Source organism: Ursus americanus, chromosome 1 (assembly GCF_024610735.1).
Source record: "Ursus americanus isolate L20-20 chromosome 1, mUrsAme1.1.p, whole genome shotgun sequence".
NCBI classification, from domain to species: Eukaryota; Metazoa; Chordata; class Mammalia; order Carnivora; family Ursidae; genus Ursus; species Ursus americanus.
This window is the reverse complement of record NC_142127.1, coordinates 78,842,312-78,982,634: the sequence shown is the minus strand read 5'-3', so window position 1 is coordinate 78,982,634 and position 140,323 is coordinate 78,842,312. Positions and strand designations below refer to the sequence as shown.

Below are 140,323 nucleotides of genomic sequence, written 5' to 3'. Positions count from 1 at the left end.
TGACTGAGCCAGCCAGGTGCCCCACCATCAAAATTTTAAATGCTCATTTTTAGACCAAACAATTCCACTTACAGGAATTTATCCTAAAGATTACCAGCACGGATTTGCAAAGACATGAGTAGGATGTACATTCACATTGGTCGTCAGAGAAAACAAAAAATTTAAACATCTTTCAGGGGAGGACATAAAATATTTTTGGTATAAAATACACAAATATTTAAAAGCATGAACTAGATCTCCACTTGCTGTTACGGAAAGAGCTCCAAGATACATTGAGAACATTGGTTTTTTTTAAAGATTTTGTGTATTTATTAGAGAGTGAGAGAGCACAAGTAGGGGAAGCAGCAGGCAGGAGAGGAAGAGGAAGAACCAGGCTTCCCGATAAGCAGGGAGCCCGACTCCAGGCTCGATCCTAGGACTCTGGGATCATGACCTGAGCCTAAGGCAGATGCCAACCAACTGAGGTACCCAGGTGCCCCCATTAAGAACATTAAGATGCAATAATATGTATCCGTATGTATGTATGTGTTTACCCATGTGTTACCTCTGGGTAGTTCAGCTAAAGCGAGGATAAAGAAAAGGATTTTACACCTCTATCATTTGAACATTTGAGTTTTTACAGCAAGAATATTTTGCTTTTATAATTTTTAAACACATTGCTTAAATGAAGAATATGTAGCAAACCAAAATATATAAGTTGATGAAAACTAAAAATAGCAAGATACAAAATTGTGTGCATGTGACACGTGGTAGGCAGCTTCTAAGATGGCCCGCATGATCCTTGCCTGCTGGGATTCACGCCCCTATGTAATCCTCTCTCCTTGAGTATGGGCTGGACTTACGGATTCACTTGTAATCACTAGGGATGTCCCTGCTTGGTTTTTAAGACTGGCTTCCATCTTGGGCCCCGCTCTGATTCTCTCCCTCTCAGATCACCACCTGCCATGTTGTGAGGACACATCAGCCTCTGAAAAGGACCATGTGGTACGGAAGAAGACTAGTTTTCCAGAACCACGTGAGTGAGCTGAATCCTTTGGCCCTAGACTGAGTTGAGATGACTCATACCCATATACTTCTAGATTCCCGACACAGAAACTGAGATACTAAATGTTTGTTGTTTTTAGCCACTAAGTTTTGGGTTATTTTGTTATGTAATAATAGCTAACTAATATGCCGTACTTATAACCTAGCAGAAGCATATGGCGTGATGACCCACATACAATGACTAATCCATGTGGGAGTATAAAGGCCTGACCTTCTAGACCCACTGGCGGACAACTCTGAAGGGCTGTCTTAGCTCCTAAGCTCTCTGTGGGGTTGGCTGAGATTGTCATTGGGCCTGCAATTGCAGCTTCGCTTTGCCTCTGCCCATTCTTGCTTTCTTTCCCTCCCTTACAGTGTTGACCTCCAGGGAACTCATTAATAAATGTTCTGTACACTAAACTCTTCTCAGAGTCCACTACCTGGGGAATCCAATCCGTAATAGCCATCCGGAATATCTATGTATCCTGGAGAGCTGCTCCAAATATCACTGTCTCAGCCAGCAAGACGTGCGTGAGAGAGAGGAAGCGGAGGACAAGCTCTAAACGTTTTATTGACGTGACTTGGCAATTGCATCATTTCCACTCAAATATCATAGGTAAGACTTACAGCCACATTCATCTATAAGAGAGGAGGCTGGGAAATGTAACTTCTAGTCATATAGCCATCTACCCAACTAAAACAGAGATTCTAAGACAAGTGTTCTAGTTATTTTTTTGTTGTGTAACAAACTACCCCAAAACTCAATGGTGTAAAACAACCACCATGCTATTATGCTCATGAGATGATTCCATGAGTGCAAAATGCAGAAGGGGCACAGCAGAGACGGGAGTGACTCATCTCTGTTCTGTAGGCTGGAACGTCAGCTGCATGGCTGGAATACTAGAAGTTGACTCCGACAGCTGGGCCTGGAGCAGCTGTAGTGGAAAGACCCAGTTCCCAGAAAGCATCTTCACTCACATGATTGGCTCTTGGGCTGGAATGGTAGAAGGACAGGCTCAGAGGGGACCGTCTTCCAGAGCATCTACTTGTGGTCTATTCCGCATAAGAGTCTCAGGATAATTGTACTTGTAGAGTGTTCAGGGCTCCAAGAGCAAGACCATGGAGGAAGGTTTTTATGACTTAACCTTGGAAGTTATAGAGCATCCCTTCCACTGTCCTTTATTGGTCAAGCCAATCTGGTCAGAGCCTACCCAGATTCAAGGGGAGGAAACCTCCATCCTATGGGAGGAACGTCAAAGAATTAAAGCCACCACAAGGGTAGATAGTGGGGGACGATTAGCTCCTGCCATAGGCCCTGTATCTGGACCACAGCAGTGAAGAAGGAGACACAGAGAGAAAAAAGAGAGACCGTTAACAACTATAAAATGAAGTTTCTTTTTTATTGATTTATTTTTAAAATTATTATATATAAATATATTGCTATTATTATTACTGTTTTTTTAGAGAGGGGGAGAAAGAGCAAGAATGAGAAAGCACAGGGTGGGGAGAGAGGGGGAGAGAGAATATATATATATATATATATATATATATATATTTTGTTTGTTTGTTTGTTTTTAAGAGAGAGAGAGGGGCAGAGGGAGAGGGAGAGAAAAAATCCCAAGCAGGCTCCATGCCCAGCGTGGAGCCCAACTTGGGGCTCAATCTCACAACCCTGAGATCATGACCTGAGCTGAAATCAAGAGTTGGATGCTTAACTGATTGAGCCACCCAGGTGCCCAGATGAAGTTTCTGTAATATACCAACTAATCTGTAACTATTTTCTAATTACCACATATACAGCCCCACTGCTTTTGTATCCAGTATAGAGTTGCTAAGTCCCTTATCATATATAGGATAGGGTTGAGGCTCTTCCTTTGGACTCAAATTCTTTAAGTTTTTAAATATAATTTAAGAACTTTGGCATATGGAACTGCAGTGCTCTTTGTGGGATTAAGGCCATTTACAGGAGGAATGAGTCTTTGTTAGGTTGCTTCCAGATTGTCCAGCCTGGGTTGCTATAGATTGGGTAACTACTAGGTCCAAAGTAGAGTTCTTCAAGTAACATATTTAGTATCATACTTTGAGTACCATAGTGGGACCCAAACTAATTCTCCAGGGTCTTCCATTCCATTTCCACTTTATAGGATTTACTACATTTTTCAGCAGGATAAGTTACCTCCCTGCCAAACAATGTACTGTGCATTATTAATATAATTTTTTTTCTAAATGAAAAAAAGAAAGGTTTTTGGAGCTCCTGGGTGGCTCAGTTAAGCGTCTGCCTTCGGCTCAGGTCATGATCTCAGGGTCCTGGGATCGAGTCCCGCATCAGGCTCCCTGCTCAGCAGGGAGTCTGCTTCTCCCTCTCCCTCTGCCTGCCATGCCCCCTGCTTGTGCTGTCTCTCTCTCTCTGTGTCAAGTAAATAAATAAAAATCTTAAGAAAAAAAAAAAGACTAGAAGCAACCTGGTGTTTTTCTGAGGTGCAACATTACATGGATTAAGTTAAGTAATAGGATAACATATGCCTTCCTGTAGCTCCCCAAACCCCAAACTGCAATTCCCATAAAGCGTGAAGTGGAAATGTATTGTTTGCTCAGTGGCAGGAACTAAACAGCCACACCCCATCATGGGATGGGGCTTGTTTTGTACCTGCAAACTCAGAGGGAATGAGGAGGGAAGGGTAGGGTATCCCTAGGCAGCAGTATTCCCTTGGGAAATTGGGATTATTCCTCAGTAACTCCTGTGTATGTCCTCACTCTGTGACCTATGCCCTCTCCTTGTTTATCTGCTTTACTAGCCGATGTGTGTGTTGTCTCTCTCAACCTTTAGTTCCATAGGAGATGAGATGTGTTCCTTACTCCTTTCACTCTCTCTCTAGTGTTCTACCTGGTATTTCCCTCTCACATCATTCCCACTCATACGTGAGGTACATTTTCTACCAGTTCTAATTTATCATTGTCCTCCCATGGACTCTGCACCTCTTCCTCACCATGACTCAGTCTACAAACTGTGTTGCCCTTTGGTAAAACGAGGACAATTGTCATCCAGAACCAGAATATAAGGACAAATATCTTGTAAAGGGAATGGTTTTAGGAACATGTGGGGCCCTGTATGAATCAATTGATGGCCAGAAAAGAGATACCTAATCATTTTTAATAATATATTTGAGTCTTGAGAATCCATATCTTATTCCACTGTAAACATTTTGATTGGAATTGGTTCTTCCATTCATGTTTTAGGGTTTAATTCATTAAGTCCCTGTACAAGAAAAGCAATTTTAAGAAGGAAAATGAAAAACACCCTAAGAGGGTAGGAAACCTTTCTGCTAGGTGACCCACCAAAGAGATTATTAGGAGCTTGTATGCTTTTAACAGCTACCTGCTAATATCCTTAATAGCTTTATGATTAAGGCTACTAGGCAAGAGCTGTGCCTATTCAATTTTAATCCCGGGGCAATACCCAACATGCTCTCTCTATATATATATTTTAAGATTTTATTTATTTGAGAGAGAGAGCACAAGCAGGGGGAGCTGCAGAGGCAGAGGGAGAAGCAGGCTGCCCACCGAGCAGGGACCCGATGTGGGGCTCCATCCCAGGACCCTGGGATCATGACCCGAGTTGAAGGCAGACACTTAACTGACTGAGCCACCCAGGCGCCCCATGCTTTATATTTTGAACACGCTGATGTTAACTCAAGTTACGCCTGATCCTCAAGGTTGAGTAGAACAAGTCAACTGCTCATCCTTGGGAATAACAGGTAATTTTTCCTGGGCACCAAGATACTATGATTAGGGCACTGGGCAAGGTTTTCCTAAATTCCTTTCCTTTCCCCATGTGAGTACCTCTCTCCCAGAGAGCTGCATTGACTCACCCTCATGGTTACACACAGTAAACAGTTGAGAAATTAATTGTCTCTGCTAAGAGTTTCTGATGCAGGAAAGCCCATTGATGCGGTTAGTGACCAAAAAGATACCAGATCTCAATTTCCCGTAGGTCGCCTAGTTCTTTCCCTGAACACACGCAGAGAGCTAATACATGAGAAATGTTGGCTACCCTTTTTCCCCTCACACCCTTTCACCTTCCTTCCCCAAACTCCCAAATGCTTTTTCTACCAGAGTTCAAAGAATTTGCTCTTTGTTCTTCAACATATATACACCAAGTTTAGCCAAGTTAAGTTTAGTCAAATTTTCTCTTGGGCATTGGAGGGAGGGGGATGAACCGAGTCGGCAGAGATGCTTTCTGGTTAAGTACAGTCCATCGAGTGCTCTGTTTAAAATAGTTGCCTCGTGTTCCACTGTGCCCCTCTACCAAAATTTATCCCAATTCCCTATCAATAATGGTCACTAAAATGTACTGGGCATATACTATGGATTAGGCACGGTGCTAAATATCACAGCCCAATGACATAAATTCTGTGATTAGCTCTACTTTACAAATGGGTAAAACAAAAGCACAGTGGGGTAATTTGTTCATGATCACACGGCTAGTAAATTGTGGGGATGGGATTTGAATCCAGGCAATTTTTTTTTTGTTGTTGTTAAACATTTTATTTATTTGAGAGAGAGAGAGAGAGCATGAGCGGGGACAGGGGCAGAGGCAGAGGGAGAAGCAGACTCCATGCAGAGCAGGGAGCTCGCTGTGGGACTCGATCCCAGGATCCTGGTATCACGACCTGAGGCGATGGCTGACGCTTCCCCGATCGAGCCACCCGGGCACTCCGAATCCAGGCAATTCTTAACCACAATGCTATACTGCTTCCCTATTGGTGGGATATTTAGGCCTTTCTCTAGATTCCTCCAGATTTTTTTTTTATTACAGATAATACAGTAATGAATACCCTTGTACATAAATATTTGCATACTTTTCTAAGTATATCACGAAGGACAAATTCCTTGATATGACATTATGGGGTCAAAGAGCAGCACACTTTTATTCAAACAGAAAAAGTTTCTTCTCCAAATTTATCATTTGTTTTGGGGAGGCAGCATTTTATCAGAGGCAACAAGCCATCCTCTCACTATATTTAGAATTTTAGTAGCGAAGGTACTAGAAAGTTGTTTTAGTCCTTTACCTGAGGGAGTAATTAACTCAGTGGTCCTTTCCTCACATCCTTTCTGATATTTGATTAAGAGTGCAGACAGGTAAACTGCAAGGCAAAGAGCCCTAGACTAGGGCCTGGATCATGGTAGTTCAGTGACTGAATTAAATGACTAGGTCTTTGGTTTTTTGTTTGTTTTTTTTTAATTTGTAAAATGAGGATATTCAGTACTACCTACTTTTCTCCCACCTATAGGTTTAGAGACACAACTATGAATGTATACGTTGTTCATATGTATCATTAAGTGCACTTGTAATAGAGGGATACCCATTTAGGAACCAGGGAAAGAACTATGGGGCCCGATAGGGAATTGAGATCTGGTATCTTTTTGGTCACTAAATACATACACGTGCATCAGAAACTCCGGTTGAGACAATAATTTCTCAACCACTTATTGTGTGTGACAATCTGTATAAGTCTTAGTATACTTTCAGCAGGTAGCCTCAATATAAATATTTTATGAATAAATTAATGGACAAAATTTTCAAGGCTGCTCATCAGTTTCCCAAAGCTAAGACTAATGTCCTCTCTCAAAAAAAAAGATAATTTTTAGCACTTTGTTCTTCCCCTAAATAATGAATATCTATGTCTTCTTTAGAACTATGTTCATAACATGGCTTAAGGTCTTAAAATTTGATCCTGGGTAAACTAATAAGCAAATCACCCAGAGCAGAGTCTGAAGTAATCTAGTTTGTCAAATGCTGAGTAACTGCCTCTCTATTAACTTGGAAAATACAGAAATGTAGAAAAATAATCCATTTATTGATTAGTAACTCTTATGCTGTATAATTTATTGGTCCTTTCAGATACTATCTTCCATTTCTTTAAAGTTATTGATAGACACTGCTATCTGTGAATCACTTCCAAGTGATTAGCAATTTAGTAGAAATTAGTCATCCTACTAAATTAGTCATTTAGTAGAAATGTAGTCATATATGCTTACAAAAACTTTCAAATTATATTTTAGATTGTGTATTTTATTGGACTATATAAGTCATATTTCATAAATTTCATCTTCTATTTTATTCCAAAACTTTCAATTATCTTGAATAATGTCCCTTCTTGTTGAGTATACCCATATTTCAAAGACTTGCACAAATGTGGATATAAATTGAATCCATTTTCCCCCTTTCTAACATATATATGTGTGTTAGAATATATATATATTACATATATATATGTATATATATATGTTTGAAAAAAAGTATTTTTTTAAGAAATCTCTATGTCCAAATGGGGCTTGAAATCATGACCGTAAAATCAAGAGTCACATGCTCTACTGACTGAGCCAGTCAGGTGCCTCTAGATTTATATGTTTTTTAAACTTGGTTGGGAAATATCTACAAACTTCAACATGAAAATATTTTAGTCTTGGGTGTCCCGGAATAGAAAAACTACACGTTTCTATGAATGACACATGTATGTACTCAAATGTAGAAATAAAGTAAACATGAAAAACATTCCTTCTGATTAGGTGTAAATAGAATATATTTTTAAGAATCTATCACTAGACAGCCAAAATTTATTTACTGAAGAGTTTCCTTTCAGGGTTTTTCCAACAACTGGAAAAATCATGCTGTTCTAGTCCATTTGGGTTGCTGTAACAAAATACTACAGACTGGGTAGCTTGTAAACGAATTCATTTTTGACGGTTCCAGAGCCTGGAAATGCACCATCAGGGTGCCAGCATGGTCAGGTTCTGGCGAAGGCCCTTCCCAGGTTGCACGCGGCCATCTCTTGCTGTGCCTCACAAGAGAGAAGGGAGTAGGGAGCTCCTGCGGTCTCTTTCCTAAAAGCACTTATCCCACTCATGAAGCCCCATCCTCATGCCTGAAGCACCTCACGGAGGTCCTACCTCCTAAAATCATCACACTGAGCAAGAGGATGTCAACATATGAATTTTGAAAGGACACAAACATTCAAATCATAACAAATACCTAAATCGACAGTAGTCCTCCTCAGTTATGGGAAAGTAATCGCCAGTGGCAAAACAGATACTGGTGTATAGTTCTACTTTACTCTGAGTAACTGTGCTGGGAGCTATATTCTGAGTCATGCTATCAAAGAGAATGAACTCAACGATGAACTTAAGTCGGCTAAGTCCCAGGTTCTAGTTAATATATGTGCACCCAACAGGGCTTTGATTTACGAAGTCTTTCCTGCATTGAGCCTGTTCCTAAAATTTCTGTTCACTGTATGTATCACAATCCATTGAGATTATAATTTTTTAAAAAAGATTTTATTCATTTATTTATTTGAGAGAGAGAGACAGCCAGCGAGAGAGGGAACACAGGCAGGGGGAGTGGGAGAGGAAGAAGCAGGCTCCCAGCGGAGGAGCCTGATGTGGGGCTCGATCCCAGGACTCCGGGATCACGCCCTGAGCTGAAGGCAGACGCCCAACGACTGAGCCACCCAGGCGCCCCTGAGATTATAATTTTTTAACTATATTCCAAATTTGGGAAAAATGATCAAGTTATGAGAAGGATTTGGGGCAATCATTATATCCAACACTATTTACTGAGTGGCAACACATGGGATAATGTTCACACTGATTCGTGTGTTAAGGGAGAAAGTTCTGGAATCGATTCCCCAGATTTAAATCCTGGCTCTCCTACTTACCGGCTATGTCCTCTCTATTACTATTCCCAGTTGAAATGGGGATAATGATAATAACACCTGCCTCATAGAGTTAACTAAATGATATGTGTAAAGCACTAAGCATGAATAAGTGCTTAGTAAGTGTTAGTTGTTCTTTCCTCCTTTAAAAAGAGAGATTGGAAATGTATACCCACAGGTGCCTGGCTGGCTCAGGTGGTAGAGCATCCAACTCTTGATCTTGGAGTTGTGAGTTCAAGCCCCACATTGGGTGTGGAGAGTCCTTAAAAATAAAATGTGTACCTAGAAACCTGTGATTTTGTATGCAACCAATCTATAGTTTAGTACTAGAATAAAAAGCATTATGGCTTCTTCCACATAATACTTTACATCAAAAATTTTATTTCTAGTCAGTTCAAAGTAATAAGAATGGGAAAAACTTGGCTTTAGAACTAAGCTTCCAGACAGAAAATAAGTATATAAGTATTAGATACTTGAATTACTCCCTGAGGTTCAGCTGCTAAAAGCAATATCCAAAAAAAGCAATATCCCCTAGTTTGAATCCTGATTTATTTCATGCCCAGTACTAGTCACTGCCAGTACCGATTACAGTATCTTGCACAGTCAGGTATTCAAACATTTGCTCAATAAATAAATGAATAAAAAGTAAATTCACAGATAGAGCTGGGAGTATGAAGAGAACATTTAATTTTTTTCATTTAGCTCCAGCAATGTAATTCCCAACCAGCGAAGTGCATACAGTTTATATAAACCAAGCTCTTTGGTTCGCAGAGTAATGCATCATGGGAAATTATAATCACTGCTTTTACAACTGGGTATGATCCTGTAAAATTCTGTGCTCTTGGTGACAAAGGAAGGAGGAGGACAGACAGATGGATCAGCAGGACAGATGGATCAGCAGGAGTTCTTCACTCCTGCTGGAGGACAAATCAAAACCAATGTCCTACCAATGGAAGATTACTGACATTTACTTTCATGAAGGATTTAGACAAATTTGCACACATACTGCAATTTTTAAAAAGGTGACTTACTGAGCTATGAGGAAAAAGTAAAAAGGGATCTGTTATTAAAAAGATATTTCCCTTGGGGCTCTTGGGTGGCTCAGTTGGTTAATCCTCTGACTCTTGATTTCAGCTTCGGTCATGGTCTTGGGGTTGTGAGATCGAGCCCTGTGCTGGGTGTCTGGGTGTTGGGGTGTCAGGCTCCATCCTGAGCATGAAGCTTGCTTGAGATTCTCTCTTTTCCTCTATCTCTCCCTAAAAAAAAAACAATAATAATTTCCCTTTTTGCCTGATTAATGTGGACTGGTTGTCCCACTAGTCCATATATATTAGTCTAAATATATTCATGTAGTAGACTGAATAGCCCCCAAATATGTCTGTGTCTTAATTCCCTGAACACGTGAATATGTTACCTTACATGGCAAACAGATTTATGATTAAGTTAAGGATTTTGAGCTGGGGAGATTATTCTGGATTATCTTGGTGGGGACAATGTAATGAGAAGGATCCTAATAAGAGCAAGGCAGGAGGACAAGAGTCAGAGGAGATTAGAAGACACTGTGCTGTGGGATGTGGGAGGGGATCATGAGTCAAGGTATATAGGTAGTAGCTTCTAGAAGCTGGAAAAGGCAAGGGAACAGCTTATCCCCTGGAACCTCCAGAGGAATGCAACCCTGCTGATAGCTTAATTTCAGCCCAGTAAAATCCATTTTGGACTTTTGACCTGCAGAACTGTAAAATAATAAGCTGTGTTAAGTCACTAAATTTGTGGCACTTTGTTAGGACAGCAAGTTTCCATTGACACATTCATTAATCTGCAACTAACTTATGGAGACAGTAATTTGAAGTCAATACAAAAGGAACTTTATTTCTAATTCTCTTGGATTACAACAGGAGTTACCCTTGGAAAAGTGATTTATTCTAGGTTAGGGGTAGGAAAAAAGATAAGATGAATCCAGCGCATCTGTTGGTATCAGAAAGTGAAGAAGTGCTCAAAAAGGATTGGGGGTATGTCAAAAGGGTACATGGACACTAACCTCAAAAGGCTACCAATGGCTAATGCTGGAACAAATTGACCAAAAATCATGATGGATTATAACTCCCCAAATAAAATATGTATTCTCATGAGTCCATAATGAAATAAATAAATACATCAATACATATATGTATGTATGCACGGAGGAGAATGGGCAATTCCATTGAAGAATGTTAAAATTAATATGGGAAAGGGGCGCATGGGTGGCTCAGTCAGTAAAGCGTCTGCCTTTAGCTCAGGTCATGACCTCGGGGTCCTGGGATGGAGCCCCAGTCCGCCTCCCTCCTCAGTGTGGCGTCTGCTGGTCCTTCTCCCTGTGCCCTTCCCCACCACTCATGCTCGCTCTCTCTTTCTCAAATAAATAAAATCGTTTAAAAAATTAATATGGGAAAGTTTGAGGAGAAGCAGACTATTTGCACAGCTCAAAGTATGTCTCCCAAGATACTTTGTAATTACAAGTGGAAATACAGTAACTCTGCAGCCGAGAAACCCAGAAGACACCGGCTTAACAAGTAATCAAGATTAATAATCACTAGGGTAGCAAGCAGATTCTAAGATGACTGCTCACTCCCTCTGTCCTCCGTACCTTGTTCTTTCTTTCTTTCTTTCTTTCTTTCTTTCTTTCTTTCTTTCTTTCTTTCTTTCTTTCTTTTTCTTTCTTTCTTTCTTTCTTTCTTTCTTTCTTTCTTTCTTTTTCTCTTTCTTTCTTTCTCTTTCTTTCTCTTTCTTTCTTTCTTTCTTTCTTTCTTTCTTTCCTTCTTTCCTTCTTTCCTTAAATATTTATTTATTTGATAGAGAGGGAGGGAGAGCACAAGCAGGGGGAGCGGCAGGCAGAGGGAGAAGCAGGCTCCCCGCTGAGCAAGGAGCCCAGTTGTGGATGCGGGTCCCCTAAGGGCCTTTTCCACCCGGGCCTAGAAGTCAGAGGGGCTCGAGGGGTGAGAGGGACTGTCTGGGAGGTTTTCCTGCTGCCCTTGTAGAAGGAGGTGCCATCAATTCGAACCGGAGAGGGGCCTCCAGGAAAGGAGAGGGATTCCTGGCTGCCAGATAGCCAGAAAACAGTTCGGTCCTGTAACCAAGAACTGAATTCCGCCAACAGCCTGAGTGAGCTGGCAAGAGGACGACAAGTTCCAAATGCGAACGCAGCCCGGCCAACACCTTGATTTCACCCTTGTGAGACCCTGAGCGGGGTCCAGCCCACTTTGCGTGGACTGCTCACCTCTAGAAACCGAGAGATAATAAACGGGTGGTGTTACGGCGCTGGGTCTGCGGCGAGTCACTCCAGCGGCGGAAGAAAACTGCACAGCCTGCCCCCCACAGGACGCTCTGAAAAGCACACGCTGCGTCTGAGATTTTCTTGCCAGAACTACATTACCTCATCTAATCAGGAGAAAACACAAGAGAAACCCAAATTGGGAGACATTCTACAAAATGACTGACCAGGACTCTTCAAAGAGGCTGAGGTCATGAGAGAGAAGGAAAGACTGAGTGTCTGGAGTGGAAAAAGGAGACTAATGGTAAGCTGACGAGATGTGAAAAAAGTCTGTAGTTTAGTCAACAGCAACAAAAAATACAACAAAACACCTGGAGCTATTTCCCTCTAGAATTGGGCTAGTCTGTGTAACTGTAAGTAATTCACTTGTCTAGAACTTGGTGTTTCTAATTGTTAGGTAACATGAAAAGCACATTCTATTTTCTTTTAAGATAGCTTAATTTTGGAAAATTGGTGTGTTTTGGAAGACTTAGTATGCTTCAGTATTGTAATGATTTTGATGCAATGTTACAGAGTAAGGAAAGCAAATACTATATATATATATATATATATATATATATATATATATATATATATATTTTTTTTTTTTTTTTTTTTTTTGAGAGAGAGAGGGTGCACGCACAGGAGTTGGGGGGGAGGGGCAGGGGAAGAGGGAGAGAGAATCTTAAGCAGGCTCCATGCCCAGCACAGAGCCCGATATGGGGCTCCACCTCACCACCCTGAGATCATGACCTGAGCCGAAATCAAGAGTTGGACGCTTAACCAACTGAACCACTCAGGCGCCCCTAAACCAAATACTATTAATGGATACAATCCAAAAATGAAAATCTGGACAATTTAGTACATTGTGGAGGCTTTTTGTGGTTGCTGCTTTGCTGTTTGCCTTTTCTTTTACTTCAAATTAAGGAGTTGGCATAAACAACAAATACACAAAATCCCCTTTTGTAAGTTGAAAAGAATGAACATTTCAGAAATTTTCTGAACTCAAGTCAGGATACAGAGAGGGAAGCAAAGAAGAATTCAGTAACACACCATTTAAACAGCTTGATTCAGGAAAGACAGAAACCCTCTTCCAATAGAAGAAAAAAAAAAACGGACAAATGGCCTGCAGGGAGTATTCACATGAGCTTTCTAAGAACGGTATCATGAGTCTCTCTTTCCCTAAAATTTTTTGTTAGCTTTATTTCAGAAAGATGGACATATACTGTAGGGATTGAATGATAATTTATCCCACATCAGTGATTACTGTACAACGTACTCTGACTTTCCTGCTCATACATTTTCAGTAACATAATTCTTCCCTCCTTCCTCCACAGACAGAAACACAATGCTTACCATTTCTAGCTCAAGCCTGGCTTAACGGCCTCCTCTGAGGTTAATGTTAACATCGTTCTGGACAGAGTAACAGGAAGCATCTGGGTATCTTACCACAAACTGAGATGATCCATTCTTTCGCCATTTGAAGTATAAATTCTGTTGGTATTAAATTACTTAATTGCTTCTGTTTTATACTTTAATACATTAAAACATTCAGATAGAACATCATAAAACCTCTGGGAAAATGAAAATGATTTATGACTGTGTAAATATTTATTTTGTTCTTCCCAGTTGGTCAATATTTATTCTTTTCCCCCATTTATTTTTAAAGTTTTTATTTTAATTCCAGTTAGTTAACATACAGTATTATATTAGTTCCACGTGTACAATGTAGTGATTCAACACTTCCATACATCAACCAGTGCTCATCACAAGTGCCCTCCTTAATCCCCATCACCTATTTCACCCATTCCCCTCACCCCTCTCCCCTCCCCATGATAGCTATTCTTGCAAATCTTTTGTTTTTATGTTCTAGAACCATCTATGGCTACAGCAAAACTCAGAGAATAATGTTAGTCAATTAACAGCTGCCAAGTTACCTTAGAGGAGCAGATGGTATAATTGATCATGTCCTACAAAATGGGGGAAGGGAACACTTAAAGATATTTCCTCAAATACACCACAGAGTTTCCACACAAAAGGCTACAATGAAAACCATATTTTCTCCTCTTGTATGTTTGTTTTTACTTCAGGTGATTCTCTTATATTGTATTTTTTACTTTTAACCTGTAGAGTTTTCATTAGTCACTTAAAAATAGAGTGCGCATACACTTTAAGTGGTTTTAGCAATAAAGAATGTACAACAGAAATAAGCCAATAGAAAAAAGTAGCATAAAAAAAAAAAAGTAGCATACTTAGCACCACTCCCAGATTTTTTAGCTAGAGTATAATATAGACAATTGGAATATAATGCTGAAGGGACTGGCATAGTTAGAATTGTACAGATATTATTTTACTAACCACCTTGGACTCTTAGTGAGATTGACAGAAAGTCCACATTTGCTTCCTCAGAACCCTTCTCATTTAACCTATAGAATACCCATATCTTTTTATTTTTTTTTAAGATTTTATTTATTTGAAAGAGAGTGAAAGCGAGAGAGATCATAGAGGAAGAGGGAGAAGCAGACTCACCGCTGAGTGGAGAGCCCGATGCGGGGCTTGATTCCAGGACCCCAAGATCATGACCTGAGCTGAAGGCAGATGCTTAACTGACTGAGCCACCCAGGTGCCCCAAATAGCCATATCTTAATTATACAATCGTCTCAACGACATTGAACTGGTTAAGGATTCAAAATCTCAAATATTCATTAATTTAATAAATAGGGTGCATATTTTGTGGCAGCCACTGCTCTAGATGCTTAGTGAACAAAATAGATTTTAAAAAGAGAAAAGGAGGGGCACCTGGCTGGCTCAGTTGGTAAAGCATTTGACCCTTGATCTCAAGGTCATGAGTTCAAGCCCCATGTTGGGTGTGGAATCTAATTAAAAAATAAATTAATTAATAAATTTTTTAAAAAAGGAAAAAAACCCTAGCTTTCATGGGATATATATGTGTACACACACACACACACACACACACACACAATTTATATACTTTTTTTTTTTTTTTTTTAAGTAGGCTCCATGCCCAGCGTGGAGCCCAGCATAGGGCTGGAGCCACCCAGGTGCCTCAGAACTCGTATTTTTTAAAGCGGGATCTGTATAAAATAAAACATCCCTAAAACGATAATTCTTTTCTCTCTTGCCAGACAGAAGCCACTTGAGGGCAGGGGTTACTGTTTCCCCAATATCCTAACTGCAATGCCTAGCACGCTGTAAGTGATTCATAGGTATTCCTTGAATAATTAAATAGCAGAAGATCCTTTTTGCTTAAGTACAAATAATGTTTTTTTGTTGCCTGTTCTATCTGTTCGAACTTTTCAGCTTGGCTCTCAAAGTTCTCTTAACTGGGCCCTACCCTACTTCTTTATTTTCCACTACTTTCCAGCACACACCTTGTACTACAGAGAAGACATACTCCTGCTTTACCTCATGCCACTTCCTCTGCCCCAGATAAGTAAAAACCTACTCCATTTACATTCAACAAACACTGATCTAGGATCTTCTGTGTGCCAGGACTGTGCTAGAGATTTCCACATATCTTCTTGAATCTACACAAGCACTCTCACAGGTTTTCAGAAGGAGTGAAAGAGGCTCTGACTTCTGAGAACGGCCCAGGGTCACTCAGCGACCCAGGCCAGCCTGGGCAACAGCCCCAAGCAGCTGAAGTCCTTGCTCCGCCCCTTCAGTTCTCCACTACCAGCCCTTGCTTGTTCTGCAGAGTTTCCCTGACCTTACTTACCTTTGCAGCCAGACTGTAAGCTCCCTGTACCCAACTGGATCCTATACTTCACTGCCCCACAGAGCCTGAACGCCATGCCCAGCAAGCACTCAATACTTCACTCACTGAAGGAAGGCTAACCAATTCGGGCTCAGTCTCCTATTTTCAACTATTACAAGTTAATCTTTGGAATAAATTCCATCTTTTTTTTTTCTTATAAAGATTTTATTTCTAAGTAATCTGTACATCCAAGGTAGGGCTTGAACTCACAACCCCAAGATCAAGAGTCACACGCTAGGGGTGCCTGGGTAGCGCAGTGGTTAAGCATCTGCCTTCAGCTCAGGGCGTGATCCCAGCGTTCTGGGTTTGAACCCCACATCGGGCTCCTCCACTAAGAGCCTGCTTCTTCCTCTCCCACTCCCCTTGCTAGTGTTCCCTCTCTTGCTGGCTGTCTCCCTCTGTCGAATAAATAAATAAAATCTTTAAAAAAAAAAAAAGAGTCACACGCTCTACAGACCGAGCCAGCCCGATGCCCCACAGATTCCATCTTTTGAATTAAGTTTTACAGGGTCAGAACTTGCTGTGTGAAAAATACTTCCTTTTAGTCTTAAATACCTCACCTGAGATTTTAGTATCTTTGACTTACAGGTAAACAATTTAATGTTCAGCTGATCTACTTCCTTAATTGACTTTAAACACAACCGTGTTTATTTTCCAAGCACAGAAGTCCTAGTGTTTCCAGGTTTTCTTTCATTCTTTGACCACACAATGGCCTCTTCACGTCTTTGAGGTACGACGAGGGAAACTCGCACAGACAACTTGCATTTTCATGAGATAACCTATCCAGCGTCACGTGTTCTCCTCAGCCAGCAGATTTGCCCTCAACACGTTTAGCTTGGCCAGCAGTTGAGAAAAAAATAAGAAACTTAATATTTCTAAGCCCGGTGCTGTCACGTTCCTCTTGGGCTCCACCCCTCCCTACAGCCTTCAGCCAGGCCAGTTCAGACCTTTACGCTAAACCTCGGCTGTAAAGCCAACAAGAGGACAGGGCCTGCCTGGTTCACTACTACCCACCGCAGGACCCTACAGATTTCAGCCTCGTAGTCCACAGCAGATGCTCGTCAACATTTTGTCCCAATCCACCGTAAAGATACATACATGTGTTTGTAACTGAAGAGAGCTGTTTCATGAAATAAACCTCGACCACAACGACTCTGGTTATTTTCTATTCTATAGCATTCTATTCTTTTTAGTAGGTCATTAGCTGCTGAGTTGATTTCTTAAGTTCCCTGTTTCAAACACAATATGCCACAGAGCTGAGGTCAGTTGTCCGGGCAGGGTATCACCTAGTACCCGGTACAAGAAGAGCCCTGTGATCATTTTCTGCTAGAGCCAAGCGCTAGGGAAGTGCCTGGCAGTCTGGCACATAGCAGAGTAAATACATGCTTGGGGCTTTGTGTTGGCTGAGTCTGTTCTTACAGAGAAAATATATAGTTGGAGCACATTTTAAAAAATTAAACGTTCATTTAATCAAAGGTACCGATAATTTCAATCAAAGAGAAATCTCACAAAAATCTTCCAAGAAAATGGTAAATATGTAAATAGGGTTTTAATTAATATGCTATTTGTTTTTCAATACTTTGGAAATCTATTCTAGAGCATGGCCCCTTTTCAGTTTTCTAATGAAAGCCCGACTTTGATTCCAGTCATCTTCCATGAGTTCAGAGAAAAAAGATCTAGAAATGTTCAGTTATGGAGTGGCTGTTAAGTGTCAGGTAGTACACTACATATGGCCCCATAAATCATCATATTCAAGCAGTGGTCTTAAGAATGAGGGCACTGAGGCTTGAGAGTCTAGGGAACTTGCCCATTTGTATAGCCAGTAAATAAATATTAGCTATGGGATTCACAAATGGTTTTCTGAACCCCACACTTAAACCTAACACTGTATTTGCATTTTAAAACAATTAACGAATGCTTGTCTGATAAAAGAGTTAGTTGGAAATGTTATACGTGTCAAACATTCGCTATTTCCTTTGCGGGATGGAACTTTTTGAAGGTATTTCATCATCTGGGGCGTCTGGGTGGTGCAGTCGGTTGGGTGTCCGACTCTTGGTTTCGGCTCAGGTCGTGGTCTCATGGGTCATGAGATCGAGCCCTGCATTGGGCTCCGGGCTCAGCACGGAGTTCGCTGAAGATTCTCTCTCCCTGTGCCCCTGCCCCCCAACCTCACACTCTCTCTCGAATAAAATAAATAAATCTTAAAAAAAAAAAAAGATATTTCATAATCTTTCTTATGCTTCCTTGTGAGAACCATCTTTCTTCATACCTCATATTCAAACTTAAACGCGTTTCTCATTCTTTAGAATGGCTAACAAAAGAGGGTTTAACTGGTCACAGTATTCTCCTGTTGTGCATTCTGTGGGTACTCTTCCTGTACCCCATTTTATATTTAACACCTTGATTGAGTCTGAAGGACACCAAAATCTCAGCCAAACCTAAAATTCTTTATTGTAGACCGTCAACTATCGGGGTATGTACATTCGAGCTCCATTCAAGCAGAGATTACTTAAAAATGAGATCTTAAGGGGCGCCTGGGTGGCACAGTGGTTAAGCGTCTGCCTTCGGCTCAGGGCGTGATCCCGGCGTGATGGGATCGAGCCCCACATCAGGCTCCTCCGCTATGAGCCTGCTTCTTCCTCTCCCACTCCCCCTGCTTGTGTTCCCTCTCCCGCTGGCTGTCTCTATCTCTGTCAAATAAATAAATAAAATCTTAAAAAAATATATATATATATAAGATCTTAAAAAAAAAAAAAAACTACCTGGAAAAAAAAAATCAATGGACTGTATCTGTTTGAACATAGATATTTGGTATGCCAGAATCTTAGTCTTCTTTCATCTTTTTCTGTGTTGAGGTCAACTTGTGACTAGTGCTGCTAAGCCCACTGTCTTGGTAGTGTTTCAAAACAAAACAAAAACAAAACTGTATTCCCTGACCTTGAGCCATGCTGCCTGTAAGGTGTTTATTGGCAAGCAACCAAAAAGGGCAGCTGACCTTTACATGGCACTTACTACATGCCGGAGCCCCTGCCTTGGGCCTTACATACACTGTGCCACTTAATCCTTACAACGATACAGTAAGGCAGGTACTATTACTACTCTCATTTTGACAAATGAAGAAACTGAGAGGTTAAATAGCTTGCCCAGCATCACACTACCAAGCAAAGTGGTAAAGCCAGGTTCCTAAACCAGATGGCCTTGCCTGGAGATTGAGATCCTAACCACCTCATGCTCTTTTGCACAAGAGGAACACGTGTGGAAACAAACAAACAACCCCCCCAAAACTAGAAAACAACTCAGAGCATTAAAGTAAGAATAAGGTCACTGCAGACTCAGGTTGGCACCAGAAAGCTTCAGGGACAAGATTTTGAGCAAGACATCAAAGCAGAGTGGGAACAGGGGCATCAAGACAAGAATGGCCGTGACTTGCTGTGTGGGGCAAAAAACAGCATTAGCCTAATAGAAGGATGAGGTCGGATCATTTTTAGTAGACTCTTATTGACTTCTATCCCCTCATTTCTTTCTCTTTCTGGTTTTCCTCAATAAAACAAAATGCAAATACCTACTTGTAAGCTCATATAGCACCCAGACATGCATAAAACAAAAACACCAGTGTATACAGTTAAGGTAAAAAGTACAATTTCTGGTTACTGAGGTTTTCCCTCCTGCTGTACAACTGACCTTACCCTTTTATAATTTGATAATCTTCCTCACCTGAATTTGAATCAAGCTATTTGAGTTGTGTTAATAGAAACTCCTTACTGGGGCGCCTTGGGTGGTGCAACTGGGGGAAGTGACTGACTCTTATTTCGGCTGAGGGTTTGATCTCATGGGTCGTGAGATGTGGCTCTGCACTCAGCAGGAGTCTGCTCCAGATTCTCTGCCTCGATGCCCCCTCCCCGCCCCCCGCGTGCCCTCTCTCTAAAATAAATAAATCTTGGGTGCCTGGGTGGCTCAGTCAGTTAAGCAGCTGCCTTTGGCTCAGGTCAGAATCCCAGGACCCTGGGATCGAGTCCCGCATCGGGCTCCCTGCTCACTGAGGAGTCTGCTTCTCCCTCTACCCTTCCCCCTGCTTGTAATCTCTCACTCTATCTCAAATAAATAAAATCTTAAAAATAAAAAATCTTTAAAAAAATAGTAACTCCTTACTTTAAATGAATGAGAGCATTTCCCCCTTTTTTCCACCCTCACTACTGAACTCTGGCAGTCTATAACAAATACATGGCAAAGATGTTACAGTACAGGAAGTCCCAACTTACTAATGAACATGTTCCAGAACACCACTGTCGATCAGCTGTTTGGAACCTGGAATTTATTTTCCCATGGAAGTAGTGGTTAAGTTCCCAGTGGGTCTGTAAAAGCTCGCTTCACCAGGAATGCAGCAGAAATGAACACTGCAATCTTTGTGTTGACCTTTCCCTGTTATTCTGAGGGCTCTATGGATTTCTCTTCTTCCTACAATGTTTTGGCTCACCACCACTTTGGGGACAGTGTTTCATTATGAATTATAGAAAAGGTTACAATCACTTATAATTCTACTCAAATCCAATCATTAATACTGCTTTTGGGTGTTTCTTTTTACTAATCATTAAACCACAACTTTGGTTAGAGAGTTGTTTTTCCTTATTGTTGGTTGGTAGTCCACAGAACGTCCCCAGAATCCCCACAGCCTGGGCTAGGAGGTGACATTCTTCTGCTGAAAGCATGATACGGCAGTTAGATGGCACTAGGGACACATCTTGTCCCTGCTGCTGCCAGTGACCAACGGGTTCCTGGAGGGTATCTTTTGACTTCCGTGGTTTCTGGCTTGGCAACAGGTAGGAATTCCCAGGTCTCGGTGCCCCTGGGTTGGGTGTTAGAACTTGGAGATGACCTGATCGTGTTTTGACTACAGCTGAATCTATATTACAGAAATTTCATACTCAAATAACCTAAAACCATGATGTGGATGTCTGCCAAATATGCTTGTCTCAGAAACATTTTCTTGCAGGGCACGGTAACCACAATAAAACCAAATCTTTGTTTTAGATAGAAACATTACCAACAAATGTTTCCAAAACAGAAATGCTTAAAGTGAAAAAAAATTGTGTCTATGGCTATCATAACAGTGTGGTTTTGAAAACTGTGTGTACCGCCTACTTCTACCTTTCCACGTCCTTGGGGGTTTTTACACTGGCTAGGGCCTCCTGATATGACGTTAGAGTCTGTCTTTGGAAATGTTAGGAAAAACATCTGTATGATTAGAGAAGGTTTATAGCCATACCCCATCGCCCCCCAAAACCCCATGTATAATTTGTATAACTATGTCTGCTGTGTCTTTTTAAACACTCGATTCTGTCTGCAAACATTTGCCAAAAAAGCATGGGTTTATTGCTTAAAGACACCTAATATATTAAACATACATAAATCTTTCATTTTAAATCCACACAATCTATGAATGAGACCTTTTAGGGATATAGGTGGTATTTTCTTAATAACTTCACTGGAAGTGTTCATAATAAGGTGCTTAATTTTTACGAAGTCAAAATAATTAATACCAAAATACAGATCAATTAAAGATTCTAATATAGCAAAAATATTAAGTCGAGCATTTCCTATTTCCACTAAAGACCAAACTGCTTGTGAAAAAAAAGGCACAGTAACGGAATAAGTAAGACGTGACTGCTTCAAGCGTCACTTCAGTAGAACTCTGGCATTCGTGGCTGCAGGTCACTGTCATCCATTAACTAGATCTTTATAAAAAAGCATCACTCGACAACCATAGGTAGCATTTCTAGTTATGCTAGTACTTTACAACATATCCTGCAAATTTTTTTCTCTCGTAATCACAGTGCTATTTCACGGACAACTTGCATTCTTCAAAATAACAGACTTAGTTACTAGACCTCACGAAGGTGAGACAGGCCCCTGGTTGTCACTATTGAAGAGGGCTCCAATTGCTGGCTACTCAAAATTTGGTTTTGGCAGAGAGCACACAGCAGGAATCTAGCATTTCCAGATACACAACATAGAGCTGTGGTAGGCACCTCGGATATTGTAGAGCATAAGGAGAATTTTAAATCTTTTCAGAAAGTTTTAAGGCCAAGAAGGTCTACACCCCTTGAAAGTATGGACAGCTATCCCAACCATATTTAAATGAAGAAAGGAGAAAGAGGAGGAGGAGAGAAAGGAAGGAAAAATAACCGTTCGGAGCTTTGGGGGGTATTAAATGAGAGCACCTACATGAAGTGTCCAGCAAGGTTACCAAAATGCTGTAGGGGCTCAGGAGTATTAGCCAAATTTGAGTATGGAGAATTTTTGGGGGCAAAAATAGGGTTATTTAAGATTAATTATGTCAGCAGTTTGTTGTTGTTTTAAGATTTTACTTATCTATTTGAGAAAAAGAGAAAGAATGCCTGCAGGAGTGCAAGCATGAGCTGGGGGAGGGGCAGAGGGAGAGGGAGAAGAAGACTCCCCGCTGAGCAGGAAGTCTGAAGCCAGCTCGCATCCAGGACCCTGAGATCATGACCTGAGCCAAAGGCAGGCACTTAACTGACTGAGCCACCCAGGCGTCCCAATATGTCAGTAGTTTGGTTCTCACCTGCAGCTTCTAGGAATTATGGAGACACAGCACCTAATATGAGTTCAAGTATCAACTGGAATACTGACTGATCAAATTCACCAATATTGCAAACGTAGTGAGATTTCTTTCTTGGTTAGGCTGTAATTCCCCAAATCTGGGTTATTTAGCTCTGCTGGTGAATAAACATCATGGGTTATAGCCACGTACAAGTCAAGTTTTATAAAGAGATAGACATTGAAATGCTAAGTTTATGCATCATATCCCATATCTCTACCATGTAAATAGGTTTGTGGGAACAAGAGGGATTGCAAAAAAGGGTGCAGTCAGCTTAAAGTGAGCACATCTTAATTTCCTGAAAAACGCAAAGCATACCTATAAAGTCACATCATATATAAGAACAAGTTCGAAACACGTTTTTCAAGTCCACTAGGGTTCCACGTTAAGGGAAGTAATTTCCTTGTTATGACCAATGTGTTTGATCTCCAAATGTTTTTAAAAAAATTATAAATAGAACACAACTTCACAGTTGAGGTTTCCAAGTTGTAAGAATCAGTTAATATTATTTTAATTACCTTAAGTTTTTTTTTTTTTTTTAAATTTTATTTATTTGAGAGTGACAGGGCAAGTGAGAGAGCACAAGCAGGGGGAGCGGCAGAGGGAGGGTGAGAGGGAGAAGGAGGCTCCCCGCCGAGCAGGGAGACTGATGTGGGGCTTGATCCCAGGACCCCGGGATCATGACCTGAGCTGAAGGCGGACACTTAACCGACTGAGCCACCCAGGCGCCCCGACTTTCGATTTTTCTACTAAAGAGAAAAAGAAAAGCCCACAAAAGAAAACTCAGACTACTCAGGTACTGTATTCAAATTTAGATGATAAAGATGGGGGTCAACATGAAAATAATAAGTATCTGATATATGCATTATCTGAACTCACTTTAACATTATGGGAATTTCTAAATTTGGAAGCTCAAAAAAAGATTTTTTTAAGTGGAGTCATCAGTTATTTCTAAGTGCTTTGCAATACATTTTAAATGAAATAAATTAAATATTCTGCTGATTCAAGGCACTAATATTACAAATCCACTCCCACTAAATTAGTCAACATACGTAAAAAACTACAACAACAACAACAAACTTTTAGTCCAAGATTCGAATTCATCATTCCCTGTAGAACACACAAAAAGATCCTCTGGTCATTTTCTGGTATTCTCCTCTTTCTTCGCAAAAACAGAAAACTATCTCTGGAATATATTTTCCTCCATTCAGAGTTGTGTGGGAATTGCTGCAAGGGGGCGGCACCCTTCTCTCACTACCTCAGCTTTGTGTAACTTCGATCCCACTTACCTAGTAAGCTTTGCTCATTAAAAAAAGTAGATCCGTGACATCCACTGCGATATAATAAAAGTAATTGATAGAGGCTGGCCGCACATTGGAAGTTATGAACTAACAGCATAGCAACTCTAACAAAAACACACATTTTTCCATTCTGTGACACAGAAAGTGGGGCAGCGACACGTGCAAGGCACCAAAGACCTAAAGAACCTAATTAGAAAATAAAATATCTGGGTATAATAAGCAAAGTTTCTTAATAAGCAGTTTTAAAGAAAATCTAAAGCTGTCTTTCAAATCGATTTCCAGTTTTACAGCAACCTTTCTTCCCGGGGAGACCATAACAGAATTAGAATTATTTCCAGAGATCTGGTCAGTTACACTTAAGTTGTATTTAACCTCTCCGTGATCTCTGCCTTTACTTGCACTGTGCAAAATAAACAGCTGTATCATTTCTTTCTGGACAGGCAATAGGTTTTATTTACATTGCTTTGAGATAAAGGAGACAAAAGACATCCCTTTACAATTGTCCTTTAGCAATCTCAGTTTTGAGGGGAATACAGAATACACATTTTTATATATAAGGCAACCTGTAAATATTCACGTAAAAACATATAAATAGACAAATGGAGATCCAGTGGCTATGAAGTCTCCTGAAGTACAAATTTATAAACTGACCACCAGACACAGAACTTGGATCTGCAATGGAGAAAAATCATGATTAGCCTGAAAAAAATTAAAATACCACTGCCACCGACACGGAAAAAAATTATATAGAAAATAGAAAACAATAATCACCGGAAAACCTGTGTCTTGTAAAGATTTCTTTCCATCAGAAGATGCAGAAACATTTTTTCCCCGTGGTGCAAATGAAAACGTTTCTCAAGCACCCCCAGTTTCTTCCCTGCTTTTTCGCCCAGGCGCCGGTGTAGACGGCCGGTGTGGACTTTTTTCCAGAGACGAGAAGTAGAAATTTGTACTTTATCGGGAGCGGGTGCACTTTTCCCCCCGGCCCCCCTTTCCTCTGCCTCCAAGATGGTAGGAAAGTTGTCGTTTCGGAGGGCAGAGGAGCGGCTCTCTGGTGTTATGTCCTCGCAGTGCCTGTAGTGGTGCTGTAGGAGGCTGCTGCCTCTTCTTGTGCAGCCCCGGCAGCCCTGCCTTCTTGGCTGGAGAGTATATTCAGGGATTTCCCCTTAATAATCACCGACCCTGGGAGCACTTTTTAGTTTCCAAAATAAAAATATGATCCTCACCCCTCTTGCTTGACAGGGAAAGGCTCTCGCCGGAGCCCAGGGGGGAGCAGTAGCAGCGGCAGCCGAGCTTCCTAGTCCATTGCCAGCGCCTCTCACTCTGATCTGTCAGCCCGGCCGAGGGAAAAGGGGGGAAGGAGAAAAAAAAAAAGCAGCTGAAAGGTAAGCAGAGGCGGCCCCAGGCCCGGCCCACATCCCCGGGCTCCCGTAGGGCGGCGGGCAGGGCCGCGCAGGCAGGGCGGGCGGCGAGCGCGCTTACGTGAGGCCGGGGCTTCGCCGGCCCGCGTCAGGCCCCGGGCAGAGAATGAAAGGGTGAGAGGGGCCGGCGCCGGGGTGGCGGGGGCTGGGGGCCGCGGGGCCTGGGGGCGCCCACGGGCGGCGGCGGCGGGCGGACGGGGGGCCAGTCGGGGCCCGAGCCGGGCGAGCGGCGCGGCCTGCGCGGGCCGGGGTGGGGGTGTGGGCCGGGGCTCGGGGAGGGGGGAGCCGGCTAGGCCTCGGGCCGGCGGGCCCCACAGCGGCCGCGCCCTGCCCCGGCACCCCGGGCCTCCCCGCGCCCCTCCGGCTCCCCCGGGGCCTCCGGGCGCGACGGCGGCGCTGCGGGGCCGAATTGTGCGCCGGCCGGGAGGCTCCCCCGCGGGGCGGCAGGCCCGGGTTGCCGGGACGGGGGCGTCGGGGCCTAGGAGTGGGGAATGGGCACCCGCCCGCCCCTTCCCCCTGGTCTCTCGCAGACGCCCCCCACCCCCCCTCGATTCCGGTAATAGTTGAATTTATTTATCCCCCTCTGCGCTCCGGGCGGCCAGGCCGGGGCGGGGCGGGCGGCCTGGCGGGCGTGGGGTGGGGTGGAGGGGCGGTGAGGAGTCAGGTGCAGCCGCGGCCCGGAAAGTTTCCTTTTAGGCCCGAATTGGGGGTTGCCCTCGTTTCGGGGAGCCCTGGTCCTAGCGCCCGCGACCCCCGAGGGCGTGGGGGGAGAGCACTCGGCTATTTTGCAACTCTTTGCCAGTTCCTGTCCATTGAAGGTACTCCGCCCCTGTACCCCTCGCCCGCGCCCCACCCCACTCCCCGGCGAGCCCTTCCTGGGCTGCAAACTCCAGCCGGTTCCCCAGGAGCCCCCACAGGCTGGGGAGAGGGCCTTCTCTGCTCGTTTGGAAAAGTTTTCCAGGGATTTTTCTTAGCTTATTAGTGACTGGGCTTTTGCTGTGGGAAAGGGGGAGGTAAATTCAGGTGGGATTTCTACTGGGCAGGCTCTCCTCATCGCCTTTTTAGCCCTTACTCCAGAACCCGGGGGTGTTCATTTCGGATTAAGCAACCCCCCTCCTTTCCTCTCGGACTCCTTTGGGTCTCAAGCCCCGTTTTCTGGACGGTCCCCGCAGAGGGAAAGACGTAGGGAGCGGCGAGGAGACTGTCATTAGAGGGGGCTGGATTTCTGGAGCAGCCCCCAGACGGAGGAGTTTCCTGCCCTATTTGGTCAGTGTCTGGTAAATCAGACACATGAACAGAACCCAAGGGGGAGACCCCGGTCGTCAGAACGCTTGGAAGCATTAAAAATTAGGAGGAGGAAAAGGGAGAGGTGGGCAGGGCAGCTCCTGGAACGAGGTCTACAGTTGAAGGATGAATAGTTCATTTATTCTGACAATAACTATTTGGATTTATGTGATATTCTTATGTTCGACCCTAGAGATAGAAAAATGGGGATTTTAAGAAAACTTGTTATTGCCACAACTCGGAAGGGTCAGTGGAAGAGCCCTCAGGGAACTGAACATAGCTGACACAGTGTGGTTTTGGTAATTTTTTTTTTTTCTGTGTTTAAACGGATTTAATTTTAGCTTTATTTTGGTGCCATGAACTTTAAAAGTTGCAAAAAAAAAAAAAAAGTCAAAAACTTAAAATTTCCAAATCTAGATTTCCTGGTTTTCAGGGATGGGATGTTTCCTGTGGTTACACTTAACCTCCTTCTGGTTGTTCTTTAGTATGGAAGTGGAAATGTTAATGTCCCCTGCCCCCACGACCAGCCCCTGGTGTGGGCAAGTTTGGGGGTTATTTTCCCTCTTTCACTTGTTCCCCCCCCCCCCTTCTTTTTTTAGTGGACCTAGGGCATAATGTGCTGTGTATGTGTGTGTGTCCTGCCTGGTATCAGGCTGTAGTTCACTGGCCGAGGTGTTCCACATTCTGACCACACACCCCCCAGAGCACTGTTACCTAGTGAAAAGCTGCCACTTGCAGAGCAATAGATAACCCATGACTTGGTCTGACTTCTGTCAGGCGTGGAAGTGAGACTCCTTCTGTGATTCTTACTAAGTGTGGCTTTCTTTTCCTTTTGTCTGCCTAAAATAAAACACCTTCTGTTTCTCCACAATGATAGATATCCAGCCAGTTAGCATTTTACTTAAGGAAAACTTGGTATTTGAGGTTGTATGGATTTCATACAAAAATGCAAATTACATTTAATGGTTGTTTAACTTTATTGATGAGTTGAAATTGCGTATTGACTCAGACATTTTCATAGACTTGTGTACCCAGAATTGTTACTTCTATTATAGCTCACCCTTATTTTTAGAGCATGTTGGAAGAAATCATTCAGTGAGTCTCTTTCCCTAGAACATTTTAGGATTTAAAAATGTTTGCCCTATAATTTGATATCTTTAAGGTATATTGTCAACTTCACATATCTAAACTTTCAAAAGCCTTATATATACAAATCCTAAAAGTTTTCTACTTTTTCCCATCCTGTCCCAAACCTACATAAATTTCCTAATCTAATCACCTCATGGGCTACTTTATCCCTGAGGGAATGGAGGATTTGATATTTTTCAAAGTTACATTTTATTTGAAACTAAGACTTTCAGGGTAAATACTGAATTAATTTTAAATTGCTAAGGTAATGTATTTTTCACTATTAAATAGTTTCAAAAGCAGATGTTTATTTTAATTTCTAAGTCTGAAGTAATCACATTTTATTTCCTCTGAAAGATTATGTAAGGAAATTTGTATACCCCCACCCCAGCTATTTTCCTCAGCAAATCATTTTAGAGAAATGAAATACTACTTTAGAGAAATGAAATTTTAGTTTATATGGATTTTAAAATTTCGAAGTCAGAGCACTCAAAATTAAACATGTCATTTCAAAAAAAAAAAGTGCTGACCCATTCATTCTTACCTGGGATGTTCCCCAAGGGTTCACAGCTCTCACTCTCTAGGTTTGGAACAGTAGTTATGAATAATGAGAGGTCATTTATATCTGAATACAGTTAGCAATATTGTCAGCCACGTAACACCCCATTTCTCCCTACACACACCTGGTAACTTGTGAACAATAGGTGAATAGGTGAGACTGGGTTGGAGGCAGCCAATTGTCCCTAAAGCAGATACTCTGCGGCTTATACAATGGAGTCCCATTTAAGTCCTGGTAACTTATGCTAATGCCATCCTGCCTTGCAAAACAGCAGTGGAATCTCCTTCCCACTCCTCAGGTACGGGTCTGGCCGAGTCCTCACTGGCATGGCTGATTTTACAGATAATACTTCTGGCTCTTTGGAGACACTTGCAGAGAGTACCGACTAAAGCTTCAAGTTAAAACCTCAGGCCTCCATCTTTTCCCACCTTCACTTAATATGCCGGTCTTCTTGGTTCTGATTCTTTCCCAGAAGGTGGTTTGTTCTTAAACAGCTTCTCAGTTACATTTTATTTGTAGAGTCGTATCCTGCAGTCAGACCCATTTGAACTGGGCTTTGGGTTCTGATCCCAACCCTTCCGAGGGGTGGGTTACTTAATCATTGGTTTCTTTATCTGTAAAATGGAAATATAACATTTTCTGATGTAAGGATTAGATGAAATTGCCCATGTGCTTGGCTCTTAGCAGGTCCTCATTAACTATTCCCCTAACCCACCTTAACCTTTTTTTATTAAAACCATTTAAATACCATCTCTCTTATTGGCTTGTTTGGGGTTTTTTTTCTGACTAAAAGTTATATATATATATATATATTCTTATAAAAGAATATGCTCATATTCATCCCACTCAGACCTATTTTCACACTCAGGAGGTAACTAACCACTGTTAACATTTTTTGTTGTGTTTTCTCTCCATGTGTGTGATTGCGTGTATACGCAACATAATCGTAGGATCTTCCATTTAACAGCGTCGTGTAGTTTAGTGTTGGCTAAGCACTTGGCGCTCTGACGTCAAGCTGGCCTCGAATCTCATGTGACTGGGACGAGTTGCTTAATCTCATTAAGTCTCAGTTTCTTCATCTGTGAAAAGGGGTGATAATAATCCCTTTTCCATAGGGTTGCTGTGGCCCTTAAATGAGGAATTGCATATAGTTTCTAGAATGGTGCCTGGTACATGACTTCTATATAAAATTTTCCTCTAAAGATTTTTACCGTTCTGGATATGAGATTTTTTTCAATGTGCATAAGTTCTTGTCTCCGCAGATACTACTAATACTAGTAAGTATTTGAGTACATACAGAATAGTATAATTACCCTCATGGGGCAAATAACTGTTTTTGTGCTAGTAAAAAGTTGGCAGTATATTTCTAGAAGTCTCAGCAGCTCGATGGTGGTCTAGCTGTTGAATTCTGTGAGTTGGCAGATGTAAAGGGTTGGTAAGTGCACCAGCAGGGGAAGAAAGTGGGCTTACTTATAGTTGCTCCTTTGACACTGTTGCAGTTCTCTGCCTGCTTGGGATGTGTGCTGGGTAGCTTTGAGGAAGCCCCAGCCTGTGACTTTGGTGGGCTTACCTTGGGAGGGTGGGATGTTAACCTGAGGCATGATGGGAGTGGCTAGAACCACTGACATTTCATTCACTTACCAGATTAACTTCCTCTTGGTCACTGTGGCCTTGTGATACAAAGACACATTCTCTGCCCTTGAGGAGTTTTTAGTCTGGGGAGGGGGGAGGCTGACATTCATCGCATTGAATGATAAGGGATAGATTAGCCCAGAGGAAGAAAACCTATTTATTCTGGCCTAGGGGTAAGCCTTAAAGAGAAGGACTTTCCAGGATTTCTAGACTTTAAGGGTTTCTGCCCTAAGCGAATGGGAGGAGTTAGAAAGGCATTCCGAGAGCTGGGACCTGCTCCTCTGAATAAATGCCTGAGGACAAAAGAGTATTCTGTGTTGCAAATTGTAGGAGTAGTAGGAATAGGAATAAATAGTGGGAGGGGGAGAGGTCTGCCCGTCCCGGTCCTAAGGAGTTTCTTTGGTGGGCTCCGGAGTTTGGATTCCTTTTACGTTCCCACGCAGATCCCGAAGGCCTTTGGCCAAGTAAATTATTTGAGTTTTAGAGGATCTGAGTTGTACAGGGTGGAGTGAAGGGGGGCAAGACTGGAACAGGCCAGTGAGGCAGCTGCAAAGAAGAGATGGAAGGTTTGAACTGAGGCCATGGCATTGACAGTGGAGATGGAGAGAGGTCAGTGGAGAGGCTGCTCACCGAGGTAAAGTGGTCTGCGTAGACTGGCCAGGCGGAGATCGGGGGATCATCCGCACCGGGTGACAGCTGAGGCTGTAGAAGCAGACACATTGGGCTTAGGCTTGTTCTTAATCTTCTGGGGGAATCTGGTGAACTCTGGGTTCTTCCCCAGAAGAATGCATTTATGCATGTTTACGGTTCCTGCATGTGGCTTGAAACTTGGGATCATAACTTGTAGTCTTGGGACAGATGTAGAGTGGAAGATAAAATGAAAGGCTGTAGAAATGTTTTGTTTGATTCACTGTTTGTATGTTTGTGACTTTATCACTGCCATTTCATAGATGAGGAAATAGATTGACTTGCTCAAGGTCAGGCATCTTTATTTTAACAGTTGAATGGGCTCCTGACATTTTGGGGGTAAACCTGGATTTCCACCTTTTGGAAAGTGCTAAGATTTAGAAACCTTGGGTCTGCATTTTTTTCTTCTTCTCCTTTTTTCTTTCTTTTTTTTTTAAAAATCACGACAACTTGCTGGAACTGTTTTGAGGGAGCCCCCTATAGTTTGCCAGTCTATCCCTGGCCCACCCCTGTGGCGCGTTTAGGCATTTCATCTTGCATCCCTACAAACTAAGAAGAAGAAAATCTTGGGGAACATTGACATTGAAGGGTGGGAGCAAGAAAGAGGAAGCCACTGAGCTGCCAGAAAGATTTTCAAGAAAGAGAAAGTGGTCAACAGTGTCAAATGCTGCAGAGAGGTTAAGTAAGATAAGGATGGAAACGTGTCTGTGAAATTTAGCAACAAAGAGACCATTAGTTTCAGATTCTTAGAACAAAAGAACTTTGAAGACTATAGCTATAACTTAATTTTTCTTCTGGTCCTGCAATGTAGGGTTTCTCTAAGGGTGGAGAATGACTGTGGCATGCATAGGAACTCAGCATTTGTTGTAAAGGATTGTTAAGCGGAGCTCATAAATGCTGAAACCAAATCAAGCATTGCTCATTGGTATTTTTCATCACAAGAATATCAGTATATAGATGCTCTATAGAACGTAAAAAATATTCTTAACTTTGGATTCTTAATATAGATTATAGGAAACAATTCTTAGTGGATTCTGTTACTCTAGCCCCAAGAAGGTGGGAGGGCCTGACTTATTGGGGAATTACCCTGTACCATTCAGAAAAGCCCTAGCAGCTGGAGAGTGCATTTCAGCGCTGCGGATTCTAGATTAAAATGATAGTATCAATAAACTACTACTTACTGCTTCTAATAGTAAAGATTAAGTGATTACTAGGTGCTGGGTACCATGCTAAGTACGGTTCATGAAATAGCTAATTTAATTCTCCTAAACAACTCAATGAGGTACAGGCTGTTATAGTCCTCTCTTTACATATGCAAACACTGGAACCTAAATAATTTGCCCAAGGTCACACACCTAGTAATCAGCCGAACCGGATTGGAGCACCATCTCTGATACCCACTAGAGCCGAAGAGTGCTCTCAACTGCTCTTAGACGACCCTTACTTTCTAATGAATCAGCTAAGGAGCTCAACTACTGTAAAGGCCATGTTTAATGTAAATTCGTTATACAGACTTATCTGTACGGTGCTGTTTGAGCGCAGTGTTCAGCACATAATAGGTACTCAGTAAGCACTTCCTTGGTTTATTTTAAAGTATTTTATTTTGAACTTCAGTCGTGCTGAGTATTTTTTGTTTTGAGGTGATAGACAATTTTTCTCCCTCATCTTTCTCTTCAGATCACATCAATGGGCAGATTTTCATCACTTCTGAGTCTAATTTTACTACTTTTCACATTGATATGTGGGATGTTAGTTTTTTGTTTTTGTTTTTTAATGAGTACACTCTACTGTTTAGTATCTCGTTACCTTTTTGAGCTCCATGAAGTTGGATTAAAACTTACTTCCAAAAAAGCTTAAAATGGGGAGAAAAGTTTTTTAAGACCTGGAATACAACTCTGGGATAAGTAAATTTTTTTTATTGTGTTAAATACATTAGAAAGCTAACATTCTGGGACTTTAGGTGGTGGATTTAAAAAAATTGTGAGGTATGTTGTTGGTCTAGCTCTTAAAAGGGGGTAGAATATAAAATTACAGATAGCAATTAGGGGGAAATGCTGTGGCAGTGAAAGGAACATGCTTCTGAAACATGAGACTCAAAAGAGCAGTAATGACATGCAGTTACCACATGGATGTGGTAGTGGCGGTCCCAAAGAGAATAATGTTCATATTTTGGTCAGATCAGTTCATGTGTTGCTGTGGGGAGACTGAGGTTGCTTTTGTTAAAAGTTTGTCTTCCTTTTCTCCCTGCTAATGTCTTATTCCCCTGTGTTTCCAAAGAAGAAACTGGAAAGGAATGATTTTATTTTCCAATTAAACTCAGCATAGAATATCAAGGAAGTTGTTTTGTTTTGTTTTGTTTTTTAAGATTTTATTCATTCATTTGATGGGGGCCTGGGTGGCTCAGTCTTTAAGCGTCTGCCTTCGGCTCAGGGAGTGATCCCGGGGACCTGGGATCGAGCCCCGCATTGGGCTCCCTGCTCCGCTGGGAGCCTGCTGCTTCCTCTCCCACTCCCCCTGCTTGTGTTCCCTCTCTTCCTGGCTGTCTCTGTCTCTGTCAAATAAATAAAATCTTTAAAAAAATTTTTTTTATTCATTCTTTGAAAAAAAGAGGGCACAAGCAGGGGTAGAGGGAGAAGCAGGCTTCCCGCTGAGCAGGGAGCCCAACTCTGGGCTCAAGCCCAACTCGGGGCTCAATCCCAGAACCCCGGGATCATGACCTGAGCCAAAGGCAGACGTATAACTGACTGAACCACCCAGGCATCCCTAGGAAGGCGTTAAGATTTTACACCTAACCATTATTTCCTGCTCTTGAATTCCAGTATATGGATACGTTTGCTGTGGAAATATTCATTCTGTGAGACTATTCTCAGTAATGGTTAGTTTGCCTTTTGGTAATAAATAAGAGTGTATGTTCTGCTGCTGCTCTGAAGTGCTTAATTATTTGCATTCTCTTCTTTAAGGGAGCATAGATCCACTTACATTGCAAACACGTTATTTCCACAGCTGAAGGTAATATCTACAGTTGCTGTTAATAAATGGAATGTGCTTAGGATTTTTTTCTTCGTTTTTGAAGTAATACTGATCATGTGTTAAAAGTACAGGTTAGGGTATAGCTTTTCTTCTTCCTGGATTAGACCATGTGATGCTGTAAGAATTTGACTTAAGATCATGTTTCCTCTCTTTGTATCTTTTTATTTATTTATTAAAAGATTTTATTTATTTGAGAGAGAGCGCGCAAGCGAGAGCACAAGAGCAGGGGCAGGGAGAGCCCGATTCAGGGCTGCATCCCAGGATGCTGGGATCATGACCGGAGCCTAAGGGAGTGACTTAACCAACTGAGCCACACCGGCATCCCAATGTATCTTTTTTTTTTAAATTTTTTTAAATTTATTTGAGAGAGAGCATGCACAAGCCTGCAAGCACGAGCAGGGAGAGGGGCAGAGGGAAAGGGAGAAGCTGACTCCCCACCGAGTCGGTAGCCCAAGATGGGGCTCCATCCCAGGACCCTGGGATCGTGACCTGAGCCGAAGGCAGACGCTTAACCGACTGAGCCACCCAGGCGCCCCTCCTCTCTTTATCTTACAACAAATGCTGAGGAGTGAAGACTATGTGAACTTTACCTTTGGAGTTGGGGTAAAGAACTTCAGTCGTAGGAGGGTACATATAAAAAATGGGAAAAAAGGAAGGTTTTTTTCTGAAGTCTGCCTTTGTGCTTTTGTTATGATTTCTTTAATTAAAAAGAAAAATCCATTAATGTAGAGAAGACCAGATGAATAGTTGTTTCCAGTTTATAGATGAAGTGATTTTGATATTAAATAATACTCATTTAGTTGGAAGTTCGATTTTGAAGCAGAGGGCCGTTTTCCTCTAACATTTGTTACTTTTTGTGGTGTACAGAGTGAGTCTGAATACATTAGAAGACTGGAAATATTAAGTATGAAGATTAAATTGAGCATTTTTTTTTTTTTTGAGAACACAAGCAGGGGGAGGGCAGAGGGAAAAGGAGAGAGAGAGTCTTGAGCAAGACTCCACGCCCAGCACAGAGCCCACTGTGGGGCTCGATCTCACAACCCTGAGATCATGGCCTGAGCCGAAATAAGAGAGTCGGTCACTAAACTGACTGAGCCACCCAGGCGCCCCTAAATTGAGCATTTAAAAGAGGGATTTGAAAATGAAGTGTTGATTGTTCTAAAGGAAGATGGAAAGAATGATACGGAGTTGGCTTTTAGTAGGATTTGAAAATATTAAAAATCAAAGAAATGCAAAGAAAAAATTAATCACAGGTAGATAGAAAAAAATTAAGGTTGAGTAGAAGTTGTTTATAAGATGCTGAAATTAAACCCCTTTTTATAATGTCATAGAGGTGATTAGTGAGAGTTTTGACACTTGTGGCAAATACTGAAGGAGGGCAGTTGGGTAGATTAATGAATTCTTCAAGTTAGAAGTTGAATAGGCAGATTTTAATGCATTCTTAAATATATACATATATATATTTAAAGAGTTTTAAAATTTTTTTTATGAGAGAGGGCGTGTGCGAGAGAGAGAGACAGAGAGACAGAGAGACAGAGACGGAGAGCGCACGCACCTGAGCAGGGGGGAGGGGCAGAAGGATGAGCAGATTCCCCTCTGAGCAGGAAGCCTGACGGAGGCCCTGGGATCAGGGCCTGAGCTGACAGCAGTTGCTTACCCGACTCAGCCACCCAGGCACCCCTGCATTCTTACATATTTTGTAAACATTATCTGCTGAGTAGACATTGGGCGCCCCATTCTATGACGTCTGTTTGATGTTCATGAGATGTACTGGAATATTGAAAAACTTTCAAGTTTCTAAATTATACTTTCTCTTGCTGTATGACTGTGGCTATTAGAAATTATTGTATAGACCATCCTAAGTCCCAATTTAGTGATTTAAAAAAAAATTATTTCATGATCCCTGGGTGAATCTAGTAACCTTTGTTTTAGGTAGAACCCCAGGAATTAAGAGTTACTGTCACAGAAGCTATTTATGTAAGTGGTTGTATTTACTGAGCACCATTAACCTCTGGGCACCGTGCTAGGCCCTGGGATATAGTGATGAACAGAAAATTGTTCGTGCCTCTGGGAACTTTTTTAGGTGGGAAGACAACAGAAGACTAGGCAATTACAGTAGAATGTGATGATTGCCAAAACAGGGCAACATACGGAGCCTGTAACTAACTCAGCCTTCGGGAATCTGCGTGTGGCTACGACGAAGCTGGGTCCTGAAGTGCTGGCCTCAGGCTGGCCAGAGGTGGGGGACGTACAAAGAGGACAGATGTCCATTGCTCTGGGCAGAGGGTGCAGCCTCCGGATCCCAGGACCTGGAGGAGCCTGGGTGCTTGGTGCTGGGGATGAGCGCCTCCAGGCGTGTGCTTCCTTTGGAACGCATCTCGCCTCATAGACTGTATCTTCTAAAGGTGCAAATTGTGTCTTTCGTTTTTTAATTTAAGTTTTTATTTCAATTCCAGTTAACACACAGTGTTATATTGGTTAGAAATTGTGTCTTTTGCTATTATAGTTTTCACAGCTTTTGAGAAAATGATGGGCTTTTTGGAAGTGTTTAATAAACACTTGCCCTTAAAGGTAGACTCATGTGGATTTCACATAGTGAAATGAATTGAGTCAAGTTTATTAACTTCTTAAATAGCATATTGATTCTCTAAAAAATAGATGACAAATGTAATGTGTTTATTGTAAAAACTTAGACAATACGTTTGTTTTATGATTTTGGTTTTATTTTGCTATATTTTACTATACAGAATTTTAAAATATATTTCTGGCTAATGATGGTGGAGTACTGAGATCTTTGTTCTCTCTAAACCAACTAGAAATAATAAGGAGCATGAGAAACAGAAAAGCAGCTCATTCTTTGATAACTAACGAAATCTTATAACCAGAATATGTGAATTAGGGCGGGTGAGTGCAGTGAAAATTGAACCAAGGCAGAAGAATGACAGGAGAGCATGAACTCCGGCAAAGTGAGGGCACAGCCTTCTCCCTAGTGGCTGACCCACCATGGGAACAAAACCAGTAAGCCGCCTGTGTGGAATGGCAAAGTTGGTATGTACATTGGGCTCCTTGAGTGGCAAGAGGTGGGGCTGAATTACAGACTGTGCAGTCATACTATTTTTTGCAAGTTTAGAGTGGAGGAGAAACTGGCAGCAAGCAGCCTTATAGCTGCAGATCTTGGTCGACTGAAGAGAAATAAAGCCTTCATTATCATCCCCTGAAAATATGGCATGTGGGCCTCTGGGAGTTGGGGAGACGAGTTCAGCATTGAGTCAAGCTTTAAGGGAGGAGTGTTGGTGATAATCATTTTCAGAAACAGCACAGCAAGTGAAAATTATGAACAGAGTTCCCTATGGTGGGAGGTGGCGTGTGAAGTTGGGGGTGAGATATAGCTCCTCTGAGGCAGGAGTCTAAAGATGAGACACAAAAGCTCAAGAAATCAATGATAAGACTACAGGAAGAGAGATAAGAGTGAACTGATGGAACCAGGTTACAAAATAAAAGAATGTAGTCATTATAAAAATGAAGGTCACTTTCAAAGCAGCAGATATACGCTCTATAGAGCTGGGAATCATGGAGGTAAGCTTGAGAGATGTGAGGAATCCAAAATGTAAAAAAGTAAAAATTAAGACTAGAAAATAATAGATATGAAACACAGTGAACTTAGCATACCAATAATCGATACCCTGACATATAGAATCATTGAAGCAGAAAGAATTTGTTAAGACAGTGAGAGTTTTCCCACAATAGAAGACTTGAAATTTTAGAATGGCTTCTAGTCTTTAAATATAAAGACTATTGTTGGGTCAAAATAGAAAAAAAAATTGAGCCCCCTATAAAATAAAAGAGGCTGGCTTGCCTTATAGGCTTTTCCATTCTGTAACATGTGGGAAAAAATACACAGTCACTAGATAAAAAAATATGACCCAAGAATTTTACGTCCAGGCAAGGTATAGTTTAATATCAACTGACACAGATTTCCAAGCAGAAAAACCATGGCTTAGTTCTCATTAAGTTGGTCCTGCGGGGTGGGTGGGGGGCAGGGCTGGAGAAGAGAGGATATTATAAACTATTGAATGGAGATGAGTTGAAAACTGATTTAAAAGGATTAGTGATTAGCATTAAATAAATTTAAATGTAGAACTGATATTAATACTAATACTAATATTGTGGCAATGTAGAAATAAAAGGGAAAAATTCAGAGTCGGGATTTGGACAGATGGTTACAAAAATGAAAATTTTTCTTAAAACATGAGATCAGTCACAATAATGCTAAGTACAGCTGACCCTTCAACAACATGGTTTCAACTGTGCAGGTCCAAACTGGATTTTTTTTCTTTAAACACAGAACTGTAAATGTATTTTCCTTATGATTTTCTTTAGCTTACTTTATTATAAGAATATAGTATATAAGATGTATACACATGAAATATGTATTAATCAACTGTTTATATTATCAGTAAAGCTTCTGGTCAACAGTAGGCTCTTAGTAGCTAAGTAAGGTCAAAAGTTATACTTGGATTTTTGACTATGTAGAGTGTTGGTGCACCTAAATCCTGCATTGTTCAAGGGCCCGCTATGTACTAATTTTCTTAGTGTGGAGTAAAGAGATGTTATTTAAAGGACATAGACTATAAATCTTCCAAGAAAAGAGACTATATAGTGAAATATATAATAAAAAACTAAAAGCTAAAAGGATTTAAAAAAGATAAAATTATGACAAACTATTTGTCATATAAACAAATATAAAATCATAAATTGGATAAACCCATTTGTTAGAAGAAAATGACATATTGGAGCAAAAAAGTTAAATCCATTAAGAGAGGCATCTGAAAAGGGACCAGCAAGTAATATTTTAGTGAATTTATTATTTATTTAGTGAATTTTTTAGGTGTTGTGACCATACAATCTCTTTTGCAACTACTCAGCTCTACGGTTACAGTGTGAAAGCAGCCATAGATAACATGTAAATGAATGAACAGGGCAGTGTTCCAATAGTACTGTTTACAAAAGCACGTAGTGGGCCACATTTGTCCTGAAAGCCAGTTCGCTGACCCATGATCAGAAGACTTTGAAGCAAGGGGTTAATTTAATAGCATGATACATGAAATAAGGAACAACACACCCTGGAAACAATCAGTGTTCTTTTTCAAGCATACCTGTTAGACCCCAGAGAAAATATCAGTCAAATCCAAAAAGCTGAGATATATGCAGATTATGCTCTTTATTCTTAACTAGAACTAAAGCAAAAGAAAGTATAAAACTTTGCCATCTGCGAAAGTTAAATAACCCTCGGGCCAAAGGAAGAATTGAAAACTCAAATCTAAATCAGCTAGAAAGTACTGATAATCAGAAGTCTGTGTTAGTACCTATGGGATATGACTGAAGGAGGAAAATTCATAAATATAAATATATAAATATAAATAAATTACTAAGCAAGAAAAGAACGAGACAGTAAAATAGTTCAGCCCAAGAAGTTACCAACCCCCCCCCACAAAAAATGGAAAGAAAGCAGAAAAAGGTATTAGCAAATATAAAAGCAGAAATTGATGAATTTAGAAAACATACATGGAAGTACTAATCCTAGAGATCTGGGCTTATTTATTTATTTATTTATTTAAAGATGTTGGTAACAATATTAAAAGATGAATTCCTATTGAGCCTAATCATGAACAAAGGGAGAAAACACAAATGTCACTTGTGTATGAACACACACAATATGAGAATGAATCACAGATATTTAGAAGATTAAATGTAGGTGATCATATTGCTAATTTGTGTGCGTTAAATTTGAAACCTGATGTGCACAAAAAAGCACTATGAGGCCCAGGCAACCTTCTAAGGAACATTATAATTGCAGTGCTTTTTAACTTGTTCCAGAACACAGAAAAAGGGTAAGATTTTCTAAGTTATTTTTTGAAATATTATTTGATAACATTCTGAAAAAAAATAAAAAGAACCTAAGCTCTAGACCATTTTCAAATTACAAAAATCCTAAAAAGTAGCAAATGTGATTTAGCAAAGAATAGTGGATGATGACCAAGTTCTCAGGATGAAGTATCAGGAAATCAGGAAATGCTAAATACATCAGTATTGGGAAATACTAAATGCTGTGTTTTTAACAGTACAAAAGAATAATGATTTTCTCTCAAGAAGCTGAAAAAGAATTTGGTAGAATTAACCATTGATTTTTAGGGTTTTTTTTTTTTAAAGAACTTAATAAAACAGGAATACCTTGATACTTCCTTAACATAACAGGAAATAAGTCTTATGGTAAAAGTTTGCATTATTCCTACCATTGACTGTAAGCAGTTCTCATTTAACAGGAATAACAGTGGTCCCCATTATTATTAACATTCCAGCAGTTCTGGCCAATTCAAATAGGAGAAAAAAATGTATAAAAACTGGAAAGAAAGGGGAAATCATTGCTCTAGATACATGGCATGTGATTGTAGATCTAGAATATGTCTTAAAAGTGAAGGTTGTCCTTCATATCCCTCTATCCCTGCCCCCAGTCGTCTTTCTATGACTTATAAAGTACCCTCGTACAGATAGATGTATTTGCCACTTTTTTCACTTTTATCCAGTGTATTTTTTTCCCAAAGTTCATACAAGTTTACTTGCACTAATTTACAAAATATTTATGGTTGACCAGGTAGATGAGCAAGCCAGAGAGAGTATAAAAATGAAACCGCGTGGAGCGTCTGTGTGCCTTAGTCGGTAAAGTGTCCTACTCTTGATTTTGGCTCAGCTCATGATCTCAGGGTTGTGAGATCGAGTTCCACATCAGGCTCTGTGCTGGGCATGGAGTCCCCCTAAGATTCTCTCTCTCCCTCCTCCTCTACCCCTCTCTCCATCTCCACAAAGAAAAGGAAAAAAGAAAGCATGGGTTTGCTTCGAAATATTTCCTGTCCTTGAACATCTAGACCGTTAGGGCAGTTAAATTTTTTTTTTTTTAAAGATTTTATTTATTCAACAGAGATAGAGACAGCCAGCGAGAGAGGGACACATGCAGGGGGAGTGGGAGAGGAAGAAGCAGGCTCATAGCAGAGGAGCCTGATGTGGGGCTCGATCCCGTAACGCCGGGATCACGCCCTGAGCCGAAGGCAGATGCTTAACTGCTGTGCCACCCAGGCGCCCCCGGGCAGTTAAATTTTTAATACAACTTTTTCTCTTTGTATCCTAATAAAGTAAAAAGGGAAAGCTGTTATTTTTGGTGTTTTTTTTTTTTTCCCTTAGATTTTATCTTTTTATTTGTCAGAGAGAGGGATCGCTCCTTGCTGAGCAAGGACCCCAGTGCAGGACTTGATTCCTGGACCCTGGGATCATGACCTGAGCTGAAGGCAGACGCTTAACCAGCTGAGCCACCCAGGTGCCCCGAAAGCTCTTGTGATTTACGTTGATATCTAATTAGGTTTACTCAGTAATGAATGTGATTTTTATTAACTAAGCTAATACTTCAGTTGTTTTTTCTGCTACAGTGAAATACTCAAGGACAGTACAGATTCTCTACCTTTATCACCAACAGGTAGAATGTAAGTAGTAAGAAGCATTGATATTTTTTAATAACTTCATTTGCTCAGTGCTTACTTAGTATGCACTAGGCAAGGTAGTTGGCGTGTCACATGCTTTGTATCACTTGATCCTTGGAGCAACCTGATGATAACATAGCTACTGTTATTATCCCTGTTTTACAGGTGAGAAAACCGAGGTATTATTTATTCAAGGTAACACTAAGTGGCAGATTTGGCAAATGTGTCTTCTGACTCCTTTAAGCATATATGTGTCTTGACATTTATGGGTGTAAGGAATTTCATATTCAGTTTTGTAAAGAAGAGTGTTGTCTTGAGTTTTTCTGTAGCTAGTAACCAAGCTATTCCATCAGCCCATCTGGATGACTTGTAGATTCTGGGGAAAGTAGGTTAAACCACATGGGCCCTTCATAGTCCTGACTTAACAAATCAGTTTTCACTGTAGACCGTCTGGTGTTATAATATGTAAATGTTACTGCTGGCCCTTCTGTGTGCAGAGAGGTAGTGAATGTTATGTGGCTGCTTACTTCCATTTGTTACTAAAACTGTAAACATTTCTTCTCTTTTTTTTTTTTTTTTTAAGATTTTATTTATTAATTTGACAGAGACAGCCAGCAAGAGAGGGAACACAAGCAGGGGGAGTGGGAGAGGAAGAAGCAGGCTCCCAGCGGAGGAGCCCGATGTGGGGCTCGATCCCAGAACGCTGGGATCACGCCCTGAGCTGAAGGCAGACACCCAACGACTGTGCCACCCAGGCGCCCCGAAAAACTGCAAACATTTCTTCAGTCCTGATTGTTAAACTATTTAATGTAATTGAGCGCAACATGTAGTGTATGGCTGTGCACTGGATGGTGGAAGTGTAGTTAGGCGACTGTTCTTTGGGCTCAAGAAGTTTACAGTTTGGATGGGATAAATGTGGGGAAATAGTACAGGGAAAATGACTTCTACAACAGGAACTTGCCCCCCCTTCGTATTTCATAGAAACAGTTGTTGAAAATGGCCAAATATTTGCCAATGTATCAAAAAATGTCAAATTTCTGAGGGACGTTTTAGGTCTATAGGTTCATTCCATTGATATTGTGAAGAGATTTGCGTTCTGAAAATAGATGTAGCGTTCAGCCACCAGTAATGAAATAAAAAGACCTGCCGCCTTACGACATTGGTTTGGTGGAAGAGCCCTGCTGCTTCGAGGTACTTACAAACATTCCCAGAGTAAAAGTTACTTCGTTCAGTTTGGAGGGCTGAGGTAACTTGGTATTTTATAATGTCTCTTACTATTTTAACATTGGGATGATGGATTACAAAGAAGAATCCATCCCACGAAGAAGGGTGATATCCTAGTAGTTCACTTCCCAGGTGAGCAAGCTTTTCGCATTTCTATTTGTTAACTAGGCCTTTTGATATTTTTGTAGACAATCTGCTTCATCTTGATTCTGCAGCATTCCAAACTGTGGTATCCTTGGGGTTCTCTTAACATTGCTATGGTGCAGAAGATTTAAAATCAGGTATGGCTGTGGGGCCAGAAGTCCCTCAGTGAAATTCTCAACTTAAATCTGCCTTATACTCTCTGATTTATCATTTGGGTTTCTTTTTTTGTGGTGGTCTTTTAGCTGATGTTCACAAGGAATAGAGTCACGTGATGTATGAAGGGAAACATATACACTTCTCTGAGGTTGACAATAAGCCCTTGTGCTCATATAGCCCCAAACTGTGCAAGCAGCGGCGACTCAACGGGTACGCTTTCTGTATCAGACACGTTCTGGAGGACAAGACTGCCCCCTTCAAGCAATGTGAATATGTGGCCAAGTATAACAGCCAACGCTGCACCAACCCCATCCCCAAATCAGAGGATCGTAGGTAAGAGCTGATCATGGGAATCCATCTTTGATATCATTTGTACGCTTGGAATTTTCCTTTTTTTTGTTTTCTTTTTTTAAATGTGGTGAATTTAAACATTGAGTTCTGGGATAATCTAAGTAAACCTTGGAATGTTTCTAAAGACGGAGATGGCAGTTTTTAGAAAACGGAGTAGTAAACTTGGGGAATTATTTGAAAAGTATGTTCGAGTGTGTTTTGTTTTTTATTTAATAGACTTTAAAATAATATTTTCCTCAGAATCATTGCTTGTGTTTGATTTGCATGCAGTCTTACACAGTAGTTCCTGATTATGATAGAGATGTGCTTAAACAACAAATTATAGGAACTACTCAGGTATTGTAATTAATGGTGATGATTTTGGAATTTTTTAATCTGCTTGAAAGGTAGCAAAGGATATGTACTTACTGAAAAAGAATTACTCAAAAGAATGATTACTTGAATTGAGAAGATTTACTTTCCATCAGACTTCTGAGCAGTGTTTGGCATTGTTCTGTAATCTTGCCTCTTTTGGTTAAAAGAGTTCCATATAAAGTATGTTTAACATAATTGAGAAACGATATGTTCATAGTAAGAGTAGGCTTTATCACTAGGATTATGAATTTTTACTTAGCTGAATTAAAAAACACGGAGGTGTTTTTAGAGATCTTAGGATGGTTATTCATCTTTCATATTCTCAGGAAAATTCAGACTATTTCATATATAATTTCTTTTTCTTCAGTTCTCCAGAAACCATGTGAGTCATTGTAGGATATTACAGAGAGATGCATAATTACTTTCCCAAAAGTTCAAATATTGTTACTTTAGGTAGAAAATGTGAACTTTTTACTTTTAACTTTAAATTATGTATATACAGCCTTCATTCTTATTCCTCTATGTAAGCAGATGTCACCTGCATAAATTGGTTGAAAAGAGGTCATGTTTTGTATGTGTCATAGTGAGCAATTTTTACACTATTACAGTGAAATAAATAATTTGTGTTAATAGAGCTCCCACCAAAATGAGTATAGCATCATGTGGTGATTTGGGAATACTCCCTTGGAATTTCTAATGAGCACTTAAAGCCTCACATTACAATACCTGAAAGTTAGAAGCAGCTGTTCAGTGAGGCAAGGAATAAAATTTTAATCTCAGTTGAGAAAGGGACCACTGTACCTGGCTAAACATATCTGTCCAGCTGCTTCTAGCTGATTTAACATGCCCATTTCTTACCCTTGGCCTTTTTTAACTTGAAGAATTAATGAACTTGGATTCATTTTTTTTCTCCAAGCTCCACTATAAACACATGTATAATTTTGTCCTTTTTTTTAAAGTTTATTTATTTATTTAAGTAATCTCTGTACCCAACATGGGGCTCACACTTATGACCCTGAGATCAGTCACAGGCTCCTCTGGCTGAGCCAGCCAGGCACTCCTATAATTTTGTCTTAAATTCCGTTTACCACATTTGCAGTTGTCCCTTGGATTTTTTTTTTTTAATTTCAGCAGAAGCAAACACTATCTTAATAGCAGTGAGAAGTAAAACAAGAGTTGCTCTGAATTTCTCCAGAATATTAATTCTCTGAATCATAGGTCTTCACCTTGATATTCTAAGTAATTTCCTCTTTTTAGAACAAGAAAAGAAGGGGAAGAACTTTTGTGAGGCTATGTCAAGAGAAACTACACTTAAGTACTAAGTTACATAAATTTTTTTCGGAATTGGTTCAAACCAATGCAAATGGTATGAATATTTTTATTATTTGTAGGGTTGTTTGCAGATAGATTAAAGTGGACATCAGTAAGAGGTAATACTCTTACGTTGCCTCAAGAAGTCCAGGTTGAAATGATATAAGGCCTAATGTGTATATAAATATTGATAGTTAATAACTACAGTATATGATATAATGTAGAAAAGATTGATAATCTTTTGAAAATAAGCATTCATTATTGTTAATGCAGTTATTCTTTGGACACTTAGGAATTTGAGATGGTTTTATGTATTATTTTAGAAAACAAATTCCCAAAGGCTTTTACTTGATAAAATTATCTGATTGGTGGTCAGCTAAAGGAAGCTTCTTAGCATATGGTGTCTGTCTTCTGGTATGTATTAAAAATGCTAACTTATGGATTCTACCTCTTTGAAATAGAATGGTGTTATCTTCAGTAGGAGTACTGGTATAATTAAAAAGTAAAGTTCATTTTCTAATGTACAGTGGGAGGCTAAGGCTTACTTCTGTTGCCTTTGTTTCTCAGAGATAAGTGGTTATATTGGTTATTTTACATAATACTTTAAATTTGCTAGAATTTTATATATTTTTAGTAGTGTATATTTGTCAAGAAGTTTTTTTGTTTCCTATATGTTTACCGTTTTCCTAAACAACTTACTTAAGGTATAATTCCCATCTGATACAATTCACTCATTTGAAGCATACAATTCAGTATTTTTTAGTATATTCACAGGATTGTACAACTATCATCAGAGTCTAATTTACAACATTTTTGTCCCTTCAGAAGAACCCATTAGAAGTCACTCCCCTGTATAGTTAATTCAGTTCATATTTGCATACTTCTTTTAAACGCTGATCATAGCTAAATAAGCTGTTGTAATTCTAGCTATGAAAATTTTTCCCTTCTAGAAGAGGAAGTGTCTTACAGGCTCTGTGCTGTGCTAGTGCCGACAGTAGCTGGAGCAGGAGTCGAGGCTGAGGTTGAAGGAGGGCTGTACCTGCAGATGGGCCTCTGCCCTGTTACGGGGGGGTGCCGCGGAGCAGCCTCAGTTACCCGTTCGGGCTGCCCATGTGTAACCTGCAGAAAAATGTCATTTCCAGGGGCGCCTGGGTGGCACAGCGGTTAAGCGTCTGCCTTCGGCTCAGGGCGTGATCCCGGCGTTACTGGATCGAGCCCCACATCAGGCTCCTCCGCTATGAGCCTGCTTCTTCCTCTCCCACTCCCCCTGCTTGTGTTCCCTCTCTCGCTGACTGTCTCTATCTCTGTCGAATAAATAAATAAAAAAAAATCTTAAAAAAAAAAAAAAAGAAAAATGTCATTTCCAAATTGAAAAAAAAACCCACCTCATTCTCCCCTACTAACCCTTTTGTTAATTTAAAAATGGCTTGAAAACGATGACAAAAATCATGTTGTTATCCCTGCAACTTTTTTCCTTGCTGGCCATAGCTTTAGAAATCTGTTCTGTGTAAGGTATGTGTAAGACCTAGCCCAAACCTGTTAGGTGTGTATGTGCAAGCATGTGCACACACACACGGTGTAGACTCTCTTAATTGTCCAGGAAGATTTTTCTTAAATAGTCCTATTAAAATTGAGGTGTGTCTCAGAGAGATTTATTTCCAAGACAAACTAACAAAACCATGTCTCTTGATTATTTGGTGAATCTGTATTTTTAACAGTTATTTAAAAATGTGTCCGCTACAGCCCAAAGAGTTTTGAGGATTGACATTAATTACGTTATTGCCATTTTCCCACAAACTGTGGTCTGTGGCGATATCACAGGTGCACTACAATAAAAATGGATGCCATTTTCAAGTAAGTTTGGGAAACACTGCCAGACGGGTACCTTGCCACCTGCAGCCTAATGCACGGTATCACACAAAGTGCTTTGAGAAGTTGTTCAGCACAAACAACAATCATTGTCGAATTCTGTTGAAGCCAGCGTTTTCCAAATTTATTTAAGCATGGAATACTCTCTTTATGGCATACCTGTTAACCTTCTCAGCTGCAGGAGGAATACCAGTCTGGGAAACACTGCTTTTCTACCGGTTCAGAGCCTCCATAGGTGTTCAGTGTGGTTTAGGGGAACAGCATGCATTCTACTTACTTACTAGGTGGAAGGTTTCTGAGCTTTTTAAAGTATTTTTAAAATACCATTTATGTTACAGAAGTAACCTCATTGCTGAAGACTGTTGAGTGTCTTCCTGAGCTTTGAGTCTTCATTTGAGGCTCAGCTCTGTCAGTTTCCAGATGGGGGGTTTGGGGCAAGTTACTTCATTTTTATCAAGTTTAGCTTCCTCATCTGTATAAAGGGCATTATCTTAGTACCTCCTGCAGGTGGAAACATGTCCTTCTCTGGCTGTTGAGGAATCATCTATAATCCCTTTAACTAGTTTTATTATTTTACTTTCTCCTTCCCTTCTGTATTCTCGGTTTCTCTCTCTCCCTGTGTGTGTGTGTGTGTAGAACACTGTAGGCACTTGATGTTTTTAGGGGTTATGTCATAAGATCTTCGTGAATCTACAAATACTTGAATGACATTGGAATTATATATTTGTATCTGTCTATATCTATATCTATTAATTCCCCCCTCTCCATAGCAGAGTTTTACAAGACCCTTTAGACTTGATGAGTTATTTTGTGTGCTGTGAATACAAAATAACAAAGCAGAGTGAGAAGCCATAGCTGGATGGTTATCCAGGGCCACTCAGTGTTTGAATGACTCGCCTCTGTCTGGCAGCTGCTGCGTACACACAGCTCACCTGTTTGCTTCTGGAAAATTGCAGACTTTGAGGATTGCTTGAGAGTAGTGAAGTTGTTTATATTAAATTCATGAATGCCGAGAGTTCCTATAGTCATGCATTTTTAATATATTACGTAGGATTCACATTTTATACTGTGTAGTTTTATATTCTGCTTTTCTTAGTGTGTGTCATAAACATTTCCCTGTGTGTGTTTTTAAAGGTACTGCAACAGCCACTTGCAGGTACTTGGCTTTATCCCGAAAAAAGAGAGGAAGAAAAAGAATGATCCTATAGATGAGGTAAAGGTCAGGCACCAGATGGATACCATGGCGTTTAGCCTGACGGTGCCCCCGTTGGCCTTGAAGATGCCCAATGGACTGGATGGAATGTCCCTCTCTCCACCCGGGGCTAGGGTCCCTCTCCACTACCTGGAAACCGAGTTGGAAGACCCATTCGCTTTCAACGAGGAAGATGACGACCTAAAGAAAGGGGCAACTGTGAGAAAGAAGTTGCAGAGCAAGTTGGCCCAGAATCGGCAGCGCCAGAGAGAGACCGAGATTTTAAAAGTTCGGCAAGAGCACTTTAGCCCCCCTCCTGCGCCTTCTCAGCAGCAGCCCCCGCAGCAGCACTCCCACCTGTCACCTCTGTCCACTCTGAAACCTCCGGCGCCACCGCCACCGCCACCGCAGGGTTTAGTCTGCAAGTCACCTCCACCTCCGAACACCAGCCTACCAGTGCAGGGAGTGGCCCCCACCACGCACACGATAGCACAAGCAAGGCAGTTGTCCCACAAGAGGCCGCTGCCCCTCCTGCCATCCAGTAGGGCTCCCGCTGCGGACCCGCCCCGGACTGACCGGGTCCTCATGAAAGCCACAGCCTTCTCTCCACACTTGTCCTGTATAAGTCGCCTGCAGAGACTGGTGAAACTGTGCACCCAGAAGCATCAGTTGGACACTGATCTGTTTCCCCATTTAGGTGAGTTCTCCCGTTGCGCAGATGTCACACCCGTCAGGTAACTCCGCGTGCCCTTTCACAGGAGGCTCTGTGTTCGGAACTCCAGCCTGTGTGATGGGGGTGGAGGGGCCCTGGGACGCAGGGGTCCAGTGAGAGACTGTTTAGGGAGGCCATCGTAAAGGAAGTAGGCTAGTGGAGGGGATAATCCTTGGTGGATGGGATACGGAAGTAGGAGTTGGGAAATTTAGAATCAAAGTCACAGTTTCTAGTTAGTGGCTGCGGCAACAGTATTAAAAGGCAGTTGTGTTGGGTCCTCTTCCCCCGTGAGCTCAGCACCTGTGTCTGATGAAGTTTTCGACATGTCTTATCGTAGGACTTTGGAATAATGATAGCATTGTTAATATCTGCTGACAGTTGAAAAAAACAAACAAACAAAACCTTGTAAAAAAATTCTCAAAGCAATACCTGTTCATGATTTTAAAGTGAAAAAATACAGGTAAAACTTGAATGTAGTGAAATGTCTTTCCTTTATTGCTTCTGAATTTTCTTGCTCAAGAAAATCTCTGATCCCAAGTTTGTACAGGTATTTTATATTTTCTTACTGATAGTTTGATCTGTGTTTGATTATTTAAACCTTTAATTCATTTGGAATATATTCTTAAATATGGCGTGAGCAGTGATTCTAACTTTAGGAAAAACCGCTTGCATGACATGATAGTAACAGAAAAATAGGAAAAGGATAGGAATAGAGGAAGAAGAAATGTAGATGGTCAGTAAACCAGTGAAAACCTCAATCCCCATAGCAGGTGTGGAAATGCAAATTAAAATAATAATTCCTATCAGATGGGCAAAAATTATATCCAGTGTTGATGAGGCTTCTATATTGCTGGTGAATAATGTGACAATATTTACTAATTAAGAGTGTGTTTGGAGCCAGCAAACTCAAACTTTTGGGACTCTATTCCTATGGGTGAAAGAAATACCAGAATGTAAGGATATGTATGTGTTCAAGGATGTTTATCGCAGCATTGCTTGCAGTATTAAAAATCCTCGAACAATCTTTATAACTGGATGTGCCAATGTTATATTAGCAAGTAGAAAAAATCCAGAGGTATTGCATTACCCCATTTTTGTAAAAATAAATAAACAAGGGACATCAGTATATCTATTGATCAAGCATCTGGACAGATAGATGTTTGCCTGTTGGGTGTGAGCATGGGTAAAGTGTGAATGGTTATACACTAGGAGGCTGTTCACACTGACTATTAAGGGGAGGACAGAATTGGACAGGATGTGTTTTTATAGAGATGGGAATGGCACCTCTTCTTACAGTAGAGTTTTCTATTGTTTCACCTGTTATTAAATCATGTATGACTTTTGGTAATTAAAACAACTAATGAAACTTAAAGAAAGGGAATAGGAAAAAAAAATAAAACACCCAACCTTATTAATACCCATTTGTTAATGCCTTGGTATATTTCAGATCTATAAAATTGGGTTCCTGCTATACATAGAGTTTTATAACCTGTTTTCAAATTTTTCATAATGTACTATGAAGGTAGTAATTTTTCATACACAGTGTGATTTGTCACAGCTGAATTCTTTCTCTAATTTAGGTTGTTTCCAGTTTATATTATTAAAAAGTGTTGTAGCTGTACAGACTCATAGTAAAATAATTACTGTCACAGCTTTAATATTTCCTTCAAATAGATTCCTAGAAGCAGAATTGCTGATTCCAAGCTTTTACATTTTTTTTAAAAGCATTTTGATACATGTTGTCAAATTGTCCTTCAGAACTATTTTGTCGCATTACCCTTCTTTCAGCAGGGTATGAGAATGACAGTTTCTCTACGTCTTTGCAGTACTGGATAGTGGTTATTATTGGGCCTCTGCAAATTTAATAGAAAATTTGCTTTAATTGCATGCCTTAGATCCGTGTTTCTCAAATTTTTTGGCCTTAGAATCCCTTTACACCTCAGAATGATTGAGGACACCATAGATAGAGCCTTTGTGTATGTGAGTTACATTTGATATTTACTGAATTAGAAGTTAAAACTGAGAAATTTTAAAAATGTTAATAAAATGCATTTTTAAAGATAACACCACATGTTAACATGTTCTTTTTATGAAATAGCTATGTTTTTGCAAAAGAAAAGAAATATAATGAGAAAAGCATCATTATTTTACCTTGTTTTTTAATCTTAATGTGTGGTTTGCTGGAAGACAGCTAGATTCTTTCTGCTTTTGCATTCAATTTGTCATGATATGTGATTTTGATTAATATGTGAAAACACGGCTTACATGTTTGTAGTTGGAAAAGGAAAGAATATTTTACTAGCTTTTTAAAAATAATTGTGGATATTCTTATTTGATTCTACACCCAAATTTGATGAATGGTAGTTTCTTAAAGATCAGTTTCAATGTGAAACCTGAAACCATAACAAGGAATTCTGCAAACGATTACATTAAAAATCCGTTGATCTACTTTGCACTTTGAATGGGTCTTTTTACCCATGTGTGATTTTGTAACATCATATATGGGTCGCTTGGAAAGTTTTGGTTTACCTAGTTAAACATACGTTCCAAATGTGGACATATTTCATTATACAAAATTTAAAGATCACATTTGTGGGACACCTGAGTGGCTCAGTTAGCCATCCGACTCTTGATTTCATCTGAGGTCTTGATCTCAGGGTCGTGAGTTCAAGCCTTGCGTTGGGCTCCAGGGTAGGTGTGCAGCCTGCTTAAAAACAAAACAAAATTCCATTCGTTAATATTACCACCAATCTCATCAGAAAAGTCTGTTAGAAAGTTGTCACAGACTCAGTGATGACTTCAGGTTTAAAAAAAAAAATCGAGCTTTCAGGTGGAAATCTGAATTTCATTGTTGGCAACAAGTACTGTCCGTTGTTTGCCTTGAAGTGACAGTTTCCCTGTGTTCATTTTAGAAAAAGTGACTGTCAGATACCCAAGTCTTAATAAGCATAGTTTGTCAGTCACTCTTTCGAATAAAAATGGTGTTGAATGGGGGAGAGAAGCAGCTAGTTCAGGTCACAGTTAGACCAGTGCTGCAAGTGCTTTTCCTCAAGACAACCATCGCACGTCTTGCGTGTGCAGCGCAGGGGCTTTCTGACTTCACGTGGAGGCACAAAGACTGGCGTACAGACGTGTAGTCAAGGGCTAAGATTTAATAAACAGTCTTTAATAGACCGAGCTTTGTCACGGATATTCTTTTTTTTTTTTTTTAAGATTTTATTTATTTATTTGTCGGCGGAAGACAGAGTGCGTGCACGAGCAGGGGGAGCGGCAGGCAGAGGGAGGAGTAGGTTCCCCACCGAAGCGCGGGTCTCGATCCTAGGACCCTGGGATCATGGCCCGAGCCCAAGGCAGATGCCCAGGTGCCTGGGGATATTCTTAACTGTTATTATTTTATTTTATTTATTTTATTTTAATTTATTTTTCATTTAACTGCACGTCATGGTGTGAAACATAGAATGACTGTTAATTTGGTGCCCCTGCCCTGATTCATGCCGAGGTGCCAGCACGTTTACCCGCCGTGGCTTTTTATTATTTTTTTAATTTTTTAAATTTTTTACCATCAGTGCAAATGCCAACACAGTGAAAAAAGCAAATAATGTCTTCTTATTTTGAAGATAGTGTTGACCTAAGGAACTCCCTAAGAGGGTTTCAGGGACCCCTGGGAATCTGTGGACCGTTCTTCAAGTGAGAACTGCTGTTTTGAATTAGTAATGTAGCTCTGAATGTTTGTTCATATGCTTCTTGGACATTTGTAGCTCTTATTTTATGTTTTGAGTTTTTTCACTCACTTCTATTGAAGGGCTTTTTTTTTTTAATTGATTTGGTAAGATATTTTTATACATATTTCATGTTTGTTGCAAAGCCTCTCCTCCCTCTCATTTGTTATTTGCTTTTAAATATGTATGATAATTATTTTGGAATTTAGGAGTTAAAATTGTGTGTTCTGGTTTTTTTTAGAATTTTTTCCTTTTGAATCAGACTTTTTGTTTTGTTTTGCTTTATTTTGTTTCTTACTTCTTTGGGGTCCAAGAGTATATAATATATTCACCATATTTTCTTTTAGTCCTTTTATTGTTTGATTATTTACATTGTAGTCCTTTATTTGGAATTCATAGGTATTAGTTTTGAGGCAAAATCTAACTGTATTTTTTCCCAAATGTTTGCCTCTTATTCCACAATGTACCCGTGTCATCTACTAAATATTTATGCTTTTGTGTATTTGTGAATGCTGGTAATTTTTTAGCTTTTCAAACAAACCGTATGTTGTGTTGGGGGCTGTTTTTTGTCATTTCGAACAGAACGAAAACTTACAGAAAAAGTATTATCTTTTTTTTTTAAGATTTTTAAATTTACCTATTTGAAAGAGAGCGAGAGCACGAGCAGGGGGGAATGTCAGAGGGAGAGGGAGAAGCAGGCTCCTTGCTGAGCAGGGTGCCCCACGCAGGGCTCGATCCCAGGACCCCGGGATCATGACCTGAGTCAAAGGCAGACGCTTAACCAACTGAGCCACCCACACGCCCCCCCCTTCTATTTTTATTTTTTTAAAATTTTTAGATTTTTTTAAAATTCAAGCATGTTAGGGTCCTAGGTCTTCAAAACGAAGGTTACTTTGGAGAAGCCAGAAACTGTAGTGCACTGTTAAGACCAAGTACAGTCTGCATTCATGTCAGCAAAGAATACTTGAAGAAAAATGCCGTCTTGTAATCAGCTTTTACAGTCTTGTCTGGGCTGGTTATCTCAGTTAGTTATATTAAAACCAGTGATAACGAAGCCAAGACCAAAGGTTTGCTTTATTGGACAGTTAATTTCACAAGAGAAACACTTCCATCTTAGTTTTTACAACTTAGATCTTGACTTTTTCAGAGAAAATATGGGTGACTTAGTAGAAATTATTATTAATTATACAAAAATAATAAAAGATAATTCCTATCCTAATTTTAAAGGTTACCTTAAGTGTCACTTTGTGACCTTGCCTTTCAGGGGTGCCTGGGTGGCTCAGTCGTTAGCGTCTGCCTTCGGCTCAGGGCGTGATCCCAGTGTTCTGCGATCGAGCCCCACATCAGGCTCCTCCGCTAGGAGCCTGCTTCTTCCTCTCCCACTCCCCCTGCTTGTGTTCCCTCTCTCGCTGGCTGTCTCTATCTCTGTCAAATAAATAAATAAAATCTTTAAATAAAAAAAAAAAGACCTTGCCTTTCAGTATCGGATCCTGAAGCTAATGTTATTGTGATTACTTGTTTTTTACTTTTTTTAATCACTAATTATTTTGGTTAAGGGAAAATAACTTTTTTTTTTTTTTTTTAAGTAACTTACTTTTTAAGGTGACCTAACATTTGGATAGTCATCTTGGAACTAGATTTGAGGTTTCTTTATGACAGTGGCAATGTGTTACTTAATTTTAAACATTACAATTTGCATTTCGATTAACCTTTTCTTGATTTCCCTATTTGGCACATGTAAACTCGTTTAAATTGTAGAAGCAACTAGTGAGGTCCTTTCTAACATAACTGTCTAATGAAGATGGTCTTTTGATGTTTGAGGGTCTCAAGAAGGAAGACCAAATACTTGTTATCAAGGTATCTCATTCAAATCTCATAGCAGAATGAGTATAGTAAAGTTATACATGTTAGACTGTGCAACATCAGTATTTATTGAGAACTTTTCAAGATACAAAACTTCTAAAAAGGTAAAACCTTTATGTTGGAGCTAATAATTATCCAATCATTAAAATTAGTAACATTTAACAAGTAAGCATTGTTCATCCTGTATTTCTCTCTTTTCCTCTCTAAACTTGTTTTGCAAAATGCCGCCAAATGTGGCAGTTCTTGTTTAAAAGAGTGAACAGAAAGCCCGAGCCACATTGGGAATAGAATATTGCTCTTTTACCCTTCCCTCTTCCTGCAGAGGGCAGGAGCCCAGGCATGGCCCTGCGTGGTGGATGGAGTCCTTTTCCTCCGGAGGTGTTGGGCAAGGGGATGAAGTGTTTGCCTTTGACAATTTATCCTGCGGCCCTTCCTTGTGGAAGTACAGAGTGAATCCACCAGTACATTTTGATTTCTTTCTTACCTGAAATCTTTAGCCTTGTTTTATGTTTTCCTGACATTATGTATGATGTTTAGTGTATGATGTTTTGCTACTTAAGAAATTCTACCTTTTTGGTGGGGGGAAGGACTTGAATTCTCTGCTTATGCTTCTGCTCTGTTTGTGAAGTGTCTGACAAGTTTCTCCTTGGAATATAGCTTTTTTGGGTTACAATGTCATTATTTTAAACCTGAGTATATACCATATGTTCATTATTAATACTTTCATCAGAACAGGGAGGCATTTATCCACACTGTGATAGTATGTGCTACAGGTTTTGGGTTATGCATTTCGGGTAGCTTTTCTTCTTCTAAATTAAAAAAAAAATACGTTTTTTCCTAACTTAACACTATCCTGTCGTGTGTGCCAGGGTTGGACTGGTCGGAGGAGAGCGGGGAGGAACTGGAGGACGCAGAGCAGGCCTCGCCCTACCAGGTGGCCTGGTCCATCCGAGAAACCCTCAGATACGAAAGACACGCGTAAGTCTTCCTTTTTGTGTTTATTCCTCAATTACCCCTTCAGTGGCCTGATGTTTTGCTCTATATGCTAATGTTCTTTTATCTCATTGTATCTAGTTTTATTGTAACAGGTAAAATAGATTCCACTCGGGAAGAAATGTACTCTATTGTTTGAGGCAAGCTGCTTTTCAGTTTTCTTGGGAAATTTGCTTCTGTACCTTTCCCATGTGTCACTGAAGGAACCAATTGGAATAGAATTTGGAATGAAAAGGGACCTTCGAGATTACCTAGTTGCATCCTCTCATTTTACAGAAGAGGAGACCAAGGCCCGGGCAGGCTCAGGAATCGGCCTGTAGTCCCAGGGCTGCTTGGAGTCCCGCTACCACTCCTCTGGATCTTCTCTGGCCTGATGCCTACGGTAGTTGGGAACGGTGTACTTCAGCTCTGTCTTCTGCAGGATTGATCCATTCTTTCGTCTTTCTTAAGTGCTGAGTATTTCTAATGTGCTAAAATGGTTTTCAGGATAATCTCATTAAGGGTTCCTGGTATCTGCCTTATCAGAAAGCTGTAGACTGATGAATGCACAGCCTTCTCTGTGACAGTGAGAAGGCGCTCTCTGTTTTGGGACTGCCTCAGGGATTCAGGTAGTCCAGTGGGGCCATTCTGAGATAGAGCCCTGTCTGTGGAGCCAAGAGATGGCTCTCAGACTCAGCTAATTTATTTATTTATTTTTAAGTATTGTGGTTTGAATGGATGTTTGGCCAGATAGAGGGGAGACCAGCTCTCTGCCCCAGGCCAACTCCTAAATTCTCATAGTATCGTTGTATGGACATGTATTCTCTAGAGCCTGGTTTTTTGGTTTATAGGCTTAAAATAGGATTTGTTAGTCCACCCAGAGGTGATGAGACTCAGGGAACTGATTCTCTAGAGACCAATGTATAAACCAGAAGGCCAGTTTAAAGTGAGAAATAATCATTAAGTAGTACAAATGTCCACTGAGTAAAACTTCCTGGGGAGCTTATTTGGGCCTGGAAGGATTAGAGAATGCTGTAGTTTTCTTCTCTCGTCAAGGTTCCATTTCATGTATCATTCAAGACTGCTTCCTTAGCATTAGCATATTCTTTTTTTCAGATAAAGTACAGTTGAACTTAACACTTTGACAGTTACGGATACTATCAGTCATGCTTCCTCAGGTGAATGTTCATGTCAGCTTAACTTGATTTGGGATATTTTGAGTTCATTTTGCACATTGCTGTAATGAGGTATCATAACGTATGCTTAGCACAATACTTGGTACCTAGGAAATGAATGATAAAGGTAGTGAAGATTCCTGTTGGAATTTTCAGGATGACCCGAGCATTAGTATGGGGTGGATTTGCTCTTGATGAGGGGCAATGTACATTCTGTTTCTGTCCTCTATTCTTGCAGACTTTTCAGAAGGTTTTGTTTATTGTTTCAGACTTGTGACCATTGCATTTTCCTTCGTCCCTGTAGCATTTTTACTTTCTCTTGGTCACCTCTGCTAACTGGTTTGCTCTTTGCCTTACCACGATACACTTTCCTGGTGGTTCTTCTTCTTCAGGATACTTGTCTTCTTTTTACACAGCTGTCCTTCCTTGTCCAGCCGTCACTTCAGTCTTTCCCCTTGATTCATTCACTGAGTGACTACTCGTTCAGCGTATTCTCATTGAACTCTTGTGCGGGAGTCTGTTTCTCCCTCTCCCTCTGCCCCTCACCCTGCTCATGCTCTGTCTCTCTCAGAGAAATAAATAAAATCTTTAAAAAAATAGTAAAATAAAATAAAATTCCTCTGGGAGTTCATCGAGTTCTTGGAAGAAAAACTGATAGTAGTCTGATCACCATTCTCTGCTACCTGCCTACCTGGCTTCTCCCCAAACCTGCTTTTCAAGAGTTTTCTTGCTAAACTGGGATTGTGCTTGAAGAAATTTCAGGGAGAAAGTGTTTTGTTTTGTTTTGTTTTGTTTTAAGTAAGCTTTTTTGCCCAGCAAGGGACTTGAGTTCACGATGCAGAGATTGTAAGTCACATATTCTACCGACTAAACCACCCAGGCACCCCTGGCCTTGGTTTGGGAAAGATTCTTGGTTACTTAGTTCAGCTGTAGACGCGTGTGCTAAAGGCGATCTCACAGGCTCTTCCTTTCATCTCAAGAGCAGAAGTAAGTTGGTATCTTAAATGTATTGTTAACAGTAATCACTTCTAGTAACTGCTTACCTTTTCATATTCCTAATTGTGTCTTTGATACAGAATAGTTCTTAACTTTTTAAAAGACTCATTTATTTTTATTTTATTTATTAATTAAAAGATTTTATGTATTTATTTGAGAGGGGGGAGAGAGGGCGTGCACAAGCATGAGCAGGGGGAGTGGCAGGCAAAGGGAGAAGCAGGTTCCCCGCTGAGCAGGGAGCCCGACACAGGACTCCATCCTAGGCCTCTGGGATCATGACCTGAGCTGAAGGCAGGCATTTAACCGACTGAGCCACTCAGGAACCCAGATTTTTTTATTTTTAGAGAGAGAGCACACGGGCAAGTGAATGAGCGGGGGCAGGGACAGAGGGAGAGATCCTTGGAGCAGACTCCGTGCTGAGCCTGATGCAGGGCTCCATCCCATGACCCATGAGATCATGACCTGAACTAAGACCAGGAGTCAGACGCTTAACCAACTGAGCCACCCGGGGGCCCCCAGTTCTTAATTTTAATGAGTACATTTATTGGTCTTTTTCTTTATGGGTAATGTATTTGTGACCCATTTAAAAAATCATTGCTTACCCCACAGCTTCAAAGTCGCGAAGCTATTCTCTAATACTATGTTCTAGAAGCTTTATTGTTTTACTGACAGTCTCTGTGGAAATTTATTTTTGTATAACTTGTACATAATGTGAGGTGCAGTGCTAAGGATCATTTTTTCCGTGTGGATCTTCTATTCAACCAATACTATTGAAAACGCTGTTGATCTTGCATTGGAACCCTTGGCATGTATGTGTATGTCTGTTCATTTCCTATTCTTTTTCATGGTCTTTTTAAAGAACCAGCTTTTAGTTTCATTGATTCTCTTTCAGCTTTATTTCATTGTTTTCTGTTCTTATCTCTGTTATTTCCTTCTGTTATGTTCTTTGTTTTGGTTGCATTTGTTTCTCTTTTTCAAGTTTTTAAGGTGATAGCTTAAACTGGGATCTTCCTTGTTTTCTAACATGGACACTTAATGCTGTACATTTCCCTCTACTATGTTATAATCCCCATAATGCATTGCTATTGTATTTAAGCAGTTAGTTATCTTTGAAGGAGATTTAAAAGAAAAATACTCTTTTGTATTTACCCACATATTTACGATTTCTAGGGTTCTTTCTTTTTTGAATAGGCCATATTTCCATCTGATGTCATTTTCTTTCTGTGTGAATGGTTCACTTTAATGTTTCTTGTAGTGCTGCTCTTCCGGGGATGAATTCTTTTAGCTGTTATGCCTGAAAAAGTCTTTATTTTGCCTTCATTTTTAAAAATTTTATTGGGGTATAATTGACTATGCCTTTTTGGCTGGGGGGAAGGTATAGAGGGAGAGGGAGCCTGGAGTGGACCCTGACGTGGAACGTGATCTCACAACCTTGAGATTATGACCTGAGCCGAAATCAAGGGTTGGACGCTTAACTGACTGAGCCACCCAGGCGCCCCTATGCCTTTTATTTTTAATTGAAGTATAATCGACACACAGTGTTGCATTAGTTTCAGGTGTATAACACAGTGATTTGACAAGTCTACATGTTAATGCTCTGTTCACCACAAGTGTAACTCCCATCTGTCACCGTACAACCCTAATACCATTGACTATATTCCCTGTGCTGTACCTTTTATTCCCATGACTTACTGCATAACTGGAAGTCTGCACCTCCCTCTCCCCTTCACCCCATTTTGCCCATCTCCCTACCGCCCTCTCCTCTGGCATCCATCAGTTTGCCCTCTGTATTTATGGGTCTGTTCTGCTTTTTTTGTTTTGTTTTTTTAGATTCCATATATAAGTGAAATCATACGGTATTTGTCTTCTCTGACATATTTCCCTTCATATAATACCCTCTAGGTCCATCCATGTTTCAAAGATGTATGCCTTCATTTTTGAAAGATACTTTTGCTGGCATAAAATCCTAGGTTGACAGTTTTTCTTTCAGTACTTAAGGGTGTTGCTCACATGTCTTGCATTATTTCCAGTGAGAAGCCAGCTGTCCTTCACATCTTTGGTCCAAGGAACATTATATATCTTTTTTTCTCTGTTAAGATTTTTCTCTTTATCAGTAGTTTTAAACCATTTGTGTAGTTCATTTTCTTTATGTTTCTTGTGCTTGGGGTTCATTGACCTTTTTGGATCTGTAAGTTTATAATTTTCATGAAATATAGAAAAATTTTGCCCTAGTTTTCTTCAGTTACTTTTCTTCCCCCTTCTATTTGAGAGACTTCGTTGCACTTCGTTTAGGCTGCTTGGAATTATCCCTCGGCTTATTGACGTTCCATTCACTTTTTTCCAGTCTGTTGTTTCCTCTCCGTGTTTCATGTTGGAAAGCTGCTGTTGCTGTCTTCAGGTTCATGAATCTTCTCTTTCGTGGCATCTAACCAGCCATCAATCCCATTCAGTCTATTTTTCATATTAGACATTGTATTTTTCATCTCTAGAAGTTTGATTAGATGCCAGACATTGTTAATTTTACTTATTTGATTCTGGTATTTTGTCTTCCTTTAAGAGCTTTGTTTGGGGACACAGTTATGTTACTTAGAAACGGCTTTCGAGGCTTGCTTTTTAAACGTTGTGAAATGGGGCCACGACAGCCTTTAGCGGAGGGCTCATTTTACCCCCACTACGGAGGCAGTCCGCTCCTGAGTGGTCTACCGAGTGCTCTGCAGGTTGCAGGTTTTTTCCCCTTGGATGGTGGGAACACAAACTATGCCTGCCCTGTGTGAGCTGCTGGGACTTGTCTGGCCTTCGCTTCTCACGTCGTTCCCCTGGCCTCGGGACCAGTACTCAAGTGAAGAACTGAGAGGAACCCTCTGTAGATCCTCAGAGTGCTGCTCTCTCTGCACCTCTCCCCTCCCCAGTGCTCTTGTCCTAATTGCAGCATTTCTGAGTTAGTCAGATGTGGATGAGCACGCAGAATGAATATCTTGTGTCCGAAATACAATTGTGAGGTATGGGCTAGAGAACAAGCTTGCGTCTTCAGTATTTAAGTGATGTTGAAGTTAGGAAAATGAAGGAGAATTTCCATACATGAAGTGAGGACTGGGAAAAGAAAGAGGAAAGAAGAAAATGAGGACAATAACGGGAGGAAGCAAGGAAGTAGAAAGTTTGAGGATGAAAGGAAAAGAAGAATAAATTGGTTTTGTTGCAGAAGAGAGGTCTAGTAAGATCGGATTGAAAAATAATTGTTGCATTCCTACATTAATTAACCCAGATTGAATATGTTTTTGCCTCTAAGATCATTAATAAGATTTTCCTGTAATTCTCCTTGTGTCATATTGTCCTTCTTAATAAGTTTTTGGTGTCAAGTTTAGGTTAGCTTTATTAAAAGAATATTCCCTTGGGGTACCTGGGTGGCTTAGTTGGTTAATTGTCAGACTCTTGATTTTGGCTCAGGTCATGATCTTGGAGTCATGGGATCAAACCCTGCATTGGGCTCCATGCTCAGTGTGGAGTCAGCTGGAGATTCTCTCTCCCTCTGCCCTGCCCCCTGCTTATGTGCTCTCTCTCTAATAAATAAATAAAATCTTTTTTTTTTTTTAAAGAATATTCCCCTCTTTTCTGACATCTGGAATATTTTGTATGTGATTCAAATTATTTTTTTTTTTTTTGAGTATTGCTAGAGCTCATGGTAATAAAACTGTTTAGGCCAGGAGTTTTTTGCATGTGTGTATTTAATAAGTGATTTAATTTTAGTTAATGGTTATAGGTTTCTGTATCTAATAATAATTTAACCTGTGCTTACATAGTGATTTCGGATAGGTCATTTCTTTTCGTCTCTTCTCAACTTAGGAGATAGGTGAGCCAGCGCTCTGATTTTACAGATGAGGAAAGCAGCATACTGAGAATGCTGTAGGTGGCAGGCCTGTCACTGCTGGTATATCATGGCCACTGGCCTTTCTCTCCCGCAGCGTGACTCTTCCTCCACGACCAGGTGTGAATGAAGTACGAGTATTGCAGAAGTGGGAGGCGCGTTGGAGATTTTCTAGTTAAGGGCCATGCCGGGGGTGGTCTGTGGACCTGTGCAGGTCTGCAAACGGCTTGTTACTGGTCCGCAGTAAGATCAGCATGGAACTTCTGCGTGAGCTTTGAAAATTGCATCATCATGGTGGAGCACGCGTCCACATCCAGGCGCATCTTTCCAGCCTCTGTCAGCCTGAGAACTGCAGATCTGGTCTGTCCTGCCGCCATAATAGATTCTTCTCAAGTAACAGCTCTGGCAAGTGGCTGTCTGCGTGAGCTTTACTCTCCCTTTACAACTTGCAGTTTCTCCTCTCTTTCATTTCATTCTCCTAGTTAACGCAAGTTCAAAGTCATTGAGTCATTATTGACTTTCTTATCCTTCATATCCAGTCACCAAATTGAGTTAATTCTTTTATGATAATGGCCCTTACAGGTCTTGTTCTTTGTATTATCTCTGTGGCTTTTTACTCACAGCCCCTCCCCTGTCCTACAGTTGCTGGTTGTTGGCTCTGAAGTCTGTATTCCTTCCGTCGCTGTGCTCCTCTTTATCATTTCCAACGGTTTTTCCCACTGCTGCCTTTGATACCTCATCTGTACTTTACATTTCTTACGTCTGAAATGGAATTTATGTCCTGCCCCAGATCTGCTCGTGTTCCTGTTCTCGGGGCTTCACGGACGGAAACGGCCGTGTGATCATCGTCCCTCGCATCCTCCCGTCCCAGTTGGCGAGGTCTGCAGCCCCACGGCTGCCGCCCTGGTGTGGGTTCTTGTTACCTGTTGCCTGGAGTTCTATAGTAATTTCCTCCCTGCCCTCTTCCCTGTCTCTTCCTCACTTCTGCCTGCCGACAGTGCCATCTTGCCCGTGCACGGCTCTGTTACTGCTGTCTGTTTTCTTCAGACTCCACGAGGTTCTTCACTGCTGGCAGAATAAAAGCAGAACACTGCTTTCATCTACTGTTTAGGTTTAGAAAGTTTGCCTTACCCACCGTGCTCCCCTGTGGACGCCCCATCTTAGCCAAAGTGAGCTACTTAGTACTTGCTGTTCCCTGTCCTGTCCATCTCTGAAGCCTGGCTTCTATTCCTTTATCCTTGTGAGGTACCCTTTTTCTTCTCTTCAAATTCTAGCCTTTCTTCACTTCAGTTCTGCTGGCATCTCCTCTACAAATTCTCTCATCCAGCAGTCTTGTTGGTGAACTTTAATAGCTCTTGGGCCATATCTATACCTGTCTCTCTCTCTCTGCCTCACATTGAAGATATTTATAGTACCTGCCGGCTCGACCAGAACTCCCGAATGGAATCCTGCTATGGGACTTCAGGGAACAATTGAAAATAAAGATTCCTGGGCCCCATTCCATGGAAATTCTGGTTCAGTAGATCTAGGCTGGGTCTCGGGATCTCAAACTAGAAAAAGCTCCTAGATTTTGCTGAATGAAGGTCAGATATTTGAATCATTGGTCATCCTGCCCCACGGTTTTAGTTACTGATTCGATCGTCTTTTGAATTAACTTTGGGGATACGTTTATCTTGTCTAAACTGCATTGCAAACTGCTTAAATTTTTTTCTCCTTTGTAATACTCAACGTAATCGACAACAGCAAATGTTGAATGTTAAATAAATGAAAAGATTGAAGTAAGATCCTTCAATTGGCATATTTTTAGTAGCTACTGTACTGAAGAGAACATGTTTCTTAGGACTTACTTCTTAGACTAGATATTTGCAGAGTAGGGGTTCCTGGCTGGCTAAGTCCCTCAAAGTGTCTGCCTTTGGCTCAGCTCATGATCCTAGAGGCCTGGGATTGAGCTCAGCAGGGAGTCGCTTCTCCTTCTCCCTCTGCCCCTGCCCCCCACTCATGTTCTCTCTCCCTCGCTCTGCCCCCCCAATAAATTTTTTAAAAATCTTCAAAAAGGATATCTCCTTTGTTGCTTTTTTTTTTTAGATTTTTTTTTTTTTTTTAATTTATTTGACAGAGACAGCCAGCGAGAGAGGGAACACAAGCAGGGGGAGTGGGAGAGGAAGAAGCAGGCTCCCAGCAGAGGAGCCCGATGTGGGACTCGATCCCGGAACGCCAGGATCACGCCCTGAGCCGAAGGCAGACGCTTTAACGACTGCGCTACCCAGGCGCTCCAGGATATCTCCTTTGTTAAAAAAAATAATAAATAATACTGTAGAATGATTGTGACCCCTACAATCAACATTCTGTAAGTGCTTAGCAAGAAAAGGGTAGTTAAAAGCAGTGCATCTAAAAGGGCAGCTCTTTGATAAGGCACTGTTGGAATTCACTGCTCTATTTCTGGTATGACCTATCTTTTATGAAATTATGCTGAGTGCTTCCTCATAACTGCCATGTCGTTTACTCAGACTTTTTAGTAAGCAAAGGTAAAGAAATTGTTTTCTTCCTGAGAACCCCTAGTCACTTAAAATTTGGAAGACCCTGGCGCATGTGTCCAGCTCTGACGTGCTGAGAACTGAAGCCGCTGAAAGCACTGGGTAGTCTCTGCTGCCTTACGTATTGTCGAAATATGGTACTTACTTTCAGCTCTCCTGGAATTCTCCTCTAATTTCATAAAGTGTGTGCTCACCTGCCACCAGTTTTAACCCTGTGCATCCGACCAGCTTCCTGACCTGCCTTTCCCCTCTCTAAACCGAGCCTCACGTTTGATCAGTTTCTCCCTTCTCTCCCTGCCCTTTCCAGGTCAGATGACGATGATACGGAGAGTAGGAGCTCCAGGGTGACCCAACTTTGCACTTACTTTCAGCAGAAATATAAGCACCTCTGCCGCCTGGAGCGGGCAGAATCTCGTCAAAAGAAATGCCGGCACACGTTTAGGAAAGCTTTGCTGCAGGCGGCCAGCCGAGAGCCAGAGTGTACTGGTCAGTTAATGCAGGAGCTGCAGAGAGCCGCGTGCAGCCGAACCAGGTGAGAGCCCCGGGCGGCCACCTGCCCCTGTTTTCTCTGGGTTCTGACGGGATCGTTGAGGCACGGTGGGCAGCGGGCATTTAAGCCTGGAAGGTTGAAGCGTTGCATTTTGCTTTTGTGGGCTCGGATAAAGTTTTACATCACGTGGCAAGAGAACATCGCCACGAGCTGTCAGTAAAAGCATTGCTGTCGCTTTGCCAGAGTGTGACTAGAATTTACTCAGTAAAGTATTTGAGAATGCCACCTGCCTTAAAAAAAACAAAAACACAATGCTTAGAAATTTCGTGTATTGTTTAAAAGTAATATTCACAGTTGTTTTACTACAGAAATAGTATTTTACATTTTTTACTTATATTTTAAAAAATTTCTTTCCAACATGTATTCTGTTAATATTTCCATTATCCCGTAGTATGTCTTCAGAATACTTTATTACATTGCATTTCTTTGAAGGAAAAAAATCTTTTCTGTTTATATTATAGTCGAGGTATTTGCTTGTTGTAAATTTGAGAAATATAGGAAAGGGAGGGTAGTTTCCATAATATCACCATGCACAGAACAGAGAATGAGCACTGTGAACATTTGATTGTCACCTTCCAGTCTTTTTTCTTCGTGTGTGTGTGTGTGTGTGTGTGTGTGTGTGTGTGTGAAATCTCCAGGGAGCCATGTATTTGTATTAAAAAGCAAAATTGAGATCATGCCATATGTATATTTTATTTCCGACTTTTTCCCATGTAACATTGAATTATGACCATTTTCTCATGATACTGATTCTTTAAAACATGAATTTAATGGCTTCGTAATATGGATGTCAGTCCTTGGACTTTATTTATTTTATGTATGTATTTAAGTGAAACTGGGTCTAAACTGTTTTAAGAGCTATATGTCCAGTTTTTTTCCCTTAAAAATACATCATAGCCATTCCCCTATGTTCTTAAAAATTGTTTTGAAAGCATGGTTTATAATGTGTGCATATTGTTTTATTGACTGAAAATCCGTATATTGGACATGGTAGAAGTTACCTGATATTTCAATGAAGAAATTTTGGTGTTATTATTTTGGAAATTAGTTTAGGTGGTGAAAACTTAAATCATAGTTACTTATTTAGGTTATGTACCTTTTAAAAATACTAGCTTAAGGGGCGCCTGGATGGCTCAGTTGGTTAAGTGTCTGCCTTCGGCTCTGGTCATGTTCCTGGGATCATTGGGCTCCCTGCAGGGAGTCTGCTTCTCCTTCTACCTCTGCCCCTCCTCTGCTTCCGCGCTCTCTCTCTCAAATAAATAAATAAAATCTTCTTTAAAAAAATACTAGCTTAACTGAATTAAAATTTCCCCAAATCTCTTCATATTTAATTGAGAAAATAATTTTCAAATTTAGAAGGCATAGTTCTTTCTTTCTTTCTTTCTTTCTTTCTTTCTTTCTTTCTTTCTTTCTTTCTTTTGGATTTTATTTATTTATTTGAGAGAGAGAGAGAGCACAAATAGAGAGGAGGGGCAGAGGGAGAGGGAGAAGCAGGCTCCCCGCTGTGCAGGGCTGGATCCCAGGACCCAAAGATCATGACCTGAGCTGAAGGCAAAGGCTTAACTGACTGAGCCACCCAGGCACCCCAGAAGGCATAGTTTTTTATGGAGTTTATTATTTCACACTTTCTACTTACTATTTTTTTCAGGTAACAACCTTGAGATATACACACACACATTCTTAGGGGTTTGTATGCCAAAATATTAGCAGTGGCTATCTCTAGAGGGTGGGATTATTGATAAAGTTTTAAAAAATTAGTAATCTGTATATTCTAATTTTTCTGTAGTGATCTTGAGTCACTGAGGAAAAAAGTTTAAAACAAACTAAAAAAAAATAACCTTTGCTTTATAGCCTCTGATCATATTTTTTACATACCTATATATTTTTTGAAATTTTGTTTTACTTTTACATATTTTGGTTTTCGTTTTATTTGTTATAAAAAAAATAACCTGTATTTCAGTTGTGAATATCAGAAAAATACTATGCCCATAAGAGTTTTCTGCTGCTTGGCATATTTAGGGTTGTTTGAAACTTTGTATGTGTGTCTAATATACCTGTGTAATGATTTCTGCCTTCAGTATATTTCCTCACTCTAAGAGCCCCCACCCCTGTGTAGGGGGAAAGGTAGTGTCTGTTCTAGAACATCCTTTAAGTCTTAGCTTACTTAGAGACTTGACTTTTCTCATAGAAACATTCCCAGGTGCCACTATGTTAGGTGCCCTGATTGTATATGCTTATTGTTCTCTGCACTTTGCTTCATTGTGGAATTGTATACTAATATTTCTGTCACGCTAGACAGTCTTTTTTTTTTATTTTTAACATTTTATTTATTTTGAGGGAGAGAGAGCACAAGCTGAGGGGGGCTGTGGGGAGCAGAGGGAGAGGGAGAAGCAGACTTCCTGCTGAGCAGGGAGCCCGCCCAGGGTTGGATCCCAGGACCCCGGGATCATGACCTGAGCCCAAGGCAGACGCTTAACCAACAGAGCCACCCAGGCACCCCAAGCTAGACAGTCATTTTTGTGAAGACAGGAACAGTGTACATTTTGTTCTTAAATCTCCAGTATTGATGAACAAATGGATAGAATTAAATAAGTGAAGAGACTTTAGTTCTCTTATTTGTTGAAAGAATTCACTTGGTTTGACATAGGTTTTAAAGTAATGATAGCTAACCTTTGCATTAGATAATGCTCTCAAGTGTACAGTTTCAGCAGACTTTAGTTTTGTCCAGCACGAAGCAGTCTGTATATGTAGAGCGTTGTATACATTGAATCTAGTACGTTATTATGACCTTGTCAAAGATGTAAGTAAGGGACTGTACTCTCAGTTTGGGACAATTCAGTATTTGTGTAGAAAACTCTATCTATGATTTTTAACTGGTAACTGGCAGAATCAGTCCCTCCCTTTTTTTTTTCAAAACATTTCCCAAACCACCATTAGTGATTTAAAAAAAAAAAATCGCGATAATTAACTATTACTAAACAAATACCAAGATGAACTCTAATATTCAGTTCTCAAATTTATTTGATGTCATTTGTTCATGTCACTCATGATTAGTAAAAAGTTTATTGCCCGGTGCCTCACTGATAATCGTTTAACAATGAGCCCTAATCATTTGTTGATGATTGATAGCTTACTACCTTACATTATATTTTAGGCTCATAAAAGTCAGCTGTCAGTTGGATAGATGCCCCCTATTTCTTTGCTTCCAAAGACTAGTTCCGCAAAAGACATTTAAAAAATTGCTTTTAGATGTTTTAGAAGTTAAAACTTCAATGGCTGCCTTTTAATAGGTACCCTTTAACATACAGTTGGATCTAAACTGAATAACATTATTCTTTCTCATCTAATAGCTTTGTGACATATATTGGTGAATATGTGGAATAAACCACTGAAATAGCTTAACTATGTTAACTCAAACCTAAGTATCTTGTAGCCGACAATCCTATAGAGACTAGTGTTTGTGTAGAGACTTTATTGTAAAAGGGGGATCTAATCATACAAAAGGCAAGCTTGTACTAGGTGTTTTCACATTAAAAACATCAAAATGTTTTGGTAATTCTCCCTTTGTTTTGTTGGGATTATTCAGATAATAAAAATCCATCTAACATCAGGTATTTTTACCTTAATTATCCAGGGGGGGATTGAAATTCTGACTTTGAGTTTATTTTTCTGTTTAAGAGGTAGATTGGTGGGGCGCCTGGGTGGCTCAGTCATTAAGCGTTTCCCTTCGGCTTAGGGTGTGATCCCACAGTCCTGGGATCGAGCCCCGCATCGGGCGCCTCCACTGGGAGCCTGCTTCTTCCCCTCCCACTTCCCCTGCCTGTGTTTCTTCTCTCGCTGGCTGTCTCTCTCTCTGTCAAATAAATAAATAAAAAATCTTAAAAAAAAACAAAAAAAAACGAGGGGCGCCTGGGTGGCACAGCGGTTAAGCGTCTGCCTTCGGCTCAGGGCGTGATCCCGGCGTTCCGGGATCGAGCCCCACATCGGGCTCCTCCGCTGGGAGCCTGCTTCTTCCTCTCCCACTCCCCCTGCTTGTGTTCCCTCTCTCGCTGGCTGTCTCTCTCTCTGTCAAATAAATAAATAAAAAATCTTAAAAAAAAAAAAAAAAAAACGAGGGGCGCCTGGGTGGCACAGCGGTTAAGCGTCTGCCTTCGGCTCAGGGCGTGATCCCGGCGTTCCGGGATCGAGCCCCACATCGGGCTCCTCCGCTGGGAGCCTGCTTCTTCCTCTCCCACTCCCCCTGCTTGTGTTCCCTCTCTCGCTGGCTGTCTCTATCTCTGTCAAATAAATAAATAAAATCTTAAAAAAAAAAAAAAAAAGAGATAGATTGGTGAGTTGGAACATATCAGCAATTTTACAGAATGAAATCGGTAGTTCCCTTCGAAGTCTAGGATAAAGAAAAACGAGGGAATGTGTTGGACACGAGGGTTGGTAAGTGGCTGAGCAGGTTGTTGAAGTGTTCCCCAAGAATAATCCGTTCAGTATAGAGAGCTGCCTTCTGTTTAAATCTAGACCAAGAGAATTGGGGTAAGCTGCCACAACAGTACAGCTTATTTTTTGATATCGTATATCCTTTTTACAGACCTACGTTAAGGGCCCACTTCCCCACCCTTAATTAAAGCAGCTTCAGTGGCAGCAGCTAGTTCTCTAACGTTAGAGTAGAAAGTGTATTCAGATTTTCTGTAAATTCATATGTAATTTGGGTTCTATATGACCTTCTAATCAGTGTAAATCATTTTACTGAAACCCTTAGAAGCAATTCAAAAGATACTTTATTTTTGATGCCTGACGTGTGATTCAGTATATTATACGTAGATTCTTTTTCTACCCTCAGATGCGTGTGAAGTCCTACCAGTTTGTCATGCTTCAGAGAGTCAAATGACACAGGACAGTTTCTGTACTTCTAAGAACTTGAATATTAATTATTTTTATTTTTTAATGTTTGTATTAACTGTGGAAAGATCCACAAACTAATAAAATGAATACTTACTACAGAGGGAGTTAGAACTGGCAAAGTGGAACAAGGGTAGGTAGAAAGGAGACACTCTGTTGCCTAGCTTTTTTTCTTTGGTTTTTCTGGAACCATGTGAACACATTGCCTACTCATGAATTTAAAAACAAGAATCAAGGGGCGCCTGGGTGGCGTAGTCGTTAAGCGTCCCTTCGGCTCAGGGCGTGATCCCAGCGTTCTGGGATCAAGCCCCACATCAGGCTCCTCTACTGGGAGCCTGCTTCTTCCCCTCCCACTCCCCCTGCTTGTGTTCCCTCTCTCACTGGCTGTCTCTATCTCTGTCAAATAAATAAATAAAATCTTTAAAAAAAAAAAAAACAAGAATCAAATATTTAAATATTGAATATATAGAGTCGAGATAACATTTAATGAAAGATGGAGTTGCACATATTTTAAAAAGTTTAAAAGATATACCCAAAATGAGTTCGTTTTGGAAGATGAGAGCAAATCAACCACATCTGCATGTCATTTCCCCCCGTTCTTCCTTTATCTGATCAAGTTTTTGCCCATTTACTGTTTAGCAGCTTCACATGACCAAAATCTAATGAGGATAATAATACCAGTAACTAACAACCACTGACCATTTACTAGGTATTAAACTACCTACTAGATATGATAAGTATTTTAGATGTGTTGTATTTCTTGGTGCTTACCTGTCGGCCAGAGGTACTCTGATCTCCACTTTATAGGTGAGGAAGTTGAGGCTTCCTTGCTTCCTTGCTAACCTAACTTGCCCAAGGTCACACAGCTAGGAAGAGGTAGAGCTGAGATTCACAATTAGGTCTGATAAATCTAATCTCCTGTTCGTCACGTTTTGTCTACTCGCTGCCTCTTTGTGAAGTAAAAGGAACCAAAATATCACTTAAGAAAGAAAAAACAGGCATAGTTAAAATGGATTATAGTAAAATTATTTGTTTTGTCAGTAGATGGGGAAATACTGGAACTGGTCATTGTAACTCATAGTGACCTTTTATTTAAAGAATGTAGAAAGGTAAAATGTTGGTGTTACAACCTGCCAGCCTAGTGTCGAAAAGTTGCTCTGGATCCTTAAAGCATTTTTTAAAAATTAATTTTGTCTCTTTGCTTCCTTAGCATAAGCCGGACCAAGTTGAGGGAGGCGGAGCCCGCAGCCTGCAGTGGAAGTGTGAAGGGTGAACGGTGCCCTAACAAAGCCCTTCCATTCACCAGACATTGTTTCCAGCGTATCCTCTTCACCGAATTACGTGTGCATGGAAAAGTAGTAAATCATTCGGGGCTAGTAATTCATTCTTAAGCCAAATGAATGACTTTTGAAATCCGAACTACTTAATGTTTAAAATGTTGATATAATTTCTCATTTTCATGATGTCTTCTGGATAGTTTTTTCCCCGCTTCTATCATTGTGATTCTTTATTCAGGAATTACATCAGAATCTGCAAAATTGATAGAAAGTAGCAGATTCTTCTGGTGGCCGTCACTTAATTAAAAGAAATCTTGTTTTGCAGTGGTTCTGCGTGGCTTCTAGGAAGCAACTGTAACACTCATTGATGGAGAAATCGAATCATATTATTCAGAAACTGGTTTTAGTCTTCCAAGAAGGTTAGGTAGTTTTACAGTGTGCCTTTTGCTATTTGTATTGAGTGTAGTGCTGATTTGAAATGAAAGAACGATAAACATCACTGACTCGGAAAGAAGATCATTAAGACAGAATATACTTGAGGAAAACCTGTGGTAAAGGGCTTCAGGCTGGTTATGAAATCTTATTACTCTCACTTTTATTAAACATTTAAAATTGAGTAGCATTTAAAAAATTTATATAGTAGCAATTACTTGCTCTTCTTTATTATCTTTGACTTTTGGCCCTCCTTTCTGTTCTTGGCATTAAATTTTCACAACTATTTCAGCAGCACTTTCTATGCAGTAAAGGTTTTATAAATAGCCTTAACTATAAAAGTGTAAAGGAAAAACAGGTACTTCCTTGATAGGTATAAAGTACGTCTTGAGGAAACGTAGCTAGGGGCTAAAAGTTTGGACATTCAAAAATGTTGATGAAGTAAAGCTGATGTTTCAGTTTTAATGATAAAGTTTTGATCTAGAAGTAATTTTTCGTAAGTTGTAAGTTCGAGTTTTGTGTTGGAAATGGGAAATGAAAAGTCATATTTGGATAGATGAGTTTTTATAATTATATCTTAAAATTCTTATTCTTCTTGATGAGGATTATATGTGAAAGTTTTCCTTAAAAGAAAGTGGTATTTCTTACCATTATAGTGGAACTTCTAGGAGTTAGTGTGTTAAGAAGGAAACGACCCTGCTTTTTCCGAATAATAAAAATCAGAGTGTCCATAGAGGAGACTCATATTAGGAGAACCTTTAGCAAAATAGACTCCTTTAGAAGTATCTTCTGATAAATTCAACAGTTATCATTTCCCATATCAGTGGCTGGGTTGGATCTTCAGCTTTTATAGATAAGAAAATTTTAATACTTAGTTAACACAAATAAGGAAAGAAGCAGATTTTTTTCTTAAAGACTATTTGAGAGAGAGCATGCGTGCATGCAGTGAGGGAGAGGAAGAGAGAATCTCAAGCAGACTCTCCACTGAGCACGGAGCTTGATCCCATGACCCTGAGACCCCAGCCTGAGCCAAAACCAGGAGTTCAGTGCTTAACCAACTGTGCCACCGAGGCGCCCCAGAAGTGGATTTTATATAAAAATTGAAAACTTAAATAATTTCAGTTTCAGTGCATTATATTCCTAACTTTGAAAACCACAGATATCCTCTTGAACCGCTCTCAGCAGCTTTTCTCCAGTTGCACGGCCAAGTTTGCAGACGGACAGCAGTGCTCTGTGCCCGTGTTCGACATTACACACCAGACCCCTCTGTGTGAAGAACATGCCAAAAAAATGGTGAGTTCAGATTTTATTTTCTGCAGCAGAGACTTTGAAACTTTGGACAGCAATCCACAGTAGAAAGTATTTTTTAACTTAGTACAAACTGTGTATGTAAATATATATGTTACTATATAAGTATGTATATAATATATATATATATATATGCTGGTCATGATCCACTGAATTAATTTCATAGGCTCATTTAAAAAAAAAAAACTGTTCTAGAAGGTATTTAGAGTTACTTACCTCTGGTTATTTTGTTTATTATCTATCCCTATTCTATACCCCCCTTCTCCTTAAGGTACATTTTCTTATACTTCACAGATTTTTCAAGCTTTCTTTTCCCCATTTCTTTAGATTTTTGCTTTTTTATACACAATTTTGTGAATGTCTTAGATATTTGAAGAAATTTCAGCCAAAAGCCAGTTTTTTCTGTAATTAAGTACATTTTTACTGTTTTTCCCCAGATACTTGCTGAGTTCTGCTGTTTGCTAGGTAGTATGCAAGGTGTATGTATTAAAAAGCTGAGTGAGACCGTTCCTTCCCTCTGTAAGCATTTTGCAGTCTCAGGGGTGCGTCAGGGTAACTGAACGGCCATTGGACCAGGATTTAATAGCATAAGGCTGTGATCCTGGTGTTGCCACCGGCTAAATGGGTAACAAGGACTGTTAAGTTAAAAATCACAGCTGAGTATAGCAAACATTAGTAGCCCATCAGTCCCACAGTGAGAGGCTCACACTGGATGATAAAAACCGTACAAATCTCTGGGCTCTGCTTTCAGACGGTCTTGAATTCAAACACATTGTGCCAGCTTGACTGCTACCATTCTAGCCTTAGTTGTCCTCACCTTTGCCTGGATTACTATCATAGCTTCCTACCTGGTCTCCCTTCCTCCATGCCTTCCCACCCCCAGACATATTGTTCAAATAGCAGCCAGAGCAGGCTGTGTGTGTGTTCTACTTCCTTTGAGTTTGTATGCGTTGAAATTCACTCTTTTTGGTCCACAGTTCTCTGAGTTTGACAATACACACAGTTCTGTAGACGCCGCCAAAATCAAGATACGCCATTAACCCCCCCACATTCTCTTGTGCTGCCCCCCTGCATTCTACCCCTTCCTCTGTCTCCGCTGAAGTCTTCCTGCCCCTATAGTTTCAGATTTTCCAGAATGTCTTATAATTGGAATCCTACAGTAGGTGGCCGTGGGAGCAGGCCTTGGAGAATATACATGTGATCGTTTTAGTTTCTTGGTCAGAACCTTCCAGTGGCTTTCATCACATCCAGAATCCAATCCAAGATTCTCATCATGGCCTGTGAGACTTGCTGATCTGGTCTTCGCAGTCTCTCCAGCGGCACCGTGTACCTCCCTTCACCTTTGGAGTGCCAGCAACGTCAGCCTTCTTGCTGTGGCTTCAGCACTCTAAACTTGCTCCTACCTCATGGGCTTGGCACTTGTTTTTCTCTTTTCCTCCATTTCTGCATGCTTCGCTCCTTCATTCAGGTTTCCAATCACATGTCACTTTAGCAAAGAAGCTTCCATCTCCCCTCTACCCTGTCGTTTTTTATCCTCATACTCTACCTTGTTTTTCTTTCTAACATTGATATCAGCCTAGTATTATATTTTTTATTAATTAGTTTGTTAATTGCCAGTATCCCTCTACTAGAATGTAAATTTTACAAAGGCAGAAACATTGTTTGTTCATTGCTGTATCCCTGGTGCTTAGAACAAAGATGCTCAGTAAGTAATTGTTGAATAACAGTTAGACACGTGGCTGGGAAAGGTTGAGTTTTGGAATTAGGTTCAACCACTGGACAGAACAGCCATTGGTAGAAGAAGCTCAAGCTACAAGAAGTCCAGGTTGGCACACAGAACATGCTATTCGATGAGTAGGAACCCATACAACAGATGGTAAGTTAGTAAATGCAGTGTCCTGGCACGTACGTAGAAGGAGGGAGACAGTGAGCAAGTTGGGAGTGGATAGTGTAAGCAATGAACAGATGGCATGGGGAGAGCCTTGTAGGGCATGGGAGCTCCAGCTCTCCGGAGGAGCTACGTGGGCGACTACCTAGAGCATGGCAGGGCCTCAGTCAGGGGCAGTTCTGTGTGGAGTACCTGGCACATTGCCAACAACGTTGTTAGGCTACAAGGCATAAGCTTAGGAGAGTAAGACACACCTAGAACCAGACCTAGCCGGTACCGGAGTGTCTTGCAAGTAGGACATGGATATCGTGGGCTAGACAAACTCTCCTGCCTAAAGTCCACACTGGTCCTAGAGGGAGAGCCTGGGGTGGATGCTTAGCAGCCTGGTGGGTACCAGTGGTTGCTTAAACACTGTTGAATTAAACAGGGGATATAATAGAATAAAAATAGATCTCAAGTATTGAGCCAAAGAGCTGCAGACGCTGGGAAACAGCCTTTCTTTTTTTTGTTTGTTTGTTTTATAAATTTGTACATTTGTGACCTCAGAGGCTGTATTTGTGTTTAGATCCAGGTATTTGGCTAGTATTAAACTTTTGGATTTCCTGAATTGATATTTTAATTTTATTCTTTCTTGTCTTGAATTTGTTTGATTGTATTAATAACTAGTTTTAGATACTAGTTTTCAAACAACTATTGTTGGTACTCTTTATGTATTTAGTTATGAGTTCTTAATGAATTAATTAAATCAAAGATGACATCAATTGTAAAAACCACGATTGTTTTATATACCAAGAAATTTTTAAAAATGGGGCACAGTGCGTTTCTTACCACTTATTTGTTTTATATTTATCAAAATAGCTTCTTTAGACTTAATCAGGCATAGATTTTTATCTTTTCTAACGCTCCTGGTTTCCGCCGAATTACTTGATACAGGAAAGGCAAGGTTTTCTATGTACATCAGCTGTAACACAGTTTCGTCTACTTTGTGGTTATGTTCCTTTCTCATTTGGTTGTTGCTTTGCAAAAAAAAAAAAAAAAGGAATTGTGGTCAGATCTTCAATAATGAGTATTTGCTTCACTAATGACAGTTGTATACACTACTTCTCTTTGTGCTTTCGCACACGCGGTTTTTCCTCTTCATGTAAAACCAACAACGCACATGCCCTGACTCAAACAGCGACACTACCAAGAACTGTTACCGTCTTTGCACCTATGTAGGCAACGCCAGCAGCAGTTTAAGATGCCATGATTGTAAGACGCACCTCAGTTGCAGAGAGATTACAATGTGTATCTTGGAACTAACAAAACACAGTATTCAGATTGAAGGGTGGCAGCTGAAGAAAGCTGGTTATGTTGTCAATTTCTTGTTCTTCCTGGCTGGCTCTTCTCTGGAAGAACAGTTAATTGGAACTCACTTAATTGGAACAGTTTTAGAGCACTGCCATGGTCTTCTCTCTTTACCTTGCCTGCCTGGCCCGTGTCAGTGACTGGAAGGACTTCTGTGTTGTGATTTCTGAGGCCACATCTCCATCCCATTCTTTATCTCTTATACCAATTTCTATCTCCTGGGGTCATCGTCATACCTCAGATTGTGAGCCAGACTGAATTCCTTAACTTTTCTTCTGAATCCTTATTCTGTGTGTGCTCTGTTCCAACTAATGCTATCATCTAACAGTCAACGCTGGAAAGCTAGAGACGTCTTCACATGCTCTCTTCCTCATCCTCACCACATCTAAGGAGCTGTCAGATCTTGAGAATTCTGTCCCTACAGGCCTTGCTTTTCCATTCCCACTCACATTGCCCTTAGTCGTTTATCTTGTATTGACTGTTGAAGTGGCCCTCTGATTGGAAATAATGCCTCCCTCCACTTGCCTTTTCTGTCTGTCCCTTTATATTGCTACTGGCCTAGTTAATCCTTCCAAAACATTTGTCAGGTTGTGTTAATCCTTTCATCAAAAATCATTTCCCATTGCCTGTAAGATGAAGTTGAAAATCCTTAACAGGGTATTTAAAGTTGTATATGATCTGGCCCTAATCTTTACAGCTAACGTTCATATTCCATCCTCCATCCGCCACACCCCAAGCACCAGTCATACCTGTTTTGTCTTGTTTGTGCCATTTCCTTTTAATCATGCAAAACTAAAAATAATTGATTTTCCTTTTGTATGCCCATAGAAGGTCATTACTATCCTGTTTTCTCTGTCCTGTATTCATGTATATTTGTATTCACGTTTTTCCCATAGAAGAGTAAGTTCTTCGAGAGGGCAATTACATTTCATCCATCATACTTGTACACTACAGCACCTGTCCCAATGTCTTTTTTTCCCCCGTCCCTTCTACCCACCTGCGTCTCCCCCTTGGCCTACGATGGTCTCACGGTGTCTTTAAGTATGGAATGAACTCTATGTGTATATTGAATTGATTTGGGTTAAATTAAAAAATGAAATCTTTATTCATTTATTTATTGCTATGTGTAGTTGTAGGCATGCAGTATGCTTTAGGCATCCCATAGAATGTTAAGAGATACATTTTTTTCAGGTAGCTGTTAGGTTTTTCCCAAACAATCTCAGTTTAAAAATACCCATTTATTCATTCCGAAGGATAATTTCTTGAGAGGAGATAGCTCCCGTAAAGTTCAGCACCAGCAGCAGAGGAAACCCAGGAAAAAAACCAAGCCTCCTGCACTTACCAAAAAACACAAGAAGAAGAGAAGGCGTGGACCTCGTCGACCCCAAAAACCCATTCCCCCTGCAGTACCCCAAGGGAACCTCAGCATGCCCACCAGCGTCTCACTGCCAGTGGAGGCCGCTCAGATCCGGTCAGTGATGGCGGAGGCTTATGTGTCCTTTCTATGCTTGATGGTGCTCAGAACTTCCAGCTTCACGTTCTTCTCTAGCGTTGCAGCTGGGCTTCAGAAGCCATTCGATAGATCAGCCTAGGCTTTGTAGTTTTCCAGTATAATTTTTACCAAATATTTGATTGAGTAAGATCCGAAATAAAACTTTTGGTTATAACCCTGAAAGCAGATGCCGAAATTGAGAATTTAATTGTCTACTCTCAGATTTTTCTGTTTTAACAGAAACTCCATATATACAGAAATATTCCATCAGAATTCTATTACATTACTGATTTTGACAGGGGTTAGCATCTTCACCAGGTGAATGAGGCTTCTGTTTCAGCTTAGCATCTCTGTTTATCTGTTTATGTCATTTTTTAAAATTATTTTGACTAGATTTGAAATTTACTAAAAAGTATGGAGACACAGTGCACAAAATTCTAATTCATTCTATAATTTGAAGTAGAAATACTATCTCAAAGTGACTGCCTTCTCTTAATACTTGGTTAAAAGCTGCAGAAATATGTGACTGTGAATGGCAAGGTCTTCCTTTTGCTTTCACATTTCCTTCTGTGAAAGTAGGAATAGTTTGAGTTAGGATTTCCCATCTTCGTGTTCAATGAACTTGTCTTGGGGACACTGGTGTGAAGGGAAGAGGGGAGTGGTGGGGCCAACCATGTCGTCTTCCCCAGGAGCCCATCCACGCCAGAGCTGAGTGCTGATGAGTTGCCGGATGACATTGCCAATGAGATCACTGACATTCCACATGACTTGGAATTGAACCAGGAGGACTTTTCAGACGTCCTGCCACGGCTACCTGATGACTTACAAGATTTTGATTTTTTTGAAGGTATGGTCAACATTTTGATTCAAGATCTTTTGTTTTGTTTTGTTTTAATGAGTTTTTAAAAAGGGAAATAGTGTTTCTGAGATGTGTTTGAAGTACCCCTCCTCACAGATAGAAAATTCAGCACCGCTAAAACTATCTTCCCAGTTCCAGAAGACAAGGGCAGTGTGGTTTGTCTCACCATACTATACGCTTGGTAGATTGATCGTTCGATTGTTAGGTTTTTAACTTTGTTGCTTTGAAATGAGTCATTTTACTTTATTTTTCAACAAAAACCATTTTATTTATTTATTTGTCGGAGAGAAAGCACAACCAGGGAGAGCGGGAGACAGAGGGAGAAGCAGGCTTCCTGCTGAGCAGAGAGGCCAACGTAAGCTCGATCCCAGGACCCTGGGACCATGACCTGAGCCGAAGGCAGGTGCTTAACCGACTGAGCCACCCAGGCGCCCCTGGACTTTTATATTGGAAGTGAAATCAGCATCCCATGGGTTTCCATTTTATGAAAATTAGTTAGAACGAGAGGAGCAGGATTAGTGGGTCACACAAAAAAAGCATTTTACAAGATAACGTGTGAGTGGAGGGGAGTGGGGTGCTCACGTGCGAGCATGAGTCTCTGTATTCTAGTCTTCCTCCGGCTAGAGGAAGAAGTTCAAGAGCAGAAAAACCAAGGGGGAACCTACACAGCCTTTTGTCTCCAGCCTGAACTGATATGTTTCCTATTTTAATGATTTTAACATAACTTTACGTAAAAATATAACGTGTAGTCAGACGGTCACCATGCGTTTTAAGTTGGTATTGCTTAGAATCCTTAAGCATTTAATGCTTCGATGAGATGGGTTAAGGGAGTGCTGTGAATCAGCTGAAGATGGGATGCAGGCTCCAGGGCAGCTCGACCTTACAGGCCTGTGCTACAGATTAATATTCACTCTTTCCTTCTAGTCCAGTCCTTGGAAGCTTCTCTGTTCCCCAGGGACTCTTTAATAGAATTTTGGTTTGGTTTGGTTTTAAAAGATTTATTTATTTATTAGAGGGTGCTCACGGGTGTGGGGGGAGGGACAGAGGGACAGGGAGAGAGAATCTTAGACTCCCTGCTGCGCGTGAAGCCCAACGCGGGGCTTGATCCCATGGCCCTGAGATCATAACCTGAGCTGAAATCAAGAGTCAGACGCTTAACCAGCTGAGCCACACAAGTGGTTTTTTTTTTTTTTTTTTTTTTTAAGTTTTACTTACTTACTTGAGAGAGAGGGAGGACATACATGGGTGAGGGAGAGGGAGAAGCACTCCCTCCGAGCAGGGAGTCTGACATGGGGCTCGATCCCAGAACCCTGGATCATGACCCGAGCTGAAGGCAGATGCTTAACTAACTGAGCCACCCAGGCACCCATTTTTTTTTTTAAAGATTTATTTGTTTGTTTATTTATTTATTTATTTGAAAGAGCGTGCAGGGCGGAGGGGCAGAGGGAGAGAGAAACTTAAGCAGACTTAGGCACTGAGCATGAAGCCTGACATGGGGCTCAATCTCATGACCCTGAGATCATGACCTGAGAGGAAATCAAGAGTCAGAGCTCAACTGCCTGAGCCACCCAGGCGCGCCTTTAATAGAATATTGTTGTTTTTTTTTTAAAGATTTTATTTATTTATTTGGCAGAGATAGAGACAGCCAGCGAGAGAGGGAACACAAGCAGGGGGAGTGGGAGAGGAAGAAGCAGGCTCACAGCGGAGGAGCCTGATGTGGGGCTCGATCCCGGAACGCCGGGATCACGCCCTGAGCCGAAGGCAGACGCTTACCCGCTGTGCCACCCAGGCGCCCCTAATAGAATATTGTTAAAAAATAATTCAGATGTATGATTTTTGTGGTATGGGACCAGTAAAAGCTGTGCTGATTCTTGATGGCTTTTGTTTTACTCAGGAAAGAATGGAGACCTCCTTCCAACTACCGAAGAGGCCGAGGAACTTGAACGGGCCTTGCAGGCTGTAACTTCTCTTGAGTGCCTGAGTACCATTGGGGTACTTGCCCAGTCAGATGGTGTGCCAGTCCAGGAGTTGTCAGACAGAGGAATAGGGGTGTTCGCCACAGGTACGGGAGCTTCAGGAATTCAGTCCTTGAGCCGAGAAGTTAACACGGACCTAGGCGAGCTGTTGAATGGGCGCATAGTACATGATAATTTTTCTAGTCTAGAGCTGGATGAGAACCTGCTCCGTTCTGCTACCTTGTCTAACCCACCTACACCCCTGGCAGGGCAGATCCAGGGGCAGTTCTCTGCCCCAGCCAACGTTGGCCTTACTTCTGCCACTCTGATCAGCCAGAGTGCACTTGGGGAGAGAGCCTTCCCAGGACAGTTTCATGGACTACATGATGGCAGCCATGCCTCCCAGAGGCCACATCCTGCCCAGCTGCTGAGCAAGGCAGATGACCTAATCACCTCACGACAGCAATACAGCAGTGATCATTCACACTCCTCGCCCCATGGAAGCCATTATGATAGTGAGCACGTGCCGTCTCCCTATAGTGACCATATCACCTCTCCCCACACGACATCTTACTCTGGTGATAATATGGCAGCTACCTTTTCAGCAGAGATGCCCATCATGGCGCAGCACTTGCTCCCAACCCAACTCGAGGTGCCACTTGGAGGAGTCGTAAACCCCAGAACTCACTGGGGCAATCTCCCTGTCAACCTTGGAGATCCCTCTCCATTTAGCAACCTTCTCGGCGCAGATGGACATCTTCTTTCCACTTCCCTATCCACGCCACCCACCACTTCGAACTCAGAGACCACACAGCCTGCCTTCGCCACCGTGACCCCCAGCAGCTCCAGTGTGCTTCCGGGGTTACCGCAGACCAGCTTCAGTGGCATGGGGCCTTCTGCTGAACTCATGGCCTCCACCTCTCCCAAGCAGCAACTCCCTCAGTTCAGCGCAGCCTTCGGCCACCAGCTGAGTTCTCACAGTGGCATTCCTAAGGACCTGCAGCCCAGCCACAGCTCGATAGCCCCTCCTACAGGCTTCACAGTAACAGGTGCCACAGCTACAAGTACCAATAATGCATCTTCTCCCTTTACCTCCCCTAACTGAGCGTGTCTGTGTGTTGCAGGCAGGTGGGGAACCTGGTGTTTTCTATCTTTGTTTCCTGTTTATCATCCCTTTCCCCCTTTTCCTAAAGAAGATTTTAAAAATAACAGATGGGGACTAAAGGAGAACTCCCTTTTCCAGTTCCACAAGTAAGCCTGCGGTGGACCTTGCTTCAGTGTTCACATGTGCTCCTTCGCACTGGTGCTCATTCCCTCCTGGCAGGTTCACTCTACCCCAATGGTTTCCTTAGTGGCTCAGCACAGTGACTGGATAGAATTGATTTTTAGCAGCAAGTCCTAGAAGTGGAAGATACCTCAGATTACCAGTGCCCTTTACTATTTCCTAGTATTCAGATCAGTGCTTTCCATTCTATGACCAGGTCTTTATGGAGGTGGTTCTAGATAGAATGGTCCTGTTCATTGAGTTCCTGTGTAAGCGATAGCAGATGGTGCGTAGAGGGCAGATCGAGGCTCTGACTTAGCACCAACTGCTTGACACCACATGAGGCCAGGATTCCATTCCTAATTGTGATCATGTTCAATTAAAAAGAAAAAAAAGTAGTCTTTTGACCGCCTGTGTGTATGTGTGCGCCCATGTGTGTGTTTTTGTGCAGGGCAGGAAGCAGCTGTCCCGTTGTTGTTGTTGTTTTATTATTATTTTTTTTCTTAACGAGGATAAGGCTCCGACTTCTTTCCCACATCTCAGAACCCTCATCAGGTTGGTCGTTTCCCCCCGAAGTAGCGAAGTTCCCGCGTAGAGAGGGTGGTGGGCTGATGATGCCAGTTGCACAGCCCCGCTGCTCAGTGATCCGAGAAGGGAGAAAGGCGAATTCATGTCGGGGCCACGGGGCTGTCACGGAAAGCTCTCGCGGAGTGACCGCAGGGTTGCTGGGGTTCTGAGGTCTGCTGGTTCCTTTGCCTTTTTAGATGCGCGTTGTGTTTCTCCAGCCGTCTCTCACGGAATACATTCACAAGATGTAATTATAACAAGACCATATTTTGATGTGAAAAGCAGGATAGGTCAGTTAGATTTGGAAAGATGGGATCTCTGAACTCCTTGATCCGTCTTTTACTTTCGACTTTTTCATGTTTACATAGTGATTCTTTGGTAAGATTTGTAAAATGTTGAAGACACTTGTAGAATCAGTGTACCAGTTGTGAAGTGATGTGTAATATCTGAAGGATGCACATTTTAAAGTTTCTTTCAAAGCAGAATATGGAAATTAGACATAAATTGTACCCACCCTTTGGTACTTCTAAAATAATTAAAGTACTTGGGTTGAAGTTTGGGGAAATTTTTTTTAAGTACCAGGATTTTAGGGTTAAAAATCAGACTGGGTAGTTTAGTAAGTTGGTGACTATGAAATAAATCTGTGAGGTTTCTTTTTACCTGCCTTCTCCCCTGCCCCCTCCCCAAGGCTGGGACTAGATTCTAAAGACATCCATGCTCTGCTTTTGCTGAGAAGTTTCACTGTCCCCTGAGATACCATTGGCTATTTATACCTGAGTCTAGTCTAATTTACATATATATATTTTAAAAGATGAGTAGAGAGAACATATCTATTAATGATGTGATATAATAATTCATTTGTCAGGGAATATTTGATCTTAATTCCTTTTCAATAGGTAAAGATTGGATGTATTTTCCTACTTCCTATATGTATTCTCTTTATGCCATGCTAATTCTAACCAGTCCCTTCTTTTGAAAGCTTTTCTTTCTCTGCTTTTTAAAGGAATGATGGTGATCAGCAGGCATTATGCAGATACCGTGTGCCTGAGATTATGGAGGGGAAATGTCACATGACTGTATGAAATCATTATATGCCCTATTTTGTATTTATTGAAGTTTTCTTTTTGTGGGCCAAAAATACGTTTGTAATATATTTAGTTTTTTTTTTAATCATGATAATTGATTGGAAGATTTATTTTTTAATAGCTTTGCCTTTTTTGCAGATTGAGAAATTTCTAAATTATAAATTATGTCACAAAGCAAAATTATATTTGGTATCACCATAAATTTCTATTCTGAATGGTGAGGACAGATAATTTGAGTATTTCTCACCTGTGAACCTATGTTAGTAAGCTTTTTTATTTTAATGTACTGTAATGAAATGATTACGAGTAGTTACCTCTGCTCAAAAGTATCACTTAGTTTGCTCCACTCTTCACATCCCATTCTAACCATCCCTAGATCACTGTCTGTTCCCAGCAATTTGATCTCGTCTCATCGTGTACTAATTCAAGGCTGTAGCGGAGCGGCGCGCTGATGATCCTATCTACCAGCCCTTCTCAGACAGCAAAGGGAAAGTCATGGGTAGTCGGTTTGAACTTTTCTGGCTCTTTGTCCCTCGTGGTAGCTGCTTAAAATTCTTCAGTTATCAAAACTGAGTTTGCAGTAAGTTGCACATTTTCTTGTTTGCAATTTTCTGTTTTATGTGCATTGAAAAGCCCTTTCCTGCTTTCTAGTAAGGAGGCATGAAATGATCAGGAATGTTGCCAGTTTCAGCTTCACACCAAAAACTTCGAGTCAGTTCATTTTTGTTTAGATGCCCACAGGGATAGCTGAAGAAGGGGCGCCTGTAGGAAGTACCAGTGTAGGTTTGAGGAATTAGCAAAAAAAAACACAAATTTGTCCTCTCATTTCATCTCCTTCAGAACCAACATCCAACTTGCAATTTGCTGTGCTCTTGCTACGGCTTGTGAGTCCCTTTTCGGAAGAGAGAAGAACATCTGTGAGCCCCGAGATAGCCGGTCACGTGTTTCTTTTAGCTACCGCGGAGCAGTTCTAGTCTGTTAGGAGTAGCTTCGCTGGTGATGTGTAGGGAAAGGAATGCAGTGTCTTTCACTCCAGAAATACGAAAATTCGTGTCTTTTAAATAGCACTTATGCTATCGTAAGGCAATACTGGAATCAAAAACAAATTTTATGTAAGGTCCTAATTAGGTGGAAACTAGCTTTTATTCTTGGGTGAAACTCATGAGAAATAGTGGCAGAGAAGTGCACTCTTTCTGCAGTTCTTAGGGACCATTTATAAAGGCCAGTTAGATCATGTTAATGTGATTTACTTACAGAGTTGCTGCAGTTCATGGATACATTCTGTGCTCGGAGAATCTGAATTCCATTCTAAGGAATGATACTGGCTGTGATCTTAGAGCATCGAAGAAAAGATGTGTTTTCTCTCCTTTACTCTCTCTACATAATTGTTAATATTATTTTAATTAAAGTACTTAAGACATTGTTTTTTTTTTCTCTGTAAAAATGGCTTAGTAATTTGCACATCTGCGTAGGTTATGTAGCTAGTAAACAATTCACAGTAGTAAATAGCAATTACACTTAACCCACCAAACGACAGACTATGCAATGGAAAATTTTGTTATTATCGTCACATAGCTTATACGGTGAAGGATTTTTTTTTCCCTCTCTAGTAACCTACCATGTGAGCTAGAACTCCTTTATAAATGACTTCCTGAGCGATTTCATGCTGGCAGGCGCTGCAACGTGTCTGTGTCCCTCCCCGAGAAGATTAGAATTTAATGAGAAGCAAATAGTAGGTATGGAGATCAAGTTGGAAAATGTGGTTTTGGTTTTTTGTTTTTGTTTTTCCTTTTCCTTAGAATTGTAGTTACCGTCTCGAGTGGCGTCAGGCTAAAGAAAGCTAATACTTTATCTTTGCCAAATACTTATTTATAAGATTTATGTCTTCAACAAGCCCAATCTCTCCACTGCAAGCTGAGAATCCTCACTTTCTGTGACTAACACTAAAGCTTTTCCTTATCAGAGCTCGTTCTCAGTGCACGATCACAACCCGGAGGCAAAGACAGTGCTTTGATTTGGAAGGAAACTGTGTCTGTGATCATGCCCAACCTGTAAGCGTTCTTCTTACATGAAAGAATTTATATTTCTATTGACTTGTACCATTCGGGGTTTTGTTTTTTTTGTGTGTGTGTTTTTAATTTTAAGTAGGTTCCACACCCAACGTGGGGCTTGAACTCACAACCCTGAGATAAAGAATCACATGCTCTCCCAGCTGAGCCACTCACATGGCCCTGTACCATTCAGTTTTCATCTGTTGGCCCTAGACTGAGCATACGCCGGTAACTCCCAGGCCGTCGGTTCATGCTACTTGCCTGCAGTCCTTGCTGCGCCCCTGCACCGGGGGTGCTGACGGCGCCCGTAGCGGCATCAGCGACGCTGGTGTGAGGCGGTCGCCTTCTCTCCAAGTTAGTGCAGTAGGTTGCTGTGGATTGGTATTGCAAAAACATGAGAATGTTCGTAACACTAATTAGGTAATAGGTTTGGAATTCATTTAAACAATATTTTTAGATATCTAGTTTTCAGGTTCTTCAACCTCTTTCTTTTTAGCCTTTTAACATTCTACTAAATTCTGTTTTTACTCTGGAATACATAGATTAATCTAATACAGCGGCCTTCGGCATGGTCAGCAGAACTCTGCAGGGGAATGAGGCGATTTCATGGATTCCTTAGAGGAAAATGCAGTCATACTGAACAGTCTTCATCTATCTCTTTCACCACCAACACCTACATCGTTCCAAGGATTTTTTTCCCGATGAGAAATAGATTTCTCGGGGGTGAGGTGGGAGGTGGAAATATATATGTGATAGAACATAGATTTTTTTTTTTTTCTTTCCCTCTAGCAATACCTTGAAAATACGGAATCTTTGCTGGCATTCTGTAGAAAGGTTAAACAATGACTTCTTAATATCTGGAGCCTTATGAGCTTTGCAGTATCCTATTCTAGAGGGAACCAGAATCCATGCGTAGTAGATGAAAGTAACATGTTAAATGCTATCTTCCAAAAGATTTGAAATAAAATACCAGTGAAGAACATACTTGGGTATCTGTGGAGCATTTCCCCCTGACCAATGAGTTAGGAAAGAAAACCTAAAATACAAGTGAATAATTATGTCTCCTAATAACCAGTGTCATTAATGCAAAAATTGTGGGGCCGACTTAGAGAGCCTCATTTTTAAATAGCAAAAATTCTCTTTCCCTTCAGCTCTAATTTCTGTTTGCTTCCCTCTCTCTGCACTGTGATACAGAGCCAATAAAGGACAGGTGGCATTTCGGGGAGAGAGCAAATTTGGTATGACTTTCTTTACCGGAAACTAGGTTCTCGCATCTTGGGAATGTTTGACTACTTTGAGTGGCAGGGTTTGGGAGTATCCAAAGTCAAGTCTGAAAAACAATGTTGTAAGAGAAAAGCTGTCTAACTCTTAGTAAGCTCGGTCGGGCAGCCCAGCTCTCTTTCCTTTTTCCCTCCTGCCTGCTGGCCTCAGCCTGCGCCCGCCCAGGTCCTCAAGTCTGCACACACACCCCTGATCTGATCTGCCCTGATCCTGGCCTAAGAGTAATAGAAGCCGCCTCTTTGATTTGTTTTTTTTGTTTTGTTTTTGTTTTTGTTTGTTTTTTTGAGCTGGGGACCACTGAAGTAAGCTCTATATGCACCCAAAGTTCCCCTTGGAAAAATGTTCAACGTGCAGTGCAGCGAAATGCCACGCCATTGCTTTTGCTTGGGGAATAGACTGATTGGCCCTGAACTGACTCCACCCCGCGTTGTTAAGGCCCCTTCGGCTCCAGCAGATGAGTGTGCAAGTGATGGGAAGTTGGATGCTTGTGACATTGTCTTCATCTGCTCCGAAGGGTTGAAATCAGTCCCTCTTCACAGTGATTGTTCTTTTCACTGTATAGTGTTGAGTATGTCTCAGGGATTCCTTGTGGAAATTAGGGCAGTTTTTAAAATAAGAAAATAGTTTTAAAAGAAACTAAAGGTGACTCATCATTGAAGAGAGCGCAAGAAAGAGAAAACGTTCGGTTTCGTAGCCCACCGTGTCTTGCGTAGGACTTTTTTCCTTTCTTCTTCAGGCTCTCATCTCCGCTTCAGCAAACAGAATCCTTTCCCATCACGCACAGCTTTAAAGTTTTATTTAAAAATTTCCTTCCCCAATGAGCTTTCAGAATACTTATTGTAGATTTTAAGAGAAAAGGTATATTAATTTATACTATTAACATCACCTCATAAATTATAAGTTTTATACTAAAGCTGTATTGAGTGTAATGAATTATGTTGCCTATGTGTTTTAATAGCTTAAAAAATTATATATGAGCTTTTTTTTTTTTTTTTGACAAAACAAACTAGTGAAGCACCTTTTTACACTGGATCTCTGCCGTGTCAAGGTGTATAGCTATCCTTTGCTACCTTGCAGATATATAAAATAAAAGGATATCCTGGGGCCTCAAAATGTAGAACACCTTTAGACCGTTTATTACTGCTCATAGAACTGTTGGGAATCGTGTTTCTTTAGTAAATGATCTGTGGTTTACACTTAAGATGGCTAGAAGCTTAGTTACAGGGTAAATAGAAATACATAGATGAAGCAAAACTCCCAACTACTGTAGCTGGAATTTGTAAACTAAGTTTTTAAGACCTCTTTTGTTCCTATGGATTTATTCTTTAATTTACAGTTTTTTCTGTAAGTTGGGAAGTAAAATAGAGAAAATAATAAATCTACATGTTCTCAGTGTCTTATTCAGGAACTTTTTATCCCTCCTCACTAAGGAATTCCCACTGTGACTTAAAAATAGAATTAAATTACTTGTGTGCATGTCTCTGTCTGTGTTTTTACACACATGCAAAAATATACATTGGGGGCACGTGTGTGAGAGAGATGAATGTGTGCTTAGGTAAAAATAGAGGAAGGTAACAGAATGTATTGTAGAAATCGATTTATTTAGATGAGGCTATCAGAGTTATTTTCTCATTGTCTCTGTAGTATAAATACACCAAATTCTTCATTATGCTATCTTATGTTAAAAGGCTAGCTCTGATATCATGTGCATTTTATTTTAACCTTTTGATTAACTTATATTATGCTATGTTTTTAAAATGACTAAGACCAGCCTCTCACTTTTGAGCATAAAAATATGAGAGAGAGAGAGAGAGAGAGAGAGAGAGAAACCAGACATGAGCTGTGTTTATGTGCTGGGGTGATGGGACCAGATCAGATGAAACAACTTTTTTTTTATGTTAATAATAGATTTCTTCGTATTTTGAGTTAGAAAATCATTATTGATCATCTTTTCTCGGTGAAGTTAAGAAAATTAATAGGCTTTTTATAAAGAATGCCATTTTTTGAAGGGACTGCTTTGTTGGAAGAGTTGGTGGGATCATTTCACCATGCATATTTCAAAGCTGGGATGATTTCATTTATTTCAAAAAATTTAAAAAAATATTACTCAGTTGTGCTATTATTTATGAAGTTAGTGTGCCCCCAACCCCCGTATTTTGGTTATAGGAAAAATTATGCTACCCTTGACTTTTACCTGATTCATATAGAATTAAAAAAAATACATTCCTATATTTTGAGTTTTGTCATTTTGCTCGACATTCATTACTGGAGTATCTGGTGGTCTAACATAGCCAAAACTAGAGTTGTTATTAAATGCTCCAATCACATTTATTTTTAATATAAAAAGATCACGTACTTTGGTATCTGTCAAGACAACTTCTGAGAATATACCAGAATTTGTAGTTCTCTTTTAAGCCGCATTCATCTTAGGTGTAGCCAAGACCTAGGAAAGCTCTCCAGGTCGTTCCTTTTATACTTGTATTTCTGCATCTCCCAGTTTCATTCACTCTTGCTTTATGGATTAAAAAAAAAAAACCCTGCATATTTCTTGTACATATGCATGCAAATGAAAGAAGGGAGTTTGTACTGGTGCCATTTCTCCCTTCAGTTACTGGTTAATGGGATTTGCTAGAATAAATTCCCCCTGATTGAAGGGTGAAGATAGACCCTTTTGTGTATATCTGTACAGAGATGTGTATATGGGATGTGGTGGCACTTTGCTGAATGTGAACTTGCCTTGTCAATGGAAAGATTGAAAAGTATTATGTTTATTTATACATTTGTATAAATCTATATATACACGTATGTATATGTGTGTGTATAGATAAAGCTATATACATATATTTCCCTAAAACAGTGTGTGTGTAATAGATAAACAGCCTTTGTTAAGCAAGATTATACGTCTATGGAAAACTCGATTATTCTGTAAGCAAGAGGAGATGACAGACTGGAGTCCATTATCAGTGCATACCAAGATGGAAGTCCTTTGGATTATAGTCTTGTTTATGGTTATTATAAGTGAATTCCTGCTAGAACTCTTCTTACTCGCCAGTTCTTCATCTTCACTGCCTTCTCAGTCAGACTATCTCTCATCACACCTCATTGTATTTTTTTCCCCTTTATGATGTCCTCTCTGCCAGGAGCATTTGGCTTAAGCATAGTTTGTTAACTTCTCAGTCGTTTCTTTTAAAGATCTTTATCTCTGAAATTTTCCAGAAGATGTCAGTTTGGGTAATACTTTGTATGGTAATTTCGAGGATTGGGCATTCATCTTTGTCTCAAAAACAAAGAAACCAACATTCAAACAAGACTAATTTGAAAGTTTTACCTAGATAATTTGGGGACGTGTCACTCACATTGGAAAAGAATGTAATTATGATTTTAGTATTGATAAGTGTTAGGTTTCTCATTTTTTTGTCATCAATTTGTCATTTAAAAATGTGGTCTACTTTGTGTCTCAATCATAAATTTACCATTTTCATTTTAATGGAAAGCATACGAAGTCACACATAAGCCTCTTGAACGAACTCATTTTACTCACGATGACACCACTTCAACGAATTATCACGTAATGAATTTTGCTATATTTCCTTTTGACTGTTTTCACATTTGTAACATTCTGTTTTAACTTTGCTGCGGCTCTCTAGAAAACTTGCATCCCTATCTACTGTGCCTTTAAAGCTCTTATGCACACACAAAGTGTATATATACATGTCTGAGCATGTGTACGTATACTTTCGTATATACTCACACAGTATGTCTCGTATATATTGTGGGAGTGAATATATAGATATTCAAAGGCAATGAAATGTTGCTTTCTAGATATATATGTATATAAATAGTGTCGATATACTGTATATACACATGTATATGTATGAGTTTTAAATGGCAATCTTTTACATTTAGCAAAATGCTGCCCCTACTGGAATATTGTCACTGCAATGGCAGTTGTATGTAATGATTTAAAAATACATTATCGAAAATTATTTAAAGAACATTTAAAAGTCTCATCGAAAGACATCCACACATTATTTATTTATCTTCCTTTTCCTTTTTATTGTTACATTTTTTTTTTTAACTGAAAGGGAGACTGTCATTTTTAAAAATGCCATCTGTCCCATGGGAGAAAGAGAGAGCTGGGGATTCACTTGAGGAGCGTTGTGCGTTTTTCCTCCCTCTGAAATGGAGATGTACCGCAAACCAGCCTGTTTATTTCAGTTATAAAGCAATCCTAACATTTCCATTAGTGTATGTCAACCACCATCTTCTAGATCAACTTAATTCACCAATCTGCCTCTTCCTTTCATTAATAAATAACGATCATTGAGATCATTTTGCCTGGGGGAAGTTAACTACTCTCTAGCTGCAGGGAAATATAGCACCTAATTGTTATTCTGCCTTGTTGAAAATTCACCTTTGAGAGAAGGCAGCTCTCATGAAGCTATCTTCAGCTTGTTTTGCATTTATTTCGTTAAAGGTCTTCCCAGACGTTTTTTTTTTCTTCTTCTTCAGGAACTCCAAGTCTGCATGCACTTGCCATAGATTTAATTCTTAGTCCCCAAGCATTTGCTGTTTCCATTAGTACATCAGTTTGACACACTGAATGAAAAACCATGAAGAAAAAAACATGAAATATTTTGTGATGAGTTGGTGGCAGATTACATTCAAGACCTTACAGAGAGAGGAACATAGATGGACAGTCCTAAATTCTAAGACGTTACCAAAAAAAAAAAAAACAGTGAAGATAGAGTACCCCCCGCCCCAAGCCCAGAACGGAGAGGTTGGGGTCTGAGTGATTTCATAGAGTAGTTTAGCTGGAACTTGATATCAGAAGCAGCCTTTAACAAAGCCTCTTGGCGGTTGTATGGTACTAACTGGAGGACTGAGGTGTAAATTGAAACCAAGTTGCAGTGGGAAGTCAAAGGTGAGGTGGTAGCTTCTTTGGATCCAGTAAGGGACAGACACGTTGCACAGTTTTAAAAATCTCTTCTTACAAAGTAACTGCACGGTAGCAAGGACTAGCAGTTCTCAAAGCCCTTCTTTTTCAGTGTTCTCATTCACCTTGGCACACAAGTATGTGTTAACAGGCCATACATTAAAAATACTTAGAAAAGAAAAAGCTGCTTAAAGGGAACTTACAAACCAAGAATCTTGTCTGTATTTGCGTGAATAGTGGCAAGAAGCTTCGTTATATGCACAAAAGCTAGGGGGCCACCCGTTTCTGCACAGACTAGCAGGCAAGATGAGGTGGGCAGGTTTGGTTAAGAGCCCCCCAGTTGTGACGGCAAGGCGTGTCTATGGTATTGAGTGTGGTGTCGCTGGGGGGGACCACATTTGGGAGGTGATGGGCTGTTGGTTTGTAATTTCCCTTTAAACATGAAGAGATGGCTCACATTTTCCATATATATCTCAATGAATGTACTGTATTACTGTTTTAAAAATTTGATGAAATAATAATGGATTGGTCTCCTTTTGTTATCTGGTCCTTGTTTAATTTGTTTAAGGGTTTTTGTATACAAAAGTTTACATTTTTATGTATATTTTTCTTGTGTAAAAACTGATGTAATATGTGTATAAAACACTGTATGTATTATCTGTATATAGTGTGACAAAATGATTTTTCTTTCTTTCTTTTGGATGTATTAATAAATCTTGCTGTGAAGTAGCCTTGTTTTGGGTATAATTTCCTTTGCCTGGATATAGGTCAAAGCTACAAATCCAGGGTAGGCATTTCCCCCCCTTTGTTATTTAAATAGTAATTTTTAAAAATAGATCTTATATTTTATTAAGAACTCTAGGGAGATATATTCATGGTTCTTTATGGTGAGACCAACAGTGATTAATATTTGTAATAGCTATGGATCGATTAAATGGTATGTGAGCTTAATATGGTATCTAGACCCTTGAGATACAACCAGAAGTTGCATTTGAAATTGTTACATGTCGTATTGGAGGTCTTTTTACAAGCCAATTTCTATTTCATTTAATCAGAAGCCGCTTTTCATTTTCATAGCCTCACAAGTATAAGAACTTCTTGCTGTATAATCGAAAGTTAAAAAAAAAAACCAAAACACCTCGAAGAAATGTTCTTTTCCTTTAAAGCATTGCTAAGTGTCTTCCTTGTATCTCCTTGGAATTGAATTGTTACTTTATTTTTTTAATACGCAGAGTTGAAGTTTTCACTTCCTGTGCTGTCTTGTTGCCAAAGGATTTTGTGGTACGCATAGAGGCTAGGATAAAATTCATAAAGAAAAATTAGTAATCTGACCACACATTCCTTTCATTAGAAATTTACTGTTCATTTTTGTGGGGCATTTAGACTGGTTTTGCTTCTGCAAAAGAAGTTAACGTTCTAAGACCAGAAGCAGATGTCCACCCGCAGTTCTAGTAAAATGGCCAGCGGTGACAGCTGCCTCCATCCCTGGCTCTGCTTCTGAAATTGACAATATATGAAGAATGCTTGAAATAGGTGTCCATTTCTTGAGCTATATGATGGTTGATTGAAACTCTTGTTCATTCCTATTAAGGGTGCTCCCTTTCTAAAGCTCTGCACAAATCACAAGGTTTTGAGATTGTGCTGGCTCAGTTCTTGATAATTTATTTCTTTTTGAGGGGCAGAGGGGGCAGTGAGAATCTCAAGCAGACTCCACCCCCAGCATGGAGCCCCCTGATGGGGCTCCATCTCCCCACCCTAGATCATGACCTGAGCCGAAATCAAGAGTCAATCGCTTAACTAAGACCCCCAGGCACCCCACTTGATTTTTAAAAAATAGAAGCCTTAAGAAGACAAACTTATGAGTGAAATGTTTGGGTTGAGGCCACATCTTTAAAATCTTGGTGTTGAGAGTTGTGGTTGCCAAGTGAAAGCAAAAAATAGAGTTTAGAAGAGAATCTATTTTCTTAACTCTTCGTTGGCATGTCTTCACCTCCTTGCTCTTTCCTCTGTTTCATTAATACTATACATGTATTTTTTAAAGTAAGTTCCATGCCCAACATAGGGCTTGAACTCATGATCAAGAATTGCATGTTCTACTGACTGAGCCAGCTGGATGCCCCATTAACAATAATTCTTGGGGAAGAAAAAAGCCTGTATTATTTAAAAATCTGCTTACCTGCATTACTTTGTACCTTTCTGCAACGTGTGGATCTGAATGTTCAGGTGATACTGTTTTGTTCCTTTCATATAACTGGCTCCCTGGAAAATTCTTTTAACTGACATGTTGTGACTGTAGTCGGTTATTTTTCCTCCTTGAAGTCCCTGTGAGGGAGAGATGTCTACTGCTTAGCCCTCAGCTTTCAGTCAAGCCCCTGGTGGCATGTGAGTGCCGTTTCTCTTCTTCCGTCTTTCCAGTTTTCTGTCTCTCAGGCCTTCCGTTCGTTTTCTTACTTATTTGTATTTTTGAGCAATTGGTGTTAGAGACAGTGGGACACCTGAACATGAATCACACCTGGATTCTACACCCGGAGACTGACGTGTAGTGGAAGAGAGAAGATGCGTCACTCTACAAACAAGGTAGAAATTGCCAAGTGCTTAGAAGAGTGATACAACACTTTGTGAGTTCATGTCAGAAAGAGATGATGGCCAACCAGAGGAGAGAAGAATGTGTAGAAGACAGTGTCTGTGTCCATTCAAGGACGGGCAGTGTTGGGACGTTGAGAAATGGAGTGTTCCAGATGGAGGAGCAGTGTAAGCGGTTTGTGGGAGAGCAGGGAGCAGTTGAACTTGATGGGTGTGAAAGGCATGGTGGAGAGTGGCGGGGAATGGTGGAGAAGCCAATGGCGATTGTGTAGGGAGCACGGAAGGCCGAACAGGCAGGCGCACAAGACGGGCGGCCGGCTGTGATTCGGGAAGACTCCCGGCAGAGGGGAGGGAGGAGATGGCTCCAGCAATGGTTAAGCTACTTGATGAAGTAGAAACTAGTCATGGTAGTAAAAATATAAAGGAGGGGGAATTCAAAGACTTGGAAACAGACTGATGAGACGGCAGGGCAAGGGAGGAGGTAGAACCGAAAGAGGCTTCACCCGGGCTTCTGGAAGAGCGCTGGCAGTGGGCGGCACCGCTTAAGACCGAGGGTTTTGAGGGAGCCCATGAGTTTTTTATGTATATGTTTATTTTTTAGAGAGAGAGAGAGAGTGGGGGAGGGGGAGAGGGCGAGAGAGAATCTCAAGTTCTCTTGAGATTCTCACGCCCAGCGCGGAGCCCGACCTCACCATCCTGAGATCATATGACATGCACCAAAGTCAAAGAGTTGGACAGTCAACCGACTGTCCTGAGCCCCGCGCATCCTGAGCCAGTGAGTTTTAGATCTCGGAAGTCAGAGTTGGAAGCAGGGCATGGACAACCAGTAGGGCAGTTAGGGCTCAGAAGAGAGGCTAGAGCTGCAGACAGAGAAAAGTTGTGGGCATAGAGTTCCTCGTGGAAGCCAGATGTAAATGATCAAGGAGGAAAGCAAAGGACAGATTTTGGAGAGCATCTCTATGCAATTACCGTATTTTATTTATGGCCCAGAAAGAGCTCAAACACTTTAGTCCCTAGAGTCTCCCACCCAGGGAGCAGGGAGCCGGTGTTCACAGGCTAGCGGGCTGGCTTGCCTCCCTCACATTGCCCTGGGATGGTATTGAGGAACATCAGCCCTTCCTCTGCCCCCTGACCCCAGCCTGCGGATGCACACCCACACTCCATGTGAACCCTTGACTTCTCGTTTGCCTCCCCGTCCAGGCAGTATGTATGCTCCAGTGTCTACACTGTTAGCTCCTGAAACGCCGGCCCGGAGCACAGCGTGCTTGCCCATAATCTCGTAGTACGTATTACTGAATGAAGTCAGTCATCTCAAGACATTTGTGAATAGAAGGGATGCAGATTTCGGGGGACTTAGAGCATCTGGAGAGAGGCAGTGCCGAGACTGGTTATGGCTGTGGACTTCGGACAAGACTTCCTTCGTTCTAACATTGCTCCATTATTTAAGAAGTGCGTGATCTCAGGTAAGTCGCTTGACCTCTCCCTGCTCCGATGTCCTTCCCTGTAAAATGCATCGCGAGGCCGACTGGACACAGCCCGTGGAGAGCACTGAGAATAGTCCCTGGCACTTACTCAGCACTTGGTAAATTTTAGTTATGCCCATTTTCTAACTAGAGGAAATGAGTGAAGACACAAACAACATAGGCCCCTTCCTGAAATAAGCGTCTAGGGGAAACTGAACAAATGAACAAAGATCAGGGGGAGGATGGGGCTAGATAAGGAGCTTAGGCAAGAAGTTTCTGATGAGGGAGTGCTGATTTTTATAATACAAGAGGACATAAATAACCAACAGATAGGGTTACTTTTACTCAGTCGCATTCCAAACTATTCTAGGATGTAATCGGTTACTAAAATCCAGTTAACTGAAATACAGCTTTGCCTTCTGCTTTGTAACTTTAAAAAATTCTCCTATGTTTCTGGGGCGCCTGGATGGCTCAGTTGGTTAAGTGTCTGCCTTCGGCTCACATCGTGATCTCTGGGTCCTGGGATTGAGGCTCAGGTCGAGCCCCACGTTGGGCTCCCGGCTCAGCAGGGAGTCAACTTCTCCCTCTGCCTCTCCCCCCTGCTTATGCGCTCTCTCTCTCTCTCTGTCTTGTTCTCTCTCTCAAATAAATAAATAAAATCTTAAAAAAACCCAAAAACCCTTGGAAAAAAAAATTCTCCTATGTTTCATCTTACATGGAAAAGCATTTAATGGGACAAAATATATCATTGTATCCGGACTTGTAGAATATGTGTTGGGTTAAAAAGTATCTAAGAAAATAAAAGTATAAAGAATTAGTAGAAGGGGCCCCTGAGAGGCTTAGTTGGTTAAGTGTCTGCCTTTGGCTCAGGTCATGATCCCAGGGTCCTGGGATTGAGCCCCACGTCGGGCTCCCTGCTCAGCGAGGAGCCTGCTTCTCCCTTTCTCTCTCCCTCTGCCTGTCCCTCTGCTTGTGCTCTCTGTCAAATAAATAAAATCTTAAAGAAAAGAATTAGTAGAAGATCATTTATCAAAAACTGTGCATGTCAGCTGCTACACTAAAAAACTGAAATCGAGCTTAAAGAGCCAAACCATATATCACTTTCACGGTCTGTAGAGGCCAAACATGGCGCTCGCAGTACTTAGGCTCTTAACCGTGGTTATTTCTTTAAGACGAAAATCTTGCCTCTGCATTCTTTTCCCTTCAACGGCTGTCATTTCTTTTTACTGCTAAACATCATACTCTCTCTTTCCACAATTACTCCTTGTTCCACTGCAATTTACCTTTCACTTTGTCACTTTCCTGAAACCATTCTTGCCGAGGCCACCGGTGACCTTCGCCGTCCTTCTCTCTAACCTCCCTGAACCAGTCGGCACTGACAGTCTGCCATTGTCCCGTTTCTCCACTTAATTCTCACATGGCTTCTCGGGGTTCTTTGTTAATTCCAGCTCTCTTTCTTCTCCCTCAGTTTGAACCTGTCTCAAACCCCTTCTTCAGCCTTCCCTGTTCTTCTCTGCACACGAGCTCCCATTGCGGGTCCTTCTACTCCCACGGCTCCAGCGCTGACTCCCCGCAGATGAACTGCAAGCCGACGTCTATCGCTCTGACGCTCTCAGACTTCAGCCTCACATCCCCACCGCTTCCTGAGGACCTCCCCCGTCACAGTTGCCCATCACTATGAATTCAGTTTATCTAAATCCAAACTTATCTTTCCCTTTTTCTAAAGTTTTTATTTAAATTTCAGTTGGTTAACATACAGGGTAATATTAGTTTCAAGTGTAAATGTAGTGATTCAGTGGTTCCATACACCCCCCCATCACAAGTGCCCTCCTTCATCCCCGTCACCTATTTCACCCATCCCCCCACCCGCCTCCTTTCTGGTAACCATCAGTTGGTTCTCTGTAGTTAAGGGTCTGTTTCTTGGTTTGCCTCTCTCTCTCTCTCTCTCTCTTTTTTTCACCTTTGCTTGCTTGTTTTGTTTCTTAAATTCCACATATGAGTGAAGTCATATGATATTTGTCTTTCTCTGACAGATTTATTTTACTTAGCATATTAACCTCTAGCTCCATCCGTGTTCTTGCAAATGGAAAGATTTCATTCTTTTTTGTGGCTGTGTGATATTATATATATATGGCACATCTTCTTTACCCATTCATCAGTCGATGGACACTTGGGCTGTTTCCATAATTTGACTATTGTAGATAAAGCTGCTATAAACATTGGGTGCGTGCATCCCTTTGAATTAGTATTTTTGTATCCTTTGGGTAAATACCTAGTAGTGAGACTACTGGATCATAGGGTAGCTCTATTTTTAACTTTTTGAGCAACCTCTATACTGTTTTCCAGAGTCGCTCATCTTTCTTTTTTTTTTTTTTTAAGATTTTATTATTTATTTATTTGAAAGAGAGAGCAAGAGAGCGAGAGGGAGAGAGAGCACAAGCCAGGGGGAGAAGCAGAGGGAGAGGGAGAAGCAGGCTCCCCATTGAATAGGGAGTCCCAATGTGGGACTCCATCCCAGGACCCCGTGGATCATGACCTGAGCCGAAGGCAGCCGCTCAACTGACGTGAGCCACCCAGGCGCCCCTCATCTTTCCCCCTTTTTTTTTTTTTTAAAGATTTTATTTATTTATTCGACAGAGATAGAGACAGCCAGCGAGAGAGGGAACACAAGCAGGGGGAGTGGGAGAGGAAGAAGCATGTTCATAGCGGAGGAGCCTGATGTGGGGCTCGATCCCATAACGCCAGGATCACGCCCTGAGCCGAAGGCAGACGCTTAACCGCTGTGCCACCCAGGTGCCCCTCATCTTTCCCTTTTAAACCAGTTCTCACCTTGAATTTTTGCCCTCGTTCATTTGTTCACTGAGTCATTCAGCAAACATAAAGCCTCCAAGTTACCCACACTAGAAGCTCCAGTCATCTTGATTTCTCCCAGTTTCAACCAGTTTTCCATCACCTGGTGACTGAACTAGCACAGTAGTTTCTAGCTGGTGTCCTGGCTTCCAACCTCTCCTCCCTCCCACCGGCCCTTTACGGACACTCCTGCCACACTGGTATTCCCAGGACCCTCCAAAATCGGCCAGGACTAATGGATGATTTCAGATCTGAACCGCCTTCAGTCTCCTTCATCCTCCATGGGAAGGTCCCAACACGGGTTGATTTTCAAGGCTCCTCATAATGTTTTTTATAATGTGCTTGAACCAGATTTCGTTGTGTGATCACCAATAGCAAGTGTACTTCGCTTCACAGCCCCTCTTCTGGCCAAACTTCTCTGCACACACCTACCCCCTGTGTAGACCGTCTCTCTGCTTATCTAAGTACCACCTTCTTTCCTGCCTGCTTTCAAGCCTCCCTGCCCTCAAGAAGACTTCCTGCTCCAGAGGACCCCTCGGTCCCTGTTCCTGGGCGACATGATTGCCTGGAGCGCTCACTGGCTGCAGATCCTGCTTCCCTGACTGACACTCACCGTTCTGGGGTCAGGGCCTCCTCAAGAAGACCGCGCCATGTTAGGATAACGACCTCTCTTATTAAAATCTTCATGGCTTGGGATGCAGCCTAATGCATACAGAAGAGCCTCCATAAATTGTTGCTCATTACGATGCCAGTGGAAGCTAAATAATACATCTGATTTCTCTGGGTAGGGGGAGTCAAGGAACCTTCACATATATCTTGATATTTAAGATTGGTGATCTTGTCTCTAATGGTCATTTGTCGTAGCATATGCTAGGTTGTCAGCATTTCACTGGTCCATGTCCTATCTCCCTCCAAATATGTGTGGAGTGGGGCGCCTGGGTAGCTGAGCCGGTGAAGCGTCTGCCTTCTGCTCAGGTCATGATCTCGGGGTCCTGGGATCGAGTCCCGCATCGGGCTCCCTGCTCAGTGGAGAGTCTGCTTCTCCCTCTGTCCTCTCCCCCTCCCCACCATACATGCTTTCTCTCTCTCTCTCACACAGGTTACTCTCTGTCTCTCAAATGAATAAGTAAAATCTTTAAAAAAATATATGCATAGTCGTACTCATTTAAAAAGCATATCTTTTTTTGTTTGATTTTTATATACTGATGGACTAGCATTGCCAAAACTGTATTTGAATTTTGATATTTAAAGTGTAACGTCTCTGGGGCGCCTGGCTGGCTCAGTCAGTGGAGCATGCAACTCCGGGTCTCGGGGTCGTGAGTTCAAGCCCCACACTGGGCGTGGAGCCTGCTTTAAATAAATAAATAAATAAATAAATAAATAAATAAATAAATAAATAAAGTATAACATCTTTTTCCGTTTATAGCTCTTACCTACAACATTTCTTTCTGAAAATAATAAGAAACTTGGGGCTGTAATTTATTTGTATTATTATCATTTGTTTCTCTTATCATACTTCTGTTTAATTAATGGACTACTTGACAAAATAAATTTATTCCTGAAAAGTTGGCAGTAAATCTGATCTATATTAATTAATCATATTTTCTTGTTGACATAAATTACCAAATTGGAGATGCTCTCATTTGGAAAGTGTTTTGGGTCTAAGACTAAATAAAAGCCTTGCTAGAAAACGCAATGAAACATTAAAACCACGTAGAGGCGTACCTTGGAGATACTGCCGGTTCGGTTCCAGACCATGGCAATAAAGTGAGTCAAGTGCATTGTTTGGTTTCCCTGTGCATATAAAGGTTATGTGTATACTATAGTGAAATATGTTAAGTGTGCGATAGCATTATGTCTGAGAAAACAATGTACAGACCTTAATGAAAATACACTTTATTGCTAAAAAAGATGCTAACCGTCTTCTGAGCTCTCAGCGAGTCGTAATCTTTTTGCCGGTGGAGAGTCTCGCCTGGGTGTTGCTGGCTGCTGAGTGCCCAGGATGGTGTTCGCTGAAGGTGGGGGTGATGATTCTTAAAATAAGACAACAAGAAGTTTGCCACATTGACTGGGTCTTTCTTGCGCCCACGATTTCTCTGTAGCATGTGATGCTGCTTCATAGCATTCTACTCGCAGTAGAACTTCTTTCAAAATCGGAGTCAATTCTCTCAAATCCTGGTGCTGCTTTATCAGAGAAGTTTCTGTAATATTCTAAATCCTTCGTCGTCATTTCAGCAATCTTCACAGCATCTTCGCCAGGAGATTCCATCTCCAGAAAGCACTTTCTGGGCTCAGCAGACAAACAGCACTGTACTGGGCGGCAGTGCTCCGGGGTCCGAGCTTCTCTAAACTATTTAACCTTGGGAAGATAAACTCACCCTCAGTGTCCCCGTCCATGAACAGGGGACTCGGCTAGAGGCGTGGCTTCTAAACTTTGCTCTGTGAGGTCCTCGAGGCCCCTCGCAGTGGCGGCTGGGACTGCAAGCGGTGGGATGAACAGTCCAGGCTCCGTGCTCCCCTTGCTTTTTTCATGGGCTTTTGTGTGACCAGTGAGTTCCGGAGCTAGACATTTCAAATGTTTGAACATTTTCAGATTATGCAATCTCCAAGATTCCTTCCAAATCTGAAATTCTAACAACTTGTATTTTTTGTTTTGAACATAATGTCTTTGCTATGAAGTACAGATATGCTGGGCTGTTTTGGATTCTTCTTCTTCTTTTTTTATTCATACTTTTCCCTCCTTATGCCACCAGATTCCAGCTGTGTAGGGTCTTGAAGATTAGGAAGATCCAAATTCTAACAAAGTCTGTTGAGTCCAGGAGTTAGGGATCGTCACGCCGAGGTGGGAACTCTTCCAGTGCATGTCCGTGTACCATAACATGATGGTATTCTCGAAGTATGTGGTTACCTTGTTTGTTAGCCTTGAAAAATTCCTTGTTCCGAAAACTTTAACCCTCTGCTTTTGGTTTTGTTGGTCTGAAGTAGTGTTTCCGGGTCCCTGTGCTGAGAATGCTCTGGGCTCTCCTGTTGGGTTGTGTCCAATGGGTTTTTCCTTAGCTCCTTGCCCCGGGCAGAGCCCACCTCCGCGAACCAATCCGGCCACTGCCAGCTCTTTCCCTTGCTGGCTAATCAGTGCCTCAGCGTCCTCATCAGAGCCCTTTTGGCTCTTTTTACTGACTTTTTAACTGCATTCATCTTTTTAATAATCTTTCCCAAGAGACCCTTTAAACCCACCATGGCAGGGGAATGGCTCCACCTGGCCCCCCGGCGATCCGGACACGTGTCCACGTAGGTCCCATGATTGTCCCAGAATGCAAGAGCCAACTGCAGAGATCCTATGGGGCTCATTTCCCGCTTGCCTCCCGGTCTTCCCAGGAAGTCATCGTGCGAGTTTCTCGAGTTTCTCGTTACTTCTTTGCATGAGGTGTGAGGCCTTGTCCCCACCTTTTGAGCTGCAGGCTGTGACGCAGGCACCTCGGCAGAAGGACGTTGGGCCATCGTGCTGTAGGTTCTCTGCCCCTTCCGTCTTAGCTCTGCCCTGCAGGACAAGGGACGCAGGGGTGCTGGCACGCTTGCTCATTTTTCTTTTGCTGTCTATATAAAGTAACAAGCTGCATCTAACAGGCCTGCTTCTTTCTCTGTCAGCCTTGCGTGACACAGTCATGGACACCTTATATCTGGCTTTGCTTCGTCGCTCAATTCTTTCCCAAATACGCAGTAGAAGAATTTGAAAAGCACCACCGTGCGATGGCACAAACGGATGTTTTTCCGGATTGCATTTTAAGGGCACCTTCTCTGCTGTGGCAATTCTCATTTGCTGGAATGGCAATGTACCCATTCTGTCTACACAGTGTTTCCTTAGGAGCAAACTTATAAGCCATTCTCTGGTTGGCATTGGGACGACGTTTGGATTAGTTTTAGTGCCATTAAGAATGTTTGTTGGAGTAATAGCCTTAAAGCCTAAGTTCATCAATTATTCAAGGACTAATTATCTGTTCTGTTTATTATCCAAGCTCCTGAGGTCTCCTGACTCTTCCTCCAGCTACTTGTTTTATAGACAGTGTAAGTGCGTGTGCCGCGGTGTGGGTAGGGGAAGCAAGGAACTTCAGTTAGTTCTGATACTCCAAGAGCTGTAATTGAAGAATCTAGGGGAGGAGGCTTTTTTCTTTTTAAAGACTTTATTTATGTATTTATTTAGAGAGTGTGCGAGTAGGGGGAGGGGTAGAGGGAGAAGGAGGGAGAGAATCTCCAACAGGCTCCGTGCTGAGCGTGGAGCAGGATGCGGGGCTCTGTCCGATGACCCTGAGATCATGACCTGAGCTGAAACCAAAAGTCAGTTGCTCAACCAACTGAGCCACCCAGGTGCCCCGGGAGGAGGCTTTTTAAGAGGGAGAGGGAGAAGCAGACTTCCTGCTGAGCACGGAGCTGAATGCTCTGCTCGATGCTAGGATCCTGGGATCATGACCTGCGCTGAAGACAGCCGCTTAAGCGACTGAGCCACCCACGTGCCCCCGTGCACAATATTCTTGAAGATTCCTTTTGCAGTATAGAATATCAGAAGAAAGGGTAACTTAGACTGACTCCTTAATGTAGGAACCACTCTTCACCACACTTTAAGGACGTCCTCCACCTTCACTCCCTCTCAGGTAACCCATCTGAATATTGAGCATCTCTCGTAAGACGGTTTCATACGGAGACAAACCCTGTACATTCCAGCCCTCGGTGCAACTTCTGTACTTGGGGGACACGCCTGTTAAGTTTTCATTCTCTCCCCCACAATAATTATATGGGTTCTGTCACTAACCTGTTGAGGGACCTTGTTTAGCAAATGTCCTCACTTCCTGGTCTTCTATTTCCTTCTCTATGCAAGAAAGAAGTCAAATGATAGTATTTTAAAGTAGCTTCCAATTCAGAAAGTCTAGGGTATTCTGACTTTAGTAGTGAAAGTCAGTATTCTTAAAAACAGAATTGTAAATAGTAGGTCTCAACCATGATTTATGGTCACTAAATTCAAGTGTACCCCTAATGCTGCCTAGCAAACAAGTATTCCCTTTACTCTTCTCCCTTTCCTAAGAAGACAAATTCCTACTTTCTCTTCTGTCCTTGAACCCCACCTCAGACCTCATCCTCACCTTGAGCAGATAGCCTGGCTTCCAATTTCACTAAGAAAAGTAAAGCAATCAAAGACAAGTCCTACCCGTGCCTGTGACACTTCTACTCACTGGTAGATGTCTCTGTTCCCATTTACTCCCCCTTCTTTCTTCGTCTGTGCTCCCAGCAAGGACCTTCCCTCCACGAGGGCTTGGATCGCATCCCCTTTCATTTACCCAGAGACATTGCTCCAGTAACTTTTCCTTCTCTTCCCTATTGTTTCCTTATCTACCGGATCATTTCCACTTATATACAAACATGCTGTGTGCTTCATATCTTAAAAGAAAAAACAAAAACAAAACAAAGAGCCTCTCTTGCTTCCTCATATCTGGTTATTATTCCATTTTCTTCTATCCCTTGGAACAGATCTTGAAAGAATCATATGTGCTTGCAGTCTCCAGTTTCTCTTCTCCCATTCTCTCTTGTACTACTCCTGTGAGACCGTCACCACTGCCCCTGCCCCCGTGGGCCACAGAACCGTCCTTTCAAGGTCATTTACACCTCTGTGTTGCTAAATCAGCCCTTGCTCCTCACTGTACATAGCTAGGCAGTCGCTCTAGACACAGCTGACCGTGTCCTCCATCTTGAAACTCTTTTACATTGCTCCCTGCTTACATTTAGGACCCTAGATTCTCTTGGGCTTTTTTCCCACCTCACCTGGTGCTTCTCAGTCTCTCTCTCTGGATCCTCTTCTTCTCCCTGCTCCTGTAACACTGGCTGCCCCAGGGCTCAGACCTTGCAGCTCTTCTCTTCACACTCATAATCTGGTGATCTCTCCAATCTCGTGGCTTTCAGTTCCATCTATTTGATAGCTCCTGATTTATAACTGGTAAAAAAAACAAACAAGGCAACAGGTCCCAAATGGAGTCGCTTAAGCTAAGCCCTTATCAGCAAAGTGAGATTTTACTTCATTGCAGTTTTGGCTCTCCCAGAAATGGGATTGTAAACCGCTTAGGAGTTGCCTGATCCGCACTAGTTAGGTCATCTGTCTGCTAGGTCCCTTCTCTTCCCTGTAAGGAAAGTAACCTTCCAATAACCAGTTCACCGTTTTGCCTAGTATAACTTCCTCGTTCTTGCCTCCTTCTGCCTATAAAATCTTTCATTTTGTACAGCTCCTTGGAGCTCCTTTCTGCCTGCTAGCTTGGATGCTGCCCAATTCATGAATCATTGAAAAAGCCAGTAAGATCTTTAAGATTTACTCGGCTGGATTTTGTTTTTTAACATCTCTATCCAGCACCTTTCTTCTGATTTCCAGACATATATACCTGTGTTTTTGATATCTGCATTTGATTGTCCAAGAGTTTTCAAATTCAGTGTTCAAACCCGAGCTTCTGGTGTCTACCCCATCGGACCCTCGCACAGTCTCCTCATTGTCCGATTATGCCCACCTAATGCCTTGTACCATCCTTACTCCCCTCTTTCTCTTATCCCCTACGTCTAGCTCACGGGCAAATCCTGAGGGCTCTGCTCTCACAATATACTCTGGCCACTAATAGTGGTTCATCTGATTCGTCACCTCCACTGGTTACCACACTGGTCCAAGCCACTGTCAACTCTTGCTTGAATTATTTCAGTGGCCGCCTGGTCACTCTGCTTTTGCCCTTGTCCCACTTCAGTCTATTCTCAACATAGCAACCAGAGTGATTCTCTTAAGACCCCAAGTGGGATCATGTCAGTCCTCTGCTCAGAAACCTGTGTGGCTGCCCGTCTTAGGCTGATGCAAGGCCCTACTGGTCTGGCCAACACCCTAACCTCCCTCAACCCCCTCCACCCTGGCCGTGTTGGGTTCTCTGGTACTTCTGGAATGTGGGCCATGCTCCTGCCTTAGGGTCTTTGTAACAAATCTCTTTTGACGCGGAACACTTTTTCTGCAGATACCTGGATAGAGCTCATCATCCCCGGACCTGCTTCAGGTCTTTACTCAAATGCTCCTTCTTGTGAGGCTTTCCCAGACAATCTTACCTAAAATCTCCATCTCCCCCAACACTTGCTACTTTCTCCTTGCCTAGATTTTTTCTCCTTACCACTTGTCACTACTAATATGCTATGTATTTTACTAATTTATTTTTTATTTATTTTATTTTTATTTATTTATTTATTTTAGATTTTATTTATTTATTTGACAGCGATAGAGACAGCCAGCGAGAGAGGGAACACAAGCAGGGGGAGTGGGAGAGGAAGAAGCAGGCTCATAGCGGAAGAGCCTGACGTGGGGCTCGAGCCCAGAACGCCGGGATCACGCCCCGAGCCGAAGGCAGACGCCTAACCACTGTGCCACCCAGGCGCCCCACTAATTTATTTTTTAACGTCTGTCTCCGTCATTGGAATGTAAGTTCCAGAGAGCGGGGATTTTTCTCTGTCTTGTGCCTACAACTGCACCTAACACAGTGTCTGGCACATAGTAAGTGTTTGTTCACTGAGGGAACAAGTGAACGATTTGTCATTGCTCCCTACCTGCTATGAAGACTGGTTATAATTTATATGTATTTATATAAAGCATTACCTAACAGTATAATACAAGTACCACATGCTCGCATAGAAGAATTGGAAAATGTGGTTAAGCAAAAAGACAAAAACATCTGTAATGCCTCATTCGTAAATAACCTCTGTGACATTTTCGTGTGTATTCTTCTAGATTTTTCTCTCTGTAAAACTATACTTATAGATTAAAAAAAATAGGATTCTACTATACATATGGTTTTCTAGCCTGCCTTTCAATTATTTAACCTATGGTGAAAGTCTTCCAGCGTCGATAAATCTGCATCCCCATTACCATTTTTGAATGGCTGCATGATAATTCATTGTGTGGATGCACCGCAGTTTATTTAACTAATCCTCTTTCTGGACAATTATTCTATACGCATCGGTCTTGAATTGATATAAAGGTGTTGGCACATTTGAACAGCAAGAGATCTAGGACAAGCGTGCCAGAACAGCTGTCTTCAATTATTTAAAGAATAAGGATGACAAGTAGTTAGTGTAGTTCCGGAACTAGGACTTGGATCAGTGGATGAACTTTAAATGAAGGTAAATTTCATCTTGTTAGAAATGACGCTGTGAGACTTTTTAAAAATGGAAAAGAAAGTCTTGTTGAGGCAGTAAACCCTTTGTGGAAGTTTCAAGGACAGGCTGGCTGTCCTTGTTTCTGAAATAATTCCTGCTTTGAAGGGAGTTGGGAGTCAACGGTCCTCCAGTTCTGCGACTTCCATATGCAGAATCTGTAGAAGAGTCAAGAGTGAGCCTCTCGTGCTGGTTTTAGGGGGCTAAACACTGTGGCTTCAGGCTTCCTCCTGTCTCTAGGTGAAGGCAGGAAAACCAAGTTCCAAAATTTATCTTTCTCTGTGTAGCCTGAGAGCTAAGAGTGAGAAAGCCAATAGGGGTTAAGTGTTTAGAAGAGTTTTTCTTTTTCTTGAAATTCTGTTACGTCTTGCTAACCTCACTTTCCATTTAAAGATTTATCCATTTCTTCTAGAGACTGGGGGTGGGTAGAGGCAGAGGGAGAGGGAGAGAGAATCTCAAGCAGACTCCCCACTGAGCTTAGAGCCCGACACAGGGCTCCTTCTCACAACCCTGAGATCATGACCTGAGCCAAAACCAAGAGTTGGCCGCTTGACTGACTGAGCCCCTCAGGCGCCCCACCTCACTTTCCACTTTTCCTTTTTAATCTTTACTTTATTCTTCAAATGTTTTTTTCCTTTCCCTCTTTGACTTCATTTATGCAAGCCACAGGGTTGGTGAGTTCGGCTGTGGCCGAAGGGTCTGGGGTCCAGGATGGATGGTGAGGGGTCAGGGATGAGCAAGCAGCCAAGGAGCCCTGGGGCCTCTCCCTGGCCCTGCCTCTCACCCATCAGAATCGGCCTCCCCCAGCTTCCCACTGTGCTGGCTACGCTCCCTGCTGGAAGGCTCCTCATTGCAAATGCCCTTCTTCCTTCCTTGCCCCATCCTGTTTTTGATAAGTAGACCTCAAAAGACTAGACATTTCTTGTCTCCATTTCTGAGTCTGCAAGACCCCTTAGTGGACCTCTCACTAGAAGAGAATAGAGTAGAATGAGAATAATTTTCCTCGGTGTGGGCTGCTTGTAGTGTGCCTGCCCAGACATTCCAGAGCCACTTGAGGGGGGCGGTAGAGCTGTGTTGTCCTACACAGCAGCCCCTGGTCACACAGGGCGACCGAGCCCTTGAAACACGCCCAGTTGGAATTGAGATGTGCTGGGAGTCTAAAGTACATACCAAATTTGAATGCGTAGTACGAGCAAAAGAATGTTGAACATCTCATAAATACGTTTTCCTCTTAGTTACATATCAAAACAGTATTTCGAATTATTGGGTTAAATAAAAATGTATTGTTAAAATTAATTTTATTTACTTCTTTTTACTTTTTAAATGTAGCTACCAGAAAATTTAAAATTAGGTAGGTGGCTCGCATTTTTGCAGCAGCCGGCATTGCTACTGAAGGGAGCCGCTCTAGAACTTTGCTGCTTGAAGCCTGGTTCCAGTCCGAGCAGCATCAGCATTTCCTGAGAGCTTCTTAGAAGTGCAGAATCTCAGACCTCACGCCAGACCCCATAAGTAAGACCCTGCGTTTTATTCAGGTCCACGGATGATTCAGGTGCACATTCAAGTCTGAGAAGCCCCTCCCGTGGGTTTCCTGGAGGCTGAATGGCCCTCTCTGTTACCAGGAATGTATTCGAGCATTCGAGCCTCGCATTTGAGTCCTGCGCTGTGGCTCTGAACACGGAAAAAGGCTTTCCGAATGTTGCTACCCAAATCTTGTTTTCTTTTTCTTTCTTTTCTTTTTTTAGCCCCCCAGGGTGGACTGTTTGGGTTGCGTTGGACTTCCACATTGAGGCTGTCTGTCCTCTGCTAAGACCGAGCGCGGTGGGCTGGGAGGTGGGCTGGGGAAAAGCAGGTGTGTTGCAGTTGAGGAGGGAGGCATCAGAGATCCTTGTTTGGCCTCGAGGTAATGGTTAACTAACCATGGAGGAAGAAGCAATTGAGACCGTGGACTTTAGTTTCTGGTTCTTTTTCTACAAACTTCCGTGGCCTTGGTTTAATTATCCTCCCGTCTTGGAGTACTGCAAACACTGGCAATAGGCTGGGCCCCTTTACATCCACGTCTCACAAACGAGGGGATTGAGCCAAGAAGGACAAGGTCTGGGCTTTTCATTGTGGCCTGGTTTTCTCTGTCTCTGAGTGAGTCAGGCAAGTCATTTAGCTTCGTGGAACCTCTGTGAGATCTCCCACCAATAAATGATGGATTAGGGTTTTGAAAACAGTAATGAATGAATGACTCAAGTCGATTTTTTTAACAGCTTTATTGAATGTCTCGGTTGGTTTGGGATCCTATCACAGAATACCACAGATGGGGTGGCTTACAAACAACAGAAATTTATTTCTCACAGTTCTGGAGGCTGGAAGCCCAGATGAGGGGGCCGCAGGGTCAGAGTGCCGGGGAAGGCTCTCTCGCAGATGCCCACCCTCTCGAACCCTCCCCTGGCAGAGAGTGGAGGGAAGCAAGGTCTCTCTTCCCTCTCCTTAGCGCACTCACCCCATTCATGAACATGTTGCCCTCATGGGCTCATCTAACCCTTATCACCTCCCAAAGCCCACATTCAGGGGTAGGGGCTCAACATGAGAATTTTGGGCAAACACCAACATTCAGTCCATAACATTAAGACATACTTTACATGCCGTAAAATTCACCCATTTTGAATGTATAATCTGAGTAGAATTTTTATTATAACTAAGAAGAAAAGTAATGACACTTTCCTGGGTCCTCCTTCATTACATTCGATCATACAAAATTGCGGATGTTTAACTGTTTCTGACCTACAATGTGATTCAAACTTACCTCTGAAATGCTGTTTGTCAAAATTCTTTCAGAACAGAATATTTTCCCAGAGAAATTTTCGGTTACTGTGATGTTATTCCATATTTTAAATCTCTCTTCACAGTAAATTTCAGTAGAAGCTATTTTACCCAAATATAGATTTGATATTTCTGTTTTTTACAAATAACTCTTTTCATTCTATAATTCATTCTACACTTGGAAAATTGACTTTTTTTATCCAATAAGCAAATCTAATCAACTTTTTCTGATAAAGATTTTTTTTAATATTCAGAAAAAAGAATTAAGAGACCTGAGGGAGAACTAAAATGGATATTTTGCTGTGTAGAAATTATGATTTTCATAAAGAAAATAAATATACATGCAATAAAAAGCAGAAATGTAACAGAAAAATGACTAACCAGCACACAATAAGTAGCAGACCCAGGCTGGCTCACACCCGATGAGCTCCTCTGGCTGAAAGTGAAATGTGAATATTAACACCCTATTTTATCTTCTACTCTCACTTCCTTCATAACATAATTGAGAAATACATGTTTGAGGGATACAAATACCCATTTCATTTGGATATTCTTGTCTTGGTTAGAAAGAAATGTCTTATTCCAGCCTTCAGGGTTTTTTTTTTTCTTTGTCTTTTTATTTCCTGAAGTATTTTAATATTTTAAAATCATTTTTACCTTTTAACTAAAATTATAAATGACTTGGTTTAGAATTTCAGGTATTTCAATAAGTCCTGTTAGGAGAAAAGAGCAGACCTCACTACCTCCCCATTTTCTCTTTCCAGACACAAACTATTAGGTCGTCCCATTTTACAGGTGAGAAAACAGAGGCTTGGAGAGGTCCATTGATGCACCCAAGTTCATGTGGGTAGGAAGTGATGAAACCATGACAAGAACCCAAGTTTGTTTGACCCCAGAGCTGGAGCCCTGAGCTATATTGCTTCTCGAACTGTGTGGGATTCCGGGGTTTCTGGCAGAACTTTTCATGAGGTGTCTTTCTCACACACACACACACACACACACACACACACACACACACACACACACCCAGGCCACCAGGCAGAAGGGAAAAGGGAAAAATACAAGGTTAGTGAAATCGAGCCTCCCATGGCTCCAGGCAGCTGAGGTCTGCTGTTGATTCCAGAAGCGCTGGGAGAACCGGGTATTCCCGTCCGTCTCTGTTGGGGAGTCAGTGCTTTGCCCTCCACCACCCCACCACCCCATCCGACGCTCATTCCTTTCTTCGGTCTTCATCTTGCGAAGTTCGGGCAGGTTCGCAGCCTGTGCCTGGTTCCCGAGGCCGCTGCTCAGACAGGGGCACCACGAAGGTATTCTGAAAGTTGCCCGAATGGACTTTTTGGCTGCCGCATGGAATGTGTGGGGGAGGGGGAGCTTTAAAAATAGATGTCTAGTAGAAAAAAGTCCACAAAAATGGGAGGAAGGAACCCCCCCCTTGAAATCTTGGGGCACAGCTTGACCCTGTGCACCTGGCCTCAGTGGGGAAGCTCGGGATCCCCGGCTGCCAACTGTCCCTGCTTCTGTCCCCTGCTTCTGTCCCCTGCGTCCAAGGCTTCCTTCCTTCCCACCCTTCTGCGCTCTGCTCTCGGAGAGCTGCTCTGAATGAAGTGTTGCCATCGCATTTCATACAGCCCAGCTTTGGGGGGACGATGACTCGTAAAAGAGGAAGAAACCTGTAGAGGGAAGTTAAACCCTTGCCCGTGGAGACTTCGCGGACTTTTAATCCTCACCTTTCACAAAATGATTAATTCATTTCCCCTTTTATTTCCCATGAATCAGGCCCCTTACCTAACCCGATGTTGACCAGTCTGAGTCAAAGAGATCTGCTCTGTGGCTTTTGTGAATCTTCTCCAAGAACCCTTCTGAGCTTCATTTCCACAGAAATCATGAAGAGTGTGTGTAATTATGGTAAAGTCTTGACAGGGACGGAGCTTTCCTTGGCACACTCACACCCAATACGGTATGTCCTGCTGTGCCTTCGGCTGTCATGGCTTCATACCATTCTTTCCTCCCTTCCTCCCTCCCTCCCTCCCTCCCTTCTTTTATTTTTCCAGGCTATCTAATCAAGCTACTTATAATGTACTCATTCCTGAGAATTCCCCATTGTAGGGACACTGTTTATTTCTAATTTTTTCTGCATTCAACCTAACAGATGTTTCTTCCCAAGAAACTGAACTTTTCTGTTTAATGCGCTTGATCCCATAGCAGAATTGGGTTCATAAAGTGGTTCATTACAAACTTTATGTATAAATCATAGACATTGGTAAAGAAGTCCTTTATTCCGTGTTTTTGCCTTATGTCATGAAGCATAAGAAATCCCACATGACCTGCAGTAACAAATGCTGAAACCAACCACTCACTGAACTTGTCCACAGGTTTCAGGGACATGTTGTTCGATAAGCCACATATTCTCCTCCATGAGGTCAGGAGCAGCACGAGCTACGAACTCGTTCAGATGACGATGATCGTCTTTGGACCCTGCTTTTCCTGCCTGCAAAAACTGCTTTTCAAAAACCGGATTATCATGGTGGCCAACAACTACAAAATAGAGGCTTCCAGACATTGTCCTCGATGTCTAGCTCCTGCAGGGAGACACCGACTACAGAAACAGGCAGTCAGATCCCACCACAGACCCGCGCTCCTGGAGGATGCTGATCTGATTATTGATGGAAAGAAATTGTGGCCGGAAGGGAAGGCAGAGGGTGGAGAGTCCAGGATTTGGTTTCTCTTTTCAGGTTTATTTTGGGCAGGTTGGTGTTTTTCTTAAATTGGTAGTAAATTTTCATTTTAGTATTTGAAACCACTATTGAGTACTAACCCCTTTAGAATTTCTTTTTTTTTTTTTAAAGATTTTTATTTATTAATTCGACAGAGATAGAGATAGCCAGCAAGAGAGGGAAGACAAGCAGGGGGAGTGGGAGAGGAAGAAGCAGGCTCATAGCGGAGGAGCCCGATGTGGGGCTCGATCCCACAACGCCGGGATCACGCCCTGAGCCGAAGGCAGACGCTTAACGACTGCACCACCCAGGCGCCCCCCCCTTAGAATTTCTTAAAAAATATTTATTTATTTGAGAGAGAGAGAGTGCGTGAGCGGCAGAGGGAGAGGGACCAGCAGACTCAGTGCCGAGTGTGGAGCCAGACACGGGGCTTGAACCCACAACCCATGAGATCATGACCTGAGCCAAAACCAAGAGTCAGATTCCCAACCAACTCTGGACGCAGGCACCCCCCCACCCTTAGAATTTAATATCCACAGTTGTGGTGACTCCAGATTTGTTCTTTTTCGGCTCTCTGGTCTCTCTTCATGCCACAGTTTTAGTATTTTCATTCTTGCCCCTCCTCACCGGTGAGTGCCCAGGTGTGTAGACTTTCCTAATCATCTAGAAGATACTCCTCTGCTGGGACACCTTGTCCCTCGATGACCAGCTCTTGGCTTCCTTTGTGCCCTTGGGCTCCCGTTCCACTTCTCCCCACCACTTCCAGCTGCATCCTTGGAGGGATTTCCCTCCCAGGCCCGCCCTGCCACAAGCTCAGCGTTGGGCTGCAACGGCCCAGCCTGGGATCCGAGCCCCTGCCTCTGCACCTGCCACGTGGCCTCGCACCAGTCACTTACCCTCTCGGAACTTCCATGTCCTTTCCACTTGTGCCAAGGTGGCCAGTGGGTCTGAATTTGGCCCACAGATATAGATGTGTTTTATTTGTCCTGCACAATGTATTAAGGATATTAAAAATGAGAAAAAAATGCATAAATGTATGTGCGTGTGCACATATGTATATATCCATACATGTACATACGTGCGAGTGTATATACACATATACTCCGTGTTTTTCTGGCTTCCGTGAAAAAAATCCCTGAATTGTGCTGCTCTAATTTTACAGCATGCCAAGCTGAGCAGCGGCTGTTGCCTTTAGACGACATGCTCTTTGTCACCACCCCTGACCCATGCCAATTTTTAAATGTCCAATGATTGCCTCACCTGAGTTGCTCTGATGGCTCTCGGAGCCCGGCCGTTTCCTGGCTGCCTGCTGAACTGGGCATTTGGGTCCCTAGTACAGGAGGAGAGGGCTGGGAGGCAGGGGCCGTATTACTGAGGACGTCTGGGTTTGCTACATGCCTTTCTTGCCAGTGTGGCGTTTTCATGTCCAGGACCTTTGCTCACGCTTACCTTGAACCTCGCCTGTCCTTCATCAGTTCTTTACCAAAGAAAGCATCTCCTTCTTCAGGGCCCAGCATAAAGGGTGCACCTCACTCCCTTGAGCCTTTCCCTACTCTCCCTCAGCACTGAGAATAAGTCCCTTCTCTTCTTGGTATCTGTTGAGCGCTGATCTCGGTCACTGACAGGTCTGTCTTCCTCGCCCTATTTCTGTGTCTCCCAGGCAGGGGCCCCATCTAACTCATCGTAGATCCCATCCTCCTGTCTTCCTCTCCAGCCTTCTGGCCCTGAACACACTGTCTGGATCCACGCTGAGGACTGGGTGAATGTTTGTGGAACTGGAGTCCTTAGGAAAATTCAATTTTCTATTTTCACATTACTGATCAAAACTTACGCATGAGGAAAAGTACTGGCTGCAGGCTGCAGGGCTCCCTGCAAGGAGCTGCTGGGTGCTTCTGACTTTCTCACTCATTGTTTTCACAATGCCTGACACGTCACAGGAGTCCAATAAACAGCAAATAAAGGAAAGAAGAGGTCTTTATAGCAAAGGCTGGAACCTGAGTCTATTTTCACCTGTATGATGGACATTCAAGCAAATTGAATTCTGCATTGGATGTGAATTGGCATTCTCAAGAATGTCCTCACTGTTCTCTCTCCAATTAATTAGGGTGCTTGCCTAAAAAAAGAAGTACCCAGAGAAAGGTTGCTCTTCCAATCCCTCACCATAGGAACTTCTTGTAAGATTCAGATATTGCGGTTTTCTCCATTTGGCCCATCCCACGCTGAGTGGTGGAAGGATGTGGGAAATCTCTAATAATGAAATCAATAGATCACCATGTCTTTCCCAGGCAGTCTGATTCAGAACATCAGCTCTCTTCACTTTACTTCTTAGACCTTTGTTCAGAGAAATCTTCACATCCGTCTTCTCTAATTCAACCTTGCTCTCCAAAAATGAGCTCAGCTTTTATTCAAATGCTATTCAAAGGGGAGAGGTTCACACTCATTAGTGGCAGGTACCAAAAGACCATTTTCCCCTGACTTGCTGCATTTCTACCTTATAATTGGATGGTATATACATCTGAAAGAGTAACATTAAAGTTGAAGCCAAGTGTTAGGGGAAAAAAAGAGAATTCTTGTTATAAAAATTCCCTGAACATACTCCTCCTTTTTCCTAGTTGTTTCTACATCACAGGTGCTGGTTTCTCAAGTCCTGAAGGAAAGTGGGACTTCCCACTTAGTGGCGACGGTGTGGCAGGTGGGCCTGCCCAGGGAAGTATTTTTGATATCTTTAGGATCGAGGCATTTGGAGTTAGTTCCAGGAAGATGTTTGCTTCCTGTTATGAGTTGAACTGTGCCCTCCACCCCCAACCCTGCCATTCATATAGTGAAGTCCTAAACCCCCTTACCTCAGAATATGACCTTATTTGGAATTAGGGTCGTTGCAGATGTAATTACTTAAGCTGAGGTCATATTGGAATATGGCCTCCAATCCAATATGACGGCGTCCTTATAAAAAAAGGGGAAATGTGGAGACAGACAAGCACACTGCCAAAACACCATGTGAACAAGAAGACGGAGGTCAGGGTGGTGTGTCTACCCACCAAAGATGGCAGGCAAACTGCCCGAAGCTAGGCAAGAGACAAGGAACCGATTCTCCCTCACAGCCAGCAGAAGGAACGAACCCTGCCCGCACCCTGACCTTGGACTTCCAACCTCCAGAGCTGTGAGACAATATGTTTCTGTTGTTTAAGCCCCCCCAGTTTGTGGTATGTCGTTTTGGCAGCCCTAGCAAACTCACACTTTCCTTTTCAGTTCTCTTCCAAAAAGAATGTCTTGCAGAGTTGAGGTGCTTAGTTGAAGGCCTGGCAGGAGGCTTCATGAGGGAAAGAACATTCTAGCTTCTCTCTTTCCCGTGTCAGTTCTACACCCTTTGCTAGCTGCGGGGCACAGCAGTTAAGGGTGAGGGCACTTGAGCTGGACTTGAACCTTGGCACCCCCAGTACTTATTACCTTCCTCGTGCTTTGATTTCCTGATACATATAAATAGGGGACACGAATAGACCTCTGTAGGGTTGTTGCGTGGTCTGAAGGAGATAAACACAGCGTGTGCTCAGCACATTGTACGTGCACAGAAATCAGTGTTACTCCTACGAGGACCTACTACTAGGGTTTGTTGTTGTGGTTGCTGTTTTGTTTTAAGTGGGCTCCACGCTGGACCCTGAGATCAAGACCTGAGCCGAGGGGCTCCTGGGTGGTGTAGCTGGTTGAGCATAGGATTCTTAGTTTTGGCTCAGGTCATGATTCGGGGTCTTGGGATCGAGCCCCGTGTAGGGCTCCGTGCTTAGCATGGAGTCTGCTTAGGACTCTCATTCCCTCTTCCTCTGCACATCTCCACCCTCTGCGCACCCCTCCCCCGTGCTCTCTCTCTCTTTCTAAAATAAATATATAAATTAAAAAAAAAAAAGACCTGAGCTGAGATCAAGAGTTGGATGCTTAACCGACTGAGCCACCCAGGTGCCCCTACTTGTGTTTCTTAATGGCATCTCTCCTGCTTCTCTCCAGCCAGCCTGTTTGATGCTGGGCCCTTCCTTTAGCCCTCTTTGTGCATCTTCACAGGACCCATCTGCTCAGGCAACCTGGGAAAACAGGGGAGATGGTTTATCGAGGGAGGTGGCCCTCGGCAGTGTCTGCAGCGGTAGCATCTGGGGACTTACTAGAAATGCGGATTCTTAGACTCCACCCAGACGCTGGGGCGGGACCCGGAATCAGGTGATTCTGATGCGTGTAAGCTGGAGAGCCGCGGAGGCCGAATGGCCTTCCTGCTTCTCCGTACCACCGCAGCTTCTCCAGATGTGCCTGCCCTCGCCCCTTCCCGGATGCCCTCTCTCCAGGCCCGTCCAGTAATCCCTGCTCAAAAATAGCAGGCGGTAACACTGTTCCTGCCCCTCCCCCAAGCTGCCCCTGGCAGCGTGAAAGGAGAATGGCTTTGTCTGGCAAGGACCACAGGACGAGCGTCTTCTGCTTTCTTTTTGACTCTGGATGTGACTCCTTCCCACCGCGTTCAGGAGCCAGGAGTCAATCTCTGCACGAACTCAGTACCTGCTATCGGTCCTGTGCCAGGTAGACCTTCCGTGGTGTTGACCGACTGGAGGAAGGAATGGCAATCCATTGATTACTGACGGATTTCTTCGCGCAGACCCTTCTCTCGAGGCAAGTGAGGGCTGGCAGTGGTACTTAACATCGTTTGTGCTTAGTTTGCGCAGAACCAGCCCACACTCAGCTCCCTGAGGCAGGGGGAGACTCGGGCTTACCGCGCTGGCCCTGCCACTGTGGCTGATGGCCTGTCCTGGTCCTTAGCGACCTCTTCTTCCTGGCGTGAAGCCCCCTGGGGCCTTGCCATGCCATCTTGGCTTGCGACGCTGTGCCTCCGGATTTCCTTCACATCCTATCCTGGTCTATTGTGAACCTACTAGAGGTCTTTTCCAGTCTGTACCCTAGTCCCATCCTGAAGGGCGGCGTGGTGAAGGGAGGCTTGGGACCTCAGCGTGGGACATGAGGCTGGTCTCTGCCACGTCCAGCCTTCACCTCCTATGATGCACTGAAAAGCCCCAGACTTTCCCATACTCCATGTCGTCCTTTCTCTGTCGCATATCCATCCCACACCTGCTCTCACCTGCCAGCGGTCTTTTTGGAGTCAGGCACAGCCCTCTCTCCCGCCCCCATGGCTGTGGGCTCAGCTGAGTCTCAGCGTTTTTTGCAATACCTGTGCTAACATTTGAATGCAGGTGGTCAGTAGCTTCTCCTGCAAGATTGGCTTCCACCTTCAGGAGAGATTGTTATTCTAGAACTCTCCTGGAAGTATTTGTGTGTTAACAGGAGGCTCTTGATTATCAAAAGCCTTCACCTGCCGAAGTAATAAGTAGTTTAGGGTGGAATACAATTCACTAAGCCAGGCAGTGGGGAAGGTAGTTTGGGGGCAGGCCTACCAAACTTACCTTCCTACCAGCGGCCCTTCCCCCAGGGCAGACCGATAGCCCTGAGCCCTGCTTTCTTGCCTATTCACTCTGTTAATTCATCACTCTGTCTTAGGAGGAGCCTTGCACAGCCTGTTTATTTTTTAAATTTTTTGGTAACAGTTTTATTGGGATGTAATTCATAAACCATAAAATACTTTTAAAAAAAAAGATTTTTATTTATTAATTTGACAGAGATAGAGACAGCCAGCGAGAGAGGGAACACAAGCAGGGGGAGTGGGAGAGGAAGAAGCAGGCTCATAGCAGAGGAGCCTGATGTGGGGCTCGATCCCATAACGCCGGCATCACGCCCTGAGGCAAAGGCAGACGCTTAACCGCTGTGCCACCCAGGCGCCCCATAAAATACTTTTTTTAAAGTTTATTTATTTTTAGTAATCGCTACACCCAGTGTGGGGTTTGAACCCACGACCCTGAGATCGAAGAGTCATACAGTCTTCCAGCTGAGTCAGCCAGACACCCCTAAAGTCTACTCTTTCAATTTTTTTTTAAAAAAAGATTTATTTATTAGAGAGAGAGAGAGATGTGCATGAGCAGGGGTGGGGGTGTTGGGGGAGGGGAGGGGAGAGGCAGAGGGGGAGAGAGAATCTCATGCAGACTCCCTGCCAAGCACAGAGCCTGATGTGGGGGCTCGATCCCAGGACCCTGAGATCATGACCTGAGCTGAAACCAAGAGTCGGATGCCCAACCAACTGAGCCACCCAGGTACCCCCCAAGTCTACTCTTTTAAAGTGTATAATTCAATACGGTTTTCTCTTTTGTATGTTTGTAGACTTACGTAACCATCACTACTACTGTCTAATTTTAGAACATTTTCATCACCTCCCAAAAAACTTTACACCCATCAGCAGTCACTCCCCATTGCCCCTTCCCCTCAGCTCCCGGCAACGCTGATCTACTTTCCGTCTCTATAGATTCGCCTCCTCTGGACATGTCACAGAAATGGAATCCTACAGTATGTGGTCCTCTGTATCTGGCTTCTTTCACGTAGTATGTTTTCAAGGCTCATCCGTGGTGTGGCATGGACCAGTACTTCATTCCTTTGTATTGAGGAAGACTATTCCATCGTATAGACAAGCCACATTTCGCTCATCCTGTCAACAGCTGATGCACATTTGGGTGGATGTTTGGTTTTTTTTCCTCATTAGATGACCCAGCTGTTTGAGTTAAGCCCAATCCGCAGAGGGGAAAACCCCACTCTGTCAGGCACCGTTCATCTCTCTTGGACATATATCTCCTTTTCTTTTCTTTCTTTCTTTTTTTTTTTTAAAGATTTTTTTATTTATTCATTTGACAGAGATAGAGACAGCCAGCAAGAGAGGGAACACAAGCAGGGGGAGTGGGAGAGGAAGAAACAAGCTTATAGTGGAGGAGCCCGATGTGGGGCTCGATCCCAGAATGCTGGGATCATGCCCTGAGCCGAAGGCAGACGCTTAACGACTGAGCCACCCAGGCGCCCCATATATCTCCTTTTCATGGACCCATGCACACTCAGCAAGAATAAGTTTACTATTTTCCATAGTTGGTTATTCATTCTGACATTCCTTTGGCTTTTCTTTCTTTCTTTTTTTTTTTTAAGATTTTATCTATTTATTGGACAGAGAGACAGCCAGTGAGAGAGGGAACACAAGCAGGGGGAGGGGGAGAGGAAGAAGCAGGCTCACAGCAGAGCAGGGAGCCCCATGTGGGGCTCGATCCCAGAACGCTGGGATCACGCCCTGAGCTGAAAGCAGACGCTTAACGGCTGAGCCACCTAGGCGCCCCTCCTTTGGCTTTTCTTTTCTGTATTCTGATGCTTTGTTATTTGGGGACTTCAAGACCCTGGACGGACTGCCTCTCCCAGCATTAGCCAATTTCTAGAAATCATAACCAGCTTGCTCTCTAGTGTGCTTTTCAAACACACACCAACCAATCCAGAGCCCATAACCACAACCGCCTCCTTTGTTGGGCCCCTCTCCAGCTACCCTGATCACCCTGGGGCCAGGGACCAGGCAACAAGCAACAGCCCAATACCCAGAGCCCTCTGAAATGATCTGAACGAGCCAATCCTGAACCTGGTTAGATTAGCCTGCCTACTCTGTCTCACCCATTCTTTCCCACAGACCCTTGCTGGTGTCCTTCCTTCTGCCTCCTGCCTGATTCTGGGGCTTCCCCACGTGGCCGTGCGTGGCATGGCATGGCATGCACTTCCTCGTGAGAACAGTCATCTGATGGGTCGGTCTTTTTATATCTACACCTCACAAAACACCTTGTACCCTAGCATATTGCTGGAACTTTCATTTCTGGTGTGATGTCACCATCGTCTATAACGTCCGTTCATTCCGACAAATGTCATACTGGTATCTTGAACTTGCCTCCCAGCATCTAACATTCTCCTTTACTAGGAAACTAACACCCCTTACTTTATTTTTAGCATTGGACATCACTTGTCAAATTGTTTTTCTCACTAGTTTTGTATACAGATTTTATTTTTTACCATCTTCACTTCCCCCTGGGAAATAAGACTTAAAAAAAAAGCATGTCATGAAAAGCATCCTTTATGAGATGTCTGTGCCTGCTAAGGAGAGATGGTAATAGTGTGTGTTTTGATCTTACGTGGGAAGGATTGACGGGTGTTCTTGCAAATGCACCTGTCTATAAATGGTCCCAACTTGTGCACATGGCCTGGAACACATTCCATCAAGCTGGGTATTTATAGATAATAGAGGTAAAAGAAGAAAACAGCTACTCTTTTTAGCTCATTTGAATAACTGTGTCACAGTTTCTAGCACAGGGCTTGTCAGTCTGGGCACTATTAACATTTGGGGTCAGATAATACTTCATTGGAGTGGGTAGGGGAGCTGTCCTGTGTATTGTAGGGTATTTAGAGAGTTCCCGGCTTCTATCTACTAGACGCCAGTGGCATCCCACCACCAGCGCCCAGTGGTAGCTAGCAAAAATGTCTCCAAACATCGTGAAATGTCTCACGGGGAAGTGGGTGGGCAAAAGTGCTTTAGGCAACCGCCACGCTAGGGTTCTGAGGACTTCGAAATCCAGCCTCCTGGCTGTGGGAAGCCTGTTGCGCCGTCCCCTGGGGGTGACTGATGCTTCAACACTTCTGGTGGTGCTGGGATCCCCGCTGCCTGAGGGAATTTGCTTCCCTTTCTTCAGCTGAATTTACTAGCTGCTGCTGCTCTCCACCGAATCGTCCTTTCCAGGAAAATTCCAAGTATCTCTCTTGTCACTGTGGTCCCAGAGTGTCCCCAGACGTTGTGGAGGGAGAAACTGCTAGCCTGGACTGCAAGGTACAGGGACCAGATGGGGAGAGCACCCCCCTGTGGAGTGGGGTCCTGGAGCAGGGGTTCCCACATCCCCCGGACAGTGTGCCGCAGACGCGCAGCCCCGCGCCCAGCCCGCACCTGCCGGGCCGCTAGCACCTCAGAGGTGTGCGCGGGAACATGTGCCTGCACTCATCAGAAAATGGTTCAACCTAGAAAGACGCTGACCTTCCGATCCATCATGTATGCATCGTGTACTGCATATCTTCAGAAATGGAAAGAACATTTCCTGGCTTGGGTTTCATATATTTTGAATTAGATGAGGCCTGGAGCGCTGTGGCCCTTCTGGTGTATTTAGAGGATCTATAAAAGTCCAGGGAGTGGACTATAGGGCATCTATGAAACTCCCCAGGGGTGAGGCCCAGGCTTTTATATTTTAAGCCTCTCCCCTGGTAATTTCAGTGCATAGCCACATTTTGGGACTATCACTTTGGCATAATTACTTGCGGCATGTTATTTAAAGTGTTTATTGGAACTTTTCCATTGCAAATGTATTACAGTCTTATTATTGAAAATCTGGAATATCCGAAAAAGAAGAAGGCAAAACAGTTTCCAGGATCTTGCCATCCAGGACTGCCACAACCCCTCCTCTGGTTTTTCTTATATTCCAGTCAATTCCCTGTCTTTTCTATGCATGTATGTATTTATATCAAAGACATACAGGTGCATAGCTGAAAAACCAAGCAGTATCAAAGGGCTTATAAAGAAAAACATTAATTTCCTGCTCATTTCTCTCTACTCCATAGGTCCCCATTGAGGACTCTATGGTTCTTCTGTATTTCCTCCATCTACCTAAATAATTTGCTTATTTGACGACATGTTAGTTATCCATTTTGGACATGATCTCTTGGCTTCCTGACGGTGGCTGATTGAGCTCACTTACATTTCTCATTCCTCTTTGCCTTTCTCTCCCCATCCTCCAACACGGTGACCTCACAATTGGGGGTTAGATTGATAGCAATGTCTTTGTACTGCTGGGTTAAATTGTATAATGTTTTGCTTTTCCTGGAATTAGTCATTACCTTAATTTTTTAGTTCTGTAGTTTACTATGGATCTACCGTTATAGACACTACATTTTTTTCTAAATACTTCAACAGAAATTTCTAACAAAATGCTTGAGAATGGCTTCTCCAAACGCCAAACAAATTGGGCAATGCATCAGTCCTCTGTTTCCCTTGGGTCCCCCCACCCTCTGTGGTCTGCGGCAGTCGGTGGGGTGTTCTCTGGCTTGCTGTGCACACGACTTCCTGGGGTTTCCCTGGGCTGCTCAGCTATGTTCCATTTTCTCTCTTCTTATTTTGTCTGCGTCTCGTATTAGATCTGAGCCCTCCTCGACTGATCCCCGAATTTTCTCCTCCTCCCCCTCATTTTCCATCTCATTTTCTTTTGATTCAGGTTTCTGAAAGATTTAGTCAGCTTTATCTAATAAGCCTTCTATTGGATTTCTGATTTCAGCGACTCCATGTTTATTTTGTTCAGGCTCTTTCTTATTCTGTGTATTCTTATTTGCCCTGCCACCCCAACAGCTTCCGATTCTTCTTGTGTGGATGCTGTCTATCTCTCTGCGGATACTAATTAATACCTGTTGAAGTTTCATTCTGTTCTTTGCATTGATTGCATTTTCCTCTGTTTTTTTTTTCCTGATTGTTTTATTCATTTAGTTATTCATCAAATATTTATTGAGTGCCTTTTATGTGCTAAGTATTGTTCTACGTGTTGGGGATATAGTGATTAATAAGATAAAGTCCTCTGACCTTATGAAGATTATATTCTAGCAAGGGAGAATAATAAACAAATGAATGGTATTATGGCTATGAATAAAAATAACGCAGGATGAGGGTGTTGTTTTAGAGAGAGTAGCCCAGGAAAGCGCCTCTGTCTGGGACGTCTTTACTCTTCCTGTCTGCCACGAGGTCTGGGATGACTCGAAGCCTTGGTTCAGTGGGCTCGTGGACCAGAGTGCCTACAGGTGGTAGCTCACGTGCCTTGGGCTTCCTTGCAGCATGGCTGCTGGGATCCAAGAGGAAATGTGTTGGGAGAAAGCTTTCCAAGAGGCCAAGGCAGAGCTGCAAGACTTCTATTGGTTGCAGGAAGGTCATACGGCAAGCCCAGATTCAAGGAGAGGGGCAATTAGACAATCCCTCTTGATGGGAGAGTGGTGAGGTCACACTGTGAAGAACCTGGGAGACGGGAAGTGTGTGGTCGTCTGTGGAAAATACCATCTACTGCATGGTTAGGATGCATTTTTTTGAAGTTGTGTATCTTTGGCTCTTCCCTCTCCTATTCTTTTTTTCTTGTAATTTCTTCCTTATTATTCCTTCGCAGCCTAGGTGGGTGTGGGGGGAGGGAGGGAACAAAAGTGTGTTGTCCGTTGGCTATTTCACAGATGGATGGCTTCAGATAATCTGCAGTGTAGATTGCTGGAAGTTGATTGTAGATGGGGAAACAAGGTGGAGCTTAGAGATGGCTCAAGTAAAATGTTTTCTCTTCTCTTCCTTTTCCACTTGGGGTTTCCATCTGAAGAAAATAAAGCACACAGAGGTTAGGTGACTTTCCAAAATATTGCTCAGCTAGCAGCAGAGCTGAGACTGCATTTAGACTTGAGTTTCTCAAATTCTCTGGGTCATATTAAAAACAACAACAGTTTTTAAAAAGGATCCTCAAACAAAAACCTAACTAAAAAAACCCCAAATAAATAACAACAAATAAATATATTCAGAGGTCCCAGAAACTTAGGCTATTCTGGGTTAAGCAAGTTAAACAAATTTTCTGCGGGACTTCTCTGAGGTTTTCCCATACTAAAGTAAGCTATGAATCACCAAGGAAGGAGAAATGACAGATGTGCTGGACAGAGGGGGCTGGGGGGCCCATTTTCCAAATTCTTGTGACCAGTTCTGTAAGTTGTCTTTGGGACTGGTGTTTCATAGACCAGCTCATGCAGATAGTCACTTAAATGCATTCACAGGTGGCTCTTGGAATGTCCCAGGTCCCCCTTCCCAGGTCTCTCTTCCTGTATCACCCACATGAGCTACTTGCTTCTCCATTTGACGTCTGCCAGTGATGTGCACGGCACAGATAAATGGCCGGTGCACACACGTGACCAAAGGGGCTTGCAGACGAATAACCGCTATTTTTCTGCACCTCCGTTTGGTAACTAGACAGGCTCAGCTAAGCAAGCGATTTACGAGCCTTTCATTCATACCTGTGAGGCTTACAGAAGAAGATTCTTCCACATCTAATTGGTTTTTTCAGGGTCCCAGCTTTCACTGCTCATGGGTGGTGGGCTTGAGAAAACCGCTTTGTTCACGATGGCTGTAGTTCTCACGCTTCATCTGTTCTTTTGGCCGAGCATTCGGGGTCATTTCACTTACGGCCACCAGATGGCAGAGCACTGTCGTGCTATGATGCTTGGACTTGCCTGCCGCCGACAGGAGAAGGGTCGCTGTGCACCGTGCCTTTGAGAAACAGTTGTATTTCTGGAACACTTTGGACATTAAGTTCTATCTTGTTTTAATGATGCCTGGATCTATTTCTGACTATGCCGGTACTTAGAACAGAATAACTGAGCCATAAACAGGACTTTTATAAAAAGTGCTTCGTTTTTTCTTCATGATTGGTCTGCTCCCACAATTTACTCGCTGGCATCTGTTGTTTCAAGGTCGGTTTTCAGAAGGCTCCAGCAACTACATTTTTTAAATTGGAAAAGTAAATTAAGAAATTTGTCAAATTTTAAAACTCCTCCAATTCAGAGTCTGGACATTATAAAGAAGGCCAGAAGGACCTGAAATCACCTCCACTTTTTTTAAATTTGGCTCTCAAGAACAAAGATGCTGTTACAGATTTTTATGGGTGCGGGATAGTTTCTGCTTTTCTAGTCAAAGACAAGATTGAATCTTTCTTTTCTTTTCTTTTTTTTTTAAAAGATTTTATTTATTTATTTGACAGAGACAGCCAGTGAGAGAGGGAACACAGCAGCGGAGTGGGAGAGGAAGAAGCAGGCTCCCAGGGGAGGAGCCCGATGTGGGGCTCGATCCCAGAACGCCAGGATCACGCCCTGAGCAGAAGGCAGACACTTAACGACTGAGCCACCCAGGCGCCCCAAGATTGACTTTTTCAAAGGAGATGAGGATTAAGATACGCATAAAATTCAGAAGAGATCCCTGCACAGACAACCCTGAGCCTCTGGGCTGGAATACTTATGATTATGGGGCCCATGAAGAGGGAGGGAGTTCTAAAGAGGCCTTGAACCTTATGAAATGGGGGGAAATTAAATATCGCTATATTTGCAACCAGTGCTCCAGACATGCACCTTAAACTGGTCCTCGTGCCCATGGCCCTGGTATTGGTGTGTGCGGATGTGGGTACCTGGAGGCAAAACTTCATTTCCTCTCCTCCCCTCCCCTTTCTGTGCAGCACGAAGATTGGGACGCCACAGTTCTCTGGCTCTCTGTCCGCACATCTGGGAACACTTGTGCCCTGTGGTGCATGGAGTGCTCTGTCGTGGCGGCTGGCAGGGGGGAGGTGAGGCGAGTAGCTCTTCAGTGTCTCAGGCCACATCCCTTCTCAGCAGCTGGTTACAGCCCACGAAGAAGCCTGGCTTGGGCTCCAGGAGGCACGTCCCATAGAATACGTACTCCAGGAAAGAACAGGCAGGGGAGGCAGCCAGGGCTATCCGCGGCATCGTGCTGGTTTGTCTCACTGCCACATTCCGCAGCATCTGCTCGTTCTTGGTGGCAGAGTGCCGTCTCCCGCCAGGACAGGGCTCTGGGGGCCCCACTGCTGCCTTCTCACTGCCCCAACAGCCATCGGCCACCAGCTGCTTTTCAACGTCTCCATCTCACCGGGGGGGGGGGAGCTCTGGAGGTCACTGGGGCCCTTGGTGGCAATGAGGAGGCACATCCCATAATGCATGGGCTGCACCCGTGTCCTCTCCGGACACACAGCCATCCGCAAGGTGGTCCGAGGCCACATGCCGACGAGAGCATCTCCTTTGGTCTGAGCTCTGGGTGAGAAGCCGGAAGGAGAATCAGGATGCCTTTCCCCAAGGTCTCTCCCTCCCTGTAATGCTAAGTTTCTGCGGTGTTTTGAGACCCTTGGATTGTCGAGGTCAAGGGAGTGAAAAGCATTACGATTATTTATTGTCACAATTGCCATCTGTCTGATTCTCTGCTGACACCCAAGTCCGTCGTCAATCTCTATGAACATCAGGTTACCACTGCGTATGAAAAAAAAGTGCTTTCAGGAAAGATTCATAAAAAGATGCAGTTTGTGGGGACCACCTCCTTGGTACCTAAAGCCATAGGACAGACGAAAAAGCAAGTTGTCCCAAAGCGTGTGGGGACGAGGAGGGTGACGCTGGAAAGTGGTTCTTGTGGAGGACAGGGGTTTTTGTTTGGGGCTGGGATTGTCTTCGTGCAGACGCACCGGCTTTCTTTCCTGACATCTTGTCTCCTCCTGCAAGATGTGTTGGTTATGCTTCTCCCAACATCAGAGACTTTTTTAAAGCCTGGCTGAAAAGAATCATAATAAAAATCTATAAGCACTGGCTTTTATGTATTTCACTTTTATTGAATTCCTTTTAGTATAAAAGTAGCCTATTTTGCAGTGTTCAGTACCATGTCCATCTACAGAGAGAATGTGCCGAGTGGGAGCTGAGAGGCAGAGGGAGGTAAGAGGGAGGAGAGGCGAGCCTGGTGGAGGGGAGAGGGTATTCCATCCCAGCTGGGGACGCTCCTGTTTCTCTCAGTTCCTATTCTGTTCCCTTTGGGTGTTTGTGGTTTTCTATAGGTTATGGCGATTTTCTGATAGGGCTGAAGGGTGTCTTCTAAGTTTCACTTTTGTGGTGGTGGTGGTGGTGGTTGTTGTTTTTGAATTGCCTCTGTTTATTAATCAAGCGAGTGACCAAAAAGGGCACAAGAATGAACATAGAATCAAAGCAGCTTTATTTGGGTTTTTTGGATAAAACCTTCATTTCCTTTCAGTTTTCTCAGAAATCCAGGTATGGAATCAAACTGTGAATGCATGTCAGATGATGACTTATTTAAAGTTTAATTTCTGGGCACCTGGGTGGCGCAGTCAGTTAAGCATCTGCCTTCAGCTCTGGTCATGGTCCCGGGATCCTGGGATCGAGCCCCACATTGGGCTCCCTGCTCAGCAGAGAGTCTGCTTCTCCCTCTGCCTGCTGCTCCCCCTGCTTGTTCTCTCTCTCTCTTTCAAATAAATCTTAAAAAAAAAAAAAGTTTATCTTCATGTCCTCTTTCAATGGAAGGGGATTTTGTAGCGGTTGCTTTATCTCCCGGCCCTGGGTTTTTGGAGTCTTCGTTGTCCTCTTTCCAAGCTCTTTATCCCTTGCTGGCAAAGCCACAGTTTGACCGCAAGTGCTGGGAGGCATTTCACCAGATCGCTTGGTGGTGGTGACAGGTGTGAGCGCTTGTGTTCATGGGCGTCCCTAAGTCACTACGTAGGCTGAGTGCAGACTTCCACATCCACGGAGGCCAATCCCAGGGTGTGCATCGTCCTGCAGGAGGAGGGCAGGAGTGTACGGGGGTCCGGGGACCCAGCAGGACACCAGCTCCTCCCCCAAAGCACCCCAGCACTGGGCCCACTGATCATACCCTAGCTTCTTACCCCCTTTTTATTTTTGGCTGGTTCCTGCCCCGTGAGAGCTCCCAGGCTAGTGTGTCTGCATGTGGGGAGCCAGCTCTCATAGAATGTGGGGTTTGATACTTCTCAGAGAATGTACATCGATGGGTGGGAAGGGGTTACCACGGCACGTGGCATAGTGGGAGGCACGGGGCAGTGATTTCTGGCCCTAACGGCCTGCTCTCAGCTGGCCTGGCTTGAACGGCTCTGTTCTGCAGATGGAGAAACGGATGCAGGGTTTTCCTTGAGGTCAAAGGGTCTGCCGGGGGCTTGCCTTGATGGAGTCACACCTCAGGGGACTCAGGAAGGAGCAAAGAGGTACCATCTTCCTCAACTGCAAAGCCCCACACCCTTGGTGCTCTTGGACAAGGATTGGTCTGCTTTATGCCACCTGGGTCCCCTTCTGGGCTGACTCCCAGAGGCCCCTGCAGAAAGGGCAGGCTGATTATGACAGCTGGAGGCTGCTGGTGGCCCTTGCCTCCGTCGGGAGGGGACCACAGCAGCATGACCACTAATGTGCCTGGCTTTGCAGGGTCGGGGTGCCATTCTCACTACTGGAACACATGCGTCAGACTGTCTCTTGGGGATCTCCCTAAATTTGATATTTTGGTACAATCTGTTTCCAGTGCTGAAAAAATACATTTCCTCCCCATTAGTTCATTATCACCTAGGAAATTACCTGTTCTCAATTATCCTGACAACTCATAAGCTCATAGTCCTAGATTTTCTTTTTAAATTTCCTTCTAGTTTTTTTTTTTTAATTCGTCGAGATGTCTGTACAATAGCTCTTTTGTCTTTGTCTGTCTTTCCCCACACCTAGTAACTTTTCAGGATGTGGTGTTATCGTTCTCACACAAACTCGACTTGGCTGCAAATAGGCCCCATTGGATATTTCACTTGCTTCAGCCAATCCCCTGTTCTCTTCAGGGAAAAACACTCTATGAGGGGTGGCAGAGGGGAGAGACAAAACCCAAGTGGTATTACATTCTGGCGAATTCTATCAAAAAGTCTTGGTTTAATTGAACATTATAGACTTAAAACCCACCCCCTTCCATATGTCAAAATATTGTTTAAAATACCGTTGAACTAGGGTTAAAACACTACTTAACTATTTCATCAGTAGGATGACATTGCACATGAAATATTATATTAAGAAACGCATCACAGATGAACAGAGCTGAAAAGGGTGTAACATACATATCCTGATGACCCTCGGAAGAGGAACTAGAACCCCTTGCAGAGAGGTGAGGCAATGCGAACAACTACGGAGGGGTTGTGCAAGTTTAAAGGATGGCCCCAGGGCTCCACCCCTCTCTGAACCCCGCTGAGGGGTGTCACTTTACTGTGCCCGCCACGCTGCCTCTGGGCTCGGACGCTGGGACTGGCTTGGGCCGATGGAGGGGTAACGTGATACAACCAGATGAGGCCAAAGGCTTGCTTTCTCTCTCACTCCTCCGCCACCTCCAGAGGCACGTGGCCAGGCCAGCCTGCTGGAGGAAGGAGACATGGGCCCCAGGTGATCGGTCTAGATCAGTCCCCCTGCCCCCATGGGGCTCAACACAGTAGCAGGGCCTCCAGATGAAATCAGTGAACCTCATGGATGAGTGAGAAATCAGTGGCTGTTCTTACGTGGCTCTGAGCTTTGTGGCTGGTGGGTTTAGGGCCTGTAGTCATGGAATGGACTACATGTTTGTGTGCCCAGCAACCCCTCCTCCCCCAGGTGTGGAAGCCCTAACCTCCAATGTGGTGGCTTCTGGAAAGGGAACACTTGGGAGGTAATTAGGATTAGATGAAGTCATCAGGGTGGGGCCCTGGTCTGATGGGATTAGTAACCTTATAAGAAGAGATGCCAGGGATGCCTGGGTGGCTCAGGAGGTAAGGTGTCCAACTCTTGATATCAGCTCAGGTCTCCATCTCAGGGTCATGAGTTCAAGCCCCAGGTTGGGCTCCATAAATAAATAAGTAAATAAATAAGAGACACCAGAGAAATCTTTCTCTCTCTCTCTCTCCCCCCTCCCTCCCCTTGCACACACTGAGGACACAAGCAGAAGACAGCCGTCTGCAAGCTCGAAGAGAGTGCTTACCAGCCACTAAACACGCTGGTGCCTTGATTCTGGACTTGCAGCCTCCGGAATCGGGAGAGTGTAAGTGTCTGTCGTGTGAGCCCCTCGGCCTGTGGCTCGGTGCCCAAGCAAACACAGCCGGGCACAGCAGAGCACTCGGGCAGTGGGCAGGGCAGACTAGCTAGGTCCCAGGCCACCTCCTGGAGTCGAGCTCTCCCACATTTGATGCACACCCTCTCACCCTCTTTGTGAATGCACGCACGAAAGTTTGGAAGTGCTTTCTTCTCTTCTCTTTCCAGGTTCTTTGTCTTCTGCCCTCTCCGTGTTTGTGGGCCCTGGTCAGGGCTCGGGGTCACCCGCCTGCCATTGTGGGTGGGCCAGCGCTCCCTGCCCTCTCAAGCTCGGGCCTCCTGCCCCCCGAGGAGGTGTAATGGACACCCCCAAGCAGCTGCAAACACCCTGTTTTTGACTCAGAATGGTCTGCTCTCTTCCCTTTGCCCGTTTCCAATGACAACAGAAAGAGGGAGTTTGAGAGGTAGTCGTAGTGTTTTCTGATTTCTTTCTCTAATAGGGAGATACATTTTGGGGGGAAGGTCCTATTTAAACATAACTAAAACTGACATTGGAGAAGGGAAATCATTGGATAGAAACTGCTAAAAAGGATCAGAACAAAGTACTCCCCGAGGAACTAACTTTAAACGTTAGGCATGGCCTTACTTTTTGTGCTCGCTAAGTTTAGGATTTGTAAAAAGGATATGCTTCCTGTCTGAGTTTGGATAAAGAGGTCCGCTATTGAGCTAAAAAAGATACTAATCTTACTTTTAACCCATTTGAAAAAAATGATATTCCATGTCGTAGTACTCAGATTATGCGTATAAACACGTGTGCCAGTTGGAAACCGTACGATTATGTTCATTTCAATATTCAGTATATCCTCAATGGTGATTTCTAATATATATAAAATCTAAACCGTATTAAAATGAGAATGCAGTACATGGAAGTGAGGGTAAGGAGCTGTCTGCGATGCCCACAGCCTTGAGGGCTATTTCAGATTTTGCTCCTGGAGTTGCACTGGAAAACAGGAGAAGGTCAAACATTGTTAGTGTCCTTCGTCGAATGTATTTATACCAAGCCTTTTCCCCTAAAGATTTAAGATGGTTGATTTCGTTCTCTCTCTGCAGTTTGTGTAAGAAACGGGGACCAAGAAGAAGCTAGTCGTTGAAGCTAAGGGTGAAGGGCGGAGGCCACGAGGGGCAGGGCCTCTGTGGGACAGCTGGGCGACCCCGACCATCTTGTGCTATTCAGACTCAGATGAAAGCCCTTTCAGCCACCCCGTTTCCTTTCATCGCTGTCAACTCCCATCATGAGGAGGAGAGGCGGACTCTTTCCTGGGACAGAGTGGGGAGGGGTCTCCTGGAAGCATGGGAGTGAAGTCAACAGAAAACTCTTTCATGCTTTCAGCCCACTCGAGTAGGAAGTGCCGGGCTCTGCCATCGATGAGCCTGACTTAGACGCAGCGCGAGGCAGCAGCTGTCGAAGCAGGAATGTCTAAGCTGGGAGTGCGCCCGTCCGTGAAATCTGTGTACCTCCTCAAACATGAGAAATAATACAGTGATTTAGTCACACAGGGAATCCATTAGACGTGGCAATTTAATTTCTACTTCCTTAAGATCCTTCCTTGAGGGCTTGGGGGCAGGAGTGTCTTCATAGTCAGCATAATAGAGATGATGAGATTCCCTAGGGATTCCCGACTTGTTCTTTGGGCGATTTTAAGAAGGTGATTAAAAAAAAAAAAAAGTCAGTCTTGTCTGAAAAGAAAATAGGTGATGAGCCTTGATCACTTATCATTTCAGATTAACATTGAGATGCTAGGGGTTGGAGATCTGTCAAATGGGGCAGCAGAAAATATGGTTATCTCCAAACAGGGGAAGTGCTGATTAACAAATTTCATATCCAATAATATTTATTGAGCGTTTGCTTTGCTAAACTGAAAATTCTCCATTCTGAGTCAGTGAGTGTTCAAAGCTTCACAGAATAAATCTGTATTAAATGAAAAATAAATCAATTGTCACAGTCGTATTGCCCAGAAAATTTACAGCTGAAATAAGACAGAGAAAAGTGACCCCACCTTCCTCTTTGCCTCTGGCTCCCCACATGGCTTCACACCTATGGGCCGGTCTCGTAGGCATACCCAGTAGTTCCACTCAGGATTACCCAGGCGTACAGGAAGAAGGGTGGTGTGGGCTCATGCTTAACTTGGTTAGTTTTGTCGTATCAGGAGCAGTTGAGATGCTGAATGTCGGGAGTGGAATCTCCGTTGCTTCATCCAGTCATGGCCTGGGCACGTTCTCCTCACTAGGCTGACTTTCTTTCGAAAAACTCACAAGAAAATCAAACAATAGTACTTTTTCCCACATGCTTTAATGAATTCCATTTAAAGCTTAAAAGAAGAGGTCTTACAGGATTTTTGGCAGTACCACTCTCATTCACATTTCAAAGGGAAGAAAAGATTATTTCTGATCGTGGGGTTTGGGGTGGGTGGCATTTTAGGCTCATAATCCAAAAATTGTCTTACCAGTAGCCTCTGTCTGGAGCATTTCAGGAATTCGCCAGCAAGGGTCCCCAGATCTGGGGGTAGAACACTGGCTGCAGGATTTGGATGCTCTGCTCCTGACCAGGGGTGGTCCCCCAGCCCGATCTACTTTTCTCCACTTTTCTTCAGTCTTCCCAGATGGAATCTTAGGAGGTGTGTCTTTCCAAGATCCCTTCTAGCTCTCCAATTCGATAACTGCACTGTTTCTGGAATCAAAAGCTGAGCCAACAACTCATTCTATGGGGAAGTTGGAGCCAGCCCCAGTTCCAGATGGAAAGCTGTCCGACCTAAGCCTGAAGTCCCCAGACGTTTTCCTTCATGGGTACACGTGCCTTCCAAGGGTGATTCTGGAAGAATGCTCCAAACTCTCAGGGTTGGAGGGCTTTCCCTGTGAAACTTAGCTCTTCCTTTTGTGTCTTGTGGCTCCCACAAGACTTCACAAATTTGAAGTCATGGTATAATCTTTGTACTGGAAGACTATAGCCCAAGAATCTTACTGCTCATTCCATACCATGGCTGAGTTTTTTTCAAACCAAATCAGTAGGGAAATAAGAATTGTTCAAGCCCACTGGGAGGAGTTTGGGGGAAAAAATTATATCTTTTTTTCCCTAATTGCTAACGGTAGCACCAGTGAGACAGTCTAGCTGCTAGTGACATACTCATCCAAAGAACGTTATTTAAGCTCCAAACCTCGTCTCTGATAGAGACTGATCTTGTCAACTCACTGTCTGGCCGGGGCGCCTGGGTGGCTCAGTTGGTTAAGCATCTGCCTTCGGCCCAGGTCATGATCTCAGGGTCCTGGGACTGAGCCCTGTGTTGGGCTCTTTGCTCATGGGGGAGTCTGCTTCTTTCTCTCCCTCTGTGAATGTGTGCTCTCTCTCTCTTGCTCTCTCTCAAATAAGTCAACCAAATCTCTAAAAACATTACTGTTTGGCATGTAAAGCAAAAGAGCTCTTATTATTTTATAGGTAACCATGACCGGTAGTTCATCTAAAAAACTAGTTGAAGTGGGGGGATCATAAAAAATGTTACATACACGCCATAAAATATTTGTCATAACTTAAAATATATACCATATTTCACGGATGCTAAGATGCACATATTTTTACATCAGCACCTCTGCAATCAGCATTGTTTAGTAATTGCTGTCTGCCAGGCAAAATTCAGGATGTCCTGGTCGTTGCTGCTGTAAGTATATTAGTCTGCTATTCAGGGCGTCACCCCTGGACAACTGCAGATCCTCTGTGTTCTGAGCCACAAACCATTTAAGGGCCCTTTGAGGAAGGAATATGAGTCCTGGCTGTTGTTGGCAAACATTCCCTTGATACCTTCTAGTAAGATCCAGAGAGGGACAGCACTGACACTGGCCGAGTATGTGTGAATATGATGGCGTAAAGGGAAGCTACTGAGTTGAAAGGTACAGACTTCTATGACTCTAGAAAGAAAAGGATGTATGTATCAGGCTCTGCATGTCAAGAAGTTTAACCAATTTATTTTCATATATATGTATATTTTAAACACACAAGACTGATAAACAATAAAAATCAATGTCTTCTCTGTCTAAAATAATTTTCTCAAAAAGTATAAAATAAAAATTCTAAGTGATAAGAAACTTTGGTTATAGTTTTGCCTCTATTTTTTTCTTTCTTAGTAGTATGCATAAAACAAGGCACATCTTACAATTAATGGTATCTTAGATTCGATGAAATACAGTGAACGGAAATTTGTTCTCTGATCTTCTATGACATGAGAAGTTTCCCTTGAACATAGGTGGGTGTGCCCCATTGTCTTCCTAACCTTTCTTCTTCTTTTTTATTTTTCTTTCAAGATTTCTTTTTAAGTAATCTCTACACCCAATGTGGGGCTTGAACCTACAACCCCGAGATCAAGGGTTGCACGCTCCACTGACTGAGCCAGCCAGGCACCGTCTTTCTTGCATCTTCTGTAGTTTGCAGCTGCAGCTTCTTTAAAGTGAAGTAAGAACGTAACGCTGGTTAAGAGGAGCAGAGTTCAGAAATACTTAGGAGGTAAGATCGGCACTCATCTATTGATTGGATGTATGGGCTTAAAGAGAGAAGGAGATAGGATGGTTCCCAGGTTTCTGGTCAAAGGGTTGACAAATTATGACCCAAGGGCCAAATCTGGGGAACCACCTGTTTTTGTAAATAAAGTTTTATTGAAACACTGCCATACTATTCCTTATGTCTGTCGATGACTGCTCTCACACTACCACAGAATTGAGTTGTTGTGACAGAGAACACACGGCCTAAGGCCTACAGTGAGTATTTTCTGGACCTTTACAGAAAAAGGCTGCCAACCCTTGCATTAGGAGAGTGGTGGTGTCCTCGAATTAGTATAAAAGATATGAGAGGAAGACAGATTTATAGGGAAAGGGGACGGGTTTGCTATGTTGGGCTTCTCTTCTAGGTGGGTTTACGGGTGAGTGAGCAATGTATTTGTTTAATGAGAAATCCCAACTTCAGTAAAACAAAGAACTGAGCTGAAGGCAAAGATATTTTTAATGGTCTGGGAGGAGCGTGTTAACACAGAGACAGATACTCTTGGCTCTGGTTCGGAACTAGAAGCAGGGGAGAGAGAAAACTTGGTATCAAAGGGTTTCCTTCAGCCCCTGTGAGGCATAAAGTGTACCAAAAACATGCGCAGAGCACTTTCTCCAGGAAGACGGGAGAAGAAGTGAGCCCCAGTCGTGCAGATGTGGGAACGGGGAGCATGGTCTCAGCAGCAGCGGCTCGTTGGGGGGCTCAGTGCCAATGGCATGCTCAGTAGAGCTCTGTGATCCAGCATGAGCTTGATGAATGGGATCTCGTCCACACCCGGAACGTGAAATCTGAAAGTTCGTTTCATAGATACTTTATCCTCCGATGGTGAAACTAGAAGCTGTATCTTAGTTGGTTTTAACTTGGCGCCTGGAAAAAAGGAAAGCTAAAAAAGCAATGTGGGAAAGCAATTTGTAAGAAGCAAAATGATCAGTTTAAAGGACTCTTTTGCCTTCCGGTCCCTCGGAGTTAGGGTGTAGGAGTGGATTTTATGCATAACAAAAGGTCAGTCATTTCTGGGCTCCAGAAGGATTACAGAGTTTTCTGATGACGTCAGCCTCCTGCTTCCTGCTGACGAAGGCCTTAATATTACAGAAAGCAGAAAGCGGCGGGGTCTGGGGGAAGAGCTCGCAGACGGGTGGGGGTCGGGCTGGGGAGCGCCAAGGGGGAGTGAAAAGGAGGGGATTTAGGGTGGGGTGGGGGTTAGAAACACGGGGTTTTAATCCTAGTTTGGAAATCGCTTGGAATGTCCGGGGAGGAGAGACCAGCTGGAAAACTAAATAAACGGGCAATTGAAATTCATTAGACAACTTGAGCGAGTTCTGATCAAACAGAGTAGAATTACCTGCATTGTGAAAAATCAAAGAATGCCAGGAAAAAAGAAAACACAGATGAGATAAAGAGATCAACATTAGCCCTCTTCTGGGAAGACTTGCTAGGGTATTAATAACCTGCTGGGGCTTTTGATTTTTGTGACTGCCTCTGAAGGGAACGCTGTTCACTGTGCGATGAGGATTTGCCAAACTGGGTTCACCAGTTCACCCCAGATAAGCGGCTCTGCGCGCCTCAAGGCTCTGTGCTGTCAGGATGGGCGCTGACGGGGAGGGTCCGGATGGACATTTCCGTGGCCCCAGCTCTTTGCAGTGTTTGGATAAGGAAGGCAGTCTGGAGATGAGGGAGGCATCGTTCTGGGGGGCCGCCGGTGGGGGGGTGGTGTCATGATGTGGGTGCCAGCGCTTATCCCTTGGGCGTCAACGTGGCATTTCTTTCTCGGGCCTGGGCCTCAGAGAGAGTTCTGAATCTTTGAAATGGGAAGGAGATAGAAAGAGAATGAAATACTGAAGCCAGACGTTGTTGTTAGACTTACAGGTGCTGGGCTGGCCTCCTCAAGGTGACCTTTGGACACAGCTTTAGGGAAGTGTGGAGAAATTCTGGGACGCCTGGCAGCCCCCGTGCTTGTGTGTATGCGTGGCATGCTGGCGCGCAATTACGGAGCGTGGGGAAAGGGATTGCATTATTAATATATGAATTATTAATTATTATAATTGCATTTGTCATTTATTGAGCACCAGCCATGCACTGGAAGCTGAGCAGACCTGAAGAGTCCCTGCCCAGTGGGGGGTGACTGAGGTAATTACATTTGAAATAGCTGCATTCACAGGCTCCGCTGCAACTTAGGGCATATACAGGGTGCCTGGCCAGACTTCTGTTCTTTTATCCTCTCTAGAGCCATAGATGATTTTTTAGATTTGTTTCTGTAAAGATAGGGGATGAGGTATCTGTCAGGATGAAAGATGCTGTGTCAGGTAATTTTAATTAGTGTTTATTACATCTTCCTTCTGGCAATACACCAAGTGAGAAAATGTTTCTGTGACAAAACATGTACAGTCGTCGTTCTCTGACCGGCCATCTCGTGCATGAGGGCTGATGGGCAGAAGGGAGTCCACGCGAGAGTGGAAGGACCAAGTTGGTCCTGTTGAGGGATTCCTTCTGGGCTTGCCTAGTCACAAGCATCATCGTGTTTGCGTGGTACGGGTAGCACATTTTGATATTTAATTTTTAACACTGAATGTGTAGAGTCCTAGAATGTTAAGGCTGGAGATGATTTTAGAAATCATCTTGTCAGAGCTGCTCATTTTGCAGATTTAGAAAGCGAGTCTCAGGATGTCACACACTCTGCCCGAGGTTATACATTTGAGGGAGAGCTGGGACTACGCGGGGGTGAGTGTCAAGCCCAGGTCAGGAATCCCACTGCTAGGCCTCCTATTATTTTCTTTAAAGAAAAAGCTACTGTAGAATTGCACTCAGAAATTTGAAAGGAGAAAAAATCAAATTCAAGTCATGAGGGTCATTGCAAGAATGTTCCAAGCGGTTCCTTCTCAGTGACTCCTTTTTCTGCTTTCATTCTGTTCACCCAGCAAAGGGCTCCACCGCAGAAACCATTCCTTACATACAGTGATTCTCCACCATGGGGAGAATGTCTCCAGGCTCTTCCTCAGGCAGCCTTGTCTCCAAACTCGCGAGTTGTACCGGGGAAGGGCTGGAGAAGGTTTTAAAGCCTCTGTCCACCCAAGTGGAATCAATCCATCCAGAACAGAAGATTTCCCGCCTGTTTTGTTGGGGAGGTGGTCAGAGGCCATGGGTGTCAGGGCTCTGCAGTGTGACTCCTTTGGGACAGCAACTTCAGCAATGTTCCCCAAAGGCTCAAGAAAGCACATGGAATCCAGCCATGTTGGGTCTGAACCCCTGCCAATCATTCTGGGGCCCCTGATTACAAAATGTTACAAACTTGATGCCTTGATGCCTTGAGCATTGTTGATGATGTAGGAAAGATGTTAGGGTTTGGAGCTGATGGCCAAGAAACAATTCTTGAGATGTCTTTGGTGTAAAAAGGTGGTTTTATTAAAGCACAGGGATAGGACCTGTGGACAGAAAGAGCTGTGCTGGGGTCACGAGGAGCGGCGATTATATACTTTCAAGTTGGGAGGCGGTTAGGGATAGCGTTAAGTCTCTAGGAACTTCGGAAGCAAGGTTCTCAGGATCCTGAGGGGGCTAGCTGTTTTTAGGAAAAGGTCATTTATTACTGTCTAATAAAACCTTAGTCATGACACCCTTCAGACGTATATCGGTGGGTCCTATGATTGGAGGATGACTGCCAACATATATCTTGTGGGATAGAGATAAAGGAAGTTTCCAAAGTATTTTTTATATGTTAAAGTAAACGTCCAGGACCTGGGGGTCGGGCTAAGATTACCTTTTGCCCTTAGCAAAATAATAACATTGAGGCAGCTGAGTTCCTAGGGGAATGTCACTCAGCCTGTTTATAGGACTTGTCGATGGGCTGTAAGTAGTAAGGAAATTTAATTTTTCTTTTGCCTCTGTTTCCCACATCATAGACACTCTGTATTCCCATTAGTCTTAATGAACACTCTGCTGGGGATAGTGGACATTTACATATTTCCTCTTCCTAAAGGACTATCGGGGGACCTTTTAATAAAACATATTCAGCCTCCGGTAAATGAGTTATTTATTTACAATGAAAATTATAACATGGGAATATTGCCTATAGCAGGGCTTCGCCGTTCATCTCTGGGAACACTCTGCATATGTTTCTAGACTCCATCTTCCAGGTAAAGAAGCTCTGCATTGAACTGCTCATGTAAACCTGGAAATATTTATGTTGGAGGTTCAGATCCAAAACCAAGCCTCCAATTTCTTTGCACTTGAGTACTGTTTGTTTTTCCCAGCTAGATTTTAAAATCTTAGCTTGCCTGAACGCCAGGCTCACGTCTGCCATCTTGAATGCCTGCTCCTTTACGCATACTGCGCCTCCTCACCATCGCCAGCTAAGGCTCTCCTAACGTGGGCGTGTAAATGACCACGTTGCCATCTATTTTTGTAAATGCTTTGGCATTCACACCACATATACATTTTATTGAATTTCCCTGTATTATGGCTTTTCCACTGGGGATTAAGAGGCTAATTCAGAGCCCTGTGATTGCAGGAAGATGTGTGAGGAAAGCAACAGGGATACCATTCTATGAGGTCCGCTGGGCCCAAACAAGGAATCCATATGTTTCCATTTCCCTAATAGGCAGAGAAAATAAAAAACAAAGAGGCCTAGAGACACACACCTGCATAAGCAGTAAAGCAGAAGTAACCTATAAACACATGAAAAGCAGCTCTCCAACAATTCCATCTGCATTTTATTGAAAGAAACCTTTGAAAAGGAGAGAGAGAAGGTACAACTTACAAGAACCGTGGTATAAATCCTGCCACAGTGCCAATTGCTAAAAGCACTGGAGCCTGGGAAGGAGGGAGAAATCCATTCATTCATCGCCCCCAGAAAATAGGCATCCAGGCCAGCGGCATACCTCATGCGCCCCGAGGGATTTACACCTCTGACTGACTGATTGCATGAATCACCTTGGATTGATTGCTTCTCTATAGAATGTTCCTTTATAGCGTATATGCTTTCTCATTGCAGAACTCAGCTCAATTCCATTCTGCCAAGCCTCTTTGGGACACTTTGCATGAGAGATGCGGGAGAAGGGAATGTTTTGTTTGTCGGTTTCTCTGGTACATTTCAAGACTGATTTACTCTTAAGCTGGGTGCAGAGGGAAATTCCATCATTCCCACAGCAAGTGAATCCCAAATCAAGTGGCCTCCTCCCTGTTTCTACAAAGGAGCCTGCATTTTTCTCTTTTGCATGTTGTTGCCGCCTTTAAAAAATCCTTCATGGGCACATGTATCTTTTTTCTTTCTTCTCCTCTCCCTTCTCTCTCTCTCTCTCTCTCTTTTTTCTCCCCCATGGGAAAATAATTTTGTTCATTGGATGTATCATTTAGTGCGGTTGGTATTAATGGTGTGCTCAGGATAGCTGGGTTCCAAGGTTTATGTTTCTCTCACTTTATCCACTTTGCCTCGCTTTTCCTGAGACATCCGGTTTCTCTGGGGGGGGGGGGGCTGTCCAACTGTTTCAGCCTTTTAAGGGTTTTGATCGCAGTAGTTATTTTGCTCATCGTCATCCGCAGTCCTGGCGAACGTGCTCAGGCCACCGAAGACGTCTTTGGAAAACCTTTTCAGATCATCTGAACTGGCCATACTGGCCCAAAGATTTGCGAGAAATCAGGGTTGGAGAACGTCCCGGGGTCTCTCCCGCGGAATACCGCCGCAGCCCCGCTTGGTCTCCGCCGAGCTCCTTGGCATGTTTATGCCCGTGACGTGCACTAGGGGGCGCTCCAGGCTCGCGCACGGGAGGGAGGACGCCCGGCCCGCGGGGCAGCAGTGCCCAGCCCCAACTCGGCCAGCACCGCAGCAAGCCCTGCACTGCGTGTCTGGGTGTCTCAGGGGTAGCTGCTTCCCACCGCCTTTTCTCAGGTTCCACCCATGCGGACCTGCCAGGAACCCTGCAGGATTGAGGAGCGCGTGGGCTGAAGCTGCTGTGAGGCCTGTTAGCAAATGTTGGTGTGGCTCAGCACCTGCAGAACCCCTCTTCAGTTCCTTTATCCACGTATTAGTGTGGGACACTTCTGCCACCTCTAGTGACTTAGTTTGACAGTAGGAAGGAATTACAGTTTTTATGAATGAATGAATGAACCTAAGAGCCTGCTCTGTGGGCCGCAGCCATGGGGGAGTGAGGCCTGCTCCGCCTGACCCGAACACTGGTAGTTGAGCCTGTTCTCCAAACTAAAAGTCTTGAACAGGTTGCTTCGTCTCCCTGAGTCTCTGAACCTCAGTTGTCTTCTCTGTAAAATGGGAACAGTAATGCAGCCGTGAAGGACAATTCAGACTCTGTCCTCGGGGCCTCCTTGTCTCCTTCCTTTGTTTTCATGACGCTCTCCTGATTTTTTTTTCTTTTATTCTCTTCCTTAAAAAAATGAGGTATCATTGACATATAACTCTCCTGGTTTTCTCTTTCACAAGCTTTGAAAGTCTCCTTTGTGGATTTTCTCCCTTTCTATAGTTTATTAAACATTGGTGTCTCCTGGGTTCTGTCCAAACCCATTTTTTTTTTGTTTGTGGTGGCTGTTTTAAGCAGTGCTGAGTGCTTTCCCTGGCTAACACCGCCCACCAGGATTGAGCTTAACCAGTGAGTTCCCTGATCCCCGGGCACTCTTCTAGCCTGGTTCCAGGCTCCAGAGCCAGAGGTCAGCACTGCTGCATGTGTCCACACAGACCTCCAGAGCGTATTCCACAGGCTCCAACCTGACTTGATGGCCACCTCCTTCTCTGACTCCCTGCCCCTGCTCCAGAATTTCCACCTTTCCAAATGACATCATTTCTACCAGGCTTTTCTAAGGTGGACCCTGGGAATCATGCTTGACTCCTCCCTCCCATTGGCCATGGGTCACCAAGATCTGTTGATTTTCCTAACCCACTCTCCATCTGTAACCCTTCACTAGCTCCCTCCAGCCACCCAGGGTGTGGCTCTCCTCCCCCTCACT

The 140,323-nt window shown here is 42.6% G+C and overlaps 1 protein-coding gene and 1 pseudogene across 6 annotated transcripts; one reads left to right on the top strand and one right to left on the bottom strand.

Annotated features, from left to right (window-relative positions):
- Window positions 1-24,962: 24,962 nt before the first annotated feature.
- INO80D (INO80 complex subunit D) lies at window positions 24,963-91,334 on the top strand. Of its 6 annotated transcripts, none has more exons than XM_045806564.2 (11): window positions 24,964-25,101; window positions 42,399-42,491; window positions 42,597-42,843; window positions 47,530-48,284; window positions 54,751-54,859; window positions 63,728-63,952; window positions 70,074-70,183; window positions 71,732-71,865; window positions 76,369-76,586; window positions 77,297-77,454; window positions 79,361-91,334. In XM_045806564.2, the coding sequence occupies exons 3-11, from the start codon at window positions 42,626-42,628 to the stop codon at window positions 80,524-80,526; spliced, it is 3,093 nt and encodes a 1,030-aa protein (XP_045662520.1). In that variant the 5' UTR covers window positions 24,964-25,101; window positions 42,399-42,491; window positions 42,597-42,625; the 3' UTR covers window positions 80,527-91,334. The 6 variants fall into 6 exon arrangements, with proteins under 6 accessions (XP_045662524.1, XP_045662520.1, XP_045662518.1 ...); XM_045806562.2 differs by lacking the exon at window positions 24,964-25,101 and adding an exon at window positions 25,115-25,251; XM_045806565.2 differs by lacking the exon at window positions 24,964-25,101 and adding an exon at window positions 25,704-25,955.
- Window positions 91,335-110,657: 19,323 nt separating this feature from the next.
- On the bottom strand, window positions 110,658-111,080 carry LOC123798322 (trafficking protein particle complex subunit 2-like; annotated as a pseudogene).
- Between the last annotated feature and the right edge of the window lie 29,243 nt (window positions 111,081-140,323).

What these genes read in the sequence shown, in the direction of transcription:
- INO80D (XM_045806568.2), top strand. Translation starts at nt 42,626, where the DNA reads ATGTATGAAGGGAAACATATACACTTCTCTGAGGTTGACAATAAGCCC. An exon ending in CACCAGACATTGTTTCCAGC is followed by an intron (nt 70,184 to 71,731) that starts GTATCCTCTTCA and finishes TGAAAACCACAG; the next exon opens with ATATCCTCTTGAACCGCTCT. An exon ending in AAGAACATGCCAAAAAAATG is followed by an intron (nt 71,866 to 76,368) that starts GTGAGTTCAGAT and finishes TTCATTCCGAAG; the next exon opens with GATAATTTCTTGAGAGGAGA.